The sequence below is a fragment of the Lampetra planeri genome, chromosome 50 (genome assembly GCF_965212315.1).
Source record: "Lampetra planeri chromosome 50, kcLamPlan1.2.h2, whole genome shotgun sequence".
Taxonomy (NCBI): domain Eukaryota; kingdom Metazoa; phylum Chordata; class Hyperoartia; order Petromyzontiformes; family Petromyzontidae; genus Lampetra; species Lampetra planeri.
Window position 1 is genome coordinate 3,257,651 of NC_136156.1, and position 133,737 is coordinate 3,391,387.

Genomic DNA, 133,737 nt, shown 5'->3' on the forward strand with positions numbered 1-133,737 from the left:
ATATCTACATAAAATTATATTATAAACACACTCACCTAAAATACAGCACCATATTTTAACACCAAAACAGTCACTGACTCGCAACAACTTGCAATCATAAGTGACAGAGTTAATTTCGGGTAAAATCAATGAAAATGGGGTATGCCGATAGCATAAAATGAGATGGGATAGAGCAAATTTGAGATCAGATTTGGAATCAGCACCCTGAAATTAGTCTAAAACAGCTGCAAAAGTCCAGGCCAGAAAAAAATGTTTTTTTTTGTTGACCAGTGTAATCGCTTAATCGGCCCAACGATGGGGTGTGAGTACCACTGGCGGTGACTGATGTTATCGACGATTTTCTTCGAGCATTTGTCGTCGAGAGCACAAATGAGCGTGATAGCAAGAGCGCGGTGGTAGCGGCTTTAGGATAAAACGCCACTTAGAGAAGAGGCACCGTAGTATGCTTGATGGGGCATAACTTTTAACAAAAAAAGAATAAATCCACCCAGTGTGATATGAAACTTATCACACTGGGCGGAAACTTCCACGGGTGAGGTGTGTACAGTTGATCGAAAGTCGGGAGGCCGTGCGATCTCCATCGCCTCATCCGTAGCGGCCCGAGAGCCCTGGATGCGGTGGTTCCGTTTCACGCAAAGGAGCCCCAGCTGCTGCTACTGCTGCTGTCAGGGCTGCGTGCAAGAGAACTGGATTTCCAATGTTCGGGTCAAAGGGCACTCTCATAGCGTTCACCAGAGGAGGATATCTCTTTGGCTTCCCACGTGTAGACGTATTGTCGAAGTTCGAAGGGCCATCGCTTGCGGTTTTATGGTGTGGCGCGTCAAACAATCATCTTCACTTTCACCTAAACCTTGCGATCCTTCCTTAAAAAAACCCCCCGTCTCTTCTCATCAACCCGTCATCCTGCTGCTACTGTTTCTCCCTGCCTACCATAATCACTACCCCAACTCCTGTCATTCTACCACAACCCCTATCACTACCCCTATCACTACCCCAATCCCTATCACTACCCCAACCCCTATCACTACTCCAACCCCTATCACTACCCCTATCACTACCCTATCACTACCCCAACCCCTATCACTACCCCAGCCCCTATCACTACCCCAACCCCTATCACTACCCCTATCACTACCCCAACGCCTATCACTACCCCAACCACTATCACTACCCCTATGACTACCCCTTTTCACTACCCCAACCACTATCACTACCCCAACCCCTATCACTACCCCAGCCCCTATCACTACCCCAACCCCTATCACTACCCCTATCACTACCCCAACCCCTATCACTACCCCTATCACTACCCCTATCACTACCACAACCCCTATCACTACTCCACCCCCTACCACTACCACAACCCCTATCACTACCCCAACCCCTATCACTACCCCAGCCCCTATCACTACCCCAACCCCTATCACTACCCCTATCACTACCACAAACCCTATCACTACCCCTATCACAACACCTATCACTACTCCACCCCCTACCACTACCCCTATCCCAACCCCTCCTTCACCGCTCCCACCTGTCCTCCTGGCTGTCACCACACCTGCACACCACCACTTCTAACAACGACCCACCACTCTTTATTGTCTCAACCGCCATCATCTCATATGCACAATGTTATAATTGTCGCAAAGCGCCTTGGAATGACGCGCCGTGCACATCTGCACAAGACAAAATTTCGGGTGACCAGCGGGGCTTAATCGTTCTGGTGTGCAGGCGGTGCAACTGCGCCACGGGAGGCGGGTGCCCGGGTTATCTGAGGTCAATCATCATCGTGATCGTTATTCACACCGTGCCTCCGGAGCGGCGCGCCTCGAGTCTCAAGGTCGTGTTTGAGGTCATCACACGGCGAGGAGGAGGATCGTTAAAAAAAAAAGACCGAAAAAAATGTTTATAATAAACTACTCTGTTTAACACGTGTAGGCTTTCGCGACCAATATTATTAATAATAAATGTTTTTGGGTTAGATCGCGTTATTTATAAATGTGTCATAACCCTCCACCACCCGACACGGCCAATCAGTAAAAAAGTGTCACGTTGACAAAAGACAAATAGTTCACTGCTTTAGCCCACCGGTGTGTTGAAGAGTTAATCCACAACATTTAAAATTTTTGAGTACGACGCTTCGCTGGTAATTACATCCAGCATCATCGGGCAATTTGCCAGAATAATAAACTACTCTGCATTGAAGTTATGAACGGTGTTCGAGACGACTCTATGTATATATATCTCCACTTAATTTGATTTGTTCAGAGACTGTCTAAAAATAATGTGCCTTTAATTTAATTTAGTCTTGAATCGATGAACTGTGCGGGTGCATTCATCTAATTTTCGGTACAAAAATACCGAACGCCCGTTCGGCAATTCCTACCGTCTCCCGCCGCTCTCGTAATGAATCGTTCACACGAGCGTAAATTACGGCTCGGAACATCAAACATATTTTTGTGCAATGATTCTATCAAACACGGTCGCTCAGAGTTGCGTAGCAGCTTAAAAACGTTACGTAACATATTTAACATTCCAAATTCTCCGCACGTCTTCCACTGGACGAACTGGTGCAGTTTGCCCAGACGTAGCCGATTGACGTGGTCCATTAAACAAAAACAAAACTAAAATAAGGCCCCAAGCCAACCATGGGACGCCGCTCGCTATGACCAACTACGTGCGATTTGCATGGTTGGCTACGTACGGTGCGAAAGAAGTTGAACATACATACGTACTGCCCACAGACTAACACTGCCCATAGACTAACACTACCCATAGACCCACCGCTGCACCTCCGATCAGCACGGTTGGCTGTGTACGGTGCGAAAGAAGTTGAACATACTTAAACACTCCTCAGTTGAAAGTGTATTCACACAACAGCTGTCACATTTGCCATTCACATTTCCCTCGGGGTTTACAGATAGCGGGGAATCCATTATGAAATGTCCCAGAGAGGTCTGGGCAATTTTCTGAATTATTAAGCAAACATATACCTTGGCTACAGCGACTGGAGTTTGGGCCCAGGATGAATGTCCCCTGAGTTAAGGCTTTCAGAGTTAAGGGTCCAATAGTGAAGGGTCCAAGAGTTAATAGTCTTAGAGTTAAGGGTGCCAGGGATTAAGGGTCCCAGTGTTAAGGGTCCCAGAGTTAAGGGTCCTAGAGCTAAAGGTCATAGAATTAAAGGGTCCCAGAATTAAATGTCTCAGAACTAAGGCTCCTAGAGTAAAGGGTTTCAGAGTCGAGGGTCTAAGAGTCAAGGGCCCCAACGACTGCACGAACAAAAATACCAACGTGTACTTGGGGTTTCACTTAATCCGTCTAAATATTTGTTCGGTCATGTGACAGTCAAAATAAAGTCACTTCGGTGGCTTTCAGAAGTAGCTCTGCGCGATCGCTTTCTGCGGGTCGTTCGATCTCTCGATTTGCTGCTCTGAGAGTTCCCAACAACAAACGCGTAACCTCATCACACCGATGGCACAAATGGGAATAAAGTTTTGGAAAAGGCAAGACTAAATGACCACTAATTTCCGGTCATTTGGCCACGGGTAGGGATAGAATTGCCCGATTTGTTAATACGGATGGGCAACTTATAAACGGACGTGGCGCGAGCGTTTTGGGCCAGGCACGAAATTGGTTTCCGTTCCTGCTGGAGATCGTAGCCGAGATTGGCAACAGAAGAGCAAAGGAAATCTGGCTTCGCCATCTCCAGCTATACGTCAGCTTGCGTATGTCTGTCGAGAGAATGAGCCACGTAAATCATTTCAATCAGGATCGTGCCGGCTTCAACGTCGTTTTCGTTTGCGCTCTGAATATTCTGGAAGGAGATACGTGTGTTGCGTTGTAGAAAAGGACGCTGAAGCCGGTCGTGTAGGGGCTGACGCCAACACAAGGGTTCTTAACTAATCTCCCCAGGGGAAGGGTACTGGGAGTTCCCTACACCCCACCAGGCTATCGGGCTCTTCCCACAGCGCTGACCGAGGGTTCATCCAACTCGGCCAGCCGGGGAAAGTAGCCCCCCTTTAGCCTGGCTCTCCACCCTCTAACCCAGAGCCCCCCACTCCCCTAACACTCACTTTAGCCTGGCTCTCCACCATCTAACCCAGAGCCCCCTACTCCCCTAACACTCACTTTAGCCTGGTTCTCAATTCCTCTATCCCAGAGCCCCCCACTCCGCTAACACTCACTTTAGCCTGGCTCTCTACCCTCTATCCCAGAGCCCCCTACTTCCTAACCACTCACTCCTCTGACTCTCGGCGAAGACCTCGTCCACGTCACGGGTCTCCCCTCAAATACCCCGGGGGGCATGACGACACTTTACCCTGACGGCATTCCCCCGAGGCGAGTGTGAACTGACGTCAGCACTCCACTTCTCAACACGGGCATCGTTTTGTCCTTGTGCTTCCAGCATTAACACTCGCGTCACGAGATAAAATACCCATTGAGATCTCTCACACGGCAGTGCAAACGTTCATGCCAGAGAACGACCTGCGGAAGCGAATACCACAGGGCTACCTCTGAGATCTCTTCAAGTGACATCTGGTCGACACTGTGAGGGACAGACATTTCTCACCCACTCTGCGTTTGAGAGCAAATCATGTTCGCAATCAAGCCGATGCTTCATTCTCAGCACTGGAACTCGGCCACATTGAGTGCTGACCAAATTAAATGTGGTGGTTGCTGGCTCAGTCATTGTTGACCGGGCCGTGACCATCAACTCACGACTCCTGGGAACCCCGTTAAATCGCTCGCAGCTGTAATGGGTTTTAAACCCAGGATCTCAACGGTACCGGCCATCTCGGCAATTTTCATCTCCCAGGCGTTTTGTAAAACACGCGGCTCCCACCCCGTCCCCCACTCCCCTCGCATGCCTTTGTTTGTTGTTAAAATTGCTGTATTATGGCTCATGGATAATGAATGCAGCGCTAGCAGCACGTGCAAATAATCCCTCGCAACTTCCTGTGCAAGAACGAAATGTGAAAAAAAAACGAATTACATTTGCGGCTATTAAACGACACCGTACGACGCTAACGTTACGTTCGTTTCAATTTGCCGCTCAATAGAGCGGCCACCGCTCACATAGATACGGGTTTATTATTATAAATTTCTCCACGGGATGGGACACAACTTCGGAAGGGAAAAATAACCGCCCACCAAAGAGTGTAAAGAAGTACATCGGACGGCAAAACGCAGCCGGTTGGGAGTGCTTTTGGAACGCAGCGGCTGGGCCGACGACACAACAGGGCTCAGAGGGAACAGGGCAGTCGGCGACAAAGTTGCGGAATGAAAACTGACTAGGTGCACACGTAAAAGAGACGCAGAAAGAGTGACGCGGCAATTTGTTTGTACAATGTCTTTGATATCCCTCTTTGAGTCGGGGTGATAAAAAAGCGAATCACAACGTAGACGATTTGTTTGGGTGGGCGATGGTGGGTTAGAGATCGCGTAAATATAAATGTGTCGTTAAACCTGCCACCACCCGACACAGCCCATCGGTAAGGTCTGTCACGTAGACGACGCGTGGCAATCAGTTCCTATTTCAGCACACCGGTGAGTCGGAGAGGAAACCCATTCGAGTGGCGTGATGTTTCGCCGGTGATTGCAACAACGACCATTTTCATCAGGCGGTTCGCAAGAATCGCTCGGTGCAGAGATCATCATTGGCACGTGGTCAGGATGCCCCCCGGGGTAGACTCCCCCCTGGAACTCTGCCGGGCAGCAGCAGCAGCAGCACGGCCCGCCGGGCGAACACCCCGGGGCCGGCCCAGGACACGCTGCTGCTGCTGCTGGCGGTGTAGTGTATAGTGTAGTGTAAAATGTAGTGGTGTATAGTGTAGTGTATAGTGTAGTGTATAGTGTAGTGTATAGTAGTGTATAGTGTAGTAGTGTATAGTGTAGTAGTGTATAGTGTAGTCGTGTATAGTGTATAGCAGTGTGTAGTGTATAGTGTAGTGTATAGTGTAGTAGTGTATAGTGTAGTAGTGTATAGTGTAGTAGTGTATAGTGTAGTAGTGTATAGTGTGGTAGTGTATAGTGTAGTAGTGTATAGTGTGGTAGTGTATAGTGTAGTAGTGTATAGTGTAGTAGTGTATAGTGTAGTAGTGTATAGTGTAGTAGTGTATAGTGTAGTAGTGTATAGTGTGGTAGTGTATAGTGTAGTAGTGGGACAATGTCGCTCGGCTGGCTTGGGAACGCCTGGGAATTTTCCAGGAAGAGCTAAAGTCTGTGTAAAGTGTAGTGTATAGTGTAGTGTATAGTGTAGTGTATAGTGTAGTAGTGTATAGTGTGGTAGTGTATAGTGTAGTGGTGGGATGATGTCGCTCGGCTGGCCTGGGAACGCCTGGGAATTCCCCAGGAAGAGCTCGAGTCTGTGTATAGTGTAGTGTATAGTAGTGTATAGTGTAGTGTACATTAGTGTAATGTTTGGTCTCAAGGAAGTGTAATGAATACGTTGATAACAAACAATGCGTATTTCATCATCAGACTCATCATCCACTGCTGGACGAAGGCCCCCCCGCCTCCCCAAGTCGTCACGATCTCCCAAGCCTCCGCACGGACCAGCGCGGTGAAGTATGGTCAATAACTCCCACTCCTCCCATTATGATCGATGCACCCAAGGTGAATATATTCCTCATCCGTATTCACCCACAGCCTCCGATTGTAACTCCTCTGTTGAATCCGGGGCTTCGCACACACCACGTGGGCTATAAAAGGATATGTGACCATACTTCACCTCGCTGGCCAGTGGGTGAGAGGGTGGGGGTGGACGGGCATGATAATGGGTGGTGGGCAGGGGGGGGTTCAGAACAATGAACCTTTGCAGCACTGCCCTCTCCTGCCCCCACATTACCCCGTGACGTTTGCACGAAGGCGAGTCGAGGCATGAGAAGCGGAGGGGCTGGGAAGAGAAGAGTGGAGGGGGGGGGGGTGCAGACAGCGGATGACGAGGTGAAGGAGAGGAGCGATGCAGGTTCGACTCATTCCCCCGAACTCCGAGAAGCAGTGAGGGGCAGGGGAAGGAGGAGGACGCGGAAGATGGGGGGAGGAGGGTTCTCCAGAGGTCGGGCTAAACCTGATGAGGTTGATGGGGTTGAGGCGGCTCAGCCAAGCGATGGACAGGCTCCAGCCTGTTTAGCTGTTGGAGATCTTCTTCTTGGTTCTTTCGGTAAAGTCACGTAGAATGGAAATAATAAAATAAATAAAAAAACACATAATGAAAGAAATTACTAATGTGATATAAATATATAATATAGTAATATAGTAAAATAATATAATAATACATTTTTATTACTTTATTATTTCCATTCTACGTGACTTTACCGAAAGAACCAAGAAGATGAATCCCTGCAGTCACGAAAGCTTTAAATCGAAAAATTCTGGAGATCTGTTGAGATCCGGTGCATTGCGGGTGATTTGGTCCAGCACGGTTGGCTACATACGGTGAGAAAGAAGTTCAACATACATAACAGAGCAATTTCGCTTGAAATGGAATTTGCAGTTCGCAAAATGTGCATGTAAAATAAATTTTTATTTAAAATTATAAGCCCATATTCATTCATCTTTTAATGCTCTCCCTACGTCATCGCAGTGGGGAATATTGGCAAAACTCCTGCAATTTAATCATAGCCTTAAAGATTAATTCATGAGTCAATCTAGTTTCATTTAGCAAGTGAATTCCCAGCATGCACAATTTGCATTCTTGCTTTGTTTGCACAAACATCGCCGGTCCATATTTAATCATCCATTCAAGTGACACGTGTCTCACCACGGCGGGGACACGACTCGAGGGACTGGCTTCGACAACCTGTGGCTCCGCAACCATATTGTGGCTCTTTAATCATAATTATTATTATTATCATAATAACGCATTTAATTTATACTGCGCTTCCCGCACGTTCAAAGCACTGCACAGTAAAAAGGTATTCAATGTTATAAGTACCTAAAACAAACAATTACGCGAGGAAGAAGATGAAGAAATGGCACGTGGATAGAACATAAGAGCAGCATTCAAGGGACGGAATATGCAAGGTGGGAGAGGATTCGAGTCTGGTTGTAAGACCCTTTTGAAGAGATTTGTTTTTAATTGAGATATGAAGGTGGAGATTTACTCAGCGGACCATCATGTATCAAGGGACCGCCGCCGCGTGGTCACCACGTTGCGATCACGTCTCTTGAAATATCGAGATGTTTTTAAAAACAATCTTTTACCGCAAAAAAACAAACAAAATTCCGCTCTTCCTGTTATTTTGCGGTCAATCAACGCGCGCAGTCGGCGAAAAGGAACGTTGCTCCAAACGCCGCGGTCTCTTGAGACCGCTTTCGCATCAACTGCTCCTGCTGCCGTACCAGCGGTGTCCTCGAGTCATTTGTTTGATCCACGTATCACGGGGGGGTGAAGGAACGAGAGCTCTACGGTCTTTGTGTCGTATGTTAAAGCCTGTCCTGGGTACTGAGAGGCTGCCATGGTGGTGTAATGGTTAACCTTCTGAACTTGTAAATCAGAGGTCACCACCGTCACGGCAGATTAAACGATGGTCAACGTTATTAAATTAACCACCACCGCCCGCCTCTGTAATTGGATATACCGTAGGCGAGTGTCAATGGACATTTAAGTTCACTGGCCTGCGCGGCTGAGTGGGCCAAACAAACCCACGAGAAGCGGGGCTCTGCAGAGGTCGCTGCTCAAAAGTCATTGCGGGTCGGCACCTTCACCCTGCTCGCCGAGCGACAGAATCAGGTGACACGCGGCTCATTTCAGAGCCCCATTGCTTGTACACCGGCAGCCTAACGCATCTTACAATTCCCAGTGGCTCGCATTTCCATGGCACGTGTCCCATTACGCACGGAGGCGGTGGTGTGGAGTTTGTAACATTCGCGTGATCCGCAGGCTCAGCACAACGTAGCCGCTGTCCATGGTTGTGCGCGAATGCAATTGGGGCACGCAAACGACGCGCGTAGAACAAAAAAAACAATATTCGTGCTCCATACTCTCGGTTCTTTTTTGCTGAAATCTTCTTGCTGTGGTTTTCTCACCTGATGATGATGATTGCAAGTGTTGCGATCGAAACGTCGTGATTTAATTTGTTTTGTTTTTATACCTACGTGACTTCAACGAAAGAACCAAAGAGTATGGATTCCTGCAGTCGTGAAAACTTCAAATCTAGATTGATACTGGTAGGAACCGCCATGTTACACCAGCCCACAGATGATTATTGTGTCCGTCCGTCCGTCGTGCAGGGAGGGGCTGGGTGGGGAGGGTGGGGAGGGGCTGGGTGGGGAGGGTGGGGCTGGGTGGGGAGGGGAGGGTGGGGTGGGGCTCGGTGGGGAGGGTGGGGCTGGGTGGGGGGTGGGAGGGGTGGGGCTGAGTGGGGAGGGGCTGGTCACCCGTGGTGCCCTTATAAAACTCAACGTTTAACCTACTCACGCCGGCTTGTGCCCGCCCTCACAGTCGGGCATATTTGCGGAATACACCACGCCGCCGTTGACCCTGGCCATTGACCGAGCAACCCAACGTTCCTACCAGCTCCCTCCGCAGGACAATGTGTTTAATATTCGTGCTATTTGCACGACCCCCGACACAACGAAAGTCTCCGCACAGCCCTTGCCGTGCCGTGTCTCACGCGGGCGATTGTTGGACCATACTTCACCACGCTGGTCAAAGTGCACCTGGCCTGGCACAGGCGCCGTGGTGACGTCACCGTGACTTCGTGACTAATGTTGGGTAATGGGGGGTTGGGGGAGGGGATGTGGGTTTGGGGGCTGGGTGGTTATAACCGGTTTGGATATCGCTCGCCACCGATGGTAGCCGTGCAGCCGCTGATTTAACTTCGGATTCGCATAAACGGGGGTGGGGGGGGCGACGTGCCTCCCCCCAGAGTGGCAGCACAGCCGTGTCTCTCTCTCGCAGTCAGCTCTCGATCGCCAAGAAACAGCACGTGGTAGTTGGGTGGGCGGTGGTAAGAGGGCATGAGCTTGAAGGAGGTGGCGGTGGTGGTAAGAGGGAATGAGCTTGAAGGAGGTGGTTGTGGGGAGGATTATTGAGAGAAGACCAACAGGAAGGAAAAGAAAGGCGATGTTCAACGAGGAATGACGCACGGACAGACGGCGTAAGAATTGTGCCTCTCTGACCTCTGTCTAGAGACAGAACACTTCACAATAATAATCACGAATTGTAAGGGGGGCTGGGTTTTCAAGCAGGGTGCTGGGGGTCGGCCCCAGTGCCGGATGGAGCTAGTGCGGGGCCTGTAGCATGATGTTATAAAGGGGACTTATATTAAAAAAAACACATAAATATAAAAACACAAATTTGCGACTTGCATAGTAAAGTAATTTTATTTTTTCATTTGCTATACAGCCAGATAATACGACAAATCGCTAACCTTAAACACCCAGTCGTTCATGAAAGTTGAAGGCGGTATAGTACTATAGTAATAGAGCAAGTGCAGAATAAACTGAAGCGGAATTGATCGCTTGAACGCATTTAGCGCGGGGCCCTTGAAAGTGCGGGGCCCGTGACACACGTAGTAGCTACTACATGTGTAGCTACTACATGTGTAGCTGCTACATGTGTAGCTGCTACATGTGTAGCTGCTACATGTGTAGCTGCTACATGTGTAACTGCTACATGTGTAGCTGCTACATGTGTAGCTACTACATGTGTAGCTACTACACTACTACATAAGTAGCTACTACATGTGTAGCTACAACATGTGTAGCTACTACATGTGTAGCTACTACACTACTACATAAGTAGCTACTTGTGCTATGAGGATAATCCGGCACTGGTCGGTTCCCCTCCAGCCGCCCCCCGCCCCGACACCATGGGGCTGACGAGACTCAGAAAGCAGAGAGTCTGCATTTAGCGAGAGGTATTGACAGAGCTCTGTGCCCGTGGGGACGTCTCCGCGTTCACTACGCCGCCGCTTCGCCGCGGCAACCACGCGACTTTGGGTGGGGGGTGGGGGTGAACCCGTGACAATTTATAACCCTCGGCTCGGCGACAAAGCGAAGGAAGGATCGAACGTGGAGTGCAATACGATTGGGGGGGGGGGGGTGGTTCCTCAACGGGATTATTTCGTTGCCCGCGAGAGATTTGACAGTAAAAAACACAAAAAACCATCGATCGGGCTCAAGCCGGCTGCTGATGTCGGCTTTTCATGCCGTACACAAATTCGCGCCGCGCCTGCCACAGACGGATTGCATTGATTGCCCCCCCCCCTCCCCCTACAGATCTTCTTGAATGGCGCTTTCGTCCACGCTCAACCCACTGTTGGTTTGAATGCCTCCTCCTGCGATGAAAATCGGTTGCGCCGTCGTCTTCGTAAATTTAAAAAAAGAAAAATCGTGCAGCCTGCCGCTTAAATAGCACGTCCTCTGTTGTGTGAAGTGGGGGCGTTTGCGCCGAAAGGTCAACTAAGATATGGAACAGCGGCTCTCAACCAAACACCTGGGCGCACGTGGCAATGTCCCAACAGGGTACGTGGGGTGATTTGTAAACGTGCGATATTATACCCAGAGCATCAGAGTCATTGGTGAATAACCCTGCACGAATTTGCCAATGTAAAATTAACGCCGGTAACATTTTAATCCACGTGGTGACCTATGACGATCTAAAAGAACTTTATAAACGCAATTTGTCGGAAACAATTCGGTTTCCAGGGCAACAAATTAGCTCCTCGTGCATGGAAAGCCTCAGTTGATATTTGTTTCATTCGCTTGCAGTTACCAGCTTATCCAGGGTGCCTCACAACATGGACAATTGGTTAAAATGTTGCTGTTCATTATTCATAGATTTCTTTCTCAGAATCATGTTGGGTCACGCAAGAGGTGGGGGTACTGCTCGGTTGAAACTAAATTCAACAAGGTGGTGGGGGGGGGGTACAGTAGCCAACGAATGTTAATAACCACTCATATAGACACTCTCTTTTCTAAGCCCATACACCGTGGTCATTGGTAGTTTGTCAATGTAATACATATATTTCTCACCGTTCATAAAATTTCTCATGCTACGCCGAGTTTGAGCCACAAAGTTCAAAGTTCATTTATTAGGTATCGCCCTGTGAGCCTTTCGGCTCTTGAATCGGGTGCAACCGCAACAATTCTCGGTATCTATCCATAATAAAGGTTTTGTTGGGTGAGTTCGCGTAAATATGCATGTGTCTCGATTTAAAGCTTTCGTGACTGCAGGGATTCATCTTCTTGGTTCTTTCGGTAAAGTCACGTAGAATGGAAATAATAAAATAATAAAATAAAACATTATAAAATAATATAATAAAATAAACTAATATTAGAATATAATATATTTTATAATGTTTTATTGTATTATTTTATTATTTCCATTCTACGTGACTTTACCGAAAGAACCAATAAGATATGAATGTGTCGTTAAACACCCGCCAAAACCCGACGCAGCTCATTAGTAAGGTTTGTCACGTAAACACAACGTGCCAAATCGTTACTAGTTCAGCACAGCGGCGTGTTGGCGGGTAAACTTTGAGAGTAAACCCACAACGTTTACACACCGGTGTGTAAACGTTTACACACCGGTGTGTAAACGTCGTGGGTTTACTCTCCGACACACAACCCGTGTGCTGAGCCAGTAACGAATTGGCCTGCGTCGTTGTGATGGCGGGGGTTTAGCGACACATTTATATTTACGCGATACAACACAACAACCCCCCCCCCCCAGATTTGAAGCTTTCGTGACTGCAATGATTCATATTCTTAGGTTTTTTCGGTACAGTCACGTAGGTAAAAAATAAAAATTAATAAAAGTAAAATAAAAATAAAATAAAATCACGACGTTTCGGAGGCAACACAAGCTTCCGTCTTCAGGTGATGACGTTTCGGAGGCAACACAAGCTTCACCTGAAGACGGAAGCTTGTGTTGCCTCCGAAACGTCGTGATTTTATTTTATTTTTTATTTTACTTTTATGAATTTTATTTTTTTACCTACGTGACTTTACCGAAAAAACCTAAGAATATGACCCCCCCCCCCACTCACCTCCTCCATTATGGATAACATCGGTCGCGAAATCATCAAACGCACCTTCGTGGCGTCTTTGCGAGCCTCCGAGGTCCGTCCATAAATGACGTCACGCACCTAGGGGGGGGGGGGGGGTCAGACATTTGTGACGATGTGTGACTAGGTGGGGGGGAGGGGTTTGAGAAATGTGACGTCGCATAAAAATGCGCAACTTTAAATAAATATAGACAACACATTCTACTTAATTAAATATACTTTTTAGTAAATGTTTTCTCCTACAAAATCAGAGTGCAGCGCCACATTAAATACGCACTTCAATGACAATATTTTAAAGCGATTTGAAGCATGTTTTAAATTTTTTTTTGGGGGGGGGGGGGCAGAGTTTGTGACGTCATATTTGAGGAGGGGAGGGGGGGTCAAAAATCGTCCAAAATCGCGTGACGTCATTTATGGACGACCCCCTGACTCCGGGCGCACGCGGTATAATTTCCACGGCGAGGATGAGTTATTTGTCTTTCTTAACATAGCCACGCCGGTTGCCGATCGTTTACACAAAGGTGTCCAACCACAGCACCGTCGCGCGCGTGTGACTGCGTAATAGCTGCGACTGTTTACAATAGGCGTGGTGTGTTTCACCCCACCCCACCCCACCCCCCTTCTCCAGCAACCGAATGATAATGAACGAAAAATAATTTCAACTTGCAATGCGCCGCAAGAAGAGAGAGAGAGAGAGAACGAATCAGAAGCTTCATACTGGAGGAATCCGATTTGAAGCGTTCGTGACTGCAGGAATCCATACTCTTTATTCTTTGGTTCTTTCGGTAAAGTCACGTATAAAGATAAAATAATAAATTAAATAATAGCATACTACGACGTTTCAATTTATTAATTTATCTTTATACGTGACTTTACCGAAAGAACCAAAGAATAATTCCTGCAGTCACGAAAGCTCCACAATTAATCCATACTCTTTGGTTCTTTCGGTAAAGTCACGTAGGTAGCAAATAAAATTGAATAAAAATAAAAATGTATTTAAAAAATTTAAATTAAAATAAAATTAAAATAAAATTAATTTATTTTATACCTCCGTGACTTTACCGAAAGAACCAAAGAGTATGGATGAATCCGATGAGCTATGAAGCTCTTTTTCACAGATGTCCGGTATGCGCGAGGAAGAACCACGGACGAGAGGGAAGGCAGCAGCAGCCACACTGTGAGCCGGCACTAAACATTTCCCAAGCTCTGCGGTCCTCGACACATCAAATGTGTTATCGGCTAATATCACGGATTTTTATATTTTATTTTTTATTTTACTTTTATTAATTTTAATATTTTACCTACGTGACTTTACCGAAAAAAACCTAAGAATATGAATCCTTGCAGTCACGAAAGCTTCAAATCTAGAATTAATATCACGGAGTCTTTACACGAGAGAGAATTAAACCGGAGCGCATAGAGAAAGCCTGCGAGTGCGATGGGGAAACATTCCATCCCATAACAGAGGACACAGCTGGTATCCACATTTTTCGCTGGCGAGCCTGGGCACGGCTCTTCTTTGACGTCGCCCACGGGAATGGATTTTCAGAGCGTTTGTGCGACCCACCAACCCTCGCTTCGACAGATGAGCATAGCCACCACCGCTGGGTAAGCAGCAGCCACAACAACAACAAAAACATTCAGCAGCATGGCACTACGGCACTGGTCAGAGTCCGTGTGTAAGAAGTGCTCGCTAACATAATCTACGCATCTTCTTGGTTCTTTCGGTAAAGTCACGTAGAAGGGAAATAATAAAATAATAAAAATAAAACATAATAAAATTATTCTCACGACGTTTCGGCCACAACGCAAGCAGCCGTCCTCAGGTGAAGAACAGGTCTGTCGGAAAGACAGCGTCTGAATGAGACAGACCTGTTCTGCACCTGAGGACGGCTGTTTGCGTTATGGCCGAAACGTCGTGAGAATTATTTTATAATGTTTTATTTTTATTATTTTATTATTTCCCTTCTACGTGACTTTACCGAAAGAACCAAGAAGATGAATCCCTGCAGTCACGAAAGCTTTAAATCGAAATATAATGTACGCACATTTTTTTACGTTAATGAGCTCACTGGAATTGCAATTCAGTGGCCGTGGGTTTCGATTCCATCTACGGGTGCACGGGCGATTGAGATGATGGATAGATATTCTTAGGTTTTTTCGGTAAAGTCACGTAGGTATTTTTTAAAAATTAAAATTAGTGGTGGATAGAGGCAGCGGAGGGATTTAAGAAGCTCGCCATCTGTGTCCCACAGATGCCGCGCAGGAAGATCGAATCGAACCGGCGACTTTCTGAATTGCAAGTCAAGTCTGCTGCCCATTTGCACCACTGTGGCCATTCGAATACGAAAATATCAAAAATGAAAATTTTATTTGAAAAAACATTTCCGAATCTGGAGGCCGTCACACAGCCCGGAGGTCAAGTAAACTGTGGCGACAGTGACGCAAATTAAAATAACGCAACGGCACATGGGAGTTGGGGGGGGGGTATGTAGCCCCCACTCCCTTCCCTTCCCCACTGAAGTCTCGACTCTCCACACACCACTCGCATTTTTTAATTCTTATAGACAAGTTAAATAAATGTGGGTTATTGTAAACATTTATTTCGAAATGCTGGGTAACTTTCCATTGAGCCAGTTGGCGGGATGACAGATGGCACGCGTTATTCCGACGACGAAATGGATGTCAGCTGACACCAGATGCACCTTCCATGCCGCGGTGGCGAGATGTTAGCTACCTCGCCTGGTATATAGGAGGTAGTGGGTTCGATCCTGATCCTGACGCCTGCTGTATATTTTGAGTCTGCGTGTTTCTCTCTCTCTCTCTCCACGTGGTCGCGTGGATTTTTCTCCGGGACCTTCGGGTTTCCCCCTCCACGCTTGGAAGCAACGTCACGAAATTCGGAATATTTGGCTGCTGTACATTACCACGTGACGATGAGCCCACTTCGTTGAGCTATCAATTAGTGATAGCCAGGTCGCTTCTGAAAAAGAGCTGCGTAGCTCTGTGTTGGGCCTTAACTGGTAAAATAAAAATAGTTTAGAGTTAGTTATGTTTAGAGTTTGCCTCGGACAGATGTACGGCATTGCCGCGTGCCACCCGGCACACTTTCTAGACGCTGTCAATATCACAAGGGGAGGGTCGCGTTTGAGGACCTGCTTTGTTGCTTCGTAATTTTGCGGAGATGCTCAGCAGGAAAAAATCAGCGTCGGTAACACAGGGACCGTTCATTGAAAGTGGCACGCTGTGACCATGCACACGCTCCACCAACGCGGACGCATGGAGTTCGATTCCCAGCCATGTCACTCATCAGCGGTGAGTGATGTTGGAATTCAGCAATGTTTTACTGGTAGGAACCTCATGGTTACACCAGCCCACAGGGGATTATTGTGTCCGTCCGTCCGTCGTGCATCCAAACATGGGAGGGGTGGGGCTGGGTGGAGAGGGTGGGGAGGGGCTGGGTGGGGAGGGGCTGGGTGGGGGGTGGGAGGGTGGGGCTGGGTGGGGAGGGGCTGGTCACCCCGTGGTGCCCTTATAAAACTCAACGTTTAACCTACTCACGCCGGCTTGTGACCGCCCTCACAGTCGGCCATATTTGCGGAATACACCACGCCGCCGTTGACCCTGGCCATTGACCGAGCAACCAAACGTTCCTACCAGCTCCCTCTGCAGGAATGTGTTTTTTTCTCGTAAACAAAGTAAGAATGTTAATTGAGCGTCCTGGGAATTCACTTATTAAATCCCTCCCTCCTCCCAACAACAAAACATTGGCTCGTTCATTAATATTTAAGGCTATGATTACATATGAATTTGCCAATATTCCCACTGGAATGAGACAGGTTACGCATTGATAGATGAATGCACGTGGCTTTTTAATGTTAAATGAATATTTAGGAGACGTGCAAATTGGGAAAACTGCAAATTCCATTCAAAGCTAATTTGGCTCCATGTGTTGTTCTATTATGCATGTATGTTGAACTTAATTCGCACCGTACCAAGCCAACCTTGCTAATCGGGCGTGCGACTTCGTGTAAATGGGGGGGGGGGGGGGAGTTTATATTAATATTTTGATTTGAAAGCACCATGCTTTCCCACCTGATGACGGACGCTTGTGTTGCGTCTGAAACGTCGTGATTTAGTATAATTTTTTATTTTATACCTACGTGACTTTACCGAAAGAACCAAAGAGTATGGATTCCTGCAGTCACGAAAGCTTCAAATCCAGATATTTGTCGAGTGTTTCATATTTATTGGTATTGTTTAACATTCACTGTCGTGTTCCCCACCCTGAGCATTAGTATTTACCCCCCCCCTATTTAAACGAAGGTCGCATCCCCGATTAGCAAGCTTGGCTTGGTACGATGCGAAATAAGTTCAACATACATGCATAATAGAACAGCACACGGAGCCAAATTCGCTTTTAATGGAATTTGCAGTTTTCCCGAAACGTCGTGATTTATTTTATTTTATACCTACGTGACTTTAACGAAAGAACCACAGAGTATACTTGACCAATATTACACACAATTTGCTTGCCACAAATGAACCACAATACCTCTCTGATCTTGTCAACGAGCATAGACCATCATCACGCGAACTCCGATCATCCTCGCCATCGAACAAAGGCGGTTACCGCATCGCACGGCGCTTCCAGATGCGCTTTTGCTGCCGTCTGGAACGCTCTTCCTTCCGATAGTAAGCCACTGGGAGCTGTTGCACTTTTACATCTAAATTGAAATTCATTTCGTTAGAACTGCTTCTTTGTGTTTCGTCTGTTGTTCCTACCCACGCACCTCCGATTAACACGGTTGGCTACGTACGGTGCCAAAGAAGTTCAACATGCATAGAACATACATACAACATACATACAGAGAGGTGACAATGGCATATACTGTTGTCCATCGTCCATCCTGCTCAGGCTCTTGACCACATGTGCGTAGACGACAGGAGGCAGCATTCACACGTTAAATAATTTAATTGAATTTAGTTATTTTCATTTTTATTTTCACCTACGTGACTTTACCGAAAGAACCAAAGAGTATTGATCCTTGCAGTCACGAAAACTTCAAATCTAGAATTGTTGACTTGATAAACAATTTTAAAAATCGGAATCTTTATTTAGCCTGGAGGAGGAATCCGATGAGCTATGAAGCTCTTTTCTCACAGACGTCCAGTGTGGGGGGGGGGGGGGGGTCCTTGAGCAGGGGGCCGGGGGTGAACTGAGCTCCTCTTAGCTGCTGGGCTGTCTGAAGCGGTCCTATCCCCCCCCTCCCCCTTCATCAGCCTACACTCATCATAATGGAAGGGGACACACACACTATTCAGCAGTAGATTAACAATGGCAGATTCTGATAACCATGTTTTCAATTCCTTCACTGCTAGGTAAGAATGTGTCTGCCATGGATATTTAAGTTGTACGACTTTCCGAGTCTCATCAGCAGCTTTCAGCGTCTTCCTGTCTAAACAAATGCTGCTGGAAACGTTTCATCCAGAACTCCCCGGAGGCTTTTGGACTTAAATGTTATATATATAAAAAAAAATTGCAGATCACATCATTTTTTTATTTTATGTTCCGCATTTATCATCTCCAAACATGCCAAATGATGTTATTCAATAGTTCAATACAGCATTAAGATTGAACTAATCATTCAATTCATAATAAACGTTTTGGGGTTAGATCGCGTTATTTATTTAAACCAATTTTTTTTGTAAATGTTGTGGATTCACTCTTCAACACACCGGTGGGCTAAAGTAGTGAACTATTTGTCTTTTGTCAACGTGACACTTTTTTACTGATTGGCCGTGTCGGGTGGTGGAGGGTTACGACACATTTATAAATAACGCGATCTAACCCAAAAACCTTTAACATGAATAATATTGGTCGCGAAAGCCAAAGGCGGAGAAGGACGCGCCACTAAAGGGGGAGCGGTGAGTTTGAGTTGATTTGTTGAAGCGCACAGCAGCAGTGAGATGAACTCTGGCACCACGAAGCCAATGCGGAATGGAAATAATCTCGGTGTTCTATCGCGCAAATCACGCAAAGGCCTCAAAGCCTCTTTTACATGAAGCTTAAGTTACGGAGGGAGCCTGTTGCAAAACAACAAAAAAACCCAGGTGAGTTTTAAGACGCGATTATTGAAAACCTGTCGCAGATTCAGATTCCCTAATGGACCGAGTAGGAATGAAATTCCACAATCTCGGAGCATGTCTGCATAAAAAGCCCCCTCTTTCTCCCATCGAATAACAAAGTCTGGTCTTTATGAAATCATAATGAGTAGACCGGTACAATTATGAGGTCCGTTTTGGTCGTTTTCCACTTTGTCCCCAAATCCTGCGGGAGGTGTTGAACGGGGGCCTCAAAGTTGGTCTCATAGAGGTGCTCTCGCTTGCAGCATTTCTTCAACGAGCCTCGTGTTCTGCTGATGAGACCCAAACGCTCAAAACCCAGTGCAGGAGTCTGTTGTTGTTGTTGCTGCTGCTTAAACAAATGCTGATAACTATTCTCATTCTGATATTGGATGTGGAATGCCAGTAGCTTTATTGACCAAACGCGATGTAGTTTTTGTTTTAGTATGACGTGAAAAGCCAGCACGTGGTTCTGATTATAGTCTCTTTTAGAAAGGCAGGATGGAGGGGGGGGGCGAAGTTAAACAATCACAAATCAGGCCAGACAACTTCTCGGATGACAAATTAAAGAACAACTCATGACGAATGCATTGAGGCCTCGGGGAGGGTAGCGAGGGAGATTTAATATCCCACGAATACCTCTCCCGGCTCTCGCTTCTCGATAAGACGCGGAGGCAACGTGGCGGTAGCTGGGGGAGATTACGCAGGGCCTATCTTCCTTCAGCAAGCTCCGGGGCAAGCTGTCGGGGTTAATATTTTACGCCCAGCAGAAGCATTCCTCGCCGACAAGACGTGAGATTGTGTCTGTGTGCATCCACGCGTGGCCGTGTCTGGAAAAGTACCCCCCCCCCCCGCTGTCTCTCCCCCCCCCAAATCCCCACCGGATTCTCCGGATTTTGCCCTTCATATTTTTCGATTATTTTTTGCTGCTATAAATTTACACGCGACAAGTCACGTCGTGGCCAGGTCGCTTCCGAAAAAAAAACAAGTTGATAGCTCAGTGCGCTTTACCTGGTGAAACAAAAATAGTTTACTTTTGTTCGTATACATTTTAAGTGACTTGAATACCTTTCCTATACTTTGCACTCATATCGTGTTTGTGTATTGTTTGTTGTTGCAACTTTCTGATCCGCCCCTACTGGACATCTGTGAAAAAGAGCTTCATAGCTCATCGGATTCCTCCAAAATTAAAATTCTGATTCCGTTTAAAAAAAATAACAGAATGCACAGCCCTGCAACTGGCCGCTCACTGCTGATGGGAGGATGACCTACACTCGGCTGACCTCTAATAAAGCCCTCTGCCATGGCTCGTATCTGTCCTACTGTCCCACGCTGGCAGGAGACATCCTTCAAATAGATATGTGGGAGCACACTCATCTTGCCCCCCACCAAGACGCAACCTTGCCGATCGAAGCTCTACCGTGGCGCTGCAGCCTGCCTGTGCTGCTGGGTGATGGCGAGACGGTGCCGCGACGGGAGATCGACGGCGAGAGGGTTTCGCGAAACAGAGATTCCAAGAACACAGGATGAGATGTTACTATCCTTTGTGCAAGCACTTCCAAGAGTTCATGAACAGTGAGCCTGGTGAAATTTGGGGAGCGCATCGTCAGTAGTGACCCTTTGGTTCCTAGGGTGTTTCGGCCTTTCATACTATACACCCTCCCCAAAGGCGGCCAGCGACAGGGTGATCAATCCTACGCTTGCGTCCCATTCCCAATTAGTCATAGGAGTTGCCTTTTTGTTGACAGCCAACATCCCATGGGACTATTGCATGGCAGGGGCGTCCCCCTCCGTGAGTCAAGCATTGTTGACTGAGAGAGAGAGTTCGTGAAGTTTTGCTGTTCCTCCTCCCCTTCATCCGTTGAAGGAGCTCAGACCGCCGTGGGAATGCTCCATAGGTCGGATTGCGTGGCCACTGTTGCTGTGTGTGTATGTGTAACGGGCGTATGTGACGCAGGAGAAGTTGGTGGAGGCAACACGTATTTATTACAGTTAAATTCAGTACAGCAGAGTAACGACTCTAACACTCGAAGAGGTATCGGCCTCTTCACCCGGTCTATTTAGGGAAAGTGTTCCCCAGCTAACGCTCCCCGTTAACTCCCTACTTCCCTCTATCCCAGACCTTCCCCAAATGTAGGCTAGCTAACCTGGCCCAGCTTGTGCGCAGGTTCCGACCCTCAGCCACACGAGTCTGGCCCTTACAAGAACATCAGACATCGCTGCTCTGAGGTCGTCACTGGCTTGCCCTGCTCGGCTCTTACAAGAACAGCGAGTCAGGGTAGTTCCAGGTCTAGCTAGCTGTGGCCTTCAGTCTTCACTGGCTCTTCATCTTGATCTGTACCCAACGACTGCCACGAGCTCTCTCGCTCTCCGCCTTATATACCAACATGCCCTCGAGGGGCGGGGCTGTGTGGGATCCCAGCCTCCCCCCCACACAGCCCCCCAGGGTGGTAACCGTTTGCGGACGTGGATGTAGACACTCGAGTGTAACTGCTCGTTTCTCCCCGTTGCGTAACACCTCTACATATCTTCTTGGTTCTTTCGGTAAAGTCACGTAGAAGGGAAATAATAAAATAATAAAAATAAAACATAATAAAATAATTCTCACGACGTTTCGGCCACAACTCAAGCAGCCGTCATCAGGTGAAGAACAGGTCTGTCGGAAAGACAGCGTCTGTGGCCGAAACGTCGTGAGAATTATTGTATTATGTTTTATTTGTATTATTTTATTATTTCCCTTCTACGTGACTTTACCGAAAGAACCAAGAAGATGAATCCCTGCAGGTGGGTGGGGTGCTCGCTCAGGGCGCTCGGGTAGCACGGCCAAACGGGGACTCTCTTCGTGAGAACTTTTCTCGTGCGCGTTTGCGAGAAGGAATGGTGACACAGTCAAGTCCAGTACATAATCGTTGGCGAGCGTTATCCAAACCGGTCTTATCCAGCCAGCACCCCCCCCCCTCCAACCTCCTTCACAAACCCGCGGTGACCAGCGTGGTGAAGTATGGTCAAACTATCGCCCACGTGAGACGCGACACGGGAAGTGCTGTGCGGAGGCTTCCGCTGTGTAGGGGGTCGCGCGCGCGGCGTTTGCGTGCCCCCATTGCATCCCCACGCAACCATGGATCGCGGCTACGTTGTGCTGAGCCTGCGGAGCGCGCGAATATTACAAACTCCCCACCACCGCCTCCGTGCGTAATGGGACACGTGCCATGGAAATGCGAGCCACTGGGAATTGTAAGATGCGTTAGGCTGCCGGTGTACAAGCAATGGGGCTCTGAAATAAGCCGCGTGTCACCTGCTTCTGTCGCTCGGCGAGCAGGGTGAAGGTGCCGACCCGCAATGACTTTTGAGCAGCGACCTCTGCAGAGCCCCGCTTCTCGTGGGTTTGTTTGGCCCACTTTGCCACGCAGGTCAGTGAACTTGAATGTCCATTGACACTCGCCTACGGTAGATCCAATTGCAGAGGCGGGCGGTGGTGGTGGGGGTGGTGGTTAATTTAATAACGTTGACCATCTTATTTGGGTTTTTCGGTGAAATCACGTCGATAGGTTCAAAAACTAATAAAGTAAAATAAAAACTACGACGTTTCGATCGCAACACAAAGCGACCGTCATCAGGTGAAAAAAAGTCATTTTTACCGAAAGACCCAAAGAATATGAATTCCTGCAGTCACGAAAGCTTTAAGTCGCGATTTAACATTGACCATCGTTTAATCTGCCGTGCCAGTGGTGACCTCTGGTTTACAAGTTCAGAGGGTTAACCATTACACCACCATGGCAGCAATCCAGTACCCAGGATAGGCTTTAACATACGACACGAAGACGGTCGGGTTTGGCCCTTTTGTGCCGGAGAGCTCTCGTTCCTTTGCCACCCCCTCACCCCCGTGATACGTGGATCAAACAGATCACTCGAGACACCGCTGGTACGGCAGCAAGAGCAGTTCATGCGAATGTGGTCGCCAGAGGTCACGCGTTTGGGGCAACGCTCCTTTTCGCTGACTGTGCACGATGATTGAATGAGTTACAGCTCGGAGACAATGCAATATCTGTGTCAACGTGACAAGCTTGTCGGTGGTGGAGAGCTATGTGACAATAAGTGTGCCATTAAACTACCTCCAAGTGGCCAAACTAAAAAAAAACCCGATGCATCGTTATTTACATGTCTAGCTAAGATAGAACATGGTCTAAACATTTATCCTTCGGAGTAGAGATGAATAAGTCGACAAATATATAAATACGAACACATTTTCACCCAAGTTGTTTGTCACTTCGTTTCTCATTTCCAAGTAAAACAAATCTCACCCACTCCACGTTAAACAAAGCAAGGTTGGGTCAACGTTGGCACGTGCTGAGAGACGGTGGGCCAACGTGGGCCGAAGGTTGGGCAATGTTCCACGTTTATTGGGTAGCCTACGACTAAAGCTTTAGAATAATCTAAAACGTTGACTTGCTGGTACCGCCTGAGATGGTTACGAGCATGTTGAAATCACAAATACAAGTTAACCATGCAATGACTTTTTTCCATCATGCAATGGTATTCGCCATGAACACAAACTGGGTTGACTAAATATCTACCTTAACCCTTGCTACCAAATTCTGCTCTGGCCAATGCAGATGATGATAATCTCGGTGTTCCATCGCGCAAATCACGCAAAGGTCTCAAAGCCCCCTTTACACGAAGCTCAAGTTATGGAGGCAGCCTGTTTCAAAACCAAAAAAAACCTAGGTGAGTTTCAAGACGCGATTATATAAAACGTGTCGCGGATTCAGATTCCCTAATGGACCGAGGAAGAACGGGATTCCACAATGGCGGAGGCTGAATGCATAAAAAGCCCCCTCTGTCTCCCATCGAACAACAAAGTCTGTTTTTTATGGAATCATGAGTAGATCGATACAATTCGGAGGTCCGTTTTAGTCGTTTTCTCCATTTTGTCATCTGGTCCAACACCATGTGAGACTAAGCTCTAAGAAAAGCTGTCTCGGGTGTGGACCAATCAATTTCAAGGTCAGTGCATACATTATCAGAGTTGTGTTTTTTGTTTGCATTCCGACCGCAGGTATTGTGGTCAATGCAAACATGACTCCTTGTAAAAAAAAAGGTGTCAGTTTTGTTGCCAGATAAAAGGGTAAAAACCCAATTATCAGGTGGTGGCGGCTTAAAGGATGTCTTCATCCAGCAGTGGGTCGATCATGGCTGACGATGATTGTGCGCCGGTTGTCGTCACGCAATCGGCTCGTCTGAGAAATGTTTTGCCCTCTTCGTGTCGTGATTAGTGTGATTGTACAATATTACATTTTTATACGTTTAATATACCATCACTCACAGTGCCACACGCACAGCTGCCAGTGATCATTATTACACCTTCGGGCGCACTAAAACGTGATTTATGTTTTATATGTGATCCTGAAAACTCAATTTTCAAGTCAAAGTGATTCAAAGGACTTTGGTCCGTAATAATATTGGTCACGAAAGCCTCCTTTGGGCAAAATTGGTGACGTAAAAATGGATATTGAGCATTAAAACCAATTACAAACGTGAACATTTACGTTGAGATCGCATGAAGAAAGTAACAAAAGAGACAATGGGGAATAAGTCAGCCGGGAGATGCGTTCACAATAGACTCAGTGACATGAGAAGTTGACCAGTGTGCATGTGGCCAAATCTGGGGCACTAAAGCTATGCTGCCTGTATTTGATTCTATACGTGTGTAGTGTCGTAGGTCTCTTCTTCTTCTCTCCCTCGAGGCTTTTGTGTGTGTGCGGGTGGCGTGCGTCGCACACACACTCAGTCGGTGACGAGGTAGTCGCGGGAAGCACCGTCCTTCCCTTTTATTGTTGTGTTCACGCCACCAACTCCGGCCCCCTCTCTCTCAGGACCACGCTGCCGCACCACCCGGCCCAGACACGACACTGTCCGCGTTGCACCGACGTCGTCGATGATGACAGCGACGACGAGACGAGTCAACTCCCAGAACCGGCAGTCCGGAGCTCTCGCTCTCCGCTCCTTTTATTCCCCTCGGCGCGGCTTGGCTCCGCCCTGGCCACGCCTCCCTTCTCGAACCCACCAGAGGGTTCCAGGGGCCTCCCCACGAGGTCTACGGTGACCCTTGCCCCAGTTCCTCCGCCCTGCCAGCCGTTTACATGCTTAACGGCGTGTGTGCGAAGTGTCCACCTGCAGTTGCAGCTGCTGTACAGCGGTCAGCGCTGTGTCACTACACTTGTGTAGAAGATGTTCGTGACATCCTCACACACAAACACCACACAACCATGGGTTAAGTTGTCACGGGGGCACTGCCGCGTACGCCAGGGACGTGCGGTCAGGGGAGGCACAGCCTAACCTGTCATACTCCAATGGAAATAGCTGTTTACGAAAAGTAAAAAAGTGGTAAAATAAAAAATAAGATTTTCCACTGATCTGTGTTATATAATTTATGTATGATTCCAAACATTTTTATAGTCAAATTCGCCAAATTTGTGGAGCTCCGCTGCAAGTACAGGGAGACGAGAGGCGAGGAGGCAGCGACGAGCTCAGCCTCCCCTTTGATTGCGCAACCCCTCAGACACTGGATGGAGCGCGGGCAGTAAGCGCGTGCCTGCTACTTTCTCTCTGTAATGATTGGAATCATACAGAAATGAAATTTATAACACAGATCAGTGGAAATTTTTTTTGTAACAGCTAATTTCATTGGAGTATGGCAGGTGAGGTTCTGCCTCCCCTGCCTCCCCTGGCCGCACGTCCCTGGTGTACGCCACCCAATCCGATTATTCAGGGGAGGACACTGATTAGATTGGCCCCCAGGAGGATTGGCAGTCGAGGGGTAAGCTCAAATCCTGTCTATATCAGAGACAGCGTTTGGAGGGTTCAGGGTTGGTTTTTGATGATGAGTAGAAGTAAGGTGTGAGTTACCTTGAGAATCAAGATCCTGCTTAAACCATCTCAAGTCTCCTCTTCACTTGCTTTAAACTAGCAGCTTGCACGTCCATTGGACATGAACGTCTCCCTCCCCCCAGCCAGCCAGCAAAACTTTTAAATAATAATATAGTATGATCAACAGGTACGTTCAACGGGTGTAGGCCCCAGGCCTGCGTGTTTAGGCTCTTTTGTCTTGATGCCCCAACCTCTTAACTCCTTAGGCCCCAACCCTTCATTATTAGGCCCCACCTCCTTCCTCTGGACACAGCAGGGGTAGGAGTGGGCGGGGTCAGGCGGTAGGGGTGAGGGTGGGGTCAGGCGGTAGGGGTGAGGGTGGGGTCAGGCGGTAGGGGTGAGGGTGGGGTCAGGCGGTAGGGGTGAGGGTGGGGTCAGGCGGTAGGGGTGGGGGCGGGGTCAGGCGGTAGGGGTGGGGGCGGGGTCAGGCGGTAGGGGTGGGGGCGGCATCAGGCAGTAGGGGTGGGGGCGGGGTCAGGCGGTAGGGGTGGGGGCGGGGTCAGGCGGTAGGGGTGGGGGCGGGGTCAGGCGGTAGGGGTGGGGGCGGGGTCAGGCGGTAGGGGTGGGGGGCGGGGTCAGGCGGTAGGGGTGGGGGCGGGGTCAGGCAGTAGGGGTGGGGGCGGGGTCAGGCGGTAGGGGTGGGGGCGGGGTCAGGCGGTAGGGGTGGGGGCGGCGTCAGGCGGTAGGGGTGGGGGCGGGGTCAGGTAGTAGGGGTGGGGGTGGGGTTAGGCGGTGGGGGTAGCCTCACAAAGACGGGTCAAAATCTTTATTAGTGATATTTAAATAATTCTCGATTTCCGGATATTAGATTGGAGAAACAAATGTATAAACATAAATGGATTAGGTATTGTACAACCCATCTCATTTTTGCTGATGACATAGCCAGTATAATAAAGTTAGAAGAACGTATTTTATTGTATTACATTCCACTTGTTTACCCAGGTTAGCCTCACTGACTTGTGAATCTCATTACTTTTTTATTTTCAGGAGGGTCCATCTGCTGCCAAGTAATTATTTTTTATTTTTTCGGGGGCGACAATTGCTGTAAAGTATATTCCGATTGAGCAAATTGCGTTGTCATTTTGCAAACCCTGGCGACCCGAGTCCTATTTTCTGCAATATTTTGCTGTCTTTTCTTAGATTTTCTGTTAGCACTCAGTCACATATTCACTTTAAGATGTTTTTTGTTCATGTTTCTTGTTTGTTGTGGTTGCCCCCGATTCAAGAGCCGAATGGCTCACAGGGCTACACCTAACAAATTAACTTGAACTTGAACTATTCCCGCTCACGGCCAACACCAGTGACGATTATCTGAACCGGTCCTGAGTCTCCCCCAGGTTAACTCGTGACACAAAGTGCAGCCGGGTGTGCTGCTGGCCATCTACCCCTCGTGTGCCGTTCCGGCCTTCATAGGTGTTCGCAAACAGCTGTCACGGCTACGCGGGCGGTATTGAAGGATAGTCTGGGCTCACAATGATTCATTAAAGGGCCCCATGGAGAGCGATTTAAAGTACTTTTGGAGAGATTAATTTACTCGTGGAATGAAAAATACACTGCCGATATGGCGAAAGGAGAATAGCACCACGAAACTGAAATATCAAGGGCCGCGTAAACGAGGTCCTTATTGTCATCATCATTATTATCATCACAGTGTAACAAAACAGCACAACGCTGTTGCTCTTCTCTCGTGTCCCGTGAGCCGTGATGGATCGGCAATTAAACAGAAGACACCTTCGCGGCGCATGGCAATGTGTCCTGCACATTAATTAGGGCGGCTTTTACAGCGTGGGATGATGGGGCCGTTTGCAGGGATGGTGGTGGCGCATTAGGCCAATGGAGCAGTGATAATGGGTCTTCAATATCCCGCTTATGATAAGCCGACCTGAGCCGTTATCGCGGGCATCTGAAGGTCAATTACAATTGCGTCAAAATGATCAATCGATGCACAAAGAGAAATATCCCCCGTGTAGCCTTCGCAGACTTTTGGGACAAGCACTGCGAAGGCCGGCACGGCACACGAGGGGGGGTGGTTGGCCAGCACCACGCCCGGCCGCCTTTGTCTCCCTCGTGGCGATGTTTATATATCACACTAAGTAAGAATTTTTGGCCAAGTCGACCTAGGGAAGGTCCTGGACCGGTTCAGATAATCGTCACTGGTAGTGGTCGCGAGCGGGAAATCAAACTCGGGTCCCTGGGTTCGTCGCCCAGCGCGCTAACCACTCCGCCACCGCTCGACACATAGAATCCAGCCGTCTTTGTCTCCCCCTGTTCTGATTGTGGACGACACCAAGTAATAATTTACGGCTGAGTCGACCTAGTGGAAGCTCAGAGAGGGTGTTGATGCTCGTGTCATTCGCCACGAATGCCATAGCCGTCGTCAGCAACTGAACACGGATGGCTGGGTTCTGAGCACAGTATGGTAATCACTCCCTCGATAGGCTCACATAGAGACCCATAGACTCACATAGAGATTCATAGACTCACACAGAGATCCACAGACTCACAGGAGATCCACAGGCTCACAGAGATCCACATACTCATAGGGATGCATAGACTCACATAGAGACCCACAGACTCTGAAACCCACATACTCACAAAGAGATCCATAGACTCACATAGAGACCCACAGACTCACAGGAGATCCACAGGCTCACAGATATCCATAGACTCACATAGAGATCCACATACTCTGAAACCCATAGACTCACAAATAGATCCATAGACTCACACAGATATCCACAGGCTCACAGGAGATCCACAGGCTCACAGAGATCCATATACTCATAGAGATGCATAGACTCACATAGAGACCCACAGACTCTGAAACCCATAGACTCACAAATAGATCCATAGACTCACACAGAGATCCACAGACTCACAGGAGATCCACAGGCTGAGAAAGATCCACATACTCATCGGGATGCATAGACTCACATAGAGATCCACAGACTCGCATAGAGATTATTGTTGTTGTTGTTTGACTTGCATCCCACTGGGATTTTTGCACAGCGTTGGTGTACGGTGCTTTTTATGCAATATTTTGCTGTCTTTTCTTGGATTTTCTGTTTGCACTTAGTCACATAGTCACTTTAAGATGTTTTCTTGTTCATGTTTTAGTGTTTTTGTTTGTTGCGGTTGCACCCGATTCAAGAGCCGAATGGCTCACAGGGCTATACCTAATGAATGAACTTGAACTTGAAAATGTCGCAGTTCCAGTCGTCTCCTCCTCTTCCTCTCTTGACTGCAGCGCACATCGGCGCCGGTGCCGTTCTATCGGAATCTGAAGGACGTCTTTCATTGATTCTCCCGCGCGTCTGAATGTCCTTTTAGAGTTCAATTTGTGCTGGTTTCTAATTCATATTATGTTGCATCTAATGAATGAAGAGCACGCGCGACACGTGTGAAACACAGCACACGCATCCACGCACGTCCAGGCGAGGCCCCTCCGTTTGAAGGCCGGCGATGTGGCCCCGTGCCGCTTCATGAGCAATTTCTCACAAATGTCAAACTATGAAATATAAAATCCAATTTGATGGTGAGTTAATTCTGACTGTAATTGCTTTTTCCTCTTTTGGGGGCCATAGCCAATTTCCACAGATAATGTATCATAACTGGATGTTAAACTATACAGGGTGATTTCATTCATAGATAACCCCCTCCCCCGCCCTGATTGGTAATGACCTCAAACATTCATTATCTGTTTTAATGCCACAACGTAAAGCCAATGTTGAGTCAACTTTGGGTCAACGTTGGGTCAACGTAGAGCCAACGTAGAGCCAACGTTGGGTCAACGTTGGGTCAACGTTGCGTCAACGTAGAGCCAACGTAGAGCCAATGTTCATGTGGTTTTTGAAAAAAACAGTTTGTAAATTTCGCCGAGGCCAGTAGCTTTTCCTTCTTTAAATATTTTAATGTCATCGACTCTGACTTCTCACACGTCATCCTCTTAAGTTATACAGTACACATACACATATATGGTCAACAGCAGAAAACAAAGATACCTAACATCTGCATCGTTCTCCGACATATTGTACGCAATATTTTACCGCAAGCGCGAGTCCGCGCATTACGCAGCATGGTAACGATTGCAAGGTGGACAGGGGGTCGGGTACATGCGACACGATGGTCAACCACAGCAGGAATGTACAAGGCATGCTCCAAAACTTAAAGGCGTCCTTCAATGCTGTAGTTTCAACTGGTCATCGCTCAATCTTGATTTGAAGCTTTCGTGACTGCAGGAATCCATACTCTTTGGTTCTTTCGGTAAAGTCACGTGGGTAGAAAGTAAACAATTTAATAAATCACGACGTTTTGGGGGCAACGCAAGCGTCCGTCATAAGGTAGGAAAACATGTTTTAAAAAAATCTGCATCAGCAGCAGGCCATGCTTTCCCACCTGATGGCGGACGCTTGTGTTGCGCCCGAAACGTCGTGATTTTAAACATTTTATTTTCTACCCACGTGACTTTACCGAAAGAACCAAAGAGTTATGGCCAGCGCTCACCAACGCCGTGGCAGCGTCTCCAGAGATTCGTCACGAGGCAACTCACGAAGCCGTCCGCTCCACCGGCTCGCTCACTCGCCAACCTCGACATGAACTCATAACCAATGCTGATCAACTCATCCGTCATTCGACAGAGAGAGAGAGCGAAGTGACAAGAGATTCAGTGCAGGGCACACACCGTGCCACCTCTCATGAAACGGTCTCTGTGGACAGCTATGAGTCGACGGTGGAAATTACACGTTTCCTAAGCTGGGGGAGGGGGGATGGGTGCACTGTTGATTCCCACAAAGTGGTACTCACTTTTTTTGCCCCGGCAGGGATGATGAGCTGAGTCGACCCCCCCCCCCCCCCCCCCCCCTCTGGCCTGGGATTTGAACTCGCAACCCTTCCAGCCGGCAAGTCGGCAGCCCCGACCCGGCTGCCACTTCTCAACCGTTGCCGTTTAGCAGAATTCCGACGCGGGGATTATCGGGAAGTCGCTAAAATATTATCGCCTACAAATGGCTACGCGGCGTTACTACTCGGTTAATAACTCGGAAGAAGAACAAAATAAAAACGACGCACGGACAGGGCATGCGCATCATTAAATATAATACATTACCACAGTTACATTTACAGCATGCATTCGCCGGCGATGGAACGCAGTGGTCAGCAGTGGTTATGGAAAAGTCGAGCTGCGTGGAGTGCATTGTATTTATAGCGTTTTATACAAGGAACATACACAACATTTAAACATCACGACTGCCTCAGTTTGTCGAACGTCTGCTGTTGGTTATAGCCGGCACTTTCTTCAAACGCAACGAAACATTTTTATGTTACCAGGCAAGGCCTACTGAGCTACGTAGCTCATTTTCAGAGGCGTCCTGGCCACAAATGATGGCCCAACGATGTGGCTTGTCATCGTGTGGACATTTAGAGCAGCCAAATCATCTAAGCACACGCGCTTCTAAATGGAGTGTAACAAAATCGGAGGACCCAGAGAAAAATTCACACGACCTCGGAGAGACAGAGAGAGAGAGAAGACATGCAAACTACAAATATACAGCAGGCGTCAGGGTTGGGATTGAACCCATGACCTCCTGCATACCAGGCGAGGGAGATTAACATCTTTGTACCACTGCACATCCGAGCCGTGCCGGCGTGGCTAATCGGGTCAAGAGGCGTCCGGTTTTTTTCCACTACAGGAGCCGAGCCGCGCCGCTGACGTGACACCAACGAGTGAGCGCGTCCCCTCCTGGCCCTGCTTGGCCCCAAGCTAGATTCAGATTGCCCTGCGCTTTGGTTCCGGCTCGGCACGGCAAAGAGGCAGTCGGGGGGGGGGGGGGGGAAGAAAAAAACATCCGTACCAAGAGGGGCCCAACGGCTCTAGCTCAGCTCGGATATGCCAGTGGAGAAGCGCCATCAGCGGAAACACGCGTGCTGGCCCGCGGACCGACCAGCAGCTCTTCCGCAAGCAATGGGGAAAGTGGACGGCGTCGCACTTTGATTGTTTCTGCGTCAGCACCGCCTGCCGCCGTTCGCATCGCGATGTTGGTGCAGCGCAGAGAGCCGGCGGCAAAAGCGGCCTGGACGCGAATTACTCTCGCCTGCTGGTCGCTGCACTCGTTTGTGCCGAATCACGAGACTTGCTGCCCACCTGGAGGCGATGAATCTCCCAACACAGGTGCCAATGATTTGTCCCGGTTGAGCCTCACCGAGTCTCAAGGGTTAGATTTTTGTTTATAATTCCAAGAGAGGGTGATGCTCACGTTGCGATGTTTGGCCACGCGTTCCACGCGCAAACGAGGCGTTTTAGGGCTCTTCGCGCGGAATGAGGCCGGAGAACTGGGAGAAAACGCCGCACTCGCGCTGCCGGCTCTACCCCGGCACACCTCGCAGCAGCCTCGGACCTACAACACCTGGCAAGCCCCTGGTGCTCGCCCTTCCACCTACTTGTGTATCCCATCAGGCTCAAGGCCTCTGTGATGAGATGGGGGTGCATTTGAGGTGGGGGAGGGGGAATGGTTCATGGGGAAGCCTCCCATTGATTTCCTAGCCCCATGGGGTCCGTGCCATCCAAGTTACACCACCACTTCAAATCAAGATTACACCACCACTGTTTGGGAGGTTAGGCAACAGCACAAAATAACTGACCTTGCATTTAAGTTAAAAGCGCTTTAACGGGGGGGGGGGGGGGGGGTTGGTTCAATAAACAAATTCTCATCTCCCTACTCTGGCTGGCATTGTGCTAACGTTTGCTGAATTTCCACGCAATCTGCGAGGAAGATTTTAGCTGCGTGTCCCAAGTGGTGGTGGTGCAGCGTTTCTGCCGCTAACGACTCTACCATCTGTTTTCAATTTGCGCCGATGAGTCCCGCTTCAGCGGAATGTCCCTAAATTGAAACCAATTGGCGGCAACCATCATTACGATAGGCACAGACTCTGAGCAATTATCCCTCTCCAATTATCATCGCTGGGCAGTTCTCGTTTCGAGCCATCGTCAGTCCTTGAAGGCGTTGCTAGAAACTCCACATGCCTATGGGCGGGACCAGATTTTAATTTTAAAAAATTTCGGAGTACTGGACAATTGTTTCCTTCCCACCAAATGGCGAAATTTCATCAATTGGCACTCATTTTACCGACCCTGTTAGAATGATGATGATGACTATGACACCATGGCGACGATGACGACGATAATGACGGTGATAATGATGACGACGATGATGACGGTGATGATGATGACGGTGATGATGATGACGACAACGATGACAGTGATGACGACGATAATGACAGTGATGATGACGACGATAATGACAGTGATGATGATGACGACAATGATGACAGTGATGATGACAGTGATGATGATGACGACGATGATGACAGTGATGATGATGACGACGATGATGACAGTGATGATGATGACGACGATGATGACGGTGATGATGATGACGATGATGATGACAGTGACGATGATGACGACGATGATGATGACGACGATAATAACAGTGATGATGATGACGACAATGATTAAAGTGATGAAGATGAAGACGATTATGACAGTGATGATGATGACGACGATGATGACAGTGACGATGATGACGACAATGATGATGATGACGACGATGATGACAGTGATGACGATGACAGTGATGATGATGATGACGAGGCTCAATTAACTCTTGCCAGGAGTTGAACTCACGACCTCGGCAATCGCGGGCGCGGTGCTTCACCGAGCGAGGCGTCCACCCCCGTTACACTACGCTAGCTCGCTCGCGAATATTTACACATATCTGTAACAAGCACAGCCAGGGAGGACTAACCCGACGGGGGGGGAGGGGGGGGGGCAAAAGTCCTTAGCCGCTCCTCGCGACGTGACGAGGACCGCGTGGCGACCGGAAGTCTAAGCAGCTCCGACCGAAGAGAAGCGGCTCGTTCCTGGATGTGCCAAACGAATTCACTGGTGCTGGAGGTGGCGGTGGATGTGGATCGGCGGTGGATCCCGAGTCCGTCCCTCGCGTTGTGGCGATCCTTGGTAGGGGGCTGCTGTTTGTGGAATAATCTGGTCCTTGTAGAGTCGACGGAAATTGCATCAGCGTGGGCTTTAGCCTGGAAGAGAAAGAATAAGACACGAATCGAATCAATTCAGGTTCACGAAATTCTCATCGCGCAAGTCTACCGCGAAGGTCTTACGATTCACATATATAGTCTGCAGACGGTGCCCATGTATGGTTAATGCGCCCACAGCATTATCCAGGGCGGCCGCGAGGTCCGAACCGCGAACATCTGCAACGAGCCACGACGCGTGCGTCACCGCCACGCCACCGAATACAATTTCATTTGCTCACTTTCACCGTCCGTTGTTCATAATCATGTTCGAAAATGGAATTTTAAAATTAAAATGCCTTGTCACGCGTCGTCAATCTAGCGTCATGGCAAGATAGTTTAATTTGACCTTTGATATTGAAATCCAAAAAACTCCGTCTCTTCGTGTCGAGCAGAACCAAAGCCAATTTCACTGGTGAACAGCGACGTCTGAATAAATATCCAATCGCACATCCCATCACGGCGCCTGTAGCATCACAGTGGGGCAACGTTGATCCCACTCTGCCCCATTGCATCGCACACCCGCAGCATCAAATCTGGACAAAAGTTGATCCCACTCTGCCCCGTTGCATTCAATGCCTCCTGCATCAAATCTGGGCAAAGTTGATCCCACTCCGCACCATTCCATTAAACACCTGCAGCATCAAAGCTGAGTAACATTGATCCCACTCTGCCCCGTTGCATTCAACACCTCCGGCATGAGAGCTGGGCAAAGTTGATCCCACTCCGCCCCGTTGCATTCAACACCTCCGGCATGAGAGCTGGGCAAAGTTGATCCCACTCCGCCCCGTTGCATCGCACACCCGCAGCCTCACAGCCGGCGAAAAAGACAGCGCTGGACGCCCTCTTGGGGTTGGAGGACCCAATGTTTTGGGCCACGCGATCCCACCGCGAAATTGGTAAGGTTTGTCACTTAAACAATTTTGTCCACACGTCGCGTGGTGTCTTCACGTTGTTGTTGCCCATGACCCGAAGGGTCAAAGGTCAAACGCTCCGTCGAGTCAAAATGTCTTTGTTGTCGTTGATCGCTCGCGCGGATGAGACGATATGCGTCTCTCGAGTTCTCTCCCGTGGTTAAACTGACTGAACTTGAAACTTAAAACGTGGCCATCTCGTGGCATTCATGTGCGATCGGTGGGCCCATTATCCCTTCGGCGGCGCCTCTTGCCTTCCCGCTACAGGACAGCAAGACTAGAAACATAATGACCCAAAGACGTACGGGGTTCTGCAGGAGGAAGGCGATAAGAGAAATGCATCCACACTTCCAGCGAGGCTGTGACAGCAGGCTGGAAAGGATTGCATTTTGCAGCCTCATCATTTCACAATTCGCCGTCAGAGGGTACTGCACGCGGGGGTAAATGCGCCGGTTCTGTCGGGGCTGTGTTTCTTTACGATTCCTGCACCCGGGAGTCAAATTTTATTGAGCAAATGGGTTTCAGCCACTGCCGGTTCTGCTGTAATTTGGAGCCCTCGGTGGCATCAGGACTCACGGCCCTCTCTGATCCTCACAGCCCCCCACTGCCGTTATGCTGCACGGGGGGGCGGGGGGACAGACTGAAGGCAAATGACTGTGAGCGCTTATCACTGGCAGCACGTACACCGGTATCAGGAACGACAACTCAGTACGGTGTCGGCGGAGGGCGATGGGAGTTTTTTTGCCTGACCAATGCGAAGCAGCCCAACCATTATAGCAGGCTGTTTGACGACCGCCGTTTGGTCGATGGAGTGTGCAAACCTCGGCTCGTCACGTGACCTACGCCTGCGATCTGATCGGAAGTTATCCAAAGCAAAGGTTGTTTTGGGCTGGATCACGTAAATCTAAATGTGTTGTTAAACCCACCACCACCTGACACAGCCAATTGGTAAGGTTTGTCACGTAAACACAACGCGGCAATTAGTTACTAATTCAGCACACCGGTGTGTTGGAGAGTAAGCCCACAACATTTCCAATGCGAGTACGACGTTTCGCCGGCGATTATAACCAGCTTCATCAGGCGATAGCCAGAATTGTGGAGTATTCCTCCTGTGTTTTGGTCTTAAATAGATGGGTTAAAGGCGATGTTATCGCTGTGGGCCTATGAGGTGCAGAGGGGGGTTGATGTTGTCATATAAATTACAATGCAAGAAGTTAATGGGAGAATATGCCCTACATATTACTGGTTGGGCTAATCACAGTTAATCAACATGCATAATGTATTCACATTGTACATAATACATGCACATTATGTATGTACATTTTGTTCATCTAAGAGTATGCATAGAATATGCAGTGCCTAATCTTGGTTGCTCACAGTTAATCAGAATCCAGTGGTATGCTCGGTTTTTACGAGTTAGTTTGTTACACACCTCCACAGCAGCTATGTACACATGAAGTCACTGCTAATCTAAGAGAGTGCACAGAATAAGCAGCGCATATGATTGGCTGCTCACAGTTGCTCGACATACAATGGAATCTTGATTTGAAGCTTTCGTGACTGCAGGAATCCATGCTCTTTGGTTCTTTCGGTAAAGTCACGTAGGTAGAAACAATAAAAGAAATCACGACATTTCGATCGCAACGCAAGCGTCCGTCATCGGGCGGGAAAAATCAAATCCAGTGGTGGAACTGCGGTCGAAACGTCGTGATTTATTTTATTTTTCTACCTACGTGACTTTACCCAAAGAACCAAAAAGTATACAATGGAATTCTGTCTTTAAATCCTTTATATTAAGTTCGCTTGCTTGCGTGCTTGCGTGCTTGCGTGCTTGCTTGCTTGCTTACGACCGTGCAAATCTTTCGGTCGTTTTTTAACCCACTTCCCGTGATCCAATCGAGCTGACATTTTCCACACAGACTCGTTGTGCGTGACAATTAATGTTCGTGAAATTTTGTAAAATATTTAATTACCAATTGCTTAATGCTGGCAGACAATCATCTGACCCATAGGTGGCAGCCATCTCAAGCCAGAGGACGAGAGGACTCTAGCCGCCACACATATAAAGGATTTAGAGTGACAAACTTAGTTTTTACGGGTTAATTTTTTTCTTAGTTAGTTAGTCATCCACCTTCCACACCTCCGACTAGCACGGATGGCAGCAGCCATATAGATATTAAGTCACATTTACTCGACGTATGGCGACCTGCCTAGGTATGCCATTGAGCAGTGTGTTACTTATTCTTGGTTCTTTCGGTAAAGTCACGTAGAAGGGAAATAATAAAATAATAAATAATAAAACATAATAAAAATTCTCACGACGTTTCGGCCACAACGCAAGCAAGCCGTCCTCGTTGTGGCCGAAACGTGGTGAGAATAATTTTATAATGTTTTATTTTTATTATTTTATTATTTCCCTTCTACGTAGCTTTACCTAAAGAACCAAGAATATGAATCCCTGCAGTCACGAAAGCTTTAAATCGAAAGTGTATTACTTGATTATAGGCTTCCAAGCAGCATTTAGCCTGTAGCTATCAAAATGGTTACAGTTATTTTTTAGTTTCTCTCAATTTCAATAGATTCTCAAATTAATCTTGGCTAGTCGTAACTAGTTTTACACAAAATCTCAACATTACTAAAATCAATTGAGTGTCCTTGTTGGCACGCGTATTCTTCCACGGCTCACAGTTGTGCGTTGAGAGTATTTAATATTTCTTTGGTGTTCTTACTGATCATTAATCCCATCTGACCAACATAGCATTTGCCAAAGCAGCAATTAATCCGGGACACCTTCTGTTGATAGCTTCGGTAATTCATCTTCAGCACCAGATACTAGTTTTAGTTTTTTATGTACCATGCCAAATCTCTCTCGGATGTTTCGCCTTGTTTTGAAAGACATTGCACTCACCGCAGAGAACTGTAACGACACAACCGCACTCTACGATAGCTGGCGCCAAACTGTGCCACACACGCCCTCCCTCCTGCATGGCCTTGCGGGAGCTTCGGTACCCATGAAGCTGTTTCATTTTATTTACTTCCTCCGGTTCCGTTCTGACGGCGTACATCATCAGCACGGGAAAGAGCTAAGTCTCTGCCCTTGACTACCGTCCCGTGGCCCTGCCAGGGCTCTGTACCAACGACCCTCGCAACACGGACGCCTTGCACCACACCCACCTATTGGCTTGACCGAGTTGTTGAGGCTCGTGACGTCGGTCTGCTCGGTGGAATGAGACGTGCCGCTGCAATGCGACAGCCGCTGTTTCTGCTTTCGCGTCAGCAGCAGTGTTGACCTGTTCCCCGAGGAGTACCCCATTTTTCCATCAGCTGAGCAGACGGACGGAGGGAGGGAGGGGTTGGAGGGATGGAGGAGTGTTGGGTGGGGGGGGCAAAAAAGAATCGCGTAAACTTTAGCTGAAAGCCTCGGTTTCTGATTAAAACCGTTTCGTAAACCGTCATCACGAAAACTCCGGTCAGCCTGGCAGCGGCAGCAGCAGCGGCTTTTGGCTAAAATAAAAAAGACGGTTACCGCATCGCACGCTTTCAGATGCGCTTCTACGGCCGTCTGGAACGCTCTTCCTTCCGATAATAGGAAGCCACCAGAGCAATGATTTTTAAAATCTAAATTGGAAAGTAAATTCTTTAGAAGTGCTATTCGTGTTAAGTTTATTGTCCTTCCCCCGTACCTCCGATTAGCGCGGATGGATAAGCACGGTGCGGAAGAAGAAGTTGACCATACATGCATAATGCATCTCATCTCTCGTGTTGCGAACCACAGTGTGTGCCAAAGGGCAAATTGCCTCAAGCCAATGTTCCAAAAGCACCACTCCCCCAACGTGGCAGTCACTCACACGCGCTGATTAATCTCTCAACGAGCGCGGGGGCCGTGCTGGCGGCAGCAGCGGATGCCTCCACGGGAGCAACGCCAAAGCTGCGGCGTGCCTCGGCGCACAGGGGAAGGGGGCACCTGTTTAACACGTGTAGGCTTTCGCGACCAATATTATTCATAATCAACGTTTTTGTTTTAGATCGCGTTATTTATAAATGTGTCGTAACCCTCCACCACCCGACACGGCCAATCAATTCTGGCGAATTGCCCGATGATGCTGGATGCAATTACCAGCGAAACGTTGTACTCAAATTGTAAATGTTGTGGTTTCACGCTTCAACACACCGGTGGGCTAAAGCAGTGAACTATTTGTCTTTTGTCAACGTGACACTTTTTTACTGATTGGCCGTGTCGGGTGGTGGAGGGTTACGACACATTTATAAATAACGCGATCTAAACCCAAAAACGTTGATTATGAAGGGGGCACCGCTCGGTGAATTGGCCATGTACGGTGCAAAAGAAGTTCGGGATGCGTACAAGCAACACCAGGATCAACTTTTGCCCGTGGCCCTTAAGCACCTGTGCGTGGCTGGCAGGAGGCTGAATGAACACGTGCGCGGCGTTTCGCACGCTCGAGGGAAAAAAAGTCGTTAAATCGCAGGCAGCCGTACGCGAGAGGCTTATTGATGTGTTTGTTTGACTAGGTTAAGGCCCACAGGGCGATATTGCTTCCTTTTTCAGAAGCGATCCGGCCACGAATGATAGCTCAACAAAGTGGCTTATCACGCGGGAAAATGATAGTAACGGCCAAATACTCCGAACGCGTGACGTTGTTTCTAAATGCGGATGGAAAAACCGGAGGACCCGGAGAAAAAATCCACACTGCCCCAGGGAGAACACGCAAATTCAATATTTACAGCAGGCGTCAGTGCCGGGATCGAACCCACGACCTCCTGCATACCCGGCGAGGGAGTTAACATCTCGCCGCCGTGGCTTGGCGTGGGACGCGCAGGGTGCGCGCACTTACAGTATTTCCCGCAGCAGAAGAACTTCTTCCACTGGTAGCGAACGTTCTCCCGGAGCGCGCAGTGGAAGATGAAGATCATGAACCCTGGCGGGGTGGGGTGGGGTGGGGTGGGGGGGGGGCACAACAACCAAAGGGGCACGGAACGTCAACGGCGCCATTCGGGTGCTCGCTCCCCGCTCACTCCACACTCTCCGCTCACTTCACACTCTCCACTCACTCCCCGCTCGCTCCCCGCTCACTCCACACTCTCCGCTCACTTCACACTCTCCACTCACTCTCAGCTCGCTCCCCGCTCACTCCACACTCTCCGCTCACTCTCCGCTCACTCTCCGCTCACTCTCCGCTCACTCTCCGCTCACTCTCCGCTCACTCTCCGCTCACTCTCCGCTCACTCTCCGCTCTTCGATCGCTCCCCGCTCACTCCCCACTCCCCGCTCGGACCAGTTCAGATAATCATCACCGGTGATGGCCGTGAGCGGGAATCGAACTCGGGACGCCGGGGTTCGTAGCGCAGCGCACTACCCGCTACACCACCACTCCCCAAGCACACACACGCACGCATGCTTGCTCGCTCTACCGCCGCCCACCAACCCCGACCGACCTTGCAGCGTGTTGAAGATGATGAAGAGGTAGATGAAGGCGAGCTTCTGGGGGCCGAAGCCCAGGAAGGCGAAGGCCCAGGTGATGCCGAGCAGGAAGGTGAGGCTCACGCTGCCGCGGAGCTCGCGCGCCACGCTCGAGTGCTTCTCCTTGCCGTGCTTGCGCTTCTGCTGGCAGATCTGGCGCAGCACCACTACGAACATGCTCAAGTTGAGGCAGAAGACGAGGCAGAAGTAGCCGGCCACCGCCACGTAGAACACCACGTCCACCCGGATCCAGCAGCTGCAGGGGGTGGGGGGGGGGGGGGATGCGACGGGAGACCAGGGTCAGGTTATAATGCGGCATAGCCAGCAGTACACCTGCATCACAGGTCACGTGAGGCATAGCCTGCAGCAAACCTGCATCACAGGTCACGTGCAGTGTAGCTACTGGTGCCTGTGATCCCGGGTTCTCTGGGTACTTACAAGTCGTCTCTCTCTCGATAGTTCGTAGAATTGGTTTCTCCTTTCCCGTAAAATTTTCTGTCTATAGCCACCAGAACCGCAACGACAACGGCCGGGACACCTGCAAGGAGAAGACGCAAACACACGGGGACACAATAAAGACAAAGATCCCCCGTATAGCCTGTAACAGACTGTAGGGGCAAGTGCTGTGAGCGAGCGCCTATGAAGGCCGGCAAAGCACACGAGGGGGTGGGTGGCCAACACCACGCCGGGCCGCCTTTGTCTCCCCAGTGGTGAATGTTTACACATCGCACCAGGTACTCATTTGAGGTCGAGTCAACCTCGGGGAGGCCCAGGAGCGGTTCAAATATTCATCGCTGGTGTTGGCCGTGAGCGGGAATTGAACTCGGGTCGCCGGTTTTGTGGCACAGATCACTATCGACGACACTACCGCTCCCCAGAAACACGCAGAGACACAACCACAGAGACACGTGCACAGACACACACAGAGACACAACCACAGAGACACGTGCACAGACACACACAGAGACACAACCACAGAGACACGTGCACAGACACACACAGAGACACAACCACAGAGACACGTGCACAGACACACACAGAGACACAACCACAGAGACACGTGCACAGACACACACAAAGACACAACCACAGAGACACGTGCACAGACACACACAGAGACACAACCACAGAGACACGTGCACAGACACACACAGAGACACAACCACAGAGACACGTGCACAGACACACACAGAGACACAACCACAGAGACACGTGCACAGACACACACAAAGACACAACCACAGAGACACGTGCACAGACACACACAGAGACACAACCACAGAGACACGTGCACAGACACACACAGAGACACAACCACAGAGACACGTGCACAGACACACACAGAGACACAACCACAGAGACACGTGCACAGACACACACAGAGACACAACCACAGAGACACGTGCACAGACACACACAGAGACACAACCACAGAGACACGTGCACAGACACACACAGAGACACAACCACAGAGACACGTGCACAGACACACACAGAGACACAACCACAGAGACACGTGCACAGACACACGAAGACAGATACACAGAGACACCCACAGACACTTTCCCCATCCCGCTGCCACTCATCCCACCACCACTCACACCACCCCATCTCACCACCACTCACCCCATCCCACCACCACTCACCCCACCACCACTCACCCCACCCCACCCCACCACCACTAACCCCACCCCACCACCACTCACCCCATCCCTCCACCACTCACCCCACCGCCACTCACCCCACCCCACCACCACTCACCCCACCCCACCCCACCACCACTAACCCCACCCCACCACCACTCACCCCATCCCTCCACCACTCACCCCACCGCCACTCACCCCACCCCACCACCACTCACCCCACCCCACCCCACCACCACTAACCCCACCCCACCACCACTCACCCCACCCCACCACCACTCACCCCATCACCGCAGCCAACTCACCCCATCCGACGATGCAGAACTTGAGGATGTAGTTGCGCACGTAGGTGTTGAAGACCTTGACGACGGCCAGGTAGAGGTGAACGGCCTCGAGTCCCATCCAGGTGAAGGATGCGAGCAGCGAGTAATGCAGCAGGGCACCGGTGGCGACGCACAGGCCTTCGATGTTGAACCACGCGATCCACGCGTCCAGCATGAACAGCAGGTTCAGCAGCAGCAGCGCTGCGCACAGGTTCATCAGGATCTTGGACGGGTGATCCGTGCGGATTTTCCTGCAAGGGAGGGCGGTTCCGCAGATCGACATCGCGGTCGTCATGGCCGCAGCCTCGTTGTGTTCACTCCGCGCCTCTCCACGAGCCATCCGTGAGCGCTGCTACAATAATACAGGTAGGAACAACAGGTTCCACACTGCCCACCAGGGATTATTTGTCTGTCGTGCATATGGGGAGGGGAGGGTGGGGGGTGGGAGGGGTGGGGCTGGGTGGAGAGGGGCTGGGTGGGGAGGGGCTGGGTGGGGAGGGGAGGGTGGGGAGGGGCTGGGTGGGGAGGGTGGGGCTGGGTGGGGGGTGGGAGGGGTAGGGCTGGGTGGGGAGGGGCTGGTCACCTCGTGGTGCCCTTATAAAACTCAACGTTTAACCTACACACTACACTACACACGACACGATACACTACACTTATACAGGTAGGAACAACAGGTTCCACACTACCCACCAGGGATTATTTGTCTGTCTGTCGTGCACAATTGCGCCGTCCAACCAAGTTCCTACCTGCCCGCTCCGAAGGAACGTGTTTATTAGTAGTGATGAAACAAAGAGTAGGCTGTGCCCGTTCGGGTAATAATACACCAAATAGACACCGATCTCACGGTGACAAGTCTGAGTTAACCACACATGCCGCTTGCGGTAAAACATTCGCCAACAAACACGAGTTGATAATAATGTACGGATTATCCTTGGGACTGAGTGGCCTGCACCAGAGACGAACATTCTATGGGTTGCCTTTGGCCAGAGGCAGACTAGGACTACAATAATAACAATAACAACAATAACAACAATAACGGATGATCTTCTTGGTTCTTTCGGTAAAGTCACGTAGAAGGGAAATAATCAAATAATAAAAATAAAACATTATAAAATAATTCTCACGACGTTTCGGCCACAACGCAAGCAGCCGTCCTCAGGTGAAGAACAGGTCTGTCGGAAAGACAGCGTCTGTCTTTCCGCAGCGTCTGTCTTTTCGACAGCCCTGTTCTTCACCTGAGGACGGCTGCTTGCGTTGTGGCCGAAACGTCGTGAGAATATTATTATGTTTTATTTTTATTATTTTATTACTTCCCTTCTACGTGACTTTACCGAAAGAACCAACAAGATGAATCCCTGCAGTCACGAAAGCTTTAAACCGAAAAATAACGGATGACTCGATTTGCCCTGCTTATATGAACACTCGGCTGGGGGAGGGGGGGGGGTGGATGGATGGGGACTCACTCGAAGGTGATGTAGGTGACGAGTGTGATACCGAGGAAGATGGTTGAGAGGCCGGAGCCGATGTAGGTGATGAAGCTGAGGGATTTCTCGATTGCTTCTGAGTACTTTGGGCCCGGAGAGAAATCCTGGTCGGGCAGAAAGAAACAAGACGACGCGGCGACGCACACGACAAGCGGAATCAGAATCTTTATTTGGGCCGCCGGAAGAATCCGGTGTAAGTGGTGGTGCTCGTTCTTCACAGATGTCCAATTGGTGGCGGGTCAGCGGGTTACAACGACAAGCATCCGTAGCGTCAGAATAAAATGCATTTTGAGTTGACAGTGTACATTCGCAGCATCACCTCAATCGCCTCCTTCAAGAGAGACTTAAAAACTCACGTCTACAATCATGCTTTTGAGCGACTCTGAGCTTGGCTCCGTGCCTCTGAGTTGCGGCCACTACGTCTGCAAATTTGCGCGCATTACAAATTGAACTATTATTATTAATGGAACAATCTTTTTATTCTGAAGCTTCCTTCATACTTCAAAGCACTATGCAAGAAAAAAATCTGAATCAGAATCAGAAGTTTATATCTCCAATAAAGCCTATTGAGTTATGAAGTTTTTTTTCGATGAAATCCAAACAAAATTCAGTAAAAATGTATAATAATAACGCCGCTTTTGGCAGAAGGGCCTCCACGACAGCGAGCTCTAGGACAGCCCCTCGAGACGATGCTTCGCCCGCCTCTTTTACGCCGGAAGAGGTGGGAGTACCCGCGGAACGTCGGACATCGTGCTGAACAACACGCAGAAACAATTGGGGAAAAAAACCCCACGTTGGAGAGGTGCGCATCAGCACCGCCACCGAAAAGAGATCCTGTGCAGTGGTAAATCATTCATCATCATCGTCGTCGTCATCATCATCGTCGTCGTCATCGTTGTGATTACCGTTGTCATGGTCACGGTCGTCATTGTCGCGATCGTCATCGCCACGGTAACGCTCGTCATCATCACGGTCATCGTCGTCATGGTCGTCGTCATCGCCCACCATGGTCTTCATGGCGACGGTCGTTGTCGTCGTCGCGGTCACGGTCGTCGTCATGGTCACAGTTGCCGTGGTCACGGTCACCGTGGTCACAGTTGCCGTGGTCACGGTCACCATGGTCGCAGTTGCCGTGGTCACGGTCACCGTGGTCATCACCACACGACTGCTGCAGCCATGGTAACGAGGCTGTCCGCGCGCGCCAGCCTCACCAGCAGCAGAGCGAAGTGCGTCAGGTGGTTGCACTGGCACAGAGTCACGTTGTGGTCGGAGCCGCTGGGCACGGCGATGCACCCATTGCTGTTCCAGTCTGGCCAGGGGCAACACCACAGGGCATTCAAGTGGCATGTCGAGTTGATGAAAAAAACCAATGGGCTTGACCCTTTTTTCCAGCAATAAAACGGGAGGTATATTTATATTCTTGTTTCTTTCGGTAAAGTCACGTAGAAGGGAAATAATAAAATAATATAAAACAATAAAAATTCTCACGACGTTTCGACTGCAACACAAGCAATCATCATCAGGTGTGCAATACACAGCAAGAAAATTTGAAAACTTTTTTTTTTTAAATTCAAATTTTCTTGCTGTGGATTTCACACCTGATGGTGATTGCTTGTGTTGCAGTCGAAACGTCGTGAGAATTTTTATTGTTTTATATTTACATTATTTTTATTTCCCTTTTACGTGACTTTACCGAAAGAACCAAGAATATGAATCCCTGCAGTCACAAAAGCTTTAAATCAAAACAGGAGGTGTTAAGATGTTCGAACACCGTTCCCTACACCCCATCCATCCGCTGTACCCCCTTCACTGAAGTCCTTCGGCGTGAAGTACCGGGCTCGCGTTTTGTTGCAATGAGAACACACATACATATATATATAAAACGTGTTCGAACACCAAAAAGACACCTAGCGCAAGGCATCATCAAGTCTGCGTTAGCCACGCATCATGTTTGTGGAAAGACATGCAAACAAACGTGCTTTGGTAATCATCAGAAGATTGATTTATACTGGAGGAATCCGATGAGCTATAAAGCTCTGCTTTCACAGATCTTTGCATTTGTCTCCGAAAGCGATTGGCCTACACCTTCAGGGCCTTGCGTCGCCACCGGCGGCTAGGCCGCAGAACGAACGAACGCCGGAAAGGCGAACGGCACAAAGGCGTCATAGACATCGTCTCCCCAGGCGAATACCGGATTCACGTCGGAGCCAGGAGCCGGGAGAATTCGGACTTCGCAACAAACCCTTGCAAGCAAGAGAGAGAAAAGGAGTGTCACGTAAGCCATATTCACCTTTCTTGACGAAGTCCCAGTACACGCACTTGACGTTCTGAAACACAACACAGAGGGGGTGAATCGCAACAGAGCAACGCTGGGCACAGCAACACCACGGGGGGGGGGGGGGGGGTCACTGAAGTGAGGGGTGCACGTGGGTGAGGACGGTAGAGGGTGGGGTGGGGGTGCTGGGGGGAAGGGGGTATTCCCCCCCCCCACCTCCAACTCCCTGTACATCATACACCAGTGGTGTCCAACATGGACCAGTGGTGTCCCAATATGGACCAGTGGTTTCCCAACCTGGTTTTGAAGTATTCAAGTTCCGGGTTGGGATATCATTCAGTCCATCATCTCTACACGGCCGATAAGAAAATGACTACTGTGTAATCATCTGCAAAACGTCACGCTACTCGAATTGTAAACGTTGTGGGTTTACTCTCCAACACACCAGTGTGCTGAAGTATCACACCTGTCAACCCATTATCAGTGCCCTACCTTTTTACAGACCAATTCAGACCTTATTGGTCACCCCGTGCCCTACAAATCTCAACGTTCATCCTACAAAGTCCCATCGTCAAGGGAGAAAGACAAACAAATGGACACACTTTATTTTACCCGTATTTAAACGGCTGTATAGACCTGAACACTCAATTTCCCTGTACAAAAATACGGGGTAAACCGGATGTGGTGGACAGGTATGAAGGTTAAATTTCGATTTAAAGCTTTCGTGACTGCAGGTATTCATCTTCTTGGTTCTTTCGGTAAAGTCACGTATAATGGAAATAATAAAATAATTATTTTATTATGCAAAGCATAATTAAAAAAATTAATTTATTATGTTTAATTTATTTTATTTTAATATTTCCATTCTACGTGACTTTCCCGAAAGAACCAAGAAGAAGAGGTATGAAGGTACTAACTAATTGTCACGTTTTGTTTACGTGACAGCATTTATATTTACGCAATATAATCCAAACTCCCCCCACCCCCCACTTTATTATGGATAATATTGCTCGCAAAAGCCTACTACTAAACCATGGACCCGTTTTGGAGCAAGTCAACAGTGATTGTTCCTCTGGTAGAGACTCAGCCCCGCCACTAGGAGGCGGGATGGACACCCGGGCCTCGACTGCTCACTCGGAGCTGCCGGAAATGAACACGGCGCCTCGGTCCCCCTGGTGGAGAGTCGCGGCACAGCTCTCGAGGTGAACCAAACCGTGCCCCGTGGTACTTTCATTTTAAACAATCTCGATTGAGAACTTCATGTCTTAGGGGCTGATTCTTGCGTTTAGTCTGTGCGTAAGTCGAATTGTTCGTAAGTCCAACTTTACTCCTCTCGATTCCAAACACGCTGTACGGCGTGTACACTAAACACGGGGAATGGCTTTAAAAGTTGTTAAATCTCCTGTAGATGTAGATGCCACTGGTTCTTCACGTTCTGCAGATGCCACCACCGCCATCTATTTCGCGGCAGTTGAACTTACGACGCTCGGTCCGAACAGGCAACTGGACATACGGACCAGGTTTGTTCGTATCTCTGAAAGTTCCTAAGTCGAATGTTCGTAAGTAGTGGAGTCCTTGCACACACATACACAATCCACTGCACCAACGAATCCAGAAAGCCGAGGAGCTCGCTTCTTCTCCTATGCTGCCCTCGCAGAGGCTGAAACTTCCCTGCGTCCGGCCATGCACTTACCGGGGGTTCGTTCAGCCCCCCGTCGTTGCCCCAGAGCCCATGGGAGGTTAGAGGTTTAGGAAGAGGACCCACCTTTATCATCCCCTCCACGGGATCCAGGGCGCTTTGGTTGGTGTGCCACAGCGTGATGTTGACCGGGTCCTTGAGGTTCGTGATGTTCGCCAGTTTTCCCACGCTCGCCGCCACCACGTAGCTCGACAGCTGTGCGAATACAATGCAACATCGAACGTCGTCATCACTGCTGTCATCGTCATCATCGTGATCTCCACTGTCGTCATCACCGCCGTCGCCACCGTCATCATCAGCCACTGCTGCTGCCACCATCAGCACCACCATCACCGTCTTCATCAGCAGCACCACCACTGTCGTCATTATCACAGCCATCGTCATCAGCAGCACCACTGCTATCATCATCATCATCATCACAATAACCATGCCTCGTTGCATGCCTAAGCAGCAGTCATTCTCTATGCGCTGCTGGAGTGAGGGTGCGCTGCGTGTGGGAGCGCCGCTTGCATTAGCCTGCGGGAAGAGCTTGGTGTTGTTGTAGACGGTGAACTGGGCCCGCGTCGCCATCGCCTTCTGAGCCGGGTCGAGCGAGTCCAGCAGGGAGGCCGGCAGCGACACCGATGTCTCCCCATCCTGCACCAGGAGACAACCATCACCGTCACCGCCATCATCATTGTCACCATCGTCACCGCCATCATCATTGTCACCATCGTCACTGCCATCATCAGGGGCGTCACGGTGGCGAGATGTTATATAGAATATTTGGCTGTTATAAATATCCATGTGATAAGCCACTTCTGTCAGCTATCATTTGTGGCCAGGTCGCATCTGATAAAAGAGCTATGTAGCTCAGTAGGCCTTAGCTGGTAAAAAAAAGATAGTTTTAGTTTATCGTTTAGTTCATCTTGCCTGACCTTTGGCTCTCGGTATGACCTTTGGCTCTCGGTATGACGCGACGGCTCACCTTGAACTCCTGCGGCTTCGAGCTGTCGCTCTCGTTCATCTTGGACACGAAGAGCAACAGGTTCTTCGTCGGGAGCGAGATGGTGGAGCTGGGGAAGTCGATCTTCTGCAGCAGGGTGTCCACCATGTGCAGCGCCCTGCAAACGGAGCGAGCGACTTCCGTTACCAAAACAACGTACTGCCGCGCGGTACGGGGGAGCTCGAGAGAAGCCTTTCCTCGACGGTACGTTGGGGGCGGCTCTCCCACGCCGGACAAAACGCCTCGGAAGTCGTGGGAGACCGCCCGCACATTACCCCCCGCCGCACGCGACCTGCCGATCACGGACCGACCGACCGACCGACGCGGTGAACCCATTTACACCGCCGGGTGGACTGAGAAAGGCGATTTGAGAAACTTGCACCGTCGAATAAACTGCTAGGCCCCTGACCCCCCACCCCCCCCCCCCGATAAGATGTATCGATTCAAAATAAACACTATATATTGTTTGTAATTAATGTAGGACCCTATTTAAAAAGCTTGAATTTTCAGAAGAACCCCCCCCCACCCACTCCACCCCCCCCTTACTCCAAGCCACTGCCCTCCCACCTCGCCCCGCCACTGCCTCTGCGCCCTCCAATCGAGAATCTTCTTCTACTTGTTGCTGTACGGGCGGCTGATGATGTAGACCCAGAGACGACAACTAAGCAAGTTCACATTCACGTGGTCAAGCACCAGGTGGCCGAGCCAGGAGCAGCAAGCGGAGCGGCGTATTGTCGCCGCGTTGCCTCCTCCTTCGTGTTGGTGGATCGTGGCGTTGCGTCGCTCCACGTTGCGACTACGCGCTTGCTCTGGGTGACCGCAGTTGCCCCCCTCCGGGATGGTGCCGCACGCACACACGAACGCACACACGAACGCACACACGAACGCACACACGAACGCACGCACGAACGCACGCACGAACGCACTCACGAACGCACGCACGAACGCACACACGAACGCACTCACGAACGCACACACGAACGCACGCACGAACGCACACACGAACGCACACACGAACGCACCCACGAACACACACGAACACACACGAACGCACGCGCGAGCGAACGCCGCTCACTTCTCGGACGAGTTGGCCAGCGAGCTGGACGGCGCGTCCAGGATGCTGCTGAAGCGAGTGGCTACCATCTGGGCGCCCTTCACGGAGATGGTGGGGCTCTGCTCCAGCAGCGCCATCAGCCCGTCCATCTCCTTACTCACGTCCTCCGCCGACTTGCTGTCCATGTTCTCCAGCACTGCGCGGGGGCACGCGGTGGTGGTCGCAGTGTTAGTAGCGGTGGTATAGGTGGTGGTAGGTTGTAGTGGTGGTAGTGGTGGTGGTGGTGGTCGTAGTGGTGTTGGTGGTCGTGGTGGTCGTGCTGGTAGTAGTGTTGGTGGTGATGGTCGTGGTGGTAGTGGTAGGTGTGGTGGTGGTAGTGGTGGTGGTGGTGGTCGTGGTGGTAGTAGTGTTGGTGGTGATGGTCGTGGTGGTAGTGGTAGGTGTGGTGGTGGTGGTCGTGGTGGTAGTAGTGTTGGTGGTGATGGTCGTGGTGGTAGTGGTAGGTGTGGTGGTAGTGGTGGTGGTGGTCGTGGTGGTGGTGGTGGCAGTGGTCGTGGTGGTGTTCGTGGTGGTGTTCGTGGTGGTGGTGACGGTGGTGGCAGTGGTGGTAGTGGTGGTGGTGGCAATGGTGGTGGTGGGGAAGGTAGTGGTCGTGGTGATGGCGGTGATGGTGGTTGTGGTGGCGGTGGTGGTGGTCGAGGTGATGGCAGTGGTGGTGACGATGATGGTGGTGGTGATGACGGTGGTGGTCGTGATGATGGTGATGACGGTGGTGGTGATGGTGGTGGTGGTAGTGGTGATGGTGATGGTGGTCGTGGTGGTCGTGGTGGCGGTAGTGGCGGCGTTGTTCTCAGTTTGTGTGTCGGTGTCGTCATCGTCAGAAGCATCAGAGGCAATTGAATTAGCAGCAGAAGATTCAGCCGAAGCTTATGATGATGAAGATTATAATCATAATCAGCAAAACTGCAGCAGCATCCTTGGCAGCAATAGCAGCATCAGAGGCATCATCATTATCAGCAGCATCTTTAGCGATAGTAATAGCAATTTCGTCATCTTCAATATCATCATCAGAAATCGTACTACCATTATAATCGTTATCATCACCAACCCCATCATTATAAGCAGCAGAAACAGTATTAGTATTATTATCATCATCATCATCAGCAGCAGCAGCAGCAGCACGATGATCTTTTTCTTCCTCGTGAAAATAAGCATCATCATCACGACACCACCAACACAATGATCACAATCATCATCATCAGCAGCATCACCACCATTATCATCACCACAATCAGCAGCATCACCACCACCACCTCCAATATCATGATCATCACAATCATCGTCAGCAGCATCACCACCATTATCATCACCACAATCAGCAGCATCACCACCACCACCTCCATTATCATGATCATCACAATCATCGTCAGCAGCATCACCACTAACTCCGCCACCAATATCATCACCGCAAGCATCATGATCATCAGCAGTGAGTGGTTTGTGAGCGCTGAGTCGAGGCTCACGTGGAACATCACAGACGTCGGCGTCGATCGGCTGCCACGAGGAGGAGTACTCGTTCAAATTCGTGCTGAAAATGGCGACAGACCACGTGCGCGTTAATCACTTAACACGGGACGCGGTTACATTCACACACCTGGCAAGTCCTCGTTTAACGTTCACACACCTGGCAAGTCCTCGTTTAACGTTAACACACCTGGCAAGTCCTCGTTTAACGTCCACACGCCTGGCAAGTCCTCGTTTAACGTCCACACGTCTGGCAAGTCCTCGTTTAACGTCCACACACCTGGCAAGTCCTCGTTTAACGTCCACACGCCTGGCAAGTCCTCGTTTAACGTCCACACGCTTGGCAAGTCCTCGTTTAACGTCCACACGCCTGGCGTGTCCTCGTTTAACAGTCAACCGCTCAGAAACCGCATTATAACGGCCATGTTTCCGCGTTATAATGGCATGCGGTAAAACGTAGCGCGTTCCGCGTTATAATGTAACGAGTTACGCGTTATGCAAAAAGTGTTCGCTCATGGAAGAACCGCGTCACAGCGAAAACTCGTGACGGCGTGAACAACCGCGTGGTAAGCGAGTTTTACCCTGGAACCGAATCTTCACACGCTTCACGGAGTTGGAGGGGGTTTGTTACGTCAACAAAACACGTTGACCTGACAAACCTCACTAATTGGCTGTGGCGGGTTGGTGGCGGGTTTCACGACACGTTCATATTTACACGCTCTCACCCACAAAAAAGCCCCCATCATGGATATTGGTCGCGAAAGCCTGCGTGGGAAACCGACGACGATGACGTTTACCATTTACTGGTAGGAACCCACTGGTTCCACCAGCCCACAGGGGATTATTGTGTCCGTCCATCCGTCGTGCAGGGAGGGGCTGGGTGGGGAGGGAGTGGCTGGCTGGGGAGGGAAGGGTGGGGAGGGGCTGGGTGGGGAGGGTGGGGTTGGTTGGGGGGTGGGAGGGGTGGGGCTGGGTGCGGAGGGGCTGGTCACCCCGTGGTGCCCTTATAAAACTCAACGTTTAACCTACTCACGCCGGCTTGTGCCCGCCCTCACAGTCGGGCATATGTGCGGAATACACCACGCCGCCGTTGACCCTGGCCATTGACCGAGCAACCCAACGTTCCTACCAGCTCCCTCCGCAGGACAATGTGTTACCCGCGTGCAGGGCAAAGCGCGACCTCACCACTGTCGCGAGACGGTCTTGTCCTTGTTGATGGGGCACGCGATGACGGCGGTGCCACCGACGTTCACCGTGGGCCATTGGAACACCCCCTTGATGTTGACCAGAGTCTCGCCGAGGCAGTACACTGCGGGGCGACAAGCAGGCCGACGCGTCAGGGCGGGTGGGGGGGGATAGAGAGCGGTGAAAAACACCGCCGCTCACCGTGGGGGCAGCAACGCGCGGGCCGGCAACGCCGTCAAAGTCGAGCGCCACTCCGCTGTCGTAACGCTGTCGTGACGCTGTCGTGACGCTGTCGTGACGCTGTCGTGACGCTGTCGTGATGCTGTCTTCTTGTTGAGGGACTACTGCTGCTGCTGCGTAATCTTGCTGTGGTCTGCTCTCGCTGTTGTTTTTTGCTGCCTTGCCAAATCCTGATAAATCGGACTGATATTAGAAGCAGTTGATGAATGACGCTCGCTGACTTGCTTGCTGGCTATCGTTGTGCGCGTTTTGCGTCGTTTGTTGGTTGTAACTCGCTGACCCCGTGCCCATACTGGACACCTGTGGAAAGAACTTCACAGCTCATCGGATTCCTCCTCCAGTCTAAAGGGGCGCCACGGTGGCTAGGAGATGTTAACTACCTCGCCCGGTATACAGGAGGACGTGGGTTCGATCCCGACCCCAACTCCTGTATATTTGGAATTTGCGCGTTGTCCCCGTGGTTGCGTGGATTTGTCTCCGGGTTCTCAGGTTTTTCCCTCCATATTTAGTATCGACGTCACACGTTCAGAGTATTTGGCTGCTATGCATTTCCACGTGATGATGATGATGGCAAGCCACTTCGTTGAGCTATCATTTGTGTGCGCCAGGTCGCTTCTGAAAACAAAGCTGTGTAGCTCAGTGGGGCTCGAGGGTTTAAATTGAGGATTCTGATTGTGATTCTCTTCCCCTGTGCAGTGCGCACGGTGGCGTTCGCCAAGGCATCTGCGTCTGTCCAGCCCCAGCGGTGTGAGCGGGTTCACCACAGTGAGTCGAGCGCCAGGTCAAGACAAAGACAAAGATCGCCCAGCCCCCTACCGTGTCGCCTTAACAGACTGTTGGGGCAAGTGCTGTTGGCGAGCAGCACCTATGAAGACCGGCCCGACACACGAGGGGGTGGACGGCCAGCGCCACACCTGGCCGCCTTTGTCTCCCCAGTGGCGATGCAGGTACTCATTTGAAGCTGAGTCGACCTAGGGGAGGCACAGGACCGGAACCCGTTGGAGATAATCGCCGCTAGTGTTGGTCGTGAGCGGGCATCGAACTCGGGTCGCCAGGTGCGTAGCGCGGCGTGCTAACTGCTACACTACCGCTCCAACCCCTTAGGTTACGCAACTTCTAAACCCGTTGGGCTGTGAGGTCGCCATATCCTGGCTTGCCAGCGTGCGATGGAATTAAAAGCGAGGGTGGGTTCATTCCCATCTGTATTACATGTGTGGAAGGGGTATTGAGGGTTTCCCCGCTTTGCGCGTGTGGGTTTTGTCCGGGTGCCTCTGGTTTTCTTCCCGCGTGTCCAAACGCTCATGGACGGAATGGGCCAAAACATCCTCATACGGGGCCACGGGCCGCTTGGGAAAATTGTTGGCGCCAATTCCGGCTGCCCTTGCCGCTCGTCCACGATTGCTCCCGTGCCTCTAGATCTCGCGACGAACTGAGCGCGCGTTACAAATTTGCGCGCCGATCTATTCGGCCCAACACACCTGAACTAATCTATACAACTAAACTTTTACTTGACCAGATAAGGCCCACTGAGCTAACTAGCTCGTTTTTCAGAAGAGACCTGTCCACAAATGATAGCTAAAAGAAGTGGCTTCTCACGTGGACATTTATAGCAGCCAAACTCTCTAAATGCGTGATGTTGATTCTAGAAGTGAAGGAGGTGAAAACCGGAGGACCCAAAGAAAAATCCACTTCACCACGGGGAGAGAGAAACACGCGAACTCCAAATATACAGCAGCAGGCGTCAGGGTCGGGGTCGAACCCACGACCTCCTGCACACCAGGCGAGGTAGTTAACATCTCCTAGCCATCGTGATGATGAGAGAGAGACACTCAAACTCCAAATATACAGCAGCAGGCGTCAGGGTCGGGATCGAACCCACAACCTCCTGCACACCAGGTGAGGTCGTCAACATCTCGCCACATCATTGGAACCTCCTTTGCCAGTAGCAAAATATGATAATTGGTTTTTTACTCTTTTATCTGGCAACAAAACTGACACCTTTTTAAATCCTTTATATTAAGTTCGCTTGCTTGCTTACGACCGTGCAAATCTTTCGGTCGTTTTTTAACCCACTTCCCGTGATCCAATCGAGCTGACATTTTCCACACAGACTCTTGTGCGTGACAATTTATTTTCGTGAAAATGTTTCCCCAAAATTTTACACTTTTTAGGAAAAAAAAAATGATATTTAATTACCAATTGCTTAATGGTGGCAGGCAATCATCTGACCCATAGGTGGCAGCCATCTCAAGCCAGAGGACGAGAGGACTCTAGCTGCCACGCATATAAAGGATTTATAGTGAAAAACTTTGTTTTTACGGGTTAATTTATTTTTCTCTCGCCACATGTGAACACGATGAACGTCGCGGCGCGGGCGGCTTACTCGCGTTCCCCACGGAGGGTACGTCCAGCTGGATCGTGTTGACTCCGAGCGACTTCTCCAGCCGGGGCTTGAGGTTGACGATGGTGGAGCTGAGCTGGCTGCGGATTTCGCCGGAGATGTTGACAATGGCTGCGATGTCGTCGACGTTGCCCGCCCTCCGCATCTCCAGCATCATGGTCACCGTGAAGCTGGGAGCCGCCGCGTGGGGCAAGGGGCGAGACAGGAGAGGAGAATGAGGCGCATGCATCTCGCCGCGCGTGCATCCAGGGCCAGGATCATGACGCCGCTGTGGCCCTGAAGCCGTGACAAGCCTAAGAGGCCTCGATCTTTGGAATGCCTGTGTATTTCTGTCAATTGTAAAATGGTCATTTGAGGCTGAGTCGACCTAGGGGAGGCCCAGGAACATTTCAAATAACCTTCACTGGTGTTGGCCGTGAGCGGGAATCAAAGTCGGGTCGCCAGGTTTGTGTTGGAGATGGAATAATAAGAACTGGTGCCATCTGGCAATGGAATTGGAAGGTGGGATTGAACCATTGCCCTCTGCCAATGAAATAGGGAGATGGGATTGAACGAGTGCCCTCTGCCAATGAAATAAGGAGATGGGATTAAACGAGTGCCCTCTGCCAATGAAATAGGGAGATGGGATTGAACCGGTGCCCTCTGGCAATGAAATAGGGAGATGGGATTGAACGAGTGCCCTCTGCCAATGAAATAGGGAGGTGGAATTGAACCGGTGCCCTCTGGCAATGAAATAGGGAGATGGGATTGAACGAGTGCCCTCTGCCAATGAAATAAGGAGATGGGATTAAACGAGTGCCCTCTGCCAATGAAATAAGGAGATGGGATTGAACGAGTGCCCTCTGCCAATGAAATAAGGAGATGGGATTAAACGAGTGCCCTCTGCCAATGAAATAGGGAGGTGGAATTGAACCGGTGCCCTCTGCCAATGAAATAGGGAGATGGGATTGAACGAGTGCCCTCTGCCAATGAAATAGGGAGATGGGATTGAACGAGTGCCCTCTGCCAATGAAATAAGGAGATGGGATTAAACGAGTGCCCTCTGCCAATGAAATAGGGAGGTGGAATTGAACCGGTGCCCTCTGCCAATGAAATAGGGAGATGGGATTGAACGAGTGCCCTCTGCCAATGAAATAGGGAGATGGGATTGAACGAGTGCCCTCTGCCAATGAAATAGGGAGGTGGAATTGAACCGGTGCCCTCTGGCAATGGAATTGGGAGATGGAATTGAACCGGTGCTGCCCTCTGGATTGCGAGTCCAGCGGCGCGACCCCGACTGCTGCACCACCACCACCACCACCGCGGGCGGCGGTAAGATTCGGGGCGAGCGCGCTGGTGAACGATTCCGCGGTGTCGCTCGCGGCCACGATTGCTCTGTTTGCGTGCGTCCCCCTCCCCCCCTCCCGCCGCCGGCTTACTTCCACAGCTCGCCCGTCTACGGAGAGAGACAGAGAGAAACACACGCGGGCAGCAGCCGTCAACGATGACCGATTGCGTTCGCGATGGGCTTGTTGGTTTGAAAACGGACGCGCCCAATGACACGTGCGATCTGCCGGTTGCGTGTTTTCAATTTCCTCTTGGAGGGATTTACTCGACCCCATCATCTCTTGTCATTCCTCTCGGAGGAGGGGGTCATTAAAATAAGTACCACATTGTTGGGGAAGTCCATAGTGGTTTTCTGATTGGATAAACTTTTCCATCCCTGCCCGCCATGAGAATGTGGAATTTCCGCCACTGGCTCAGACCTGTAAATGGGAGATGGGCACTGATCTCAGTGCTCATTCGAGCAGGAAATAACTTTTTACTTTCTTTTGAGTTCATTTGAAAAAGAAGAGACCTTGAATATTAACGGGATCTGATCACCCACGATTACGTAAAGGTAAGAGAGTTCAAAATACACGCATACATCAACAGCCAAGGTATAGTGTCATGCATATCCATGACCGTGTATATCCAGGCGAGATGATGTGATCATTATTATCGTCAGCCATGCTCAAATGCACATTAGAGACGTCATAGGGACGTGTCAGAAATGAACCATGTGCTATTAAAAAATATTTTTTTTACTTTTAAGAGCACGGCATTATTGACGAGGAAGATGTCGAGTTTTGTTGTTTTTGTTGTTGTTTGTGCTTGTGCACCACTACGAATGTAGCAGCGTCATCAACAACATAACTGCTGGACATCTGCGGCAAAAAGAGCTTCATAGCGCATGGGATCCCTCCTCCTCCGGCGGTATAAACGGAAATTCTGACGAGTCTCTAAACTCATCTTCTTGGTTCTTTCGGTAAAGTCACGTAGAAGGGAAGTAATAAAATAATAAAAATAAAACATAATAAAATAATTCTCACGACGTTTCGGCCACAACGCAAGCAGCCGTCCTCAGGTGAGGACGGCTGCAGGTGAGGACGGCTGCTTGCGTTGTGGCCGAAACGTCGTGAGAATTATTTTATTATGTTTTATTTTTTATTATTTTATTACTTCCCTTCTACGTGACTTTACCGAAAGAACCAAGACGATGAATCCCTGCAGTCACGAAAGCTTTAAATCGAAAAAGAGTCTCTAAACTCTCCAACGGTGCAAAACTTACCGCACGCCGCACTCGCACTTTTCCTTGTCTCGTCACGCTGAAAATAAAGGGAACATTTCGCTCGAATTAGACGGCGGTCGTGATCGCGCGAGAGGGCGCGCCTGCGCCATTCGCAAAGTGATCTCCCGCACTCACGGGGCTTAGCAAACCATCGAGCACATCACCGATGAATGCTCCAATCCACGCACATCGTGGCGGTGTCGCTGAAATCCGCGCTGCGTCAACCACCTCATTGGACTGGACGAGGACAACCTTTGCATTCATCGTTTAAAAAAATAATAAAAACGGCTGCTTTTCACAATGGCATACGAAAGAAGAAGACGATGACGGGCTTAGCACGGAGGAATGCGCCGCCACGGTTTCGAGAGACAAGCACGTGGTCCTGTGCTCGTCTCTGGACGTTGCTGTGCCGTCGTTCCCAACGAACGAGACCCCCGGCTGCAGTCCAGCCAAGGGCTGCACCCAGGAGCGGCTGTCCCAGCGCCGGCCTGCGTGCGGGGCAAAGCCTCTGCCGCTAAGCGGGCGACGTTCGCTTCGTGGCTTTTCCCAAACGAAGCAATTTGTGTGTGTGTGTGTTTTTTTAGATGCGTCAAATCTGCGGACATACTCTACTCCCTTCGTCGATTAACTTCGCGGTTAAGACAGCCGCCAGTTTTGGGTGGGGGGGGGGTGAGGCCGGGGTGGTGGGGGGGCTCATACAGCGAACCTCTGAATTCCCCCCCCCCACACCCCTCCTCCCTTCCCCTGGGCATCATCCTCATCCCTCGTCAGGTCAAACCAGGTAACAGGTACGCCTTCACCCGCAAAGACAAAGATCCCCCGTATAGCCTTCAACACGTCGGGGCAAGTGCTGTTAGTGAGTCGCACCTGTGAAGGCCGGCAACGGCACACGAGGGCAGTGGGTGGCCAAACACCACGCCCGGCCGCCTTTGTCTTCCCTAGTGGCGACGTATACACGCCACACCCGGTACTCATTTGAGTCGCGATCTAGGGGAGGCCCAGGACCGTTTCAGATAATCGTCACTGGGTGTTGGCCGTGAGCGGGAACCCAACTCTGGTCGCCGGGTTCGTAGTGCAGCGCGCTGACCGCTACACTGCCGCTTGTGCATTCACTCACTCACACACGCACGCACACACACACACACACGCACATACGCATGCACGCACACACACGCACACACACGCACGTACGCACACACACACGCACACACACGCACGCACACACGCACGCACACACACGCACACACACACACGCACACACGCACACGCACACACACACCCACACACGCACGCACACACGCACGCACACACGCACGCACACACACGCACACACGCACGCACACACGCACGCACACACCCACACACGCACGCACACACGCACGCACACACGCACGCACACACGCACACACGCACGCATGCACGGGCAGCCACACACATGCGTGCGAACAGAAGCGCGCACGCGAGGACACACCCTGCAGCTCCCATTGTCAGGTGACGTCGGGCGTGACTGGACGTTTCGTTTCTCATCGCTGGAATCTGACACCGTCTTAAGGTGACTCAGAGATCACGGGGACGGCGCATGGCCTGGCACAAGCGCCGTGGTCATGCAGAGCAGAGCCCGGAGTGCAACGCACAACGACGCAGCGCCCGACGAACACTTCACGGCGATGACACACCCCGCTGGCTCCGACGCGGTTATCGGGGCTTGACCAGCTGGAATGTGAAATTGTAGCCGTTGTCTCTGCATCTACATCAGCAGCCGTACGAAAGAATATGAAGAAGATGAAGATGAATCGGCACGCACCTGATGTACTTCAAGTCCACGGTGTAGTTGAGTGTCCCTTTCAGATCATTTTTCACCTGGAAACCGAACCATAAACTCGTTATAAAAAAACAGCCACAATCGAAAAGGATTTTTAGTTTTGATACAAGCTGATAATCCTAATCCATTGAGTGAGCCGATGCCCCTGTCAGGCGATTTGAGTGCGCACATGCATTTATATAGACGTGCATCGAGACTAGACACAGGACATCATAGCAGCGAACGTCAAAGAGAGGGAGACGAGATCGTAGAGTCGAGCGAAATATAACGGCATGAATATCAAAAATAAACATAATTTTGCTCTTGAATTCAACAAATGCCATTGCTGAGTAACAAGCTAGCAAACACAGAGCACTGCTTATCCAAGTGGTAAAAGGAAAAGAGTTTAACGCGTTTCTTAAACCAAGCGAGGTTATTATTAATATAGCTTGGGGGACGAGGAGGGAGTAGAGATTATGTGGAGGTAATTCCACAGCGGAGCAGTGAGAGGGAAGATGTGGTGAGTGGGTGGGTGAGGGTGAGTGAGTGGGTGGGTGAGGGTGAGTGAGTGGGTGGGTGAGGGTGAGTGAGTGTGTGAGTCAGTGGGTGTGTGAGTGGGTGGTTGAGTGGGTGAGTGTGTTGTGACCTGCGGTGAGTGGGTGGGTGAGGGTGAGTGAGTGGGTGTGTGAGTGGGTGGTTGAGTGTGTTGTCGTGACCTGTGGTGAGTGGGTGTGTGAGTGGGTGTGTGAGTGGGTGTGTGAGTGGGTGGTTGAGTGGGTGAGTGTGTTGTGACCTGTGGTGAGTGCGTGGGTGAGTGGGCGAGGGTGAGTGAGCGAGTTAGTGAGTGTGTGAGTGGGTGGTTGAGTGGGTGAGTGTGTTGTCGTGACCTGTGGTGAGTGCGTGGGTGAGTGGGCGCGTTAGCGAGTAAATGAGTGAGTGAGTGGGTGAGTGAGTGGGTGGTTGAGTGGGTGATTGTGTTGTGACCTGTGGTGAGGGCGTGGGTGAGTGGGCGAGAGTGAGCGAATTAGTGAGTGAGTGAGTGCGTGAGTGAGTGGGTGACTATGTTACTGTGACCTGCAGTGTGGTGGTGGTTGAACCCCATGTTGTGGATGAGACAAAACAGTCAGTGTCTGGTAGAGACACGGCTGGAGGATTCAACCCGTGAAGTTCACGGGAACGGTAACCATGGTAGCAGTGGTAGGGAACGGTAACCATGGTAGCAGTGATAGGGAACATGGTAGCAGTGATAGGGAATGGCAACCATGGTAGTAGTGACAGGGAATGGTAACCATGATAGCAGCGGTAGAAAACGGTTACCATGGTAGCAGTGATAACAGCAAACTCACCCATGAGGTCACCTCGGTTTTGACCGTTTCCTCACTCAGTTGACTGTTGTTGGTCAAAAACGCCATCGTCACGTTCGAGTTGAAGAGCTCTTTACGTGATGGGGGCGAATCGGAGGAAAGAGGAGGGGGGGGGTCGGGAAACCATGAGAGAGAACAAAACACAGTTTCCAGGCTCTCCGTTCATGGAAAAGCACAGTTTGTCTCTCCGTCCATCCAAGTCTCCCTTCGTGTGTCTCTCCATCTGTCTGGCCCTGGTTGTGGCACTGCTGATTGCTGGGTTGGAATCCGCGAGTGACTAAACAGGGCCCTCAAGTGCAGCGACGTGGTGGTCTCGGCCCGGTCACCAATGACCGCGCAAAACAACCATCACGTAAAAAAAAGAAGTGGACCTGCACTTAATTTGGCGAAACACCAGCCCTGGGAATATAGAACATTGCACTATGACTGTCACGCGACGGGCATCACTCTCAGGCGTGGCAGGGCGGCCGGGAAATCGCTGCCCCCCCCCTTTCTCCGTGAACCAGGGGGGGTCATGATAATTGTTTTTTACCCTTTAATCTGGCAACAAAACTGACACCTTTTTTACGAGGAGTCATGTTTGCATAGACCACAATACCTGCAGTCATAATGTAAACAAAAAACACAACTCTGATAATGTATGCACTGTCCTTGAAGTTGATTGGTCCACACCCGAGACAGCTTTCCTTAGAGCCTAGTCTCACATGGGTTGGACCAGATGACGCCAAAAGGCGCACAAGGGGGGATCACTCGAAGGCATCTCAGCGGTAGCTCGGCGAGACCCGCCTCCGTTGGCCATTTACGAACGCGACGGGCCACGCCGCTCGCGTTCGGAGCGGGGGGGGGGGTGCCGGAGCGAAGGGGAGAACGGTGGCGCGTTCTCCCCTTCAGCGAGCGTTCGTTGGGTGCTCGCTCTCGCTCTGTCTCTCTAACACCATCGTCGCGTTCGCCCTTTGAACGCGAGCGAGGCACCGACAAATTCTAACCCCTCGCGCAAAGGTCTCCAGCGACGCCGCTGCACCCCGCCCGCCCCCCCGCCCCCCCTGGGATCCAGGAGTTAATTCCGCCGCGAGCGCCGCACATCTAAGCCGCTGCATTCTTCTTGCCGAGGGGCGCGGCGAAACGGACCGACGCGTGTGTCGGTTTACACCGAGTTGAGCCGGGGGAAAGTGCTGGCCGCGGACCGGTTCGCCCACCCAACCCGGCCCGGCCCAGCCCGGCCCGGCCCGGCCCGGCTGTCCTGCGAGGCACCGGGACGTCAAGGATTTCCGTGCGAGACGAGTGCGGGCACGAATGGGTCGGCCGTCCGATTAGCGAGGTGCGGCGCGAAAGAAGTTGCACGCACAAATGCACCACACACACACACGCACACACAGACGCACCACACACACGCACCCACAGACACACGCACGCACACACATGCACACACACACACGCACGCACAGACACACCACACGCACCCACAGACACACGCACACACAGACGCACGCACCCACACCCACACACACACACGCACCCACACACACACGCACCCACACACACGCACGTACAGACGCACCACACACACACGCACCCACAGACACACACATGCACACATGCACGCACCATGCACGCACGCACCCACACACACACACCCACACACACGCACGCACAGACGCACCACACACGCACGCACCCACACACACGCACGCACACACTCAACACACACGCACCACACACACACGCACGCGCAACGCACGCACCACGCGAGCGCTCGTCTCACCGAAGAGTTCGACGCAGTCGCCGAGGTCGGGTTCCTGCCACTCGGCGTCCGTGGTGTAGTGCGGCCGGTGGCTGTGGGTCGGAGCAAAAAAGGGTCGGGGGGGCAACACGTGGTGAGGGCGCAGCCACGTGACCGCTCGATCGCGCCCGCCTCCACTACCACTACAGTGAACCACCGGAGGGGTCGTTTGGCCTACTCTTCCAAGTTGGTCAGAAGCGTGTCGGAGTAGGTGGACGTACCCACCGCAACTTTGTCCCACCGCTCGCGACATGCCGATCTCTGTGGCATTTATATTTCCTAACTTCGTGCGTGGCGCACACTGAGATCCCCGGATGAATTGTGCCTTCTAAATGTAAAATGAAACTGGTAGAAATCTCCTGGTTACACCAGCCCACAGGGGATTATTGTGTCCGTCGTGCAGGGAGGGACTGGGTGGGGAGGGAGGGGCTGGGTGGGGAGGGGAGGGGCTGGGTGGGGAGGGTGGGGCTGGGTGGGGAGGGGAGGGTGGGAAGGGGCTGGGTGGGGAGGGTGGGGAGGAGAGGGTCGGGAGGGTGGGGCTGGGTGGGGAGGGGCTGGTCACCCCATGGTGCCCTTATAAAACTCAACGTTTAACCTACTCACGCCGGCTTGTGCCCGCCCTCACAGTCGGCCATATTTGCGGAATACACCACGCCGCCGTTGACCCTGGCCATTGACCGAGCAACCCAACGTTCCTACCAGCTCCCTCCGCAGGAATGTGTTTAATGTTGTTATTATGATTAGTATCGACTAACTGCGGGGGTACCCGTTGATGCTGCTGAGTGGGCAGAGGCAGGAGAGGAGAGTGTTGGATTTAAGAAACTTGCCACATTATTTCACCGGCCGCACAACTCCAGTCCAAAGTCACATTATCCGCCCTGACCATTTAACCGCCCACCACCCAGTGCGGTACATATGCGCGTGGTTTCAACAGTGAATTTTCTCTAGATGTGGACATATCAGAAACTAAGCTAGAAATTATTTTTTCATTTCTTGATTTGAAGCTTTCGTAACTGCAGCAATTCATACTCTTTGGTTCTTTCGGTAAAGTCACGTAGATAGGGAAATAAATAATAGATCACGACGTTTCGATCACAACAACAAGCAATCGTTTTGAGGTGAGAGAGAGAAGCATGCCTTTGTGACGACGCATTATATAGATCCGAGAGGTGGGAGGGGGGGAAGGGGAGGCCATAACGGGCGAGAGGGTGGGGGTGAAAGAGAGAAAAATGGAAAAGGAAGTTTAGATATTTATTTCACCAGGTAAGGCCGACTGAGCTATTAGCCGTTTTCCAGAAGCGACCTGGCCACAAATGATAGCTCAAAAAGGTGGCTCATCACGTGAAAATGTCTAGCAACCAAATACTCTAAGCGCGCGTTTCTAAATGTGGAGGGAAAAACCGGAGGACCCGGAGAAGAATCCACCCCGGGGAAAGAGAGACACCGCAAACTCCAAATATACAGCAGCAGCAGGTGTCAGGGTCAGGATCGAACCCACGACCTTCCTGTCAACCAGGCGAGGTAGTTAACATCTCCTAGCCACCGTGGCGCACCTCAGTCCCGAGCGAGATCATCGGCAATGGAGAACAACGCTGGCACCGCATTGCTTGCGGCGAAATCACCCGGAATGCGTGCGATCTCATCAGAGCCTGGGAGCTAAAGCTTGGGTTGAGTCTGAAGAGTACTGGGACGAGAGGCTGCCCTGGGAAGGCCTGGCGTGATTGGCTTCAATCTTCAAGGTGGCCAAGGAGATGGCAGCTGAGCTATGGATCCTTGAATTAATCTGTGCGGAGATCGCAGTGATAGCCCCCCCCCCCCCCACGTATTTCGTGTGATTTCCCCAGGTCGTCCGGTTTCCTCGCACAAGCCAATGGCTCATTAAATGTAATTGGCCAAAAATGTTCAGTGCAGGACCCTCCTTTAAAAAGTTCCTTGACATTCAGTAAAACGGCTTAATCAATATCATAAACAATGTTATCGATGGATTTAATCCTACAGATAGACTTGCCCTGCCGCTCCGCCAGCCATAGGAATGTGGAATTTCCACCCTGGCTCAGATCTGTAAACGGGAGAATAATGCCGATGCCTCAGTGCTCATTCGAGCAGGAACTCACTCGCGAATTGCTGACATTTCCACGTCCGTTGAAGACGGCAGCAATGTCATCGCTCCACAAAATCGAACAATTTGGGCCTCATTCGCGCGCCGGTTTGTCGCTGTCGATTTTTTGAGCAGCATGCACGAGCGGGGGAATCCGCTTCATAGTCTGCGATTGCAAACAAAACGCCACGGGCTGGACGAGACTTTGCAAAGATGTCGTTCTACCCCCCCCACCCGTGTTTTCACCGCGAAAAAAAAACCAAATGAAATGTTTATGGCTGTTCAAAAAAACAAACGTGATCCCAGTGTTAAGATTCGCTCGGCCGGCCATGTCATATTTATATATTTTTATGTTCACCCCCCTCCCAAGGCCAACGTCGCGTGAGCCATCTGCGTGTTCGGACAGATAAGGTGTTGCTCACTGGGAATAATCATTTTTCGACGGTAATCTCTCCACACTTTTAAGGCAAATACGCGTGTTGGGGTGGGGGGGGGGGCGCGCTTGACTGGATTTTGACAGCTCGGGGGGGGGGGGGGAGAAGAGAGGACACGCGAGAAATGCGAGGAGCGGCCCCGACGTTTGTTTAATCTCGTGTGTCCGTATGACAGGATACGGTTCACGTCGGAGCGCGCACGCCGACGGAAGCGTATTTCATTTCAATTTCATCGGGATCCGCAGAGTGCCCGTCGGCTATGCAATGCATAACAGGACATCGCCTCCCCCACCACACCCACCCCCCGCCCCCCTCCCTCTACACCCCCCCCCCCGCCGCCCATCCACCATTTCTCACCACCCCCCCCCCCCCCTTAAAAATGTGGGCTTTGGTTCCCGCGCAGGATGGTTTCTTCGCAAATATTTTTTGGGAACCGATTTCAGCGATTGTTAGCACGGCCCCCGAATTGGTCGTCTTAGCAGGCGGGCAAAAGCGAGCGAGGCCGCGTCTCCCTTCGTGAAGATCGTCGGAGGAAAACAGGATGATAATAAGTATAACCCGTAAAAACAAAGTTTTTCACTATAAATCCTTTATATGCGTGGCAGCGAACTTAATATAAAGGATTTAATTAAAAAAATATTCGCCTGTGGAGGACGCGGGGATCGATCCCGCGACCTTTGGCATGGGAAGCGAGGGCGCTACCAACTGCGCTACTCCGCCACGGCCTGTGGAGGGGTTACGCTCTGGGCTCTTATACTGTGACGTTCAGCCAAAGCGATGAATGACTTCTATTTGAATATATGTAAAATAATTTTTTTTTGCCTAAAAAGTGTAAAATTTTGGGAATTTTTTTTCACGAACATTAATTGTCTGGCACAACGAGTGTGTTTGGAAAATGTCAGCTCGATTGGATCACGGGAAGTGGGTTAAAAAACGACCGAAAGATTTGCACGGTCGTAAGCAAGCACGCAAGCACGCAAGCAAGCAAGCACGCAAGCACGCAAGCAAGCAAGCAAGCACGCAAGCAAGCAAGCATGCGAACTTAATATAAAGGATTTAAAAATACGAGAGCTCCCTTTTTGCGAAGTTAGAATGAAGCCGACAAAGAACATCTTCTTGGTTCTTTCGGTAAAGTCACGTAGAAGGGAAATAATAAAATAATAAAACTAAAACATAATAAAATAATTCTTACGATGTTTCGGCCACAACGCAAGCAGCCATCCTCAGGTGAAGACCAGGTCTGTCGGGGAGACATTCAGACGCTGTCTCCCCGACAGACCTGGTCTTCACCTGGAGACGGCTGCTTGCGTTGTGGCCGAAACGTCGTGAGAATTATTGTATTATGTTTTATTTGTATTATTTTATTATTTCCCTTCTACGTGACTTTACCGAAAGAACCAAGAAGATGAATCCCTGCAGTCACGAAAGCTTTAAACCGACAAAGAACAATTCTGTCGGTTTATTCTCCAACATCATCACCGACCTGTGAACGTGCGGCGGCAGGCTTCTGCTACAACTCGTTTGTAAACGTGCTCCGAGGTTATTGTTGCTGCTTGTAAATGTCCACATGATGAGACACTTTTGTTGAGTGGCTATCATCTGTCCTAGCTAAGTCGCTTCTGAAAAATTAAGTTGAATTCTTCAGTGGCCTTTGCCTGGTATAGAATGGGGATGATTTCGTGTTGTATTTGTACGTGTGTGGGTGATCTTTACCTTTCCTGTACTGTGCACTCCCATACCCGTCAACCCCTTATCAGTGCCCCCTACCTTATTACAGACCAAATTCAGCCCTTATTGGCCACCCCGTGCCCTTATAAATCTCAGCGTTCATCCTACAAAGTCCCGTCGCAAGGGAGAAACACAAACACATAGATGAAAAACACTTTTTTTTGCCCGTATTGAAACGACTGTACGCCGTATGGACCTGAAAACTCAATTTCCCTGCACAAAAATACGCGGTAAGCCGTATGGGTTGACAGCCATGCACTCCTATCACGTGGTTTGTTTTGTATATTGTTGTAACGTGTTTACCTCGTGCCCCTACTGGTCACCTGTGAAAAAGAGCTTCATAGGCTCATCGGATTCTTCCAGCACGAATATTCTCATTCTGTATTATTATGATGATTATTTTTGTCGTAATAATCGGACGGCAATTTAAAATCCGCCAAACTCGTGAATCGCACGCGTGGAGAGTCCCACACGGTGGGATCAGAGGGAGAGAGAGATCCTAACTTCCTGGCATGGCGACGCAGGGGATCGCCACTGACAGAGAGAGAGAGAGAAGAGCTTTCTCGTTATCTCGACGAAAATATCACACGAACAAACGAAAACGAACTCGACCAGGACGATCGGTGCCGGGCACAAAAAAAACCCCGCAAAGCGGCGCTCACCAGGCGCGCGTGGCGTTCTTTTCGGGGTTCTGCCGGCACGGCAGGGACGTGTCGAACGACTGCGGCGTCGACGGCCACGCGTACGACCCCTTCTTGTCGCTCAGCGTTGTCTCGTTGGGGCACGAAGCTGCACAACAGGCAAAAGATCCCACACCCGCGGCGTAGCCTTCAACAGACTGTCGGGGCAAAGTGCCGTCAGCGAGCGGCACCCACGAAGGCCGGCACGGCACATGAGGTTGCGCGTGTGGCCAACATCTTTCCCTCGTGGCGATGTCAACGTGTAGCACGAGGTCTTCGCTTGAGGTTGAGTCGACCCCTAGGGGATGCCCGGGACCGGTTCAGATGCTCGTCATCCGATGACGGCTGCGAGCGGGAGTCGAACTCATCGACTGACGCTCGCCAAGGCCGGCGTTGTATTACAAAATAAAGAAAGGTACGTGGGTTATTAAGTTATTTTCCAGGACGTAGCTCAAAAGATTTCCCCGCAATGGCCGTGGGTAGCCCTGGCAGTGGATGTACCTGTAACGATGTTGCAGTTGCTGACATTGGCCTCTGCCCATCGAGCCACAATCTCGTACGGTTCCCGATCGCTGTCCAACACGAGAGAGAGAGAGAGACGGAATTAACTAAACATGCGGCAGTCACGTAACACTCGTTCCCCCCCCATGCTCAACGAAGCACACTGCAGATCCCACGGCACAGTTTACAAGTGTCGCGTTACCCAGTGCGCCACGCGAGCCGGGAATGTGTGAACGATTTTAATAATCGCCGGGACCCATATCTTTACGGGAGAGAGGTCCTCGCCCATAAACATCTGCCATGACGAATACGAATAGGTGTTACCCTTTCTGGCAAACAAAACGGTCGTGTTAAGATGTTCAACCACCAAATAGAAACCTTTTGCAAGGCATCACGTCCGCATTAACCACACGTACTTGCGGTGAACATGTAAACAAACTCCGATAATAAATATATGGCATTGTCATTGAAATTGATTGGACTACAGCAGAGACAGCCTTCTTTAGGGCCTAGTCTCTCACCAGTGTGAGACCAGGGAACGCCAAAAGGCGAACGTCTGGCAGTTCACCAGCACCGATTCGAGCGAGCCCGACTCTGCTGACGAGACACTGGGATGTCGAAAGCAGTACCGGCGGATTTTTCTATTTTTCTCGCGCCAAATCGCCGTTGCTGGGATTCTGCACTCCCAGAAGGGACGTTGGGAGCAAGGCCTTGCGCGAAATATATTCTAGTCATCGCTGGCTCTGCCCCGCGGGACTCGATCTATTCTTGCACTCGGAGTTAAAAAGCAGAATGAGGGATAGACAAAACGTGTCTCAGAGCACATGCAAAAGTAGCATGAAGATGATGATGATGACGGATGATTTGCAGAACATAATAATGAATCCAGCCGGCCGGTGGGCCGTAGCTCCAGCGAGCAATCAGAGCCACGTGATCGTTGAGCCATAAAAAATAATCGGAATTAGAACATGAAGTTATACCTGGCCACAAATACTCGCTCAACGAAGTGGCTTATCATCAAGGTGGAACATTTATAGCAGCCAAATACCGAGAACGCACGTCAGAAAAATCCACGCGACCACGGGGTGAGAGAGAGAGAGAAAGAAAACACCGCAAACTCCAAATATACAGCAGGCGTCAAGGTCGGGATCGAACCCACGACCTCCTGTATACCAGGCGAGGTAGTTAACATCTCCTAGCCACCGTGATGATGATGAGAGAGAGACACGCAAACTCCAAATATACAGCAGCAGGCGTCAGGGTCGGGATCGAACCCACAACCTCCTGCACACCAGGCGAGGTCGTCAACATCTCCTAACCACCGTGATGATGAGAAAGAGAGAGACACGCAAACTCCAAATATACAGCAGCAGGCGTCAGGGTCGGGATCGAACCCACGACCTCCTGCGTACCAGGCGAGGGAGTTAACATCCCACCACCGTATCTCTGGGACCTTGGATTCAGCCATCGACTCAATGGGTTGTATTCATCTCCAAGGTTAAATAGAAGGACGCAAAAATCAACGCTCATCGGCCGCGATCGTTCCGCTGCTGGATGAAGGGCACCGTTCCTTTTCGCAGCGACTCGTCGCACCCGGTGGATACCGCGCGGACCACGTACCATCGCATCGTGGCGTTACTCTCGGGGTTCTGCATGCACGGTACGGATGCCGACTGGCCAGCTTGCGTCGACGGCCACTCGTACTCCCCTCTGTCCACGATGACCGCTGTGATCCACCGACAGAACACTGCAAAGACAAACAAAGACGTAGATCTGCCGTGTAGCCTTAGTAGACTGTTGGGGCAAGTGTTGTAAGCGAGCAACTATGATGGCCGGCATGGCACACGAGGGGGTGGGTGGCCAGCACCACGCCCGACCGCCTTTGTCTCCCCAGTGGCGACGTTTACACACCACACCGGGTACTAACTTTAGGATGAGTCGATTTAGGAGAGGCACAGGACCAGTTCGGATATTTGTCACCGCTGTTGGCCACGAGTGGGAATCGGAATTCGAACTCAGGCCACTGGGTTTGTAGCGCAGGCGCATGGACGCGTGAGCGAGTGAGCGAGCGAACGAGTGCACACACGCGTGAGCTAGTGAGCGAGTGCACACACGCGTAAGCTAGCGAGCGAGTGCGCACACGCGTGAGCTAGTGAGCGAGTGCACACACGCGTGAGCTAGCGAGCGAGTGCGCACACGCGTGAGCTAGCGAGCGAGCGAGTGCACACACGCGTGAGCTAGCGAGCGAGTGCACACACGCGTGAGCTAGCGAGCGAGTGCACACACGCGTGAGCTAGCGAGCGAGTGCACACACGCGTGAGCTAGCGAGCGAGTGCACACACGCGTGAGCTAGCGAGCGAGTGCACACACGCGTGAGCTAGCGAGCGAGTGCGCACACGCGTGAGCTAGCGAGCGAGTGCACACACGCGTGAGCTAGCGAGCGAGTGCGCACACGCGTGAGCTAGTGAGCGAGTGCACACACGCGTGAGCTAGCGAGCGAGTGCGCACACGCGTGAGCTAGCGAGCGAGTGCACACACGCGTGAGCTAGCGAGCGAGTGCACACACGCGTGAGCTAGCGAGCGAGTGCACACACGCGTGAGCTAGCGAGCGAGTGCACACACGCGTGAGCTAGCGAGCGAGTGCACACACGCGTGAGCTAGCGAGCGAGTGCGCACACGCGTGAGCTAGCGAGCGAGTGCACACACGCGTGAGCTAGCGAGCGAGTGCGCACACGCGTGAGCTAGTGAGCGAGTGCACACACGCGTGAGCTAGCGAGCGAGTGCGCACACGCGTGAGCTAGCGAGCGAGTGCACACACGCGTGAGCTAGCGAGCGAGTGCGCACACGCGTGAGCTAGTGAGCGAGTGCACACACGCGTGAGCTAGTGAGCGAGTGCACACACGCGTGAGCTAGCGAGCGAGTGCACACACGCGTGAGCTAGTGAGCGAGTGCACACACGCGTGAGTTAGCGTGCGAGTGCACACACACGTGAGCTAGCGAGCGAGTGCGCACACGCGTGAGTTAGCGTGCGAGTGCACACACGCGTGAGCTAGCGAGCGAGTGCGCACACGCGTGAGCTAGTGAGCGAGTGCACACACGCGTGAGCTAGCGTGCGAGTGCACACACACGTGAGCTAGCGAGCGAGTGCACACACGCGTGAGCTAGTGAGCGAGTGCACACACGCGTGAGCTAGTGAGCGAGTGCACACACGCGTGAGTTAGCGTGCGAGTGCGCACACGCGTGAGCTAGCGAGCGAGCGAGTGCACACACGCGTGAGCTAGCGAGCGAGTGCACACACGCGTGAGCTAGTGAGCGAGTGCACACACGCGTGAGCTAGCGAGCGAGTGCACACACGCGTGAGCTAGCGAGCGAGTGCACACACGCGTGAGCTAGCGAGCGAGTGCGCACACGCGTGAGCTAGTGAGCGAGTGCACACACGCGTGAGCTAGTGAGCGAGTGCACACACGCGTGAGCTAGCGAGCGAGTGCGCACACGCGTGAGCTAGCGAGCGAGTGCGCACACGCGTGAGCTAGCGAACGAGTGCACACACGCGTGAGCTAGCGAGCGAGTGCACACACGCGTGAGCTAGCGAGCGAGTGCACACACGCGTGAGCTAGCGAGCGAGTGCACACACGCGTGAGCTAGTGAGCGAGTGCACACACGCGTGAGCTAGTGAGCGAGTGCACACACGCGTGAGCTAGTGAGCGAGTGCACACACGCGTGAGCTAGCGAGCGAGTGCACACACGCGTGAGCTAGCGAGCGAGTGCACACACGTGTGAGTTAGTGAGCGAGTGCGCACACGCGTGAGCTAGTGAGCGAGTGCACACACGTGTGAGTTAGTGAGCGAGTGCGCACACGCGTGAGCTAGCGAGCGAGTGCGCACACGCGTGAGCTAGCGAGCGAGTGCGCACACGCGTGAGCTAGCGAGCGAGTGCACACACGCGTGAGATAGCGAGCGAGTGCGCACACGCGTGAGCTAGCGAGCGAGTGCGCACACGCGTGAGCTAGCGAGCGAGTGCGCACACGCGTGAGCTAGCGAGCGAGTGCGCACACGCGTGAGCTAGCGAGCGAGTGAGCACACGCGTGAGCTAGTGAGCGAGTGCACACACGCGTGAGCCAGCGAGCGCGTACAGACGCGCCCACGTAGAGAGAGTGGCGTTCAGATAAACACGACACGGATGAACGCAAGCGGGGCAGGCTTTGCGCGCACTGACACCTGATCCCCATCCCTCCAACTCCCCCCCCCCCAACTCCCACACCCCCCCCCCCCCCGTTTCCAGAGGAAACTTTTTACCAAACTATTTTTCCAAGTGCTGTTTAACCCTCGCCAACGTTTCCACTGCCCACCGGTGCACGGCAGAGAGGGATAAAGGTGCAGCCCTGCAACTGCTTGCTCGCGACACCGCTGGTGGACAGGTCTCACACCAGCCGGGAGCTCTAGAGTGCCGTCCCTAGACGGGATTTGGGGTTTTGCCTTCCACGCCGGAAAGACGTCTCATAGGAGGGAGTACGTACACCTGCACCGGTGAACCCGTTTACATCGCTGAGTGGGATTTATGAAGCGGGGGGAGGGGGTGGGGGTGATGGGGGGGGAGGGGGGGTGATGGGGGGGTGATGGGGGGGGGGGGTGATGGGGGGGGGGGCAGTCTGTACATCGTGCCCACTTCGACGCGCCGGCTCGGACCGCGACCACGACTCAAACTCTCACCCTGAATGTCCTCGCAGGCGCTGACATCCGCATCCAGCCACTGGGCACTGACACCAAACGGCATCAGCTCGCTGTTGCAAACATAAACAATAAACAACGACGCGATCAAAATCGGCTTGGGGGAGGCGTTCATCCAGCAGTGGATTGTGTACGCATGCTGAGTTTATTTTACATCGTCTTTCACCGACTGGGGGGGAAGGACAAGAAACTAAACACAAAAAGCAGTTCCAAAAAATTGAGTTTTCAATTGAGATTTAAAGTGCAGAGCTCCCGTGGCTTCCTAATATCGGAAGGCAGAACGTTCCAGACGGCCGCAAGAAGCACATCTGAAAGCATGCGACGCGGTGACCATTTTTGTTCGATGGCCACCCAAAAGCCGCTGCTGCAAGGGATGATGATGATGATGCTGCTGATGAATTTTGACAATGGCTGATGATGCTGATGAATTAACTGGGAGAAGCGTCCCCAATGAGCATGAAGGCATCGTGGAAGGCGCCACGGTGGCTAGGCGATGTTAACTCTCTCGCCTGGTAAGCAGGAGGTCGTGGGTTCGATGCCGACCCTGACGCCTGCTGTATTTTGGAGTTTCCATGTCTCTCTCCCCGTGGTCGCGTGGATTTGTCTCCGGGTCCCCCAGTTTTTTCCCCCTCCATATTTAGAATCAACATCACGCGTTCAGAGTCTTTGGCGAAAATACATTTCCACGTGAAGATAAGCCACTGAAGTTGAGCTCGTCATCTGTGATCGCCAGGTCGCTTCTGGACACAAGAGCTCCATGGTGAAGCTCAGAGGGCCTTTCCCGGTAAAAATAGTTTATAGGGGTTTCCTTTTGCTTTCATATTAGCAAAACGCGAGCCCGATACAGCACACAAGCGGGTGTCGTAATTCACGGACGATAACCCCCGACGCGACTGAACCGTATGGAGGAGGCGGGAGGTAAAAGGTGGTGGGGGGAGGGGGGTGAGTGCCCTTCACTGCCCCAAGCAAGTGAGGGACGCCAAGTCGGGAAGAAGGTGGACGGTCGAATAGGGACAGAGGTAACGGACGGAGGGAGAAGTATAAACAACCGAGTGAGGCAAAGCTGGTGTAGTAGGGTGGGTGGAGGGGGAAGAAGGGGGGGGTAGTTTAACACGTAGGCTTTCACGTCCAATATTATTCATAATAAACGTCTTTGGGTTAGATCGCGTTATTATTTATAAATGTGTCGTAACCCTCCACCACCCGACACGGCCAATCAGTAAAAAAAGTGTCACGTTGACAAAAGACAAATAGTTCACTGCTTTAGCCCACCGGTGTGTTGAATAGGGAATCCACAACATTTACAATGTTTGAGTACGACGTTTCGCTGGCAATTACATCCAGCATCATCGGATAACTTAGTTCTAGAGTTGGGGCTGCGATCGTCACTGACCAGGTGCGCGTGGCCGTCTGGTTGGGGTTCTGAGCACAGGGCACGGAGGCGTTGAACGGCGACCGCGTCTGGGGCCAGCTGTAAATGCCTTTGTCGCGCGTCGCGTTCACCTCTTCCCGGCAGACGGCTGCAGACAGACACACAGACACACACACACAAGCAAAGATAAAGATCACCTGTATAGCCTTAAACAGATTGTTGGGGCAAGTGCTGTTAACGAGCACCTATGAAGGCCGGCACGGCACACGAGGGGCTGGGTGGCCAGCACCACGCCAGGCCGCCTTTTTCTCCCCAGTGGTGATGTTTACACATCACACCAGGTACTCATTTCAGGCTGAGTCGACCTAGGGGAGGCCCAGGACCGGTTGAAATAATCGTAGCTGGTGTTGGCTGTGAGCGGCAATTGAACCCGGGTCGCCAGGTACGTAGCGCAGCGCGCTAACCGCTACACTACCACTCCCCACACGCAGACACACACAGACACACACACAGACACACACACACACAGACATACACACACAGACACACACAGACACACACAGACATACACGCACGTGCGTCAAAGCGTACACAGGTGTACAACAAAGACAACCCCCCCCCCCCCCACCTCGTATAGCCTGAACAGACTGTTGGGCTAAGTGCTGTTCGCGAGCAGGAGCTGTGAAGGCTGCTCGCAAACAGGCTTCCGAGGGGGTGATGGGGGGGGGGCAGTCTGTGCACCGTGCCCACCTCGACGCTCCGGCTCAGACCGCGACTCGAACTCTTACCCTCAATGTCCTCGCAGGCGCTCACGTCCGGATCCAGCCAACGGGCACTGACACCAAACGGCGTCAGCTCGCTGTCGCAAACATCAACAACAAACAACATCAACATCGGCTTGGGGGAGGCCTTCATCCAGCAGTGGATGGTGTACGTGTGTATGTTGAACTTCGCTGGTATCTTACGTAGCTAACCGTGTGAATTGGAGGCGGGGGAAGGACAACAGACTAAACACAAAAAGCAGTTCTAAAGAAATGAGTTGTCAATTTAGATTTAAAAGCGCAGAGCTCAAGTGGTTTGCTAACATCGGAAGGAAGAGCGTTCCAGAGGGCGGAAGAAGGGCATCTGAAAGCGCGCGATGCGGTGACATCATTTGTTCAATTGCCAGCCAAACGCCACTGTTGCGAGGGATGATGATGCTGATGAATTTTGACCATGGCTGATGATGCTCATGAATTCACAAACTGCGAGCGCATCTCCAGTGGGTGTGGAGACATCGTGGAGGGTGCCACGGTGGTAAGATGTTAACTACCTCGCCTGGCCTACAGGAGGTCGTGGGTTCAATCACGACCCTGATGTCTGCTGTATTTTTGGAGTTTGCATGTCTCTCTCCCCGTGGCCATGTGGATTGTCTCTGGGTCCTCCAGTTCCGCTCCCTCCATATTTATAATACACGTGCGTTCAGAGTATTTGGCCGCTATAAATTTCCACATGATGATAAGCGACTGAGTTGAGCTCGTCATTTGTGATAGCCAGGTCACTTCTGGAAAAAGAGCTGTATGGTACAGCTCAGCGGCCCTTTCGCGATAAAATGTAAATCGTTTGTAGAGGTTTTTTCTTTCATATTAACAAAACGCGAGCCCAATACAGCACACAAGTGGGTGTCGTAATTCACGGACGATAACCCCTCGATGTGACTGAACCGTATGGAGGAGGCGGGAGGTAAAAGGTGGTGGGGGGAGGGGGGGTGAGTGCCCTTCACCAACCAAGCCAGGGACGCCAAGTCGGGGAGAAGGTGGACGGTCGAATAGAGATGGAGGTCACGGAGGGAGGGGGGAAGGAAAACCAACCGAGTGAGGCAAAGCTGGTGTAGTCGGGTGGGTGGAGGGGGAAGAGGGGGGGTACTCTTTGGTTCTTTCGGTAAAGTCACGTAGGTAGAAATAAAATAAAATCACGACGTTTCGATCGCAAAACACAAGCAATCCTCATCAGGTGGTTGTTCCACCTGATGAAAATTGCTGGTGTTGCGATCAAAGAGTATGCATTCCTGCAGTCACGAAAGCTTCAAATCAAGAGGGGGGGGGGGGATAAGTTTAGTGCTAGAGATGGGGCCATTTCGTCACTGACCAGGTGCGCGTGGCCGTCTGGTTGGGGTTCTGAGCGCAGGGCACGGAGACGTTGAACGGCGACGGCGTCTGGGGCCAGCTGTAGATGCCTTTGCTGCGCGTTGCGTTCACCTCGCCCTGGCAGACGGCTGCTCGAGGAACACACGCACGGACACAGACAGACACACACACAGACACACACATTTACAAAGATAAAGATCACCCGTATAGCCTTAACAGATTGTTGGGGCAAGTGCTGTTAGCGAGCACCTATGAAGGCCGGAACGGTACACGAGGGGGTGGGTGGCCAGTACCACGCCCGGCCGCCTTTGTCTCCCCAGTGGCGATGTTTATACGTCACACCAGGTACTCATTTGAGGCTGAGTCGACATAGGGGAGGCCCAGGACCGGTTCAAATAATCGTAGCTGGTGTTGGCTGTGAGCGGGAATTAAACCTGAGTCGCCAGGTTCGTAGCGCAGCGCGCTAACCGCTACACTACCGCTCCCCACACACATATATACACACACACACAGACACACACAGACACACACACACAGACAGACATGCATACAGACAGACATGCACAGACACACACACACACACAGACAGACATACATGCACGTGCGTCAAAACGTACACGGGTGTACAACAAAGACAAAGATCCCCCCCCACCCGTATAGCCTGAACAGACTGTTGGGCTAAGTGCTGTTCGCAAGCAGGACCTGTGAAGGCTGCTCGCAAACAGGCTTCCGAGGCGGTGATGATGATGGGGGGGGCAGTCTGTGCACCGTGCCCACCTCGACGCTCCGGCCCGGACCGCGACTCGAACTCTTACCCTCAATGTCCTCGCAGGCGCTCACGTCCGGATCCAGCCAACGGGCACTGGCAGCAAACGGCTCCCGCTCGCTGTCGCAAACATCAACAACAAACAACATCAACATCGGCTTCGGGAAGGGGCCTTCATCCAGCAGTGGATTAAGTACGTGTGTTTCAGTGGCGGCTCCTGCAAAATCTCTCAGGGGGGGCAAATGTCTGGATGATTGATAAGGATAAGGTCCACCCATGGAATGGATAAATTAACAGCTTAAGCATGTAAAGGCAACTTCACTTCTTTAATATTAATGAAAAATAAAGTGACTCTTACAATACATCTTCTTTGTTTCTATATTCACTATTATTACAATCCACTCAGTTTCTTTTATTAAAGATTCCACTAGGTGGCGACAAATTATATTGTTGGATGAAACGTGCTTACGTATAATGACGTAAGCACGTTAGTGCGAGCCCTCCCGGAAGCCATAGAGAATGCATTGCAGCGCCCGCCCTTCGAAAAAAAACATCTTTGAATGTAAGTCTATGGGGCCACTCGGGGCGATTCTCAGCCGGAGTGAAATCGCCCAAAAAGAGGCGGTACTCCACAGAACGTGACATGACGCTGATTGGACTATATCCAGAGGCACAGTAACGGCTGAGATTGGTGGTGCGTCGCCCAATCGCCCTAATGAAGAAACCGCCCCTGGTGTGTTTGTACTTTGGACTTGTTTGGCATCTGTCGTAGCCAACCGTGCTCATCGGAGGTGCGGGGGAAGGGCAACAGACTGAACACAAAAAGCAGTTCTAAAGAAACGCGTTTTAAATTTAGATTTAAAAGTGCATAACTCCATTTGCTTCCTAATATCAGGAAGAGTGTTCCAGACGGCCGCAGAAGCGCATCTGAAAGCGCGCGATGTGGCGACCGTCTTTGTTCGATGGTCAGCCAAAAGCCGCTGCTGCAAGGGATGATGATGATTCTAGATTTGAAGTTTTTGTGACTGCAAGGATCCATACTCTTTGGTTTTTCGGTAAAGTCACGTAGGTGAAAATGAAAACAACTAAATTAAATCACGACGAAACGTCGTGATTTAATTTAGTTGTTTTCATTTTTATTTTATTTTATTTCTACCTACGTGACTTTACCGATGATGATGATGCTGATGAATTTTGACCATGGCTGATGATGCTGTTGAATTCACAAACTGGGAGCGCATCTCCAGTGAGGTTGGAGGCATTGTAAAGGGCGCCACGGTGGTGAGATGTTAACCACCTCGCCTGGTATGCAGGAGACCGTGGGTTCAATCCCAACCCTGACGCCGGTACATTTTGACTTTGCGTGTCTCTCTCCCCATGGTCGCATGGATTTATCACCGGGTCCCCCGCTTTTTTTTCCCTTCCACATTTAAAACCAACGTGTGTTTCAAGTATTCGGCTGCTATACATTTTCCACGTGAAGATAGTTTAGTTTCGATTTAAAGCTTTCATGACTGCAGAGATTCATCTTCTTGGTTCTTTCGGTAAAGTCACGTAGAAGGGAAATAATAAAATAATAAAAATAAAACATAATAAAATTCTCACGACGTTTCGGCCACAACGCAAGCACCCGTTCTCAGGTGAAAAACAGGGCTGTCGGAAAGACAGCGTCCGAATGAACACCACCAAGCTTTGTCAAGGCGCTCTCCTCCTCTGACCAAGCTTAAATATACGCTGCCAAGCTTGGTGGTGTTCATTCGGACGCTGTCTTTCCGACAGCCCTGTTCTTCACCTGAGGACGGCTGCTTGCGTTGTGGCCGAAACGTCGTGAGAAATTTATTTTATTATGTTTAATTTTCATTATTTTATTATTTCCCTTCCACGTGACTTTACCGAAAGAACCAAGAAGATAGTTTAGTTCTTTATATCAGGGCCGTATCGTCACTGACCAGGTGCGCGTGACCGTCCGGTTGGGGTTCTGAGCGCAGGGCACGGAGGCGCTGAACGGCGATCGCGTCTGGGGCCAGCTGTAGACGCCTTTGCTGCGCGTCGCTTTCACCTCGCCTTGGCAGACGGCTGCTCGAGGAACACACACACGGACACACACACAGCCAAAGACAAAGATCCCCCATATAGCCTTAACCGACTGTCGGGGCAAGTGCTGTTAGCGAGCACCTATGAAGGTCGGAACGGTACATGAGGAGGTGAGTGGCCAGCACCACGCCTGACCGCCTTTGTCTCCCTAGTGGCGATGTTTACACACCGCAACAGGTACTCGTTTGAGGCTGAGTCGACCTAGGGGAGGCCCAGGACCGTTTCAGATAATCGTCACTGGTGTTGGCCGTGAGCGGGAATCGAACCCGGGTCGCCAGTCTCATAGTGCAGCGCGCTATCGCTCCCCACAAGTGCTGTTAGCGAGCACCTATGAAGACCAGCACGGCACACGAGAAAACGTGGCTGGCTAGCACCACGCCCGAACCACCTTTGTCTCCCCAGTAGCGATGATGTTACAAACCGCACCAGTCAACCTAGAGGAGGGCCAGGACCAGTGCAGATAATCGCTGTCACTGGTGTTAGCCGTGAGTCGGAATCGAACTCGGGTGGCCGGGTTCGTAGTGCAGCGCGCTAACTGCGACACGACCTACACACAGAGACACGCGTGCAGCGCTGAACATGATCTGGCATGCGACGGGGTGGAGAGCGGTGGGTGGAGTGGTGGGATGGGTGATTTGTTCACCTTTCTTGTACTTTACACCGCTATCGTGGTTTTTTTTGTATTGTTTGCTTTACAGATAATTGGATCGCTCCTGCAGTATGAATATTCTGATTCTGAAACGTGTGACCTCTTGCGGGAGACAGAGAGAAAGCTAGAGAGAGAGAAAGCAAGAGAGAGAAAGCTAGAGAGAGAGAGCTCGACTTTGACTTTTAAACAACTTGTATTGCCGCCAGCAGCAACAGCACTGGAGGCGATTCCGATATGAAATACACAAAGTCACCAGCAAACAAATAAACGCTATAAATCCACGCGCTGTGGCGCTAAATGCACCGCGCACAACACGAAATAAAAGCCACGTGGTGGTGGTGGCCATCGCGCACGCCACGGTGACGAGCGAGCGCTTCAGAAGGTGAACACGAGGGTGCCGTCCACGCTGGTACAGAGAGGGGCTTTTCCGGCTCCCCGGCGTGAGAGAGAGATAGCGAGAGATAGATAGCGAGTTAGAGAGCGAGAGAGAGATAGCGAGAGATCGAGAGATAAACTCTCAGCGCGCTTCCCCGTACCGAGATCAGCGACGGAGGAGAGGACGAGACGAGCGCTGAGCTCCGGCTGGGCGACGTAGCCGGCGTCGGCCTCACTCGTACCCACGTCCCCCACCCAGCTGCTGCTGCTGTTGCTGCTACTGCTGTTGCTGCTACTGCTGCTGTTGCTGCTGCTGCTGTTCTGGCTGTCGTCGGGGCCATCCGTGCGGGTGGTGGTGGAGCTCTCAGGCTGGTTGATTGCCGAGCTCCTGCTGCTGCTGGTGCTGCTGTCACTGCTCGTGGATGTGCTGTTGTTTTGGTTGCTGCTGCTGCTGCTTATGTTTCCATCACCGTTACTGCTGCTGATGTTGTCGTTGTTGTTGTTGCCGTTGTTATTGTTGTTATTGCCGTTGTTGTTGTTGTTGTTATTGCCGTTATTGCTGTTTTTGTTGTCGCTATTTCCGTTTGATCGCTTCCTGCGGTTGCTGTTTTGGCTCCCCGTCTGGTTGACGTCTGATACCGGCGCGTTGCTGCTGTTGTTGTTGTTTGTGACGCCGCTCGCGTTGCTGATGGAGAAGCTGGTGTTGAGGCTCTGGATGATCTCGCTTAGCGCGGTGGCCGAGTCACATCCCACGCCGTCCAGGGCACCCACAGCCGTCAGATGCACCGTCCCCGCAAAGCTGCGTGTGAGGACATCGTCGCAAAGAGAGACATGGGTTTCTTAGTTTTTTCTTTAAATTACAAATTTTCTCCGTCCTGTTATGCCGGTTCATCTATCAAAAAAAACAACAAACATGCCCTGCCACCTTTTTTTTTGCGCGTGGCATTTTCAAACTGTGTCCTCATTAACAAGTGGAACCGTACAACTTGAGTTAAACTCGTTCGTGTGTAATGCGATCACGAGATGATGATGACGCCACATTTAATGCGATAATCCATCTAAACCCGTGAGCTTACCGACGTAGAAGAATAGTTTTGCAATCCGTTAATGTTTGGGACCATTGCACAAGATGACGATGCAGCAATGACGTTTGGATGGTCGAGACGAGGGAGAAGGTGATAGAGGCGCAGCCCCTGCATTTCCTCTCTCACGCCACTGCTGCCAGTAGGGCCTGCACTAGGGGGCGCTCTGGAGAACCCCCCTGTAGAGTTCTAGATTTGAAGCTTTCGTGACTGCAAGGATTCATATTCTTAGGTTTTTTCGGTAAAGTCACGTAGGTAAAAAAAATTAATAAAAGTAAAATAAAAATCACGACGTTTCGGAGACAACACAAGCTTCCGTCTTTTTATTTTATTTTTTATTTTACTTTTATTAATTTTAATTTTCTTGGTTCTTTCGGTAAAGTCACAATAAAACATAATAAAATAATTCTCACGACGTTTCGGCCACAACGCAAGCAGCCGTCCTCAGGTGAAGACCAGGTCTGTCGGGGAGACAGCGTTGTGGCCGAAACGTCGTGAGAATTATTTTATTATGTTTTATTTTTATTATTTTATTATTTCCCTTCTTCGTGACTTTACCGAAAGAACCAAGAAGATGAATCCCTGCAGTCACGAAAGCTTTAAATCGAAATTTAATTTTAATTTTTTACTTACGTGACTTTACCGAAGAAACCTAAGAATATGAACCCGCTGGAGAGGGTTATTGGCCTTTGCCATGCTGGTCAGACGTCCAACTTTGAAGAGGTGAGGCTGCCCACACTTCACCACCACCACACGCAAACCTGCCGATCGACGGTGGACTACTGAATGGTAGAGAGGTGGTCGGAGATTTAAGACAAATTTGGCCATTGTTTTTTTTGTTTAACTGCTGCGCCTGGAGATGAAACCGGGCGGCCTCTGGATTGCAAGTCCAGCGAGCCGTCACCTTACGGCAACATCCGGCCAATGATGTGACCGATCATTAAAAAGAATGTGACGAGATCACGATTAATGATGCGATAGTATCTGAGCTAATCCATTTAATTACCACTCAACAGATTCGTCAATAACAACTGTGTGTGTGGCCTTTAAATACAAATATATAATAGGTGACGTTTCGGGCAATGACCCTTCAGACTGCATAAAAAGGTTAACAAATGTTTTGCAATTCACTGTGACAATTGAAGACGTGAACAAAACCGACGATTGTTGTATGGCAGAGGATGGCAATGCTGATGTGAACTCGTTTTTTGCGTCCGTAAATATATATGCACAGACTTAATGGAATCAAATTAAGTTGTGAAAACCCCAATAACAACGGGCCAGGTCTGATCCTTGATTGAACAGCTGAAGCATATTACCTTGGCGAATTGTCGCATTGTTCGTGGCGGAGACATTGGAATAACTTCAGTTGCATAACTTCAGTTGCATAACGCCAGTCGCTCATGAATCCGCCAAAAGCTCAAAAAATGTAACCGATATATTCTCAATATTTTGAAAGAAGCCATGCATGTCAGCGCTTTCATTTTAGTTCACATGTGTTTTTATATATTTTGCGTAAATGGTAATATAAAACCAATGTCTATTTTTTTTAGAGGGTGGCCTCGTGGTTCAGAAATTCACAAGGGCACTGAAGCTGGCAGCGAATGACATTGTGAGTCTGAACCGTGGGATTCAGCCACCTGTGATTAAACCAGCGCCTCCTATCTCGTGGATGGAGTGGGTCTCACCTCCGCACACTGAATGACTGCACTAAGAAACCCATCACGGTGGTAAAATAATAAATACATTTCTCCCTAAATGTGGCCACGTTCCAGCTCTTAAGAATTAATAATTTCAGTTTTACTTCCCATGTGATCAAAGCAATGAACCCTCGTGTGGATAAAGTCACTTAGATTATTTAGATTATTTTGCCGCTATGAATTTCCACATCATAAGCCGATTTTTTTTTTGCTATAATTTGTGGCCAGGTCGATTCTGAAAAATAATTTAATCGGATTCCTCTAGTGTCAATAAATATTTTGATTCTGAATTTGACCTTTTTTGCCAGTATCAAAGTATGAAAAACATATTCTTATTCTGACTTAAAGTAAGAACATTTGATATTGTGCAACACTCTTATGAGTCCAGTCTATCAGGGCTCTCAAAAGTAGTTCTGTGACGTTTCCTTCCAAGGGCCGTTTTCTCTACCACGGATGGGGCGGGAGGGGGGGGCGATGTCTTGCCAGTCTACGACAAAAGTTCCGAATTATCGCTTCGTCTTGACACGACACCGATGGCACAAAGTTGGCAAGAACGCAACACAAACAAACACACAAATGCCCCTAAAAATGTACATCCCACTGATACATTTTGATTTAAAGCTTTCGTGACTGCAGGGATTCATATTCTTGGTTCTTTCGGTAAAGTCACGTCGAAGGGAAACAAGAAAATAATACAAAAATATAAAACGTCGTGAGAATTTTATTGTTTATATATATTTTTATATTTTTTATTGTTTCCCTTCTACGTGACTTTACCGAAAGAACCACGAATATGAATCCCACTGACATATTTTCAGGAAGGAACCTGACCATTTTCAGGAGCCTGACAATTTTCAGGAACCCGACCATCTTCAGGAACCCAACCGTACCAACCACCACATAAAATGTCCTCGCACCAAAAAACGCTCAAAATCACAAAGGCTGTTTAATTTCGGAAACCTGCCGGGCTTGAGAGAGAGAGAGCGCGCAAAGCACGTGCATATCCTGCGCTCGAATTGCGTGGCTCGGAATGAACCTGACGCTCAAAGGAAACAATGTCAACACGAACCACGGCACGCATGTGAACACCTGCTGACCGAATGAACGGACGTCTTTGTGTGAGACTACTCGCCCACAGAGCCGGATTAAGTTTGATGATGGGTGGGGAAGTTTGGGGGGGGGAGGGGATGGGGGGCATTGGGGCTGTTATAGTTTGGAGGTGGAGGTAGGGGGAGGTGGGTCCCTCTGTATATTCAACTCTTTCACTGTTCTACCACAATCGCTCCGTGGGCATTCAATCGCCTGGTTGCTGCGTGCTTTAAATGCGTCGCGATGTGCGACCCCTGCAGACGAATCGCGGTCAAAACGAACAAAACGTATTTACAATCTGCACTTGACCGGCAGTAGTAACACGTGCAGTGCCGCTATGGGCAATCACGACTTTACCCCGTAGGATGTATCACCCTGCTGCAAATATTCAATTTCGATCATTACAACGCTGTATTAATTTTGTTTAGATTGTGGTGGGTGGTGGTGAGGGGGTGGACTTCAAAATCCAAGCCTCAGCACCCCCCCCCCTTCCCGGGGTTCTGCACCCCTTTAAGGACCCCCCCCCCCACCCCCCCGTGATAATCCGGGCACGCAGAACGAATTCTGGAGCTGAAGCCGCGGCTGTGTGATGACGCGGGCCTCACCTGAGTGACGCACTTCCCCCGCCTTGAGTGACACCTCGCGATCCCTGCGGACACACGCGGGACACACGCGGACACACACGTGTGACACACGTGTGACAATAAACACCACGCGGAATGTGTCTGTTTTTCTCTCCCTTTCTATTTGCTTCGACCGCAGCAGGGTCGCAACAACACCAACACAACAATGTAATGGGTCACCCCGGCACGGTGTCTTTTAGCGGCTGTCACTGTCGCCCCCGTGTGTGAGAGTGCCACCAGCAGTCGGTTCAGGCTATACGGGGGATCTTTGTCTTTGTCTTGTGTTAGTACGTGGGGGGGGGGGGGGGGGGGGTGTAGCGGTTAGCGCTATGCTGCGCTACGAAACCCGGCGGCCCGAGTTCGATTCCCGCTCACGGCCAACACCAGTGACGATTATTATCTGAACCGGGGGTTTCTCCTAGGTCGACTCAGCCTCAAATGAGTACCTTGTGCGGTGTGTCGTGAACATCACCGCTAGGGAGACAAAGGCGGCCGGGCGTGGTGCTGGCCACCCACCCCCTCGCGTGCCGTGCCGGCCATTCATAGGAGCACTTGCCCCAACACTTTGTTAAGGCTATACGGGGGGATCTTTGTCTCTGTGCGCGTATATGAAATGAGTCAGACGTGTGGTGGGGTGAAGTGTGGATACTCCGACATCTTCCAGGGTGTCTGACCAACGGCGCAGAGTGGGCCAACGTATCGCTCGTTCAAGTGAAACTCTGTCCGCCAACAGTGGCGTTGAGAGAGTCACTTGCACCGGCTGGACGTTGAAGTGTTTGCCCCCCTCTCTCTCTCTCACTCGAATAATCCGCAAGGCATCTGCGACTAAAGCCTCGCATTCCCGAGCGCGCCGAGGTAAGCCCGAAGCAACGTTCACTCACCTCTTCCACGTCCTCTACGTACAACCTCACGAAGCTATGACAAAGGAAAGAGGTGGGGGGGGGAGAGAGGGGGGAGATGTCGGGCAGTGAGAATCAACATCAGTTCGGCTCTTCGGGAACAATCAGAACCCGGACAATCGCGGCGTGAGAGCTGCACAGCGACAGCGAGAACCCACGGGCCGCTGAGATTCATCGTCATCACTTGCTCGGTAGATTAACCCGCGTCCCGCACCTCCGATTAGCACGAATTGGCTACGTACGATGCGAAAGAAGTTCAACATCATACAATGATCTCCCGTATAGCGTTAACAGGCCAATGGGGCAAGTGCTGTTCGCGAGCACCTATGAAGGCCACAACGATGTTCGAGGGGGTGGGTAGCCAGCACAACTCCCGACCACTTTTGTCTCCCCAGTGGCGATGTTTACACAACCGCACCAGGTACTCATTTGATGCTAAGTCGACCTAGGGGTGGCCCAGGACCGGTTCAGATAATAATCGTCACCGGTGTTGACCGTGAGCGGGAATCGAACCCGGGTCGCAGGGTTCGTAGCGCAGCGTAGCGCTAACCGCTGCACCACCACTCTCCCCGCACGCACGCGCATCTCGTTCCAATTTGTAGCCCGCGGCGTGAGGTGTCTAGCCGCGGAGACGCAACTCCTCTCCGCGGGTGGGGGGGGGGTGGAGGTCTGAGACCCCAAGACCTCCATCCTGCCCAAAGTTGCGGAAGACATCGTCCCATTCGGTGCGAGCGTCAACTCGAGAGGAGGAGGAGGAGGGGGGGGGGAGCAGAGTCAAGGTGCCGAGTAACGGAGCCTCCGTCTGGCGCAGGGTGACACAACACACGGGCCCCCCAAACGGGCATGGATCTGCCAGCAGGGGGAAATGTTGACGCGTGATTTAGCTCAATGGATCACCCCCCCCCCCCAGCGGCAGCTGTCCCTTTGCAGCGAGTCTGCATGGAACCTGCAAGAGGGAACGAGTCTCTTGCTGCGTGTGTGACACCCATCGAGCGCACGTGGAAATGTATCGAAGTGTTTTTTTTTCCTCTTCCAAAATTGGGATCGCGACGAGGGCTTGGCGCGCGGGGTGCGTGTGAAGCTCATCTCATGCCTGATGTTCCCGAGCTCCGTGCTGAACGGGAGGTCCTTCATCGCCTGCTGAAACTGCGGGTGGGTAAATCACAAATTGTGTCAGGTAGCCGGCGACTCTGACGACGCAGCCGGATTCTAACGCAAACGGTGTATGCAACACGAGACATGTATACACACACACATGGAACACGTGTACACATACACACAAACACATGCACGTGTACACACGTGTACACATACACACCTACACGTGTACACGCGTGTACACATACACACGCGCGTGTACATACACACACGTGTACACATATACACATACACGTGTACACGCGTGTACACATACACACATACATACACGCATACACACACATGGAACACGTGTACACACACACACGTCAAACACGTGTACACACACGCACGTGGGACACGTATATACACACACGTGGAACACGAGGAAACATGTACACACACGTGGAAGACGTGTACACATATATACACACGTGTTACACGTGTACACACACACGTGTAACACGAGGAAACATGTACACACACGTGGATCACGGGTCCACACACACACGTGGAACACGTGTAAACATGTACACACACGTGGATCACGGGTCCACACACACACGTGGAACACGTGTAAACATGTACACACACGTGGATCACGGGTCCACACACACACGTGGAACACGTGTAAACATGTACACACACGTGGATCACGGGTCCACACACACACGTGGAACACGTGTAAACATGTACACACACGTGGAACGTCTGTATATTGAACTTATTCAACACCACACGTAGCCAACCCGTGCTACGTCTACGTTCAACAACGGGTTGCCTGGACTCGTGTGAAGCTACTGCACGTGCGTGGGACAAAAAGAGCTTCATAGCTCATCGGATTCCATGCGGCCTAAATAAAGATTCCGATTCTGACTGTGCGAAGAGGCAGCGAGGGGGCGTGCGTGCGTGCCTCCTTATCTCGAGTTGCAACTGCAAAAGGACTAGGGTTTTTTTGGTTTGTGCGCATGTGTGTGTACGTGTGTATAACCCTTCCCAAGAGGCCCTGCTAAGTTTATCTCGAGCGGTTGCTGTGGACAATCACAGCCAGAGGGGGAACGTTTCGCCTTTGTCTCCCCGGTGGCGATGTTTTTTTACGCACCGCAATGGGTGCTCGCTTGAGGCTGAGTCGACCTAGGCGAGGCCCAGGACCGGTTCAGAAAACAGTCGCTGGGTGTTGGCCTTGAGCGTGAATCGAACTCGGGTCGCCGGGTTCGTAGCGGAGTGCGCTAACCGTTGCACTCCGGCTCCCCACATATACCCAGATGGATAAAATAAAGACAAAAATCCTCCATATAGCCTGAACAGACTGTAGGGACAAGTGGTGTTAGCGAGCGGCATACGAGGGGGGGGGGGTGGGTTGGCACCACTACGCCCAGCCGCATTTGTCTCCCCAGTGGCGATGTTTACACATCGTACCAGGTAATCATTTGAGGCTCAGTCGACCTAGGGGAGACTAAAACTGGCTAAAACACGCACTCACCCACACACGTGGGAGTTATTTCATGCACTCACTTAAATGCTCATTCTTCCATTCACTCACTCAATCACCCGAATGATCATTCTTTCATTCACTTGCTGAACCAAATGCAATTTTTGTCCTTCACTCACTCACTCACTCACTCACCCATATGCTAATTATTTCATTCACTCATTCACTCACCCAAATGCCAATTCTTTCATTCATAATAAAGCTTTTTTTCCCTTTCATTCACTCACCCAAATGTTTATTCTTTCACTCACCCAAATGGCGAGCGTTAGGGCTCGGGTGAGTGTTGTTATTGGTGTTCGCGCTGAGGTTCATGGTTAAGCTCGGCGCTATTGCAATGATCGTGGTTGTTCGTGTTGGGGTTAGGGCTACGGTGGGCAGTGGTGGAGCGTGGTTGACATGGGTCCTCGCGCAGTACATTAAATGCCCCCCCCCCCGGACACCAACGCCTGCCCCCCAAACTTTGTAGCTGGCATCTGGGCCCCTCAAGCAGCGCAGTTGCACCGCCTGCACACTCAGTAGCTACGTTCCTGCGTGCTATGTTAGTCTACGGGTCTCTATGTATCTCTATGGGTCGAGAGTGGGTCGATTGGTCTCTATGTAAGTCTACAGGTGGATCGTGCGTTTATGGGTGTTTATGTAAGTATATGGGTGGATAGTGAGTCTACTGGTCTCTATTTTAGTCTGTGGTGGAATAAGGGAGTGTATTGTTCTCTATGTAAGTCTATGGGTCCAATGATCGACTGACTATGGGTCCAATGTTAGTGTACGATCTCTGCGTAAGGCAATGGGTCTACAGTGAGTCTATGGGTCTCTATGCAAGTCCATAGTTCGATATGGTAGTATATGGGTCTCTATGTTAGTCTGTGGGTCCCGTGCTAGAATTACGAAAGCTCCTATGTTAGTCCATGGGTCTCTGCGTAAGTCTATAGGTCTCAGTAGTGTGGCGTCGTTGGCATTGGCTGGGTTCCAAGCAACGTAAGTGCCCCCCCCCCTCCTCTACCCCCCCCCCATCCCTCTTAGCCCGGCGCCTGTTTGCCCCCTCCGGCACGTGGGGGGCCTCGGTGCGAGGGGTGGTGGGGGGTGATGGGAGGGGGGGGCAACCCCCTTCCGTCTCACCCAGGACGTCGCCACCGTCGCCAGGAGCTGCTTGTCCACGGACCGGTTGCCCGCGGCGTTCACCTCGGCCCGGAATTGAACTCGGAAGTTGTCAACGACGTCTCCTGCGTGAGCGGAGCACAGAGAGAGAGTTCAAGTTCAAGTTAATGTATTAGGTATAGCCCTGTGAGCCATTCGGCTCTTGAATCGGGTGCAACCGCAACAAACAAAAAACAAAAACATGAACAAAAAACATCTTAAAGTGAATGTGTGACTAAGTGCAAACAGAAAATCCAAGAAAAGACAGCAAAATATTGTAGAAAAAAATCACCGTACACCAACGCTGTGTGCAAAAATCCCAGTGGGATGCAAGTCAAACAACAACCACAAGACAGGGGGGGGGGGGCGTCAGGGGGAGGAGGAGCCGTCGCACACCCTGCCACGTCTCACACACACGGGGTGGGCTAAACTCGGCGGTTCTTCACGAACTTTCAGAGGGGCAGGGCGGGGGGAGGACCGCTTTCGCCGGGGAGACATCATCGCCAGTGTGAGTGAGGTGGCCGCCGCACGTCCGGCACCATTGGAGGTCCGGTGGCAGGACGACCAAAGTAAGCGCAACAAATGAGCAAAGTTGAGTAAAAGACGCTTCTAACAACTCGCAGTCGACCCATGCAGAACCAACGCCGGTCCATAGCCACGGAGCGCCGCCGCCTCTGTTGGATGTGGGTCACGGTTCGGCAGCAAGACGACGTGGCAGGGAATGCTCGTAGCAACTTAATCGGACGTCGCAAACGGCCGCTTGCCAACGATTGTTGCCGGCGGGGTGGTGGCGGCCCCGCGCGCGGCGTCCGATGCGCTGCGGTGACACCGGCGGCGCGCGATGACATCTCTCGAAACCGATTCCCGGCTGCCGCCTGGAACCGCGGTGCGCACCGGCCACCGCTGGTGACCGAAAACCAGGGGTGGGGAACGTCCGGCCCGCGGGCCGTATAAGGCCCCGCGAAATCATTTTGGTCTGGGCCTGCCAAGGCAACCGCAGGCGAGACTCGAAATTCAATAAATCTCGGAGCAAACTTGGAAAAGCAGTTGCGAGTAGCAGCAACATCAATACCGGCTAGCATCACGCGCCTCGCCAAAGAGAAGCAGTTCCAGCACATCGCATTATGGGTGAGTTAAGTAAACGTTTGACCAAATATAACGGGCTAATTTATAAGTTGATCATTTTGTATGGCCCGCGAATGATGTTCTAAATATCCAAATGGCCCTTGGCAGAACAAAGGTTCCCTGCCGTAAACGCCGCTCCTGCCACGGGTACACGGAGCAGCGAATGACATCGGGGGAGGCGTGTGTGCGAAGAAGAAGACGAATGGAACGGAGCGTCGCGAGTCAGTGGGGAAGGGGGGGGGGCTGGTAAACGAAGTGGGGGGGGGGTGGGAGGGCGGGAGGCTCGCGACTGGGTTTTCATCCAGCAGTGGATTGAGCGTACACCAGAAACCCGCCCTCTCCCTCGCCTCGCATCGTGAGCGGCATTCCGGCACTTTACTTCACCATCGGATGTTGCCCGCGGCGCTCACGGCAAGCGCCGGCCTTCGTCAGCTGTGCCGACAACTCTGTAGGTACTCGCGTTGAACTTCTTTCGCGCCGTACGCAGGTGCGGGTGAAGGACAACACAGACGGCAGCAAGTGGCGTGGCTATTGTGTGCGCAGGCGGTGCAACTGCGCCAGGGCCCCATTGGGCGCAGCCACCTATGGGAGCCGTGGGACGATGTCGTGGGTGTCTGGACACCCACAAGATGGTTTGCTGTCAAGTGCAGGGCCTGAGCAGAAATCGGTATCACCGAAGGCAGAACGTCTCAAGTCGTACCGATGTGTTTATTCGCTTAGCAATGGTTACTATTAAATTTCGATTTAAAGCTTTCGTGACTGCAGGGATTCATCTTGTTGGTTGTTTCGGTAAAGTCACGTAGAAGGGAAATAATAAAATTATAAAATTCAAACACAATAAAATACAATTCTCACGACGTTTCGGCCACAACGCAAGCAGCCGTCCTCAGGTGAAGAACGGATCTATCGGAAAGACAGCGTCAGGTGAAGAACAGGTCTGTCGGAAAGACGCTGTACTTCACCTGAGGACGGCTGCTTGCGTTGTGGCCGAAACGTCGTGAGAATTGTATTTTATTAGGTTTTATTTTTATTATTTTATTATTTCCCTTTTCCGTGACTTTACCGAAAGAACCAAGAAAATGGTTACCATTGATAAGTAATTAATTGGTTATCGCAGAATTCACCGCTGTTGGCCACATATATACATTGGAACCAGCTGAAGCGATGCCATGCCCGGATGGCACCGACAAAGTGAGATGATAACCTGGTCTGGGTTGATGGACCCTCTGGCCAGGAGCCATCTAAGGCTGACGCCAATTACGCTGATGACGGACACCTTGAAGGGTTCAGGAGCGCGTGAACAGCAGGCCCAGCGCATACCCTCGCCAGTAGTTTAATAGAAACACATTCCTGCGGAGGGAGCTGGTAGGAACGTTGGGTTGCTCGGTCAATAGCCAGGGTCAACGGCGGCGTGGTGTATTCCGCAAGAATGCCCGACTGTAATGGCGGGCACAAGCCGGCGTGAGTAGGTTAAACGGTGAGTTTTATAAGGGCACCACGAGGTGACCAGCCCCTCCCCACCCAGCCCCACCCTCCCCACCCAGCCCCTCCCTCCCCTCCCCACCCAGCCCCTCCCCACCCTCCCCTCTCCACCCAGCCCCTCCCCACCCTCCCCTCTCCACCCAGCCCCACCCCTCCCATTTTTGGATGATCGACGGACGGACGGACACAATAATCCCCTGTGGGCTAGTGTAACCAGGAGGTTCCTACCAATATTATATAATATAATTATAGGGACAGTGGAACGCTACTCATCTGGAGCCCAGTTACCTGTGACCCCTATTATCTGTGGCACCATAATCTAAACAACCACTCGGAACCATTCGCTATAATACTATGCAATTGTAACATAATAGACAAATACAGTATTGTTTTAAAACTACAGCGGGTACGGCGTCAGACATGCAAATTGCGTCTCTAAATGCTGCTGCAGAATTTGCACCGCGCACGGAGGCGCGGGGAGCCACAGGCAAAGGCAGACACAACCGGTGCCAACAATTCTAGATTTGAAGCTTTCGTGACTGCAAGGATTCATTCTCTTAGTTTTTTCGGTAAAGTCACGTAGGTAAAAAAATTAAATTAAAATTAATAAAAAATAAAATAATAAAAATCACGACGTTTCGGAGGCAACACAAGTCTCCGTCATCAGGTGGGACCGTCACAGCCAGATTTGCTGTATCAAGTGAGTTGCTGTATCAAGTGAGGCAAATCTGGCTGTGACGGTCCCACCTGATGACGGAGACTTGTGTTGCCTCCGAAACGTCGTGATTTTTATTATTTTATTTTTATTAATTTTAATTTCATTTTTTACCTACGTGACTTTACCGAAAAAACTAAGAGTATGGTGCCAACAATTGTCCCCCAAAAAAGCAATAATTTTCCCAAGCTTTACGGTCCTATAGTTGGAGTGTTTTAACCAACTACCTCCGATTAGCACGGTTGGCTACGTGCGGTGCGAAATAAGTTCAACATAAAAAAACAAACACAAAGATTCCCTGTATAGCCTTAACAAACTGCTGGGGCAAGTGCTGTTAGCGAGTAGCATATATGAAGGCCGGAACGGCACACAAGGGGGTGGGGGTGGCCAGCACCAAAGACAAATATCCCCCATATACCCTTGACATACTGTCGGGGCAAGCGCTGCTATCAGTTTGTCCATACAAACAACTCGCAGGACACCCACAGCTTCCAAAGTGGAATTTTGACCGACCGGGGCGGCCCCCGTCTCATTCCTCACACCACCACGGGGCACATGCCAACCACGTCCATGCCACTGGGCATCGACGTGGTTGGCATCGCACAGCCGAGATGTTTGGCTCGAGGTGAGGGGTGAGTATCGACTCGCAAATGCAGTTCGCCTGGCTTATTAAAAGTCACCTTGGGCCCCAGGCAGGCTTTGTGAAAAATCTCGTTGCTCAGTAGACACGAAATGCATGCGCGCGCGTGTGTGCGTGTGTACGTGTGTGTGTGCACGTGTGTGTGTGCACGACTCAGCCTCAAATGAGTACCTGGTGCGGTGTGTAAACATCGCCACTGGGGAGACAAAGGCGGCCGGGCGTGGTGCTGGCCACCCACCCCCTCGTGTGCCGTTGCGGCCTTCATAGGTGCTCGCTAACAGCACTTGCCCCTACAGTCTGTCAAGGCTATATGGGGGATCTTTATCTTTATCTTTGTGTGCACGTGTGTGTGTGCACGTGTGTGTGTGCGCGTGTGTGTGTGCACGTGTGTGTGTGTGTGTGTTGTAAACTGTGGAGAGCGGTGGTGTAGAGGTTAGCCGCGCTGCGCTACGAACCCAGTGACCCGGGGTTCAATTCCTGCTCTCTGGCCAACACCCAGTGGTGCTTATCTGAACCGGATCTGGTCCTCCCTTAGGTCGACTCAGCCTTAATTGAGTGCCTAGTGCAGTGTGTGAACATCGCCACTGGGGAGACAAAGGCGGCCGGGCGTGGTGTTGGCCACCCACCCCCTCCGTGTGCCGTGTCGCCCTTCATAGGTGCTCGCTAACAGCACTTGCCCCTACAGTTTGTTAAGGCTACACGGGGGGTCTTGGTGGAAATAGTGGGGGGGGGGGGGGGCAGAGGGTTTATGCAAATGTTATGCAAATATTTCCTTCGTTAAGCAAATGTTCCAAAGAAAGGAGTGGGTACAGATGATACACCGTAGAAATGAGGCAGATACTAGCCTTGTAGCAAACAGCACAAACGAAACACGGACAATGCGCCTAAGATAAACCATATTCAGCCCTCGCTAATATCAACAATGAATGGGATCAATAAGCAAATGAATAATCGCAACGCCAATACACTCCCGTGTTGTCGGGCAGCACAGGCACCTTTCCTCGCCCTGGTTGTCCTGCCAGGTTCATCGAGAGAGGTGAGGGTAGGGGTCCGGAGGCCGACCGGCCTCCATTAAACCCTCACTGGGTTTAACAAACTATCTCAGTGGCTCTTCACTCATGTTCAGAGGGGAGGGAGAGAGTGGGGGGCACTTTCGCCGATGAGGCATCGTCAGTGTGAGTGAGGTTGCAGCCGCACATTCTACACCAATGGGGATTTTACAGCAACACGACGACGACGACGACGACAATGACGACGACGACGACGATGATGATGACGACGATGACGACGATGATGACGATGACAATGATGACGATGATATCGACGATGATGGGGGTGGTGTCACTCGTGTGTTGTCGGATGGCCGCACGTCAGGGGCCGCACTAAAGGCCACCAGGGAGCTGCCAGTTGCCCGAGGGGCCTTACACTGAACTATTAACTTCTTTTTCACTCTACTTTGCAACTGAGCTGTTCCGAGAAGGCACCAATTACTTTTTTTTTCCACTGCGGGACTGGGAGCCGTGCCGCTCACGTCAAACGCAGTGCACGAGCCAAGTCGCTCATTGATGCAACGTATGATTTAAAAAAATGTGTTCAAAACGTAGGCTTTCGTGACCAATATTATCCATAATAAAGGTTTTTTTGGGGGGGGTTAAATCGCATAAAATATAAATGCGTCGTTCAGCCCGCCACCGCCCTACGCAGCCAATTAGTAAATCTTGTCACGTAAAGAACATGACAATTAGTAAATTAATAATTACGTGAGAAAATAAAACAATTTACGCAACATATGACAAAAAAAAACCTCTGAACCGCATCAATTGCCCAGCTTGTCCCCACGAGTCAGATTGAGTTGTGTCGTTGTGTGCGGTGAGTGTTCGGCTCTGGCTTGGCTGGGCCACATTTTGCCGGTTGCAAGCCACCGCCGCGCTGTGCGGTACGGGCAGTGGAAAATATTCCTGGGTACCGTCCACCTGCAAACTGTTGCGGCAAAACGAAACAACGAAGGCTACGGGCGCGCCACTGAAAGTGTGAGAAGTAACGCCAAACGTTTGATGGACGTTGTGTAAGCGCCGCGTGTTGTGCAAGCATCGTAGTACATCTTCCTCTCTCGCTTTTGGGGTCTCTCAATCTCAACCTTGGCTCATCCGTGGCCACCTCCAGCTGCCTGGCTGTCTGAGAAACCGGAATGGATTCTCTCTTTTTGTTGGCGCGACACGAGGCCGATAACGCAGTCGATAACATTAGGAAAGGATGACACGAGAAAACAACTGCAACAAAAATTCAAGATGACAAAAATTCAAGATGCCAGCCTCGGCGAGTGACTTGGGTCGCGCGCCGGAGAGCATCAACTTTCTCCAACGACACGGCGAGGATGCAACTTGGGTGACTCTACGCGGACGACTGGGCAGCTTTGTCACCGACGGCGAGCTGATTTAATCCGATTGACGAATTAGCCCCCCGCACGTCTGCCTCGTGGTGATCTCAAATTTAACAAAAAATTATGGCGACGACGACGACGAGGTGGGAGGTGCGAAACGCAACCCTTCGTCGTTTCGAACAAACCACCCCGACTGCGCCCGATCTCAGAAGTTGGGCAGCGAATGAGCTCGGCTGATGCTTGGACGGGAGGCCACTTGCTGTTTTGGCACTGCAAAGGGGTGGCAGGCCCCCCGGAGTTTGCGGCACAGCATCGGATTCATGAATCTGTCCGTGCGGAGCTTTCGAGGCGTGACCCCCTCGTCTGAGCGGGCCATTCTCCTCCGGGTTCTGACCAGGTATCACTGCGCGCACTGAAGCCAAACACACTCAGCAGTGGGATTGGCCAAACATCCCACTGTGCCAGGAACCCCTCGTGGCCCATGTTGTTGAGACTCGGTTGAAAGCCTTTCTCGATTGATAAAGGGTCACTATCAATTATATTCTAGATTTGAAGTTTTCGTGACTGCAAGGGTCCACATGTGACTTTACCGAAAGAACCAAGAGTATCAATAATTGTGTTATTGATTACAACCAAATCTATAAATTGGCCCCTCCTCCCTCCCTCCATTCCCAAATGGAGATGCGGAGTTAGGAGGGTGCGGGCGGGGGGAGGGACCCAGTAACGATCGTGTCGGCAGGCTAACGAGTGGAGATGCACCTCCGATGAGCACGGTCAGCTACGTTCAACGTGCGTGCGTGCGATGCGATGCGTTCGCTGCGTCGGCATTGTTTCGCATTGTGCAACGAACGCTGTTGCTCGTTGCCGCGGGCCGCAGCTGTTCCGGTTTGGCCGGCTCGACGAGGACAACAACAAAAAACCATAAGAAGAGAGAGAGACTCGACTTGCTACCTAACAGAGACAGCGTCACATCACCGCCGCCGCGATGCGCCTGGCTCATGCCTCGACCACCACCACCACCAACCGCGCCCTGGTCTGGTTACAGAAAACAATTAAAATTACGACACACGCTCAAAGTGAGCGTGAACATACACACTCGCTTCCTTAAATGGGCGAGGATGATCGACGGGAGGAGAGTCAAAACTAATTGTTTTGGTGCTGCTGCTGCGGATAATACAACGTTTGACGCACGCGCGCAATTGCCAATAGTGATGGTTAATTGACATTTATCTGTAAGGCGTCTTCCGCTGATGTCTCAAGGCGCCTTGTAAGAACGAGGGGAAGGAAAGGCCGAGAGAGACAGAGAAGCCAAATGGATTCAACTGACTTAAGAAGACGTGGTTTTGGCACGAGACTTTAAAAGTATCCACACCGTCGGATGAACGGATTTCCACGGCTCGGCAATTCCACGACCGTGGCGCTGACGCAGCAAACGCCAGAGACGCAGCCGGGATCGAGGCTACCGACAGAAGGGTGAAGTCTGCAGATCTTCACGACGACCTTGTGGGGGGTGAATTAACTCGCACTAATAGCAGCACCTTCTTGGTTCTTTCGGTAAAGTCACGTAGAAGGGAAATAATAAAATAATAAAAATAAAACATAATAAAATACAATTCTCACGACGTTTCGGCCACTGGTCACTGCCCGGTGGTGACGGTGGGGGGGAGGGGGGGGGCTTCAAGACTGGTTCAGTTTAACAATCGCCACTGATTTTCAGCCCTGGCCGGGAATTCAACGCGTTCTGCTGCGTTCACAGCGCAGCGCGCTAACCCGCGGTACCCGCCGCTCCACGCGTTAGTTTGATGTCATCTACGACAAAGAGCGAGCCGGCGTATTCCAGGCGCATCCTTTTCTCACGACTACGTGCCTATCCGGTGTATAGAGACAACGTGTAAGCAAAACGTATTCAGGAACTATTTTAACATTTTAGTTGTTGAAAATTTTTTTCTTTACCAGGGTAAGGCCCACTAAGCTATGTAGCTCTTTTTCAGAAGCGACCTTGCTATTACAAATGATTAGCTGAACGAAGCGGCTCATCACGTGCACATTCACAGCAGCCAACTACTCTGAACGCGTGATTGTTGATTCCAAGTGTGGAGGGAAAACCCCGGAGGACCCGGAGAAAAATCCACGCGATCGCGGGGAACGACAGAGAGACGCGCAAACTCCAGATGTACAGGCGTCAGGGCTGGGACCGAACCCACGACCTCCTGTACACCAGGCGAGGTGGTTAACATCTCCTCGTCGGCAGAATTTCGACAACAGCGCGTGCCGACGACGCCGATTTTCGTGCGCGCGCTTCGGGTCAATTCTCCCCGCCCCGAGGACGCGGAAAGATCAAAGGCACCGGGCGGGTGTCGGCGCGTGACGAACGCACTCAACTCACAATTGGCTCAAACGTCACCGAGTTTCAAACACCGGTTAAGGGTCAGAGTCGGGTCCCATTCGTCCCTGTAAAGGATTTTATTTTAATCCAAGACCCCCCCCAACCCCCCCTCCCTCCAGAAAAAAAAGGCTAACAACGAGTCACGGCTCAGATGTTAAGCAAACAAAAGCAATCAACAGCGCTTGTTCTTTGGACAGACTGGCACTCCCATCGGAATGTAGAATATTTGACCGCTGGCTGTGAAGGGGAGGTGACCACTGCCCAATGATCGTAAGCGACGTGGGTGGACGTGGGGCTATTTAAGGGATTACAATCAGAGTGGAATATTTTATTTTGGTATTCATCAGAATCAGAATGTGTGTATTTATACTGGAGGCTCGAAAGCTCCCCTTTTCACCGATGTCCACAAAGAGATGAGAGGAGCAACGGGGATTTGGCACAGTTGGGCCCTCGAAATACCGGGCGGAGATTCACGGATGGCGTGCCACGGTATTGACATTTTCGTAAAAACCCAATTATTTCCACCAAAATCCACGTCAACCCAATCGCGCAACTTTGTAGTGCGATTGAAATAGCATTCCCTATTCTCATTGGTATTGGTTTTCATATTAGACAACAAACATCTTTTCCTGTTGATAAAACGTCAAGAGAAATATTCAAAGAAAAATGTAAATAAACCACATCACTTAGACAGCTGCCAATCACGGGCGAATTATGGAAGACGCAATCCCAGTGCTACGCAGTGACACCGCAGACAACGCTGATGAGCGGCAGGGGTTGTGCGGTCGTATAACACTCGCGCCTTGCAGCAAGAAGGGCCTGGGTTCAATTTACAACCAGGGCGCCTTTCTGTACGTGGTTTGTGTGTCAATCCCACTGTTCCGCAATGGGTGCCCTCCCGGTTCTCCGGTTTCATTGCACCGCCGAACACCGATTATCAATATTCTAAGGTTTTCGGTAAAGTCACGTAGGTAAAAAATTTAAATTAATCAAAGTAAAATAAAAATAAATAAAATAAAAATCACGACGTTTCGGAGGCAACACAAGCTTCCGTCTTTAGGTACTTGATACAGCTATCGTGCTTTGACGGTTCCACCTGAAGACGGAAGCTTGTGTTGCCTCCGAAACGTCGTGATTTTTATTTTATTTTTATTTTATTAATTAAAATTTTTTACCTACGTGACTTTACTGAAAACCTTAGAATATGAATCCTTGCGGTCACGAAAGCTTCAAATCTAGAACCTATTATCAAAACATGTTTGTTTAAATGTTCACCACAAATATGTGTGATGAATTCAGGCTTGATTCCTTGCAAAAGATTTCTATTTGGTGTTTGAACATCTTAACACCTCCTGTTTCATTGCCAGAAAGGGCAACCCATATTCCTATGTTTCACTCACACACAGCAGTAGCAGTGGTAGAGAGCAGCAACATCGCCCACCTTCTGCAAAAACCTGGCAGGACCGTCCTGAAATCGCGCCTTGAGACTTGCTGCGGCTCTCCTCGCTTAAACACGCAGAACAAACTATTTGTAACTATTTGTAACTATTTCATTTGACCAGCTAAGCCCCCACTGAGCAACGCATGTCTTTGCCAGAAGCGACCCGGCCATCAACAATGACCGCTCAACCAAGTGGCTCATCGCCACCGAGTGGACATTTACAGCGGCGGCCAAACAACTCACGTGCGGCAGGCAGCCCCGCGTCGACCAGCATGCCCTCCCTCGTCGGCTGCCAGAAGCTGCGGCTCCACCACGCCAGGCTGCCGTTCCGCTGGCACGACGGCGCCCGGCTGGAGCCGCGCTCGCCCCCGGCGCCCTCCGCCCACAGGCGCACGTCGGCCAGCTCGCCGACCAGCGCCCGCTGCGGCACCGTCTCCCACGCCGTCGCGACGCCGCCGGCGCCGGCCACCGCCGCCGCCGTCTGGAAGAGCCCCAGCAGGAGGCGGCCCGAGCCCTGCAGCTCGGCGGGATCGTCCGAGGCGAGGCTGGCGTTGAGGATCAGGGAGCCGTCGGCAAAGACGGTGGCGGTGCCGCCGGTGCCGCCGACCCAGCGGGCGCAAACGCGGTGCCACGCCTCGTCGTGCGGACGCTTCCAGGGCACCCAGGTGGCGCGCCCGGCGAGCCAGAACGCCAGCGCCGTGCGGTTGCCCGCGAGGCCCAGGGTGGGCGAGGTGGCCTCGCCGTCCGACTGCGGCGAGCAGTAGGTGAAGAGCGTCCAGTCGGCCGGGCCGGCGATGCGCACGCTGGCGCACAGGGCGACGGAGGAGAGGCGCGTCGGCAGGATGCCGGGGTCGCCCAGGCTCATGAAGGACACGGGACTTTGGAGGAAGACGGCCTTCTTGCCCTGCACCCGTGGCGCGTCTGTGGAGAAAGGTTCCCACTTTAGTTGTTTTTCTTTTCATGAATAAAATTAACACGTGGTGCCTTTCGCGAACGATACACGTTCACGATTGGATTACATGAATGTACATGGGGTCGTACACCCACCTCCAGACACCGGTGTGCCAAAGCAGTCATGCATTTAAACACATTCCTGTGGAGGGAACTGGTAGGAACGTTGGGTTGCTCGGTCAATGGCCAGGGTCAACGGCGGCGTGGTGTATTCCGCAAAGATGCCCGACTGTGAGGGCGGGCACAAGCCGGCGTGAGTAGGTTAAACGTTGAGTTTTATAAGGGCACCACGGGGTGACCAGCCCCTCCCCACCTAGCCCCACCCCTCCCACCCCCCCACCCAGCCCCACCCTCCCCACCCAGCCCTTCTCCATCCTCCCCACCCAGCCCCTCCCCACCCTCCTCTCCCCACCCAGCCCCACCCTCCCTACCCAGCCCCAACCTCCCCACCCTCCCCTCCCCACCCAGCCCCTCCCTCTCCACCCAGCCCCTCCCTGCACGACGGACACAATAATCCCCTGTGGGTTGGTGTAACCAGGTGGTTCCTACCAGTTATAACGAACTAACTATTGTTATTTGGCCAGGTAAAGTCCACTGAGCTGTGTGGCTCTGGCCACATACGACACTGCCACGGAGTGGCTCACCGCGTGCGAATTTATAGTAGAAGCCAAATGTTCTAAACGCGTGTTTCTAATCATGGGACCTCCTGGCCAGTACCAAAACATGAGAATAGTTTTTTTCCCCTTTTATCTGGCAACAAAACAGCTGTGTTAAGTTGTTAAAACACCAAACTGAAACCTTTTTACAAGGAATCATGTCTGCATTAACCACAATACTTGCGGTCAGAATGCAAACAAGAAACACACTCTGATAATATTTGCATTGTCCTTGAAACTGATTGGTCCCACCAGAGACGGCTTTCTTTTGAGCCTCGTCTCTAACGGTGTTAGACCAGAGGACGTCAACAGGCGTACAGCCCAAAGACAATGTTGTTGCCAAGAAAAAGGAGAACATCCTATTATCATATTTTGGCACTGGCAAAGGAGGTCCCATGATGTTGATGCTCCCCCCGGGCTCGCATTACTCTGATAGTGCATTGTCTTTGGGCTGTACGCCCTTTGGCGTCCTCTGGTTTAACGCCTTTTGAGACGAGGCTCAAAAGAAAGCTGTCTCTGGTGTGGGCCAATCAGTTTCAAAGACAATGCACATATTCATCTTCTTGGTTATTTCGGTAAAGTCACGTAGAATGGAAATAATAAAATAATAAAAATAAAACATAATAAAATAATTCTCACGACGTTTCGGCCACAACGCAAGCAGCCGTCCTCAGGTGAAGAACAGGTCTGTCGAGAAGACAGAGTCTGAATGACGCTGTGAGAATTATTTTATTATGTTTTATTTTTATTATTTTATTATTTCCATTCTACGTGACTTTACCGAAAGAACCAAGAAGATGAATTCCTGCAGTCACGAAAGCTTTAAATCGAAAAATGCACATATTATCAGAGTATGTTTCTTGTTTACATTTTGAGGACAAGCATTGTGTGCGTTGATGAACATTGCACATTGTTTAACGATGTGAGAACCAGAGGGGGTCAAGGCTGCACGAAAGGTTAAGAGCCACTGCATTAGGGGGTCTCAGTGTTGCCGCGTGCGTTCGCCGGAAGAATAGAACAGGCAGACAGAAAATCAAACCTACCCGACGACGCGTGGACGTAAATAAATAACACGATCAATACCGGAGCATCCTGCGCCGTGTTATTATTACAGCGCTGTTGGTGACTCGATCTATGGTGACTCGGCAGGCTGGCCTTGTGTTACACATCCTCACAACGAGGTCTCACCGCACGGACATTTCTGATGGCCATGCTTCCGGCGACCCTAGTTCGATTCCCGCTCACGGCCAACTACACCGGTGGCAACTATCTGAGCCGGTGCTCGGCCTCCCCTAGGTCGACTCAGCCTCAAGTGAGCCCCAGGTGCTCGTAGGGAGACAAAGACGTGGTGCTGATCACACGCCTCCTTTGTGAGTGCTATCCTGGCCAGCAGCACTTTCCCCGGCAGTCTGCTGAAGGCTATACGGGGGATCTTTGCCTGTGTGTATGCGTGTGCACATCGTGTGATTGTACACGTGCGGCCCTGTCTCCCTCGACCTCCCTCCAGTGGATGCCCTTCTGCCAGCAGTGGCGTGAGCGGGCCATTGCAGGGCTGCCCCTTCACCTCGCGTGCACTATAAGGGGCACCGCTCGAATTGAAAGACAGCCGTACCCCTTCTGGGTTCGTGATCACTTAGCAGAAGCTTTCAAGGCCGAGATGCGATCCCGATGGACATTCTCTGTCGAGATACCGACACTGCGTCCGCGTGTGTGTCCCGCGTAAGTGCGTGTTGGTGCGTGTACACGGGGAGCGATAGTGTGGTGGTGTGGCGGTGGTGTGGTGTGGTGGTGGTGTGGTGGTGGTGGCGGTGTGGTGGTGGCGGTGTGGCGTGGTGGTGGCGGTGTGGTGGTGGTGTGGTGCTGGCGGTGTGGGTGGTGGTGGTGTGGTGGTGGTGTGGTGGTGGTGGCAGTGTGGTGTGGTGGTGTGGTGGTGGCGGTGGTGGTGTGGTGGTGTGGTGGTGGTGTGGTGGTGGTGTGGTGGTAGTGTGGTTGTGGTGGTGGTGTGGTGGTGGTGTGGTGGTGGTGGTGTGGTGGTGGTGGCAGTGTGGTGTGGTGGTGTGGCGGTGGTGGCGGGGGTGGTGGTGGCGGTGTGGTGGTGGTGTGGTGGTGTGAAGGTGTGGCGGTGGTGGTGGTGTGATGGTGGTGGCGGTGTGGTGGTGGCGGTGTGGTGGTGGCGGTGTGGTGGTGGTGTGGCGTGGTGGTGGTGTGGTGTGGTGGTGTGGCGGTGGTGTGGTGTGGTGGTGGTGTGGTGGTGGTGGCGGTGTGGTGGTGGCGGTGTGGCGTGGTGGTGGCGGTGGTGTGGTGGTGGCGGTGTGGTGGTGGTGTGGCGTGGTGGTGGTGTGGTGGTGGTGTGGTGGTGGCGGTGTGGTGGTGGTGTGGTGGTGGCGGTGTGGTGGTGGTGTGGTGTGGTGGTGGTGTGGCGGTGGTGGTGTGGTGGTGGTGGCGGTGTGGTGGTGGTGTGGCGTGGTGGTGGTGTGGTGTGGTGGTGTGGTGGTGGTGGTGTGGTGTGGTGGTGGTGTGGTGGTGGTGGCGGTGGTGTGGTGGTGGCGGTGTGGTGGTGGCGGTGGTGTGGTGGTGGCGGTGTGGTGGTGGCGGTGGTGTGGTGGTGGTGTGGTGGTGGTGGCGGTGGTGTGGTGGTGGCGGTGTGGTGGTGTGGCGGTGGTGTGGTGTGGTGGTGGTGTGGTGGTGGTGGCGGTGTGGTGGTGGCGGTGTGTTGGTGGCGGTGTGGTGTGGTGGTGTGGTGGTGGTGGCGGTGTGGTGGTGGCGGTGTGGCGTGGTGGTGGTGTGGTGTGGTGGCGGTGTGGTGGTGGCGGTGTGGCGTGGTGGTGGTGTGGTGTGGTGGCGGTGTGGTGGTGGCGGTGTGGCGTGGTGGTGGCGGTGGTGTGGTGGCGGTGTGGTGGTGGCGGTGTGGTGGTGGCGGTGGTGGTGTGGTGGTGGTGGCGGCGGTGTGGTGTGGTGGTGGTGGTGTGGTGGCGGTGGTGGTGTGGTGGTGGTGGCGGCGGTGTGCTGGTGGTGGCGGTGTGGTGGTGGTGGTGTGGTGGTGGTGTGCTGGTGGCGGTGGTGTGGTGGTGGTGGTGGTGGTGGTGGTGCTGGTGGTGGTGCTGGTGGTGTGGTGGTGGTGGTGGTGGTGCTGGTGGTGGTGCTGGTGGTGTGGTGGTGGTGGTGGTGGTGCTGGTGGTGTGGTGGTGGTGGTGGTGGTGCTGGTGGTGGTGCTGGTGGTGTGGTGGTGGTGTGGTGGTGGTGGTGGTGGTGCTGGTGGTGGTGCTGGTGGTGTGGTGGTGGTGGTGGTGGTGGTGCTGGTGGTGGTGCTGGTGGTGGTGTGGTGGTGTGGTGGTGGTGTGGTGGTGGTGTGGTGGTGGTGGCGGTGTGGCGTGGTGCTGGTGCTGGTGGTGGTGGTGGTGTGGTGGTGGTGGTGGTGCTGGTGGTGGTGTGGTGGTGGTGGTGCTGGTGGTGGTGTGGTGGTGGTGGTGCTGGTGGTGGTGCGCTACAAATACAACGACGACCAGATTTCGATTTCCGCTCACGGCCAACATCCGAGCCCCCCCCCCCCCCTTTACCATGTAGGCTTTACAGACTGTAGGGGCTGACACGGCACACGAGGGGGTGGGTGCCCAGCTCAACGCCCGGCCGCCTTTGTCTCTCCAGTGGCAATGTTTACACATTACACCAGGTACTCATTTGAGGCTGAGTCGACCTAGGGGAGGCCCAGGACCGGTTCAGACAATCGTCACCGGTGAGCGGGAATCGAACTCGGCTCGCCGGGTTCGTAGCGCAGCGAGTGGTAATTAATTGAAGGTGGAGGGGTCACCAGCCCCTCGCACCCGTCCAGAGTCCCCATTTGGCCGCTGTGGTGCAGAGGTCGCAACCGAGTACCCGATACCCGTACCCTACCCGATACCCGGCTACCCGTACCCGGCCGGGTACGGGTAGCCGTTTGCGACCCTGGTACGGCCGGGTACGGGTACGGGTAGGCCGTGAGTCACTGGTGAGTCACCGTTTGTCACTCATTTCGGGTAGGGTGCGGGTACGGGTAGGGACCCTGGTGCGGCCGGGTACGGGTAAGGAATCAAAACCCGTTTGCGACCTCTGCTGTGGTGGCTACAGACGCCACGTGGGGAATGGGCACCCTCAGTTGGCCGCCCCCTCCCACGGCACTGCCCACCACAGCGTTGCCGTCCGGCACCACGAGGAGGTAGGGAGTTGTTTTTGCCGGATCACACTCACTCACACTCTCATACACACTCACACACGCACTCACACTCTCAAACACACTCACACAAACTCTCATACACACTCACACACTCTCATACACACACACACTCACACTCTCTCATACACACTCACACACTCTCATACACACTCACACACTCTCATACACACTCACACACTCTCATACACACACACATTCACACTCTCATACACACTCACACACTCTCATACACACTCACACACGCTCACACACACTCACTCACACACACTCACTCACACACACTCACACACTCTCATACACACTCACACACACACTCACACTCTCATACACACTCACACTCTCATACACACTCACACACTCTCATACACACTCACACACTTACACACACTCACACACTCTCATACACACTCACACACGCTCACTCACACACTTACACACACTCACACACGCTCACTCACACACACACACTCACACACTCAACATCCCCTCGTTCCCCCGGCTCCTTAGCACCCCCACCAACTCATTTCGCTGGCGCACAGGACGTGTTGAAATAACACTGGTGGTGGGGGGGGTGTGTGGAGCGAGCGGGTCGTGTGTGTGGGGGGGTGTAAGTCGGGGTGGTGGTGGTCGTGGTGGAGGGGGTTGGTGTGTGTGGAGGGGTGTAAGTCGGGGTGGTGGTGGTCGTGGTGGAGGGGGTTGGTGTGTGTGGGGGGGTGTAAGTCGGGGTGGTGGTGGTCGTGGTGGAGGGGGTTGGTGTGTGTGGGGGGGTGTAAGTCGGGGTGGTGGTGGTCGTGGTGGAGGGGGTTGGTGTGTGTGGGGGGGTGTAAGTCGGGGTGGTGGTGGTCGTGGTGGAGGGGGTTGGTGTGTGTGGGGGGGTGTAAGTCGGGGTGGTGGTGGTCGTGGTGGAGGGGGTTGGTGTGTGTGGGGGGGTGTAAGTCGGGGTGGTGGTGGTCGTGGTGGAGGGGGTTGGTGTGTGTGGGGGGGTGTAAGTCGGGGTGGTGGTGGTCGTGGTGGAGGGGGTTGGTGTGTGTGGGGGGGTGTAAGTCGGGGTGGTGGTGGTCGTGGTGGAGGGGGTTGGTGTGTGTGGGGGGGTGTAAGTCGGGGTGGTGGTGGTCGTGGTGGAGGGGGTTGGTGTGTGTGGGGGGGTGTAAGTCGGGGTGGTGGTGGTCGTGGTGGAGGGGGTTGGTGTGTGTGGGGGGGTGTAAGTCGGGGTGGTGGTGGTCGTGGTGGAGGGGGTTGGTGTGTGTGGGGGGTTGTAAGTCGGGGTGGTGGTGGTCGTGGTGGAGGGGGTTGGTGTGTGTGGGGGGGTGTAAGTCGGGGTGGTGGTGGTCGTGGTGGAGGGGGTTGGTGTGTGTGGGGGGGTGTAAGTCGGGGTGGTGGTGGTCGTGGTGGAGGGGGTTGGTGTGTGTGGGGGGGTGTAAGTCGGGGTGGTGGTGGTCGTGGTGGAGGGGGTTGGTGGCGTTGCCTCCTCGAGATATCTCACCACGCACAGACCAAACCCCGGTCGGCTCCACCCAGCCGAACGGAGACAACGCCGAAGCAACAACAGTCGAGACGCGGCTGCTGTTGTGGAAGTTTTGTCGCTTTCCTCGAGTGGGAGTCACAGTTGCGTCGCGTTCCGCGCGCGTCCGTCGTAGGGACGCGTTTTTACAAAAGTTGTTTCAGTGCGCATCGGGCGTACCCGATCGTGACCCCCCTCTCTCTTAGAGCAGTGGTTCTTCTTCTTAAGTTGGGGGTGCGAGATGCACCTTTATGGGGGTGCGAGGCATGGCCAGATTGAAAAAAGAAAATTTAGAAGCTAAATTATCGAAACACAAGTTAAGCACGGGCTCGTAAGTTACAACTTATGTTGTTTCACCAAACCCTCTATGTAGTCATAATGGAGGTTTTTTTTGGGGTTAGATTGCGTAAATATATAAATGTGTCGTTAAACCCGCCACCACCCAACACGGCCAACTAGTAAGGGTTGTCACGTGAACAGAACGTGGCCAATTCGTCACTAGTACAGCACTAGCCGGTGTGTGTTGGAGACTAAACCCACAACATTTACAATCTGAGGACGACGTTTCGCCAGATGTATATATATGTTTATGAACATTGTACATTGTTTAGCGATTAAGAACCAAAGGTAAAGGTTAAGAACCACTTACAGAAACACTCCGAAGGAGAGCTTCTCACGGATGGAATGCTCTCTCCGCTGCTTACTCCATCCCTTCGCCCTTCACCCACCTCTAGCCCACCACTCAGAATGTCGCCTTGACGGGTAAAACACCGTGTGTGTCTGTGTGTTGTTGTGTGTGTCTGTGTGTGTGTCTGTGTGTTGGTGTGTCGGTGTGTGTCTGTGTGTTGGTGTGTGTCTACGTGTTGGTGTGTGTGTGTGTTGGTGTGTGTCTGTGTGTTGGTGTGTGTCTGTGTGTTGGTGTGTGTTGGTGTGTGTTGGTGTGTCTGTGTGTCTGTGTGTTGGTATGTGTCTGTGTGTGTCTGTGTGTTGGTGTGTGTCTGTGTGTTGGTATGTGTCTGTGTGTGTCTGTGTGTTGGTGTGTGTCTACGTGTTGGTGTGTGTGTGTGTTGGTGTGTGTCTGTGTGTTGGTGTGTGTCTGACGGCAGTGTCCTACACGGGGTTGGTACAGAGCCAGGGGATCGGCAAGAAAAATAACAAGACGAGACTTGTTTTTGTTTATAGAATTCTGTAAAAAAAAATTGTTTTTATATTTCAAGAGCTGCGTGGTGAATGCGATTCACGAAGCAGCGTTCACCTTAAATAGCCGCGTGCGTCTGGGGGGCCGCAGGTCGCTGACCCTCTGGTAGCATCCCCGTCAACCCCTTATCAGTGCCCTACCCTAATACACACCAATTCAGACCTTATTGGTCACCCCGTGTCCTGATAAATCTCAACGTTCGTCCTACCAATTCCCATCACAAGGGAGAAACACAAACAAATAGACATTTTTTGCCCGTATTGAAACGGCTGTCCGCCGTATGGACCTGCAAGCTCATTTTCCCTGTACAAGAATACGGGTACACCGTATGGGTAGACAGCTTTCTGGTACATATCGAGTGCCGACTGAGAAATACGTCCCGGAATTGATCAAGAGTGGAACAGGTGGCACCCGAAGTCACAAACTTCTCATTGTCAAATCATCTGAGTGGTGGTGGAATAAACAACCACATTGGGTGGTTCATCTAGGGTTGCCACCTGCCCTGGTTTTCCGAGGACGTCATCTCTCTCGAGGTGGCTATCCCAAGATTGTCAATCTCTCAGGGGGTTTTGCCCGTTCGCGACGTGAGATTGCATCGTGGCGGCGTGAGACTTGTGGAGGCGGTGGATGGAAATTGCACGGGAGGCCCGCAGCTTGACTCCCGACTTTGGAGGCTAAGCCGTCGTCAATTCTCCAGCGGCATTGGGGGTCTGCATGTTGGACTGAATTGTTTATGGCACGGACCACAGAGACTGTGTTGGGTCAGAAATGAAGACGGGAAGAGTGGTGGGGCCCAACTCGGACAAGATTAGAGAAATTCAACTTAGATAGCTAGGATGACTGTAGGTTAGGGTTAGGGGATAGTGGTACCCAACTCAGACAAGATTAGAGAAAGTCGGTACAGGTGTCTTGGTAGGACGCGTCGTGAGAAGAGAGGAAAGCCACGTCGGAAGAAGAACGGTGACGATGAGCGTGGGAGCACCAGGGCGGAGGTTTAAAGAGGCAGGCCGAGAGAGAGAGCGAGAGAGAGAGAAACGTGGTTCTGAGCGACGAACCCTTGCAGGGTGTGAAGGACCGTGGAGTGCACGCGGACACGATGGCCTCGTGATAGGAGTGCGCTGAGAAGCGAGGCAGCGACAGGCAAGGGCACCACGCCTGTCGGCCCAACGCCAGCGAGAATGAGAAGCGAAGAACGGGTGCGGGATAACCACGTGGGGTCACCCTGCAATGTCCCTGCTGGCACGGGTGGTGGGTGGGTGGGCCACCTCCTGCGTGCGAGGCCTCGCGACTCGAGGGAGAGCCGAGAGGGCTGTTGACTTAGCGCTGGATGGGAAGGGGGGGGGGCTGCTGCTTCATTATTGCTGACCAGAAAACGACCACATTGTTTGGGAAGCCTTTTAAAGGAGGGGGCTGGGGGGGGTTCAACAGCTTTGAGCGGGGAGGGAAGGCGGGGGTGGGTGGAGGGGGAGCCTGGCTTAGAAACGTTGAGGTGGAAGGGGGGGCGATTTCCTGGCCTCGAATGCACTCCACGCCAACAACGCGTGCCTCGCCACCACCACCACCACCACCAGCACCACCAACCCTTGCCGAGAAGACGGCGTTCATCAGCGTGCGGTGTTTGTACTGCGCCTCGCAAGAGCCCCACGCACACACGCCGTGCGGGGGACGGCGTCTGCCCCGTGACCCGCACGGTGACACCCCCAGCTCCTACACATCCTCCACCCCCAACTCCTCCTCGTGGTCGTCGTCGACGAGGGGAGTTCATTACGCGAGCGTGAAAATTGTTGCGAAAATTAAAATCCACGTGGGGCGGTGGGGGGGATGGTGGGGGTTGTCTGTTTTGTTTCTCTTGGCGAGGTATTTCATTACCGATCGTTGGACCTCATCGTCAACGTCGTCAGCAATGTCGTTATCGTCATCATGATCAACATCGTCAACGTCGTCATCATCGTCGTAAACGTCGTCATCATCGTCGTCATCATCGTCATCAACGTGGTCATTATCGTCATCATGATCAACATCGTCAACGTCGTCATCATCGTCGTCAACGTCGTCATCATCGTCGTCATCATCGTCGTCAACGTGGTCATCATCGTCATCACAATCAACATCGTCAACGTCGTCATCATCGTCGTCAACGTCGTCATCATCGTCGTCAACGTGGTCATCATCGTCATCACAATCAACATCGTCAACGACGTCATCATCGTCAAGTTGTCGTCGTCAGTCTCAGGTCGGCGCGTCCCCGATTCACGAACGCGAACGAGGAGGCGTCATCATCGTCATCATCGTCACAGCTGCGATGATGCTCCACCTCGCTGACTCCGCACACGACCATCTGGCTCAGCCACCTCAACGTGCACGTCACAGCTGTTGATCTCCACATCAACATCAGCCGCACGAGGAAGAAAGGGTGGCAGCCATGATCCATCCACTGCTGGTTGACGGCATCCCCTCGACCCCCCACCCCAGCCATCACGATCCCTTACAGTATCGTGAAGGAACAAAGACAAAGATCCCCCGTATAGCCTTAACAGACTGTAGGGGCAAGTGCTGTTAGCGAGCACTTATGAAGGCCGGAACGGTACACGAGGGGGTGGGTGGCCAGCACCACGCCCGACCGCCTTTGTCTCCCTAGTGGTGATGTTTACACACCGCACCAGGTACTCATTTGAGGCTGAGTCGACCTAGGGGAGGCCCGGGACCGGTTGAGATAATCGTCACTGGTGTTGGCCGTGAGCGGGAATCGAACCCGTGTCGCCGGGTTCATAGCGCAGCGCGCTAACCGCTACACTACCGCTCCCCCTACGCGCGACACACACACACGCGCGCCGCGCGCGCGTACTCACCTATGGTGTCGACCGTGATTCGGAATCCCTTTTCCTCGAGGGACGCGTCCGTGACGAACTGCAGCACGAGCCTGTTCCCGGGCGAGATCATCGCCCGCTGGCCGGCGCTCGGCATCATGCACACCATGGCGGGCGCGCCCACGTGCTCGAATCCGTAGGAGACGAGCAGGTAGTCGTACTTGCAGCCGCTCGTCTGCGACTCGAGGAGCAGCTCTTGCACGGTGAGGCGCACGGACGAGCCGCTGGGCACGGTGATCTCCCAGCGGCAGTTCAGATTGCTGGGGTATTTGCTGGGGTAGGAGGGCGACTGGATGACGGTGCCGTTCGGCGGGTCGGTCAACAGCCCCCCGCACGCGTCTGCCGCGGCCGCTGCACGAGAGTCAGACGAATGAAAAGCAACAACAACAGAAGTACACTCGATTGCGAAGAGCAGCAGCATTGGGGAGACAAAGGCGGCCGGGCGTGGTGCTAGCCACGTCGCCACCCTCGTTCGGTGCTCGCTTGGGGTTCGCTGGGGGCTCGATAAGAGAATGTTACCCCCCAACAGCCCATGAGGATATGATGGGGAGATGTTTCATGTCTTTTTTTGTTGCCAAAAAACTTTGCAAAGTGGAGTTCCTGCTGCTCAAATGAGCGTCCAGGCTTTGGTGCTGATCTCTCGTTGAACTGAGATGGTGGTGAAAATTCCACATTTCTATGGCGGGGCTAGCGTGGGGATTCGAGCCTTAGGACAAACCGCTGTTGACTACCCCACACAGTGTGGTACTTAATTTATCCACCCTTGGGCGACGTTCATAAATGACGTCACGCGATTTTGGCGGATTTATGACCCCCTCCCTCCCCCCCTCGTCACACGGCGTCACAAAAAATCAGACCCCCCTCAAATATGACGTCACAAAGCTCTGCCCCCCCCCAAAAAAAAAACATTTCCATTTTGAAAAAAAAACATGCTTCAAATCGCTTTAAACTATTGTCATTGTAGTGCGTATTTAATGTGGCGCTGCACTCTGATGTTGTAGGAGATAACACGTATTAAAAAGGAGGCATTGGAAAGCTGAAATTTAGCTTAAAATTTACTTGTAAATATTCAACGTCTAACTAAAACTGCAGATGTTCAAAATATTATATTGAAATTATTTTATAATTATAAAATATTAAAAGTAATTATAACTATAAAAAAATACTTTGTAGTAGAACGAAGCAAAATGGAGAGTACAATTATAACAATCACATCCATTCCACAGAATGAAAATCCCTGTTAAAATCATTAGAATAAAAATGTTTAATAATAATTTAAAACATTTACAAAATGTATGCTTCTCCATTCTCCCGTGGAGAAGCAAATGCTCATTTATGTAATAAATAAAATGTGACCTTAGTAAATTAAAAAAATCAAATAGTTAATAATGAAAATTAATCAAAATTAGTGTTGTTATAACAATTATATTTAATTAAGTAGAACGTGTTGTTTATATTTATTTAAAGTTGCGCATTTTGATGTGACGTCACATTTCTCAAACCCCCCCTCCCCCCCTCGTCACACATCGTCACAAATGTCTGACCCCCCCCCCCCCTAGGTGAGTGACGTCATATATGGACGGCCCCTTGAGGGATAATGTGCTGAGCCAACCGTCCAACGAGGATTTGAACTCGCTCTACACACCACATTGTCACCAATAACAAAGTAAAAAAAAACACCCAACATTGTCAATAATAATACGAAGGTTAAAAAAACAAACAAACCACAACACGCGCACACACACGCACGTGCATTGTGTAACAACTCTGACGATCACCGCGAGGGGGTATTCCCGATGACGTCACGCACGATGATGTCATAGGGCGAGGCACGTGGCGTGTGACGTAATTTGTCTTGGCTGAAAAGGCTTTTTTTTTTTAATCGTTTACTATGTTTCCTGTCGCAAAGACTTTGGTCATCCCCGCTTGCCATGCCGTCTATTCATTGTTCATTGATGACGTCATTTGTGGTCGAAACGCTACCGTACGGTGCGAAAGAAGTTCCATCACACACGCGCCCGAGCGGTGATTCGGCGTGTGGATGCCTGACGGGTGATTACAGTTTGGGAACGTCCTTAAATGACGTCACGCGATTTTGGACGGTTTTTGAGCGCTCCCCCCCTCCCCTTTGTCACGCGACGTCACAAAAAGTCAGACCCCCCCCCCTCAAATATGACGTCACAAAAAGTCAGACCTTCCCCCTCAAATATGACGTCACAAAGCTCTGCCCCCCTCTCCCACAAAAAATAAAACATGCTTCAAATCGCTTTAAACTATTGTCATTGTAGTGCGTATTTAATGTGGCGCTGCACTCTGATGTTGTAGAAGAAAACATTTTTTTAAAAGTCTATTTAATTAAGTAGAACGTGTTGTCTATTTTTATTTTAAGTTGCGCATTTTGATGTGACGTCACATTTCTCACCCCCCCCCCTTCGTCACACATCGTCACAAATGTCTGACCCCTCCCCCCCTCTAGGTGCGTGACGTCATTTATGGACCGTTTAAGACGTCGGTGCAATGAGGGTTAAAATATAGGCAGTGTGTCCGCGTGTGTCTGGGTGTACCTGTGTGTGTGTGCGTGTTTATGTGTATCTAGACAAGGAACAGCCAGATGACGCATAGGTGTCAACCCCATACGGTTTACCCCGTATTCTTGTACAGGGAAATTGAGTTGTCAGGTCCATACGGCGTGCAGCCGTTTCAATACGGGCACATGTTTTTGTCCATTTGTTTGCGTTTATCCCTTGTGATGGGAGTTTGTAGGATGAACGCTGAGATTTATAAGGGCACGGGGTGGACAATAAGGTCTGAATTGGGCACTGATAAAGGTATGAAGGAGGCCACCGAGATGACGTCACCATCGAACACCTCCCGTCCAGCGGCACACGACGACGTGGGAACAGAGGTGAACCGTTGATTTTCCAGCAACGAGCGTACTTGAAGAATCGCCATTCCCAGCTTCAAGTTACACGTCCAGGCTCAGATTGGTGAGTTCCCAAAAACGAATCTTTTGGTGGCTTTGAAAAAACCCAGCAGAGCCTCTCATATTGATTGGAGCATTGAGACAGACCACCACCACCGCCGCCATAATCATCATCCCTCTGGAGGTCGATAAAATCGGGACCGCTTCTTTTCAGTAGTAACTAACTTCACGGTGAGAGTGTGGCTAGACACCCTGATGTATGGGTAGGTAGACACAGGGACTCTCTCATCTTTCTACGTCTCCATTTATCTAGGCATCTCTCCGTTTCTTTGTATCTATGGCGAGGTGTTATTTTCCTCGCCTGGTATGCAGGAAGTCGGGGGCTTGTGATCCCGACCCTGACGCCTGCTGTATATTTGAGGTTTGCGTGTCTCACTCCCCGTGGCCGCGTGGATTGTTTTATGCGGGTCCTCCCGTTTTTTCCCCTCTAAATTTAGAAACGCACGTTTAGGCGACAGTCATTTTGCTGGAGCAGCCTCCTGATGACGGAGGCTTGTATTGCCTTCGAAACGTCGTGATTTGTTTTTATTTAGTTGTTTTCATTTTAAAATCTTTTATTTTATTTTTTACCTACGTGATTTTACCGAAAAATCCAAACAGTATGGATCCTTGCAGTGACGAAAACTTCAAATCTAGAAATATTCAGAGTATGTTCCTGCTCATAATATAGGGTTTTTTGGGTAAAAAAAAAACTATACTATGAATAATATTGGTCGCGAAAGCCTACGTGTTAAATTATGTTCCTGCTCTAAATTTCCGCACGATGATAAGCCACTTCGATGAGCTAGTATTTGTGGACTGGTCGCGTCTGAACAAGAAGCTAATAGCTAAGTGAGCTTTACCCAGTATATAAAAAATATAAGTGATATGTTTACCTTTCCTATACTTTACACCCCTATCGTGTTTGTGTACCGTTTGTTGTTGTAACGTTCTAACCCCGTGTCCCCGAATCGACATCTGCGCAAAAGAGCTTCATAGCTCATCGGTTTCCTCCTCATGTACAAATAAAAATGATTCCCATTTTGACCATCTCTCTCTTTCGCTCTCTCGCTCTCTCGCTCGCTCGCCCTCTCGCTCACTCGCTCACTCTCTCACTCGTTCTCTCGCTCGCTCACTCGCTCGCTCACTCTCGCACTCGCTCACTCACTCGCTCGCTCACCTGCGCACTCCGTCGCCACGAGGACGCAGAGGAGCAGCGGGGCGAACGCGCCGACGAGTCGGTCCATTCTGCGGAAAGCAAAAAGAGAGAGGAGAGTTCTGCGCGTCCGCCGGAGCGAGGTTCGTCTGCGTCCGCGGTGGACGCATTTCCGCGGCGCGGCAGCAGCATCGGCGGAGCGACGCGCGCTCCCGGCTCGTTCCGCGCGCATCACGACGTCCGACGTTTCGCTGCGCATGCCGGCGAGATTTCCTGGCTTGTCCGTCAGCTCGCAGTGGTTGTGACACCACGCGATGCAATAGTCAGGCGTGGTGGGGGGGAGGGAGAGGGAGAATCGAATGAGAGAGGGGGGGAGCGGCTCGATTCAGGACCTGGTGCGAAACGTCGGACATGGTTCTGAACAAACGCGCGATACGAGATGTACGGCGCAGCCGCGGGCATCTGCGCGGTCGCGATTAAATGACAGATTAATTACGAGATTAAATCACGTGACAGCCGCTCCTTAAATCATCCCCGTTCGCTCATCGCGACGACCTCTCATGTCGCATTGCAGTCACAGTCACATCGATTGTACTAAATGCAAAGTGTATTACTAATAATACTTTCAATTTATAAAAGCAGCCTTAAACAATCATTCTCAAGGCGCTGCGCATGAAAAGTCGGACACAGTTTACAATTATTACTGGACAATTCATACTTCCATCATCATTCTTGATAATAATAATTTACATGTGCAATGTAGCGTATTTCATTCGGCGATTTCGCCAATGCGCCGCCGTGCATGGAAAGTCGGGAATGAAGAGAATCTGCAGGGCACACGGCCAGGACTCAGAGGGGCTGAAGGCCAGTGTAAAGAGGTGAGTTTCTCAAGACGGGACTTATACACACACATCGAACCACTCTGATTGTATTTCGATTTAAAGCTTTCGTGACTGCAGGGATTCATCTCCTTGGTTCTTTCGGTAAAGTCACGTAGAAGGGAAGTAATACAATAATACAAATAAAACATAATACAATAATTCTCACGACGTTTCAGCCACAACGCAAGCAGCCATCCTCAAGTGAAGACCAGGTCTGACAGACCATGGTTCTGAACAAACCTGGTCTTCACCTGAGGACGGCTGCTTGCGTTGTGGCCGAAACGTCGTGAGAATTATTTTATTATGTTTGATTTTTATTATTTTATTACTTCCCTTCTACGTGACTTTACCGAAAGAACCAAGAACACTCTGATTGTCTCATGAGCACTGCCGGACTAAGCTAGTGCGGGACCTGTAGCATACGTTGTTACCAAGGGGCCCTAAAAAAACACCTAAATATTACGACACAAATTTTTTACTTGCATAGTAAAGTAATTGTATTTTTTATTTGCTATACAGCCAGATAATACGACAAATCGCTAACCTTAAACACCCGGTCGTTCGTAAAAGTTGAAGGCGGTATAGTACTATAATAATAGAGCAAGTGCAAACTCACTGAACTGGATTGAAAGCATTTAGCGCGGGGCACTTGGAAGTGCGGGGCCCGTAGCGTCATGTGTAGCTACTTGTGCTACGAGGATATAATCCGGCACTGCTTGTGAGCAAAGACAGAGCGTTGTTCCGAGGCTTGTGAGCTCTGCGCTGGCAAAAAGCGCGATCAGCCCTGCAGGAACGGAGCTTCCACCTCGAAGTACTGAGCAGAATGCGATCCAAGGATCTAACGGATCACGTTCGTTGAGTCAACACGGATCGGTTGCCGTGAACACTGCGGTGATGTTTCGTCAGGTCATGATCTATCCCCTGCTGCATGAACCCCGTCCCCCCACCATGACACCGAAATATGTCACGGTCACCGGGTGGTGCAGCAATCCACTGGAGCACGATGCAAATCCCCCCCACCCATCCCGGAGCTGATTTTGCCGCTCCATCTCTCTAGACTGGGAGTCCTCTCTCTCAGGGCGCGTTTTGCCACTCTGGTCGTCATCCCGATCCCCAGCCTCGACCACCACCGCCACCACCACCACCACCACCGCCACCACCACCGCCACAGCCATCACCACCACCACCACCACCACCACCGCCACCACCACCGCCACCACCAACACCACCGCCACCACCGCCACCACCACCGCCACAGCCATCACCACCACCACCGCCACCACCGCCACTGCCACCACCGCCACCGCCACCACCACCACCGCCGCCGCCACCGCCACCACCACCATCGCCACCGCCACCACCACCACCGCCATCACCGCCACCACCACCCCCATCACCACCACCACCACCACCGCCATCACCGCCACCACCACCCCCATCACCACCACCGCCATCACCGCTATCACCACCGCCATCACCCAACCCCTTCTTCACCGACGCGTTACGCGCCAACCCAACTCGCCGTTTGTCGAGCAAAGTCAAAGCGAGATCGTTTCCTCACCTCCCACGGCGAGTCCCAAGAAGTCGCGTGCCCCGCACAGATCGCGAAAATTCGAGCGACGCTCGAAGGAAGAGTTTATTTTTAATTTTTTGTCGCGACGAAGACGACGACGATTATTATTCCATCGCCCCTCGATCACCGCGGGATATCGGCGGCGCGTGGCGACGGAACGGGAGCGGTGCACGTGGAGAGGGGATGCGGGGGTGGCACGGAGCGACCAGGGATGAGACAAATTGAAACCCATCGCCACCTCGGCGGTTGAACGCCGACCGGGCAAAGCAAACACAAATTAGCCACGGCGAGCACAACGAACGCGCTTGAAATTCACCCACTTTGTATTCTGCGATGTGTATTCGTTAGCTGTGAAGATGGCGTAGAATGCAAGTCCACGTGGCTTGATTTTGTGTGCACATTGGGAATTGTGCAGTATTTTTGCTGCCACTTACTCGAAGCGCGGTTAGCTTTAAGCTGTCGTGCGGGCTGATCTCATCCAGCAGTGGATCGAGCAAGGGGGCTCTGCGTGTAACACTGAATCCCAGGCGTCCATCAAAGGAGAGGCTCTTGGTATCGCGTGACACTTAGCCGACTCCAGAGGCAATTTTATCAGTCGGTGTAAGTCTCTGTATCGTTGGGCATGCCGATGGGGATCTACTGGACATATGTGAAAAATAGCTTTATAGCGCATCGGATTCCTCCAGTCTAAATAGATATTTATGGTTCGGATACGCGTCTCTAAGTCTATTGATCTCTGTGTAATTTATCTGGGTCTCTAGTTCTAATGGTGTTAATCAAGGCCGAAATTATAATATATATTTGGGGGGGGGGGGACACATCCCCCCCCAATATTAAAATATGCTCAAAATGTCCCCCCCAATATATTGCTATGAAATGTATTTCTGTTTATATGATTGTGGTTATAGTTGTACTTTATTAATCCCTAATCTCTGCCATTACATACAATGAAACAAGAAAAGGTAAAAAAGAAAAAACCAGAGCAACGTCATACAATACACTATTAGACATTATTGTACAAAATAAATACAAAGTCCATCCCATGTGTTAGTCAATTTTTTTATATTTCATGCAGGAAATTCGTTTTCAAATTTTGGTATTGTTCTGGGTTGGGACCCCCAGACCCACTGGACGATTTGGTCCCCCTGCCAATGTTGACTCCATGGCTATGTAAGTGTGCGTGTCTCGAGGTTCTGGGTCCCGATGTCAGCCTATGGGTCTGGGTCTCTGGGCGTCTTTGTAGTTTTATGGCTGTCTATGTAAACGTGTGGGTCTCTAAGTGTCGAGGAGTTGATGTAGCTCTACGGTTTTCCAAGCCCATTGGTGCCTATGGGACCCTATGGGTTTCGTCGTCAGTCTATATTAGTCTGTGGTGTTTAGCTGCACTTATTTAACCCCGGGTCTCCATTACAAAATAGCCTCTGGGCTCTCCCCTCTGGCAATAAAATAAAGGTCCCGTCTATGGGTCTCTATGTAAGTCTATGTAAGTCACTGGGTCTCTATGTAAGCCTATGTAAGTCAGCGTCTATATGTAAGTCATTAAGTCTATGCAAGTCTTTGTAAGTCACCGAGTCTCAATGTAATTGGATGAATGACAATACTTTTCTGTGTAAGTCTATGCAAGTTACTGAGTCTCTGTATGTAAGTCTATGTAAGACAATGCTTTCCGGTGTAAGTCTGTGTAAGTCAGGGTCTGTATGCAAGTCACTGAGTCTCAATGTAAGTCTATGTAAGAAAATGTTTGTCTGTGTAAGTCAGGGTCTGTATGTAAGCCACTGAGTCTCAATGTAAGTCTATGTAAGACCATGCTTTTCTGTGTGCGTCAGCGAGTCAATGTCAGGTCTCTGTTTAACCCTGCGATGGCCCAATGCATCTATGCAAGTCGGAGAGTCTTTGTGTAAGCAATGTGAGTCTCTCTCTCTCTGCGTCTACGCCAGTTGCAACTATTTTCAACACAACAATGCTTGCCTTGGTATGTTGCAGACAAAAGTCTATTTTTTGAGCACCTGTGTATTAGTGCGTGGGAGTAAACCGGAAAACCCGGAGAACACCCAACACGCGTGCAAAGGTGAGATAGGCGGCTCTCCGAGTCTACGAATACACTCCAGTCCCAGTGACCTACTTGCTGTACTACCCACGTGGTCGCGCGCCTGAGATCCGGCGCTTTGGAGGCCAGGGTTGGTGGATCACGCAGAGACTCGGCTCCGCAAACCCGCCGAGCTGCGAGCGAGCAACGTGAGCCAGGATGCAGGCAGTACAGCAAGTGGGTTCGTCAAGCCGTCTGTGCGGCCCCTTTGAGTCGCTATTCCCTTTCGTATGTCTCGGCGGATTCCTCCACGGATCCATAATTTCCAATGCGCACGAAAAGCCAGAACTGTCGTTGCCAAAATGGAATTGACGGCCAAATGTGGCAGCGCCCTCCTCACGAAGGTGCCCTGAGACTCATTGGGGAGCTTTTGTTTCTGGATAAATGAATATTTTCGTTGTTGATGTTGTTGTTATTATTACTACAACTACTATGATGTTGATGTTGTTATTCTTGTTACTACGACTACGGCTTATTGGCGTGCTCTACGAAACTGTCGGTCCACAGTTCGATGCTTCAGCCACGGCTAACATAAGTGGCGATCGATACCTGAATCAGTCCTGACCTCCCACCAGCCCCCTGCACCCCTCCACGAACTCGCATTGACCAGCGCGGTGAAGTATGGTCAAACAATCCCAATGACCATCACGGTGTGCGCAAGCATTCATGCAACAGTGGATTGACAAAGGAACTACACTATTTAAAAAAAAAAGAATATGATCTATCCTTCAAGACGGCTGACCGGCGTGGAAGAGTAGGCCAAATGCCCTCTTGCACGGCTCTCTATATCTCCCTCTTCGTGGAGGCCCTCCCTACACCTCTACGTGATCGGCCGACTCTTTCGACGAAGCGCACGCTGGCTTTAGAGTCAACAAAATAAAACATTTTTTACGAAAAGTGTCATTTGTTCGCGGAGATACAAAGACGGACGGACAGGGAGAGGGGGGGGGGAGGCACGGGACTTACCCCGGTGTGTCAGCGAGTCGCTCCGGTCCACTTGAAGGGGGGGAGGGGGGTTGGGAGAGGGTCACTCCCCGCGCGATGCTCCCAAACGCGTAAAGAGGTCGCCAAAGTCGTCCTCTTCGGTAGTGAAGAAGAATAAACAAAAACACCCCGCCGAGAGGTTCCGCGTCGCGATTCTCCCAGGGCGCAGCCTTCTCGCGCTCACCACGACCGCGAGGCGTCTTCTGCTGCGCGTTACGCGCGCGGTGATTGGGGGGGGGGGGGCAGTGGCGACGATTTTAAGGGGGTTGTGGAGGGGGGCGGGGAGTATCGATAAATCGATTGAGGGCCGTGCGTAGATTGGTTCGCTGCCTGTAAGAGAGAGCGCGCGTGTGTCTCTCTGTGTGCGTCTGTGTCTCTCTGTGTGCGTCTGTTTCTCTCTGTGTGCGCGTGTGTCTCTCTGTGTGCGTGTGTGTCTCTCTGTGTGCGCGTGTGTCTCTCTATGTGCGTCTGTGTCTCTCTGTGCGCGTGTGTCTCTGTGTGTGCGTGTGTCTCTATGTGTGTCTGTGTCTCTCTGTGCGCGTGTGTCTCTGTATGTGTGTCTCTGTGTGTGCGTGTGTCTCTGTGTGTGTCTCTGTGTGTGCGTGTGTCTCTCTGTGCGCGTGTGTCTGTGTGTGCGTGTGTCTCTCTGTGTGTGTGTCTCACTGTGCGCGTGTGTCTCTGTGTGTGTGTCTCTCTCTGCGCGTGTGTCTCTCTGTGCGCGTGTGAGTGACTGTTCTGCGCGTGGATTGAGAAGTCGCCGCGTCACGCCTCTGAGCAGACGCCCCGACAAGAAGTTACGCAGAGGCCGCGCCTTACAACGACACTCGCTCCCTCCTCCTCCTCCTCCCCAACGCATCTCCCACTCATCACACGCTCCCTCTTCCATCCTTCATCACATCATCACACGACCCCCCCCCCCCCTTCGTTACCCCCTCCCCCGCCCCACTCATCACACGTTCCCTCATTGAGCGTGCACCCATTACGCCTCCCACCGCCATCCCCATCGCCCCCCCCCCTTATATAGCCCCCCACCTGACCTGGCTCACTCCAGTCCTGGTACTTCCCATTCCCCGTCCCTCTCTCCAAGATTATCACCTCTCATCCCCCTCCCTCCCCTCTTCTCCTCCTCCACTAATTCCATCATTCTCTCACTTCCTTCCTCCCCCAACCCTCCCGCCCCCCGACCCTCACTCCCTCCCCCAACCCTCACTCCCTCCCCCAACCCTCACTCCCTCCCCCCGACCCTCCCTTCCTCCCCCCGACCCTCCCTCCCTCCGACCCTCTCTCCCTCCCTAAACCCTCCCTCCCCCAACCCTCCCTCCTTTTTTAACGATCAGACGAGAATGATGCTCGGTCTTTCGGCACTTTACTTCGTTCATCATGTCGTTTTTTTATTTTTTTGTTTGCTTATGTGCTCCCTTTTTTAATCAAAGATATAACGCGGGTTTCCCGTGTAACATTATTCCCATTGTGTGTTACTGTGTTCATAGACACCAACAAGAAAACAGATCACCCTCAAAAACCCATCACCAGATCCCCTGCTGCTGCGCTACTAGCACCATAGCGGCGAAGGCACCTGCCTGACCTCCCTCCCCTCCCTCCTCTCCCCTCTCTCCCCTCCCCTCCCTCCCCTCCCCTCCCTCCCCTCCCTGCCCATGCTGAATTTCTATGGATCAATTGTCAAGCTGCACGAACACCCCTCCATATAGGTGACAAAGTAAATGTAGAACAGTCATGTCATCTGATGCGCAAATATATCGACAACGGGTTAATTTCGTAAGTCAAAAAAACCGACCTGTAACAATACCTTAGAGACATTACATTCTTGGTTCTCAGCTACACTCAAAAGATACCAGTTGCATCAGGAGACAACCCGTGGCTCAAACTTGGGTTTACTAATTGGGTATGCCATTGAGAACTGAGTTATCATTCAAAGATGTTGGCATCTAGGACCCCATCTTATGACTGGTTGGTATAGACAGATGCCTTTTCTATGAGTAAGTCCAGGCAAAGGCGGCAACTCCAGCCTCCCTCTGGGGGCTCAAACCTGGCAAGGCTGATACGGTACATGTGATAACCACGGTCGCAGTCTTCGCAAAACAGCAGCTGGTCGTCATTCTCAGAGGTGCCGCAAATGTTGCAGCACTTGCATTCAATGCACTGCCAACGGTAATTCTTTTGCCAGAGAACGCACGTCCCTGCAGTAAAACAGCCTATGGGCCCTTCATCCATTCATGACCACAAAGGAGCCCTCTTCAAGCTGCCCATTGGGAACCAGCATGTAGACCTGCCTTCTAAAAGACAAGACATGCCTCAAGGCAGGATTTTTGAGGCCCAAAGGCACACGCTGAAGGTTGGAAGTCAGCGTGCCCAACTTAGCCAGGTGATCTTGGATGTCTTTATCAGGAATGTTGGGGGGGACGTTGGATACGATCACGCGTACCGATGGTGATGACAGTGGCTCCAAGGTGAGGTGCCAATCGCCAACCGTCAGCCCCTTCTCCATGGCGGCGTTTGCCACCTTTTCAGACCCCATGAAGAAAACCACCACTCTTCCGCTCACCTTGGAGGCGTACCTTATCGAGCCTCCTGGCACGATGGCGCCCAGCGCATCCACGTAAACTCCAATCGGGACATCGGTGGAAGCCTGGCAGCGGATACCAGCCTCTTGTGGAGGCTCCGGCTGCTGCTGCTGCAGGCGCCTTGCAGACCCCAGAGACGGGCCTTGCGTAGGCGCGGTAGCTTTCGCGTACGTTGTTGCGGGTCGGGTGGACATCTTCACGTGTGTGAGATGTCACACACAACTACGAAAGCAAACCTCTCTATTTTTGTTGGTGAAAAGAAATCCCGAAAAAAGGGTGGGGAAAATAAAGTTTTAGAGGTAAGGCCAGGAGCTCTGGGTGAACACGTATCCCTCCCTCCCCTCCCTCCCTCCTCTAACCCTCCCCCCAACCCTCCCTCCTTTTTTTTAACGATCAGACGAGAAAGATGCTCGGTCTTTCGGCACTTTGCTTCGTTCATCACGTCGTTTTTTTTGTTTTTTTGTTTGCTTATGTGCTTGCTTTTTAATCAAAGATATAACGCGGGTTTCCCGTGTAACATTAGTCCCATTGTGTGTTACTGTGTTCATAGACACCAACAAGAAAGCAAATCACCCTCAAAAACCCATCACCAGATCCCCTGCTGCTGCGCTACCAGCACCATAGCGGCGAAGGCACCTCCCTCCCATCCCTCCCCTCCATCTCCCCCTCCCCCCACCCTCCCTCCCTCAACCCTCCCTTCTCCAACACTCCCCCCAACCCTCCCTCCCCCCAACCCTCTCCCAACCCTCCCCCAACCCTCCCTCCCTCCTCTCCCAACCCTCCCCCCCTCCTCCCCCAACCCCCCCCCCTCTCCCTCTTCTGCCACCCAGACTCGAACACAACGCATGATCCACTCATCGACCCCCCCCACCCTTCCGACCGCACACGCCAGGTGTTTCCCCGCGGCAGTTTGGCCCAAAGGCGTGCCTGTGGCAGCGTGGCATTGGTCTGGCGCATGTTCACTCGGGTGGAGTGTTCATTGACTACGGATGGGGCAGTTCATTCATCTCTGGTCAGGCCCTGAGCCCGTTGCTGTCGTGTGATGAGGAGCACGCTCACACCTCCCAGAGCAGCAGTTGATAGGGGCGCCGCGGTGGGTAGGAGATGTTAACTACCTCGCCTGGTACGCAGGAGGTCGTCCGTTCGATCGTGACGCTGACGCCTGTTGAATATTTGGAATGCGCGTGTTTCTCTCTCTCTCTCTGTCATTATCATCACGGTGGCTAGGAGATGTTAACTACCTTGCCTGGTACGCAGGAGGTCGTCCGTTCGATCGTGACGCTGACGCATGTTGTATATTTGGAGTTTGCGTGTCTCTCTCTCTCATCATCATCACGGTGGCTAGGAGATGTTAACTACCTCGCCTGGTACGCAGGAGGTCGTCCGTTCGATCGTGACGCTGACGACTGCTGTATATTTGGAGTGTGCGTGTTTCTCTCTCTCCCTGTGGATTTCTCTCTGGGTCCTCCGCGTTGATTTCCCCTCCGCATTTAGAATCCACAGCACCACGCGTTGAGTACATTCGGCTGCTGCTATACATTTCCACGTGATGATAATCCACTTCGTTGGGCTATCATTTGTGATAGCCAGGTCGTTTCTGAACAAGAGCTATACAGTATAGTACGTATAAAATAATAAAATTTAATTAAAATAAGAAATTGAAAATAATTATTCTTATTATTAGAAAAATTACCGAAAGAACCAATAATATGAATTCCTGCAGTCACGAAAGTTTTAAGTAAAAATTGATACAGCATAGCTCAGTTGGCCTTATCTGGACAATTAAAAAAAATAGTTTAATAGTTTATAGAATGAGGAAAATGTCTCCAATCCCCACGCCTACCTGTCTACCCACCAGTGTGAATGGGTAAATCGAGTTTTAGTCGATCGGAAGTTCACGTGTGGTGGGGTAAAGTGTGGGTAACTGCCTACTTCTTCCGAGGTATACGGCCACCTTGGAAGAGTAGGCCAAATACAATCTCAGAGGGGCCTCTCTAGAGCTCCCGCTAGTGGAGACCACTTCTGTCGACAGTAGCGTGAGCAGGGAATTGCAGGGCTGCGCCTACATCCGTTACACACACGCACCCCAACAGCCTGAAAACAAATATAAACCGATGCTTATTTACCTTCGTTGTGTTTGTGTGTGTTAAACTAAACCCTTTCAACTATTATTTTTATTTTACCAGCTAAGGCTCACTGAGCTATATACAGTAGCTCTACTCTCTGGTTCTTTCGGTAAAGTCACGTAGAAAATAAAATTATTATTTGATTCCTGCAAGCTTCGAATCTAGTTTGATACAGGAGCTCTTTTTTAGAAACGACATGGCCACCACAAATGATAGCTCAACGGAAGCGGCTTATCGCCTGGAGATTTATAAGCAGCCAACTACTCCAAACGCGTGACGTTGATTCTAAATGTGGAGGGAAAAACCGGAGGAGCCGGAGAAAAATCCACGCGACCACGGGGAGAGAGAGAGACATTGCAAACTCCAAACACACAGCAGGCCTCAGGGTCGAGATCGACCCCACGACCTCCTGTATACCAGGCGAGGTAGTTAAAATCTCACCATGGGTAAGAGAGACGCAAACTCCAAATATACAGCAGGCGTCAGGGTCGAGATCGACCCGACGACCTCCTGTATGCCAGGCGAGGTAGTTAACATCTCACCATGGCTAAGAGAGAGAGAGACGCAAACTCCAAATATACAGCAGGCGTCAGGGTCGAGATCGACCCGACGATCTCCTGTATGCCAGGCGAGGTAGTTAACATCTCACCATGGCTAAGAGAGAGAGAGAGAGACGCAAACTCCAAATATACAGCAGCAGGCGTTAGAGTCGGGATCGAACCCACGACCTCCCGTATACCAGGCGAGGTAGTTGACATCTCACCATGGCTAAAAGAGAGAGAGAGAGAGACGCAAACTCCAAATATACAGCAGCAGGCGTCAGGGTCAAGATCGACCCCACGACCTCCTGTATACCAGGCGAGGTAGTTAACATCTCACCATGGGTAAGAGAGAGAGAGACGCAAACTCCAAATATACAGCAGCAGGCGTTAGAGTCGGGATCGAACCCACGACCTCCTGTATACCAGGCGAGATAGTTAACACCTCACCATGGCTAAGAGAGAGAGAGACGCAAACTCCAAATATACAGCAGCAGGCGTTAGAGTCGGGATCGAAGCCACGTCCTCCTGCATAGTTAATATCTCCTGGCCACCGCGGCGGTCTGTATCGGTGTATGCACCTAGCTTGGTACAAGCGAATGGCGACTGTTGATGTTGTTTGTGGCAGTGCTCACACTTTACCCCATCACGCGCGACGAAATTACTGTGGCAGCAGTGGCAACGTCGCTGCGTCGAGCGCATATATCCACAAAAGCATGCATGTTTCATGTTTTAAAAAGTCTTGATGGTCCATAAAATCAAACAATTGAGGTGTAGTAAAGAAGGCGTAATTCGGGCTTGTACGCGTACACACATCATCATGAAAGTACCGATTGTGAAACGCGCTGATTCCCGGTATTTTGCAAACCAAACGCTCAGCGTGCGTATTATAATCCAGTAGTTGCACACGCGCACGTGGGTGTGTGTGCGTCAGTGTGTGTGTTGCGTGTTGGCCACCCACCCCCCTCGTGTGCCGTTCCGGCCTTCATAGGTGCAACTGGCTTACAGCACTTGCCCCAACAGTCTGTGAAGGCTATACGGGGATATTTGTATTTGTGTTTGTTTCATGTTCGTAAACATCACCACTCGGGAGACAAAGGCGGCCGGGCGTTGTGCTGACCACCCACCCCCTCGTGTGCCGTGCCAGTCTTCGTAGGTGCTGCTCGCTAACAGCACTTGCCCCAAAAGTCTGACGAGGCTATGCCGTGCAGGGGATCTTTGCCTTCATCTTGCGCGTGTGCGTTCAAATTTCTGCGCGCACACAAACGATGAATAATTACGACATTGACAAAAATAAGCTCGCGGAAGCGACATGCTGAAACTGAAACATAATTTGATGTAATAACCAGCTGGCATGAAGACGTTCAGTGAATTTCAGCAGACGCGTGAATGAATTTTAGCAGACGCTTGAATGCGTGGAGTTGACCAACTTTCAAAGGTTAGAAGCACAGCAACGCGTTGTAAATGCTGCGGATTTCCTCTCCAACACACCGGCTAGTGCTGCACTAGTAACGAATTGGCACGTTCTGTTTCCGTGACAAACCCCACTAATTGGCTGTGTCGGGTGGTGGCGGGTTTAACGACACATTTATATTCTAGATTTGAAGCGTTCGTGACTGCAAGGATTCATACTCTCAGTTCTTTCGGTAAAGTCACGTAGGTAAAAAATGAAATTAAAATTAATAAAAAAAAAATCACGACGTTTCGGAGGCAACACAAGTCTCCGTCATCAGGCGGGACCGTCACAGCCAGATTTGCTGCATCAAGTGAGGCCTCCCTTGATTTTTATTAATTTTAATTTCATTTTTTACCTACGTGACTTTACCGAAAGAACTAAGAGTATGGACACATTTATATGTACGCGATCTAACCCTCCCCCCCAAAAAAAAACTATAGTATGAAAGCAACGCGTGCCCCCCACGACTCGTAACGCCAAGCCACATAGAGTCTAGGAAGAGAGATGGACCGGTGGCGCAGTGGTTAGCGCGCTGTGCGAATTCACATCAACACCATGATGGTGACGGCGGCGTTAACAAATAATGATTGCGTGCAGCCCATTGTTAAATTCACTGCTGGATGGAAGTTTCACGGCATGGGGCTTGTTTGATCATACTTCACCACAGTGGCGAGTGCGAGTTGGTGAAGTGCTGGTTGGGGGGGAGGAGGAAGGGGGGGGGTCCATGCCGGTTGCGGATGTTGAGCCGTGGTCGGAAATCAAACTCAGGTGGCCGGATTTTGTGGCACAAGTGGGCACTGCGTCACTGCTCAGGCAGTGTTGTTGATGGTACATTCTGTGCTTTAGTTGTTGTGTGTGTGCGTGTGCTAGGCAGTAGCGCAGCCGTTAGCGCGCGGCGATTGTGAGCTGGTGCTGGACCACCCCTAGGTCGACTCAGCCTCAAATGAGTACCTGATGCGGTGTGTAGACATCGTCACTGGGGAGACAAAGGCGGTCGGGCGTGGTGCTGACCACCCACCCCCTCGTGTGTCGTGCCGGCCTTCATAGGTGCTGCTCGCTCACAGCACTTGCCCCAACAGTCTGGTAGGGCTACACGGGGGATCTTTGTCTTTGTGCTAGGCACCTCGGAGAGACAAAGACGGCGTGCAACGGCAGCACAAGACGACGATTGCACTGTGCGATGAAAGGAAAACATCGCGTCGAGTTTAAAGTAAACAAAACATAATTGTTCAACCTGCAGGGCGAGAACTCGCGAGCGGACGGATTAAGCGTCATTTGCGGGCGTGACTGACCACGGGTCACCAACGTCACCGGCGAGCGAGCAAAGGCAAAGGGTCCCCAGCAGGGGAGCAAAGAGAAATCACAGCAACACCGCTCGGCGGCGTCGCAAGATGTCACCACCACCACCACCACCGTTGTGCGTTGCCGGGCACAGCGGGCAACTTCGCACGACAAAGCCGGTGCGCGCGCTCACGTGCACGCGCGTGTGCTGCGTGGCGGTAGCGGTAGCGTTTGCCGAACTTCTGTCGCGCCGTACGTAGCCAAAGTGTGCTCATCGGAGGTGCGGTGAGTGAGTAGTCCGACGCAATCGGCTGACGCTCCACCGTTCAATGCTCCCCGCCTCCCCGCCACCCGCTCACGACCAAGAACAGCTGCGAATATTTCTAGCCTCCCCTTGCTTCGGTCAAGTTCAACCGTACCATGAGTACCTGGTGCAATGTGTGTGAAACGTCAGCATCGGAGAGACAAAGGCGGCCGGCACGGGAAGGGTCGGGGGGTGGGGGGTGCGTCCCGGCCTTCACGGGCTGCTGCTTGTTTCAGCGGTGTGCTCTTAATGAGGCTCCACGGGGGGGGGGGGGGGTCTTTGCCTTCGTCTCATTTCGTCGGTTCGACATCTTCCTTGCATTGCTTGTTGCACTTGCTGCCGTCTGCGGCGGCGGATGAAGCTGATGCGGGGCCTGGAGAATGCGATGTTATAAAGGGGCACTAGATTAAAAAAACGCGTAAATATTAAAAATAAATGTTTAACTTGCAATGTAAAGTAATTGTATTTTTTTTATTTGCTATACAGCCAGATAATACGACAAACCGCTAACCTTAAACAGTAAAAGTTGAAGGCGGTATAGTACTATAGCAATAGAGCAAGTGCAGAATCACTGAACCGGAATTGATAGCTTGAAAGCATTTAGCGCGGGGCCCTTGAAAGTGCGGGGCCCGTAGCTACTACATATGTAGTAGCTACTACACGTGTAGCAGCTGCTACATATGTAGTAGCTGCTACACGTGGAGAATCCAGCACTGGGTTGGTGATGGTGGTGGTGGTCAAATGCCACGCTGATGGTGCCTGAACCTTCCACCAAGCCCCTTCCACCCCCCCCCTTTTAACCCCCCCTTCCCCCCCCCTCCACCCCCCTCCACCCCCCTCCACCCCCCTCCACCCCCCTCCACCCCCCAGGTAAAGAAGCACCGGAATGACGGATGTCGCTCCCAGGTGTGGAGAGAGACGCGGGGAGGAATGCAGTCGAGCGAGTTCGCGACTGCTGAGCGGGGGCTAAGGGAGGGGGGGAGGGTTTGTCTGGCCCCGAGACGAACGCGTGCGCGCGCGTGTGTACGGTCGGACTGCGGGTTCACGTGGTAGTCCTCCAGCGCTGAAATAATAATGATTATAATTTGAATGTTTTGCTTTCAAGTAATGAATTAATGGGGGTGTGGCTGTCACGTGCGGTGATGGGGGGTGATGATGCTTCGCCTACTCGCTCGCTCGCTCGCCGTGTTTGCGAGTCGGGTGTCTACTTCTGTGTCGCGCGCGTTTCAAAACCTTGTGTGTCTGATGCTGTGTTTCCTGTGCGAGTGTTGTTATTGTGTGCGTGTGTGTGCGTGTGTGTGTGCGTGTGTGTGTGTGCGTGTGTGTGGGGAGCGGTAGTGTAGCGGTTAGCGCGCTGCGCTACAAACTTGGCGACCCGGGTTCGATTTCCGCTCACGGCCAACACCGGTGACGATTATCTGAACCGACCCTGGGCCTCCCCTAGGTCGACTCAGCCTCAAATGAGTACCAGGTGCGGTGTGTAAACATCGCACCAGGGAGACAAAGGCGGTCGGGCGTGGTGTTGGCCACCCACCCCCTCGTGTGCCGTGCCGGCCTTTATAGGTGCTCGCTAACAGCACTTGCCCCAACAGCCTGTTAAGGCTACACGGGGGATCTTTGTCTTTATTTTTTGGTATGGAACACGATCGCTCGTTTCGCGGTTAGTGCGCTGCGCTACGAACCCGGGTCATCCGAGTTCGATTCCCGCTCACGGCCAACACCACAGTGACGATTATCTGAACGGGTCCTGGGCCTCCCCTGGGTCGACTCAGCCTCAAATGAGGCCCTGGTAGAATATTGTAAATATCGCCACTAGGGAGACAAAGGCGGCCGGGCGTGGTGCTGGTCACCCACCCCCTGGTGCGCCGTTCCGGCCTTCATAGGTGTTCGCTAACAGCACTTGCCCCAACAGCCTGTTAAGGCTACACGGGGGATCTTTGTCTTTGTGTGATACGAGCGGGGCGGTAGCGCTTGCCTCGATAGCCGACTATTCCCTCATGAAGAAGGGCTGTTGCCCAAAACGTCGCATGTTTTTTGTTTATTACAAAATCCTTGGTGTTTGAACATCTTAACACGTGTTTTATTGCCAGCAAGGGTTAAACCTAATTTTAAAATGTTGATCAACGCGTTGCATTGTTTTGTGATTAGGTAATACGGGAGGAATCTTGGTTTTCGGTGTGATTGTAGGTGCCATTTGCTAACAGCACTTGCCCCAGAAGGCTGTTAAGACTCTCAGGGGGATCTTTGTCTTTGTGATTAACACGGTTGGATTCGTACGGTGCGAAAGAAGTTCAACGCTGTTGTGGTATGGAGATCAACACGGCAAAATACAACTCGATCAAAAGGGCGATAAACTCACACGCGGGTATTCACTTTGAAGTCAAATTGTGGCTTTCGTATGCTTGGTCTGGTACCACTAGCACGAGATTGTACCCAGGGTAGGGATACTCCCCTGACCGACGTTGTCAATAAACCAATTGCAAGCCGCACGCACGCCTTTGGGGCCGTCCATAAATGACGTCACGCACCTGGGGGGGGGGGGGTCAGACATTTGTGACGATGTGTGACGAGGGGGGTGGGGGGTTTGAGAAATGTGACGTCACATGAAAATGCGCTACTTTAAATGAATATAGACAACACGTTCTACTTAATTAAATAGACTTTTAAATAAATGTTTTCTCCTACAACATCAGAGTGCAGCGCCACATTAAATACGCACTACAATGACAATAGTTTAAAGCGATTTGATGCATGTTTTTTTTGAGGGGGGGTGGGGCAGAGCTTTGTGACGTCATATTTGAGGGGGGGGGTCTGACTTTTTTGTGACGCCGTGTGACGAAGGTGGGAGGGGGGGGGGTCAAAAATCGTCCAAAATCGCGTGACGTCATTTATGGACGGCCCCTTTGCTACGACGATGCCCACCGTGATTGCGCAACAACTCGCCAAAAAATCCCAACCGAGCTGACACACCCGTTTCGCAATTGGTTTGCTCCACCCCTCGCACCGCGGTGACTAAGACGCTTGGAATGTTCCACTTCCCATAATGGAGTGGGGGGGGGGGGTCTTCGAGTTCGGGATTCGGCAACCAAAGTGACTCGAAGTGGCAATGTTTTCGAATTCGCTATAAATACCCCCCCACCACCACCACCTCATCCCCGCAATACGTCAAGAGACGCAATACTTGCCAAGAACGTCACGAATCAGTCCTTTAACGAGCCGCAGGTTACTGGTTCCTCCCAATCAAGTCTGCGTCCAAATGTTTGAATGAACCAGTGGAGCCCGGCGATATTTGCAAGCCCATGCACGTGCCAGTCGAGAAAGTGTCATCCCATAACGTCATCAGCAGGGGATTCATTTCAGCTCAGAGGTCGCAACCGGGTACCCGATACCCGTGCCCTACCCGATACCCGGCTACCCGTACCCGGTCGGGTACGGGTACCCGTTTGCGACCCTGGTGCGGCCGGGTACGGGTACGGGTAGGCCGTGAGTCACTGGTGAGTAACCGTTTGTCACTCATTTCCCAACGTCTTGTCTCTTCTCACAATTCAAGTTCCTAGAATCAACCCACCCGCGCCTGCAACATGGCTTCATCCCAGAGGTCGCAATCAGGTACCCGATACCCGGGTACGGGTAGGGTACGGGTACGGCCGGGTACGGGTACCCGTTTGCGACCCTGGTGCGGCCGGGTACGGGTACAGGTAAGGAATCAAAACCCGTTTGCGACCTCTGGTTCAACTGCAGCTGCTGCAGCTGCTTTACCGGGACTGAGCTCCGGAAAATGTCAGCCACAAGTTCAGGAAAAGATTTCACGATCATCGTTGTCGTACTCCTCTCTCTGCAGTCATCAGACATCTCCACTATACCGCAGCTAATATTACATCACCATCATCATCATCATGAGTGTGGTGAGATGTTAACTACCTCGTCTGGTATACAGGAGGTCGCGGGTTCGGACCCGACCCTGACACCTGCATATTTGGAGGTTGCTTGGTCTCCCCGTGGCCGCGTGGATTTTTCTCCAGGTCCTCCGGTTCTTTCCCTCCACATTTTTAATCAACATCACGCGTTTTAGAGTATTTTGGGGTGCTATGCATTTCCACTTGAGAAGCCACTTTGTTGAGCCATCATTTGTGGCCAAGTCGCTTCTAAAAAGTAGCTACACACCTCAGTGGGTCTTAGCTGCTAAACTAAAAACTATTTTTTTAAACATATTTAAATAACCCTCGGACCCGTTTTAGCACCATTCGCGAAAAGTAATCCCGACGTGGTTGAGCCGTCTCACAGTAGCAGGTGGGGACTTTCTTTTTTTGTTTAAATTGGTTATTTTTTGCACATGTGTACCTGGCAACACAGACACACCCTGATATCGTGACCACTGGCAACACAGACACAGCTGAGATCGTGACCCCTGGCAGCACAGACACAGCTGAGATCGTGACCTCTGGCAACACAGACACAGCTGAGATCGTGACCACTGACAACACAGACACAGCTGACATCGTGACCTCTGGCAACACAGACACACCCTGACATCGTGACCACTGACAACACAGACACAGCTGACATCGTGACCTCTGGCAACACAGACACAACTGACATCGTGACCACTGACAACACAGACACACAGCTGACATCGTGACCTCTGGCAACA

General features: G+C 51.5%; 1 protein-coding gene across 1 annotated transcript; it reads right to left on the reverse strand.

The window, feature by feature from the left end:
• Positions 1–29,961: 29,961 nt before the first annotated feature.
• LOC144734100 (uncharacterized) lies at positions 29,962–121,653 on the reverse strand. Its single transcript, XM_078616160.1, has 39 exons — positions 120,781–121,653; positions 115,299–115,366; positions 111,139–111,507; positions 100,017–100,694; positions 89,587–89,690; positions 86,935–86,987; positions 85,824–85,857; positions 84,925–84,968; positions 80,610–81,247; positions 79,280–79,406; positions 77,380–77,450; positions 76,566–76,692; positions 75,227–75,297; positions 74,460–74,586; positions 73,049–73,119; positions 69,960–70,086; positions 68,340–68,410; positions 67,821–67,947; positions 62,881–62,951; positions 61,101–61,189; positions 59,758–59,813; positions 57,954–57,990; positions 56,782–56,798; positions 55,346–55,533; positions 52,723–52,846; positions 51,537–51,601; positions 50,035–50,209; positions 48,942–49,077; positions 48,485–48,610; positions 48,041–48,169; positions 46,291–46,327; positions 45,212–45,309; positions 43,980–44,104; positions 42,499–42,767; positions 40,989–41,088; positions 40,526–40,806; positions 39,925–40,008; positions 38,246–38,395; positions 29,962–34,160 (listed from the first exon to the last, which is right to left on the reverse strand). Exons 2-39 carry the CDS (start codon positions 115,363–115,365, stop codon positions 34,156–34,158), a joined length of 5,268 nt encoding a protein of 1,755 aa, XP_078472286.1. The 5' UTR covers position 115,366; positions 120,781–121,653; the 3' UTR covers positions 29,962–34,155.
• Between the last annotated feature and the right edge of the window lie 12,084 nt (positions 121,654–133,737).

What these genes read in the sequence shown, in the direction of transcription:
- LOC144734100 (XM_078616160.1), bottom strand. Translation starts at nt 115,365, where the DNA reads ATGGACCGACTCGTCGGCGCGTTCGCCCCGCTGCTCCTCTGCGTCCTC. An exon ending in CGCCTGCGAGGACATTGAGG is followed by an intron (nt 76,693 to 77,379) that starts GTAAGAGTTCGA and finishes TTCCTCGAGCAG; the next exon opens with CCGTCTGCCAGGGCGAGGTG. An exon ending in CAACTGCAACATCGTTACAG is followed by an intron (nt 67,948 to 68,339) that starts GTACATCCACTG and finishes CCTGTTGTGCAG; the next exon opens with CTTCGTGCCCCAACGAGACA.